General features: G+C 43.3%; 1 protein-coding gene across 3 annotated transcripts; it reads left to right on the forward strand.

Annotated features, from left to right (window-relative positions):
* Positions 1-8,573: 8,573 nt before the first annotated feature.
* PRMT8 (protein arginine methyltransferase 8) lies at positions 8,574-119,325 on the forward strand. Of its 3 annotated transcripts, none has more exons than XM_030538503.1 (10): positions 8,574-9,274; positions 63,573-63,758; positions 67,257-67,412; positions 77,184-77,247; positions 92,200-92,342; positions 92,768-92,855; positions 100,821-100,936; positions 108,280-108,430; positions 114,572-114,693; positions 116,902-119,325. In XM_030538503.1, exons 1-10 carry the CDS (start codon positions 9,200-9,202, stop codon positions 116,983-116,985), a joined length of 1,185 nt encoding a protein of 394 aa, XP_030394363.1. In that variant the 5' UTR covers positions 8,574-9,199; the 3' UTR covers positions 116,986-119,325. The 3 variants fall into 3 exon arrangements, with proteins under 3 accessions (XP_030394363.1, XP_030394373.1, XP_030394381.1); XM_030538513.1 differs by lacking the exon at positions 100,821-100,936 and adding an exon at positions 107,597-107,664; XM_030538521.1 differs by lacking the exon at positions 67,257-67,412.
* The last annotated feature ends 24,854 nt before the right edge of the window (positions 119,326-144,179 follow it).

Below are 144,179 nucleotides of genomic sequence, written 5' to 3' on the forward strand. Positions count from 1 at the left end.
ACAAGACTTTTTCAAATCTGGGTGGAGGGAAGTTTTGGGTGTGAGTTCTTTGTTCTTTGTCTTGTGTCTGACCCTCTCGGCTCTGAGAGTGATCTTTCTGTCTCCTGGCTTTCTAAACTTCTGTTTCCAAGTTGTAAGTACAAAGATAGGAAGACCATAGGTTTATATTGTTTTCTTTTGTATTTACATGGGTGTAGTTGCTGGAATGTGTTAAATTGTATTCTTTTGGATAAGGCTGTTTATTCATTTTTTTCTTTTAAGCAATTGACCCTGTATTTGTCACCTTAATACAGAGAGACCATTTTTATCTATTTTTCTTTCTTTTATAAAGCTTTCTTTTTTAGACCTGTTGGAGTTTTTCTTTAGTGGGAATTCCAGGGAATTAAGTCTGCAACTCACCAGGGAATTGGTGGGAGGAAGAAGTCAGGGGGAAAATCTCTTTGTGTTAGATTTACTAAGCCTGACTTTGCATACCCTGTGGGTGAAGAGGGAAGTACTTGTGTTTCCAGGACTGGAAATGGGGAGCGTGGAGTCCCTCTGTTTAGATTCACGGAGCTTGCTTCTGTGTATCTCTCCAGGAACCCAGGGAGGGAACACCTGGAAGGGAGAAGAGGGGGGAAATGGTTTATTCCCCTTTGTTGTAAGACTCAAGGAATTTGGGTCTTTGGGGTCCCCAGGGAAGGTTTTTGGGGGGACCAGAGAGCCCCAAAACACTCTAATTTTTTGAGTGGTGGCAGCTTTACCAAGTCCAAGCTGGTAACTAAGCTTGGAGGTTTTCATGCTAACACCCATATTTTGGACACTAAGGTCCAAATCTGGGAAATATGTTATGACAACAGGTCACTCAGCAGGCCAGTGGCAAAGCCAAGAATAGAAACCAAGTTTCCTGAGTCCCCACTCTGTGCTCTATCCACACAGTGGTACTCAGCCAATAGCAGAGCTACAGCAATCACAGCACCTACCATCTTGGAGAAATAAAAGTAAAAAAATTTCTTGTATCCTCCCACCCCCTTTTTTATGCTTTCTGGACTTCACATGCATTATTTATTTAAAATCTAAATGTTTTGGCCATTTCCTGGGAGTGTTATAAATAAATTAATATACTTGCATTGTTTGTGTCTTGCTTGATGTCTGAAACAAAGCACAAGTACCAGGAATATGGCCCAAGCTCAGCACTTATAGTCAGTTTTGCTCTCTGATGGCAATGGGAGTTGCAAGTACATATCTGAGGGCAGAATTTAATTCTAGGCATTAGGCAGTGTATCTTTGCTACCAAAGTGCTGCAGCATCAAAATGTGAGACATTTCCCTTCCTCTCAGCTGGAATTCAGAGCCCCCCCCCCCACGAATAATTCATTCCTGCAAGGAATGATTTTTCCCCTTGACTAATACATGTACTTCTGAAGAACAAATCATTTGCCTTTGGTATAAAGTAGATGGCCCCAAGTGGCACGGGGTTTTAAAACATTTTCCTAGACCCCCTCTCTATAAGGTCACATGAGGAAGGAATGGTGTGTTGAAAGCTTTTGTGAGAGGTCAGGCCTTCATAGGAGCTCAACAACTCTCATTTAGGTATCTTAAGCTACAAGATTTTCACTGGAGCTGCTGAGTGTTGAGCACTTTTGAAAATCTGTCTCTTCATTTAACTGCCTAAATGGGAGCTGAGCTCTTTTGAAATTCTAGGCATACTTATCTGAATGGAAGCTACTGGATACTGAGCTCTTTTGAAAACCTGACTTTTATTTATCTGCCTAAATACTGGAGAGGTGCTATATTGGAAATCTTGGCCTAACTATTTGCGCTGAAAAATGGAAAATCTGGTCCTTATTCTCTGCATCAGAGACAATACAATGGTGGGTATGTCTATGCTGGCAGAGTTACAGCGCCAGCAGAGCGCTGAAGGGAAACTGCAGTTGTGTGTTCACACCGTCAGCTGCCTGTGCAATAGCGTGTTCACTCTTGCAGCACTTGCAACGGTATTCAGAGCGGTGCACTCTGAGCAGCTATCCCACAGAACATGTCTTCCTCTTCTGCCGCTAAGAGTTGTGGGAAGGCGGATGGGGTCGCAAGGCATCCTGGGTCCTGTCCCAATGCCCTGTGATGCATTGCTTCACATCCCAGCAATCCCTGTGCTTCCGTCTGCATTGGTGCCATCTTTCAATGGTTTGTGTACTGTGTGCTCTGCCTCTTTGGTCTGAAGGAATGGATCCCAAACTGTTGACCAGTATGCTGCTCTCTCTTACCAATATGACACGAGATTGCTTGTGGCATTCACAGAGGTGCTGACCACAGTGGAACACTGCTTTTGGGCTTGGGAAACAAGCACTGAGTGGTGGGTTCACATCATGATGCATGTCTGGAATAATGAGCAGTGGCGGCAGAGCTTTCGGATGAAGAAAGCCACATTCATGGGACTGTGTGATGAGCTTTCCCCAGCCCTGCAGTGCAAGACATGAGACTGAGAGCTGCCCTGCCATTGGAGAAGTGCATGGCGATTGCACCATGGAAGTTGGCTACTCCAAACTGCTACCGAACGGTCGCTAACCATTTTGAAGTGGGAAAGTCAACAGTTGGACTTGTATTGACAGAAGTGTGCTGGGCCATTAATTGCATCCTGCTCTGAAAGACCGTGAGTTTAGACAAGGTGTGTGACATTGTGGATGGCTTTGCACAAATGGGCTTCCCTAACTGTGGAGGGGCGATAGATGGCACGCATATTCCAATGCTGGCACCCGACCACCTAGTCACCAAGTACATTAATCAGAAGGAGTATTTCTCTATGGTTCTCTATGGTTCTCTAGGTGCTCTATGGATCACTGTGGGCATTTCATGGACATTAATGCAGACTGGTCTGGTAAGGTGCATGATGCACGCATCTTTCGGAACACTAGCCTGTTCAGGAAGCTGCAAGCAGCAACTTTCTTCCTGGAACAGAAGATCACCGTAGGGGAAGTCAAAATGCCCATTGTGATCCTGGGAGACCCCACCTACCCCTTAATGCCATGGATTATGAAGCCATATATGCGGCAACTTGACAGCAGCAAGGAGTGGTTCAACAACATGCTGAGCAAGTGCAGAATGACTGTTGAGTGTGCTTTTGGCCATTTAAAGGCCCGTTGGTGCTGCCTCTATAGGAAGCTGGACCTGGCTGATGACAATATTCCTATGCTTATATCCACGTGCTGTATGCTCCATAATATTTGTGAAGGGAAAGGTGAAAGCTTCACTCAGGGCTGGACTGCAGAGGCTCAGCACCTGGAGGCTGAATTTGAACAGCCAGAGACCAGGGCTATTAGAGGGGCACAGTGTGGGGTCATAAGGATCAGGGATGCTTTGAGGCATCAATTTGAACCTGAAAGCCACTAATATTTGTTGCTATGCTCGGGAGTGCAGTGCTTGTAATGCTAGGAGTTGATTGTGATTGGTTCAGATGATAAAATATGAAGGTTTAAGATAATTGTCTATTGCTTTTCAGGGCTCTGTTTGCTTTCAATTAATAAAATTAAGATTGCTTTCAAACCAACACAATTCTTTTATTAAAAAACAACAAGTTGAGGAGAGAGAAACAAAAAAACACCTCATCACTGAGGGGGATGGGAGAAGGGAAGATCTCAGGAGGAGGTGGGGTCCTGGAATGGTTAAAGATTTGCGTATGTCCAGGGATCATATTCAGCCTTTTCCTTTGGAGAACAGTGCAGCAGGTACTGTACTTCAGCAGGGCTAAACTTCAGAGGGTGTTGAGTGCAGTGGGTACTGGGAGTCCACAGGGCTGGACTGTGACGCGGCAGGAGTAGAATGCTGTGGGTACAGACTGGAGCCAGGAGGTTGATAAGAGTATGTTGGCAGTGTCTGGGGGGCACATGGGAAAGTTTTGTGACAGTGGCTACAGGGGAGGGTGGGTGCAGAGCTCGTTGGTTTGCAGTGCTAGTATCATCTAGAGCATGTCAACTTGCCGCTCCATAACATTTAAGAGCCGCTCTGTGGCTTCATTTTGGCATGCTGTGTTCTCCTTTTGGTCCCTCTTCTCTCTATCCCGCCAATGCTTCAATGCCTGTTTCTCGGCCACAGAGTGCATCATAATCTCACACAGAAAGTCCTCTTTAGTTCTTTGTGGCCCTGTACAAGGGTCTGCTGGGGCTCGATCCCCTCTGGGGTGGTGGGGAGCCACACTGGCTCACTAACTGCAGTTGACACTTGGGGAATTAGTCTGTCCACGGGGTCTTCCTTGGCAGCCCTTGTGGTACTGGAACAAACACCGTAAGCCCAGGCCCTGGGTCGGGGTGGGGCAGTGTAGAATCAGGAGCTCAGGCCGGGCTGAACAACAATAGTAGGCCCAAACCTCCAAGGCCTGGGAGAGGGGGAGACTGCCACCCACAAGTCGGGTGGCAGGGGGGACGCAGGCCCTCCCACTCCACTGCGTCCCAACCCGGGGCCCTAGCAGCGGCAGAAGACCCACTGCTTAGTCAGTGGAGATCCTGGCCGCAACACACTGACATGGGCTCTGGGTGTGCTGCAGCCGGACTAGAGTCAGCTGCCCCCGGGCTACTTCCACACTCCCCCTTGGGTAGTACGTGGGTCAGACTGTTGTCCTCTGAGGGGTCCAACACCATAGGTTCCTTGGTGAGCGGCAGGCCTGGCAACTCCTCTTGGTAGTGGGTGCAGGGTAGATCTGGCCAGTCCTGGCAGCCGCCTTGGGCCCCGGGGTTTTCCAAGTCGCGGGCTAGGCTGGAGGCAACTGGCCTCTCCGGCGGCTCGGGCCTTACTGAGCTCTGAGGGCCGGCCTTTATACTTCCGGGTCACTGCCTGACCCTCTGAGGGGCGGGGTCAGAGCTCCCTAGCTCCACCCACTCCAGCCTTCAGATGGGCTCTTCCCTCTCTGGGGTAGTGGGGAGCCACACCGCCTCACTACAGGCCCCTTTCTAATTCTGCGCAGCCATTCAGCTGGTGATAACAAAGAGGGAGGCTGGGCTCCCAAGGTCATCTCTGTGAAGCCAAAATGCAACATTTTACAGAAGCAGTATTGTTTGCAATACAGAGACCTCTGATTCAGTGATTTAACACACAGCCACTATTCCTATACCTGTCACTAACTGACTGACCCCAGGCAAGCACACGAGCCACAAGACCCCCAAAATGGTGAGTAGCCACAAGGGCAGGGGAAATCAGTGTACCTGGACCCTATTGTACACTGGGCACGTGACTCTTGGGGAGAGCCTGCACTGTAGGGGGGCCTGATAATCATTCCTGTCCTCACATTTTCCCCAGGCTGTGTTCATTATGGAAGATCTCGCTGCTGATGGTGAGTGGGGATTCAAGAGAGGGTCTTCTCCAAGACTCCGGCTTCCACCCTGGCACTTATGTGGCTCGCCTGTGTGCAGCAATGGTCCCCCCTGCTCAGTGACGGCAGAGTGGCGCAGGAAAGTTACCTTTAATGGGGCAAGAAACAAAGCAGCTCTGCCAAAGAACCTGCGTCGTGGATTGCCCAGTATCTCCATGAGAGTTTCATGGAGATCTGAGGCAGATTCCCATGAAGTGAGGGAGTCAATCAACACCCTATTCTGCCACTCAGACTGGGCATGTGGTGGTACACATGTCATATAGCCCCAAGTCTGCTTTCTGCAACCCTCCTCCCCCCAACAACTCACTTCAGCGATTCCCAAAATCAAAGCCACTTACTGGGGCCTCTTTTCCTGTTTGCATTTGCGAAGATCAGACAGCTATGACTGGCTAGCCTCCTCTAGGGCAGAGAAGAGCTCCTGGCTGCATGCATCTCTGGCCTCTGAGTCCATATCCTTCCATATCCTCATCCAAGATTTCCTCCTCCTGGCTCGGTCCATTCTTGACTGGCATGCGATTCACCGAAGTATCCATGGTGGCCTTTGTGATGGAGGTGGTTCGCCACTGAGTATCATGTCCAGCTCTTTGTAGAACCAGCAGCTCATGGGTGCAGCACCGGAGTGGCAGTTTGCCTCCTGCACCTTGTGGTAGGCATTCCACAGCTCCTTCACTTTGACCCTGCATTGCAATATGTCCTGGTCATGGCCCCTTTCTGTCATATATCCTGAAATCTGTCCATAGGTATCATAATTCCTATGGCTGGAGTGCTGCTGGGACTGGACAGCCTCCTCTCCCCAAATGCTGGTGAGGTCCAGCAGCTCGGCATTGCTCCAAGTGGGGGATCACCTGCAGTTTGGAGCAGGCATGGCCACCTGGAAAGATGTGCTGAAACCATTGCTCACATCACTGAGCAAACAGGAAGGAGACTTTCAAAATTCCAGAGAAATTTACTGTGTGGGGATGATGGATGATCATCTGAGGACAGGACAGTAGAGTTCAAACTGTGACCAGAGAGGCAAGAAAAGGCATTGTGGGACAACTCCTGGAGGCCAGTTGCAGTGCTTTAATTGACCAGGGTGTCTACACTGGCACCGCAGTGCTGTACCCCCAGTACAGAAAGCTGTAAACCTCTCATCGGGGTGTTTTTGTTACAGTGCTGCAACTGCACAGTTTCTGCACACTGAGTGGCTTGCAGTGTGTACACCTCAGGAGTTACAATGCAGAAAGCTGCTTTACTGTGCAGAAACTTGCCAGTGTAGACAAGGCCTGTGTGGTATAGTCTAAAGGGGTTAGCAGCATAATTTTTGGCTGGGCATATTACTCATAAATAGGGAAACCACAATTGAGCTATGCAGGTCATCCCAAACTCACGCTGATAAAAATTTCATACCACCTGCTATTCTGTATGTGACAGAAAATGCATTTGGCAACTGTTTTAGATTTAAACTTTTATTGGGTTATTTGATTACTCTGAGTTCAACTATACAAGGCTCTGGGACAGCCAGAAAAACCTCTAGAATGATCTATAAGAGCTTTTCAAAGACAAAATTGTCTCAATTTTAAGAACTGACATCAGTGGAGCTTCAAGTTCTCTATGTGTGTCTCGCTGGAAAAAGAGAGTGCCCCATTTCTAGCTCTGCCAGGTTATTTCAGCCTCTTATTGGTACAGTACTGAATCTTGCATACAGGCCAATGTGATCTGGGGCAGGGTTTAAATCCCACATTTGGGAGGAGAAGGAAACATTTTTCTGAAACAATCAGTTTCAAAACAACTACCATTTTTAAAAATACTAAAAGGGTTGGCATGTTAGGATAATATTGGATAGGTTAGTGGGCAGTCAAAGATGTAAGACACATGGATTTATCAACTGGCTCTGCAGTTTTTCACAGGGGTATCACCTCCAGTTACCTGGTATGAGTCTAATACATTATTCTGTAATTTAACTCATAGCATCATGGCCACCTAAGTGGTATATGTTTATGTGTCACATCTCCTTGCAATTTATCACATGGCTAGCATCTCCAGTTCCCTGGTCTGTATGTATACATTTATCACGTCCCTGAAATGAACCACATGGCTAGAATCTCCGCTTAAGGGGGGCGTACCTACATCTCTGTGTAAGTGAGCATATACAAAATGTTCTGACCCCTTTCCTCTACTTGTTTCCTTTGTCCTGCCAGTTCAGCCGCATTCCTGTGGAAAGAAGGCAGCACTGCCAGTCTGGCTGTCGGCTCCATAAGTCACTAACACCTGCCCCAGGAATATCCCTGCCTCCTATGTGCCTATGGGCTCCTGTTGCTGGCATGGAATCTGATGTGTTGCAGCATTTCAGAGGTCAGCTGAGGATAAACTCTTCTTGAAACTCTTTTGTTACAGGAGATCATAAAAGAGGCTGCGCAAAAAAAAATATTTCAGAATCAGAGAAGGATAAAGAGCAGGGAGTGCGGGGTGGGAGGGTGGCATATGAATGTGTGTACTAAAAATAGGCACCCAAAGAAATGTTGAAGCCTCTTTGGACGTCTGCTGGCTTGACGAGTAGAAATGATTTAGGACAACCAACGGTGGTGAAGTTGGTCAGATACTTACATCCAACATGAAATAAACCCCTCTAGCTTTATTTTATCACCCCACCCCCGCCCCAACGAGATCAAGGAGATCACAGTGCGTTGGAGTTCAACACTGGAATAAAGTGAAGACCCAGGAAGACAGTGTGTAACATATACCCCCTCCCGCCCTTAGACACATCAACACGAGCCAAGGAAATCTAGCTCCGCTCTAAGACCACAGGAACCTAAAAAGTGCTGGTAGAGGGAGAACCAGAGAAACGTGCGGGAAGGGGGCACTTAACGACAGTTCCCACGGAGGAGGATGGACAGAGGGAAGGGCTTGAAAAACAAAAAGCTTGTTCTGGCTTTGCTGACGAGCTGTGCTCATACCAGAGTGATCTTTCTGCACCCGAAGTCTGTTTGGGAGTCAGGCTCAGGCTAGAAGATGTAAGTCAGGAAACAGCAGCCGGGAGGAAGAGGCGCACACACAAAACCGGAGCGAAAGAGGCTTCCTCCAAAACCAAAGAGAAAAAAAGCCGGAGCAGAAGGAGTTAATGAACTGACCCATAAAATCCTTCTCAGGGGCAGAGAGGCTTTGGAAAGAAAAGTGGGGCTGATCCGAAGGCGTGGGGGAGAAGGACGGAAGAAAGTTGTGTGTGTGGGGGCGGGGGGACTGATATAATTGTCCCTCCCAAGAAAGGTACATGGAATCAACTCCCAGAGTAGGACAGGAGCCCAGCCCAAGAACAGGAGGGGGATGCTGCTTCCTTCTGAAGATAGCCACGGAAAGAAGCTAGCAAAGCGTGAGCACTGTGGGCTCCTTCCTTAAAAGCAAGTTTTCTGGAGTGGAGACTTAGAGAGAGAGAGGAGCCCAAAGAAGAAAGGACGGGGCTATGGTTTCCTGGCCCCGCTGCTTTGTCTCTGGCTGCTTCTGCCTCTGGAAGATTAGCCACAGGACACAAAGATGCCCCGCTGGTCACTGCACGCCCAAGTTCAGTTTAGTTGGTGCTTCTTTCCTTTTTAGCCCGATCTCTTTCTCCGAGGGAGCAGGACGCGCAGCTCGGCAGCCTTTAGTGTCAGCTGAAGAGGGGGTTGCCTCCTAACTCATCTCAAGAGCTTGGTGGAGGCGGAAAAGAGGGGGAAAGGGAAGAAGAACTTGGAAGTGTCAAAGGAAAATTGGTGCCAGTGGAGGCAGCAGAAAGGACAAAGCAAATTAATTTGTTGCTTTTTGTGTGTGTGCCAGTTTTTGGAGATCTTGCAAAAAAAACCAAAAAACCAAACACCCATCCCCAAGCCCCAACCCTTGGCTGGCTCTTATGGGAATGAAACACTCCTCCCGCTGCCTGCTCCTAAGGAGGAAAATGGCGGAGAATGCTACTGAGAACACCGAGGTAAGGAAGCGAGGCACAGGGACCTGCCGCCCCGGACCCCTATTCCCGGACACACACCCCGCTAGCAGCAGCAAGTGCAAAACTTTCCCCCCTCCGTCTGCTTGCTCCCGCCACTGGTGCTGCTGCGTTTTTGCATGGCCCCTACTCTGGCTGGTTTGCTACATGTCAAGAACTTTCCACCTCAATTTGCCCTGCCCTCAAGCAGCAGGTTTTGCTCTGAAGCGGCTTCTAGTGCTTTGCGGCTTGGTAAAATGAAGCGCTGGGCTCTTGGGCCGTTCCTGGAGGTAGCAATGCTGCTCAGTCCGGCGCTCGGTGCACTCCATTGCTGCAAGCGTTGGGCAGCCGGGTGTGCAGGGGCTGGGGAGGAGGGGAGCTGGCTTTCTGCAGCGCCCGGGATAGCTCCGCGAGCTCCGAGGGGGAGGAGGCAGAGCTCTGCAGCATCCCGGGCAGCCCTTCGCTGAACTGCCAGGGAGTTAGGGAGCCGGGTCGCTGCAGCACCTGGGAGAGCTCCTAGCGTGGCTGCGGCTGGGAGCAGAGCCCCCGGCTCCGCCTGCAAGCCGGCTAGTTGGTGAGGCTCCCCGAGGAGCTATCCAGGGTGCTGCAGAGAGACTATTTTCGCTTTAGCTCCATGTCCTTCCACTGCCTTCCCCAGCCTTGCACTGATTTCCTCTGGAGAAGCATCTGAGCGGTAACGGGGTCAGTAGCATTTGATATTCACTGAGCTCTCCTGGACCTGGCTGAGGTTTTCCAGGGGCTATGGCTATTCTCTTGCTCCCGGGGAAGAAGAGATAGAATCAGATCCCCCGACTGCCTGCATGTGTGGGAGCGAGCGAGAGCCAAACTCTCGGCTTCTATTAATAGGCTATGCCTAGTGTTCTTCTTGCTGAATATTTAACATATGGTTACCCGATATGCAGCACCGTGAAAAGTATATCCATCATGGCACTGCATGCTAACCAACTCACACTCCTATTCCTCTTCAGCCTCTCTCGCTCTCCCTCAAACACAGCTGGTCTCCATTCCCTTAATATTCCTGCAGAGGTAAGAGACCAGAGCGAGCTTCCGTCTGTTTCCACTGTTTTACAGCTATTTAAAAGGTATTAGCCCCAAACACTCCCAGTCTCCCCTGCAGTGAATCCTAACAGTTTCTGTATGATAGGGACACTAATCACTGCTAACGGATGTGTGGTAAAGGTCCAGGGATGTGCTTCACTTGCCCTCATATGAGAAGAGTGGGGTTTTCTTAAACGAATATAATTCCAGCAATAAATCAAAGGAGCATGCCTGTTCCTGTGTTACAACCCCCTCGAGTACCTTGGTAGAAGAGGCTGCTATAAATAGCAAGGAGTCAGGCAGCACATCTGTGAACTGTCCTAGTACTGATGGCATGTACTGTACCAGAGGTCCCAGATTCCTGGCCAGTACTGGAGGCAGAGGAGAATAAGCCCAGCTGCTTACTTTCTGAACCCTTCATTGTCCTTAAATGGGAGAGGGGAATATGAGCTGAACTCATTAACTTTCCCTCTTCCATCTAAACTTGATATGGATGCATTTTTGGGGTTTATCCCCTCTCCTGCTGTCTTGTCTAATGCTGCACCCACTGCACTATGCATCTGCAGGAATGGCTTAAAAAAATCCGCTCGGAAAGGAAGTGTATCCTGGTTATGTGAGAAGCAGAATGCTAGTTTTTTTGCTCCTTATAATCTATGCAAATGCAAGATTTGTGAAATGAGAGCAAAATTATAGAGTGGCATATTGCAGATAGACATTTTCTATTGTATTTGTCTATGCATGAAGCCAGCAAGGATGCATTGATAACATCTGGTAAAATATTGTCTCATGTTTATTGGCTTATTAATTTTCAGTTGTTAATGTTTCTTAATTTTTAAAAAGGAGAGAGAGAGACCCACATAATTAGAAATGTAACCGATAAAATATTGGTGTATTTTTGAAACTAGTTAGCTACCAATCATCCTTATTCAGTAAAACCATAAGATGCCAAGTTGGGGCTCCAACCTGCATTCCCTGAGTCTCCCTCCCCAAACTCATCCTGAAGCCAGTGGATGTTTTGGAAGCAGAAAGAATGTAATATAGGGCCCTTCATTTGTGTTCTTATCACATTGAAGTTATGTAGGATCCTCAATTGGTGTTAGCTGATTCCACCTGAAGTCAATGGAGCCACACTGATTTACATCAGCTGATGATCTGGCCCATACTCTTAATTTTCTAAAGTACTAAGGTACTAGGGTGACAGGCAGTATATAAAAAAAGTGAGACACTCAGACAGATGAACAATTAAAACTGTTAAGAAATGGCCAAAAGATGTCACTGCCAAATTATTCTAAAAACATCTGGATCTTACTCATAGTGATTTCAAGCTCTTACCAAGACACTTACATACATGTAGCATTACCATTTTGTGATAAATGACACTAGATTACAGAACTCCACCACACATGTAACAGCATTATCTCAGATCATTATGGCTATAAATATTGTATGTTTTCTTATGCAGTGCTGAGTTTAAAAAAACAAATATAGAACCAGTCCCAGAAACTCTTGCTCATGCGAGAAACCCCAGTGAAATAAATGGGACTACTTGTGAGTAAAGGAGGACTATTCATGCCAGTGGGAGATTTACGGGAGTAGACCCATATTTTATCAATTTCTAGACATTTACAGTGTTAACACTGTTTTATATGCACTATGGGCTAGACCCGCAACGGGATGTAGGTACCAAAATGCCACTTTAGGCATTTAACACAAAAATTTAGATCCTCAACTCCTCTGCTCAGCTGCTGACTAACCCTGTAGACACTTATATTCTTTAGATGCCAACGTTGCCCTGGCAGAGTCAACACGGTGCCTAAATTTCTGCACGTGGGCATGCACAAAGCTGTCTAAATTCTGATGCTGCTTGGCTGTTCAGCACCTAAATCCTGGTGGGATCCTCACCCCCCCCCCACCTATCTTGTCTGTGGGGCTTGATCTAGAAGGGATTTTTAGAGGCTACTTAAGAGCATGCCTACTGCATTGAGCCCTGCACAAAATAAAACTGGAGGAGTAGGTGTTGCCCCCCACTCGTAGAAGTTGTTCTACTTTGTGTAAAGAATTCAATATTCATTGGGCCAGGATGAGAGACTGAGAATGACTCTATACCCCACTGGTTAGGGCACCCATCTAGAATACCCAGGTTCCAATGCTGATAAATGTTTAATTACTGTGCACACAGTGAAACAGCTCCAACAGGAGAAATGGAAAGAGCCCTACATCAGAATGTGCCATAGCTCAGGGAATAGGGGCAATCACCTTGTGGTAGGAGGCCTGGGTTCAAGTCCTAGCTCTGACCACTGGACTATAAAGACATCACCTCCTTCTGAGTTTTTTGTAAGAAAGAACTGACCTGGCTTAGGTACTTAACGGCTTCACGGCTGCGAAGCCCAAGTGGGGATAGGCATCTTCCTCCAGTCCAGATTTAGGCACATAACTCCATTTGAAGGCCAAGGCTTAGGCCACATCCCTCTCCTCAGCATTTCACTTCTGGCTGGCTTAGGTGGCCCCCCATTCAGCATGCTGGCTTCTCTGAATCACATTCTTAGGAGTCTAATTCTCTCAGTGCAGTATGTGGGGAGCCAAAGTGCCTAACCTGGGGCTGAGGCTTTCACAGGCCAGCAGGGTAGCTGAAATGACCCAGTGCAATGCTGAGTCTAAGTCCCCTTTGTGGATATAGTCCTATGGGCCTGATTCAATGTCTAGTGAAGTGAATGAGAGTCCTGCCATTGGCTTCAATGGACATTGTATCAAGCCCTGTATTTATATACAAGAAGTCCATTAGAGTGCTATTTGCCAACATTTCTACAGAGAAATTCATTTTCAGGGCCTTTTATATTTCTTTATGTATACAGCACCCTGGGCATGGTGCTTTACAGACAAAATAGAAGACAGGGGGCTGAAACCAAAAGCCGTCTGTGCACAGTGTTCACAGTGAAATCAATGGAAGTTCCTCTCATGGCTGGCTTGCAAGCTTTGGCTCAAGGTCTCTGCCTGACTAGTGTACAGTCCCAAAGCCAATACTACAGAGCTTTACTCTCAGGAACCATCCCATTCACTTCAGTGTAGGGCTATTCATGTGAATAGGGCTTTTGGATCAGTGCCTCAATTATGGGACTGATCTTATAAATCGTTATTCACCTGATCAGTCCCATTTACATCAGTGAGACTGCTTGTATGAGAATTGGGCCCTATAGAAATAATGGAAAGCAGAAAGATAGAAAATAAAGGGAAAAGTAAAATTGCTTTTTGAAGAGCATTTATGTAAAGTGTCCCCAAAATCCCTATTGTTGCACTTGCATGGATTGCTTGGTCTATTCTTTTAATCAAGGCTTTGGAGCGGATCTCAGAGCTGGAGCGTGGAGCAGCTCCGGAGCAGTGGAGCTGCAGGCTTTTGCCTGGAGCTGGAGTGGAGCCGGAGCATAGCTCCAAAGCCCTGCTTTTAATATGAATGGGCATGGAGGAAGGAGATGTCAGTTCTAGATTTGAGTTTAGCAATGGAAAACAAGTCTAAAGAAATGAGATTTCAGGAAGAGGGTGTGTGCTTGATACATAGTCTTATAGAGTTTAAGGCCAGAAGGGACCACCATATTATCTAATCTGACTTGCTGTACATCACAGGCCACCAACACCACCCAGCACCTGCACACTAAACTGAACCAAGACCAAAGTATTACAGACATCAGGAAACTAGATAATTGTGTGCCACAGGCAGAGACTAGGAGGGCCTGGGGTGCACCAATGTCTGAGGCTTTTGGAATGTCAAGGAAATAATTAAGTGAGATATACTGAGATAATCCTGGCAAGTGACCCACACCTACATGCTGCAAAGGAAGACTAAAAAACCCCAGCATCACTGCCTGTATGACTTGGGGGAACATTCCTTCCTGACCCACATATGGCAATCAGTTAGACCCCGAGTATATGGGCAAGAGCCAGCCAGCCAAGCACCTGAGAGAGAGAATACTCAAGATCACCTCAGAGTCCCTGGCCCACCCTGTCTGTCTCCATTTGTGACCATCTTTGATACTTCAGAGTAAGGAAATTAAAAAAATATATATCTCCCAGCATACATTGGCAGTACAAAATCCCTTCCTGACCCTTGCCAGTGGCTGGTTCGGGTGCAGGGAGTAGTATGAAAAAAAGGCATGAAGGCACAAGTGATACAAGGAGTTTATAACCTGACTGTTACAGTGAGAGGGGTTATATACATAGCTGGAGTCTAAGTCCCCTGTAATAAACCATCCAATGATTATACTCATCCATATGTACCATATACACCTCTGACTGATATCATAATCCAGAGGCTGTGGATTTGGGGGCAGGAGTACACGGGGCAGGGCCCAACCACTTCTTGGTTGGCTCAGACTTGTGTGGTACTGCAACCCTGTGTGCCAGATTGCAACATCATTCATTCAAATTTGGATGGGGTTTGGGGAGGAGGATCAGGTTGCTGGTGGTGATGGGGTGCCTGAGAGGGGAAGAGGAGGGTCAGGCAGGGGGAGAAATCTATGTCACCCCACTTTAAATTGCACTTTCCAGTCACTGTAATAGTCCTATTATTATTACAATAGAACCTAGATCCTCCAGCTGAAACTGGGCTATTGTGCTAATTGCTGTGCAAGCATGCAGTATGGCAGTCTGTGCCCTGAAGACCTCAAAATCTAAAGAGATTAGATAAAGGGTGAGAGAAAGAAAGTACTAATATCCCCATTTTACAGATGGGGAATAGATAGATTAAGTGATCTGCTAAAGGTCACACAGGATGTGTGTGTAAGAGCCAAGAAATGAATCTAGATCTCTTGGGTCCCAGCCTAGTCTGAGCTCCTGCATATAGCAGGCCACAGAACCTCATCCACCCACTCCTGTAGCAGACCCCTAACCTCTGGCTGAGTTACTGAAGGCCTCAAATTGTGGTTTAAAGACTTCAAGTTACAGAGAATCCACCATTTACAATGTTACATCATCCTCCCTCTATACTTACAGAAAGTCCTGATTCTCTTCCATGGATACAGAGGGCCATAGATACAATGAAAATCGTGTGATTCTGCTGTGCCCCCTGGTATGCAGGATGCCAGTAGTCCTTAAATGTGGATGTGAACTGAGTACTGCAGAGCCCAGATCTGTGAAAGCTCCTTCTCTGCTACTGTAGATGAAGACATTAAGGTGGTCTGTGTGAATGAGAAGGTCAGTGGATCTGCAACCACACAAATCCACCAGCCACCCCACTATGGATGAATGGGTGGAAAAACTGTGAGGGCTACTTGCAGCCCTGAGTCTTCACAACTACTTTGTGGCCCAGGAGTAGGATTTCATTTCCCTGTCACTCCTATGGCACAGGATTTGATTTTTAATGAGTAATTAAAGTAAAACTCAACACAAGCTAAAAACCTATTAGAAAGATTTTTGCTATTGAGAGAGACAGCATGGTCTAGTGGCTAGATCATTGGTTTGGGACTGAAAAGACCTAGATTCTATTCCTGGCTCTGTTGCTGGCCAGCTGGGTGACCTTGGACAAGTCATTCCCCTCGGTGTCTCAGTTTCCTCATCTGTAAAATGGGGATAATGATATTGACATCCATTGTAAAGCACTCTGAGACCGACTGGTGAAAAACACTATATAAGCATAATGTTATTTGTTTCAGTACATGACTTCAGAACTCCATGCATGAAAGAATACCGCTGAGTGGAAGTTGCTTACACCAAGAGAGATGGGACTGGAGTAGGGTGACCAGATGTCCTGATTTTATAGGGACAGTCCCAATTTTTGGATCTTTTTCTTATATAGGCTTCTATTACCACCCCCCAACCATTCCCTGTCCTGATTTTTCACATTTGCTGTCTGGTCCCTCTAGATGGCAGTGTAGTGGAAGTGATGATGGACTCTGACTCTTTCTGAGGCATGGTGCTGACCGGGTTGTAGCATGTCACCACTGAGAAAACAGTGACATGTCTTTCAACTTTACTGAGAGGTCACATGTCTCAAAATCTTGTAACACTGGAGAGCAGAAAGTTGCAATGCCAGTGGTGCTGATAAACAGCATATCTGAGTTATATGGACCAGATCCTTAGCCCATGTTCCAGTCAGAGCTGGCTGGGAAACAGTGTTCCCATCCTGTGGGAGTTAGAGATTTTGAATATTTTTCCCTTCCCAAATCGGGATTAAAAGTCAAAATCATGAAAATGTTTGTGAACCGATACACCAAAGAACATTTCACCTTGGGTCAAGTGTTTTGATCATTTTGAAACTTTGGTTAAAACAGTTTTTGAATCGGGAGAGTCATGGAAATTGACCCTGCCCTGCAACTAGTTTTGATTTCAACAAATCAGCATTTTCTGACAAAACTCCCGCATGTTTTCAGAAAAGTCCCAGCTAGCTCTACTCCAGCTGCTTTGTGCTGCTGAGACAATGAAAAGCAGCCAGAAAGCTATCCTAAAGGGGCATCTGAGAATTCCCACTGACACGGGAGAATGCTCAAATAGTGTAGAGCTTGATTAGGGAGCAAAGCAGAGCGCCTCCCATTCCATCTGATCCTCAGCTGGTGCCTTGCCTCTGCAGCCAGTATAACTTAGACTACTCCTTCAAAAAGAACAAGATATCTGTGTGTTCCATTCTGTGCATCTGAAGAAGTGAGCTGTAGCTCACGAAAGCTTATGCTGAAATAAATTTGTTAGTCTCTAAGGTGCCACAAGTACTCCTGTTCTTTTTGCGGATACAGACTAACATGGCTGCTACTCTGAAACTACTCCTTCAGTTGCTCTAATTTATAGTGGGGGCTGTTTTGGTTTTTAGCCAATCCAGGATTGGGGGAATGGAACTCTGGCTGAGAACCACCTTCCCCTCCCCACTTCAGTTCATTTGGCTCAGGTGAGGATTATGCCCAGTGTAATTAAATGCTCTCTATCCCTACTCAGAGTTCATACAATGTTCAGGTTGTGAAATCAAACACTAAAAAGTCAGGACATTCCTAGAATTAGGGTGTCTTCTACATTGTTATCCTGACCCATTGCATAACGAAGGTATTTTGGGGTGTGCGTAAATAAGATACAATAAGATCCAGGAATGTTTTTATTTAATAAGAATCATAGAACTTAGAGATAGACAAGACTACTGGATCCTCTCGTCTATTTCCTTGCCCGTATAGGGTCATTCACTACAGCACATTTGTTAATATCCAGTCTAATTACACATATTGTCAAGGCCCGGCTTGACAAAGCCCTGGCTGGGATAATTTAGTTGGGGTTGATCCTGTTTGAGCAGGGGGTTGGACTAGATGACCTCCCGAGGTCTCTTCCAACCCTGATATTCTGTGATTCTATATACTGTTTTGTAGTGTAGAATGTGCTGTTTGTCCTGGGGACAAGGGACAGATTGTGCTTGCTTTGAGGATGTTGTGGTTCTACACTAACCCAAGAGAGCTCCAGGAGCATGCATGGAGGGGTGCATGGAGAGTGTGTACTCTACACAGGAACATGGGTATTGCCATACAGGATCTGAGCCTTGGTCCACCTAGTTCAGTGGGAGAGAACTTGTCCCTTTTAGGATGGACCAATCTGCTGCTGTTTGGTGGCTGGGTCACAATGGAGACTGGAATTAGTACTATTGCCTCCCTTCCCCCCCAGCCCTCCTTGCCCTGCTTGTGGTGATTTGTGCTAAGAGGGTAGCAGACTTTTATTTCCAAAGGTATCAGCAGGGGACAAGGGACAGGGCACATTCTAGTCATGACATTACACTAACTTCTTTTACTTGTAAACTATTTTTAGATCACTGATAAAAATAGTAGTGGCATGTGAATGGTGAAGTCAGTTGCTTTGGGTTCCGATTTCAGAGCATACCTCTGGTTAGTACGCTGCCCACCAGCTTCAACAGCAGCTTGACTTTGATCTAGGCTTGGTTCCCTGAGCTGTGCCAGCACTTGCTTCTGCATGGCTGCTTATGCATGTGGAGAAGCTGTGCAGCGTTCTTTGTGCATCGCTCCTGAGCGTAGTGCCACAAATGTTTAATCTAAAGTCTATGGGCAGAGAAGCTGGCTGTGATTCAGCAGTCTCATAGGCTGTTTCTGGGAGCTTGAAGCCGAAGTGAATGAGCCAGTTATGAGCTAAATACCTGCAACTTCCATTGACTTCACTGGCCATGCTGGATGCTCAGCAACAGCACCTGGGTTTACGGTCAAGACTGTATTTTGGGGACTGAAAGGAAGGGTCAGACAGATTTTAAGTTCTGTAATAACTTGGGCTTCCTACACCATTTTTCCTTCCTCTGTGGGAATATCCTCTAAATACAATAACATAAAAACACGTCCATATTAAGGAAGAAGGGAACTACTCCTAGAACCAGATGTGACTCCTCAGCCACTAGCCGTACTGGCATGCTACCGTGGTGCCCTCACAGAGGTACAATGCCACCTGCAGTTCAGCAGTTGCCCATCCTTAGAAAGCATACAGTGGGCAATCCTCTACCCCTACTCAGGGCCAGCTAGTGTCACTTGCAAGTACTGTCTTCATGGAGATCTTGTATGTCCGGAGCACAGAGAATATGACCATGTTCTGCTGCTGCACAGAGGCACAAAGGAGTGGAAAGTCCCTTGAGCCTTTCCCCCACCCTTGAGCATCTGCAAAAGGCTGGACACAATATAGCTCCTATAATGTAATAGGAAATTATATGGGCTTTATGATGGAGAGAGTATTGAACCTATTGGTCCTGGAGATGCCTTTCGCCTCAGACAATCTAATAAAATAAAGACATAATTTAAAAAGGCAGCGAAAATTTTGTCCCTTTTGTCTGCAAAAACAAAAATTGAGTCCTGCTTTGAAAAATTGGAATGGAAGATGGATTATTTTGGTTTCATTGGATTAACAATTTGGAGAGCTAGACATTGGAATGGGAAAGGAGGAGGATTCAGGCAATCACTGCCAAGACTTCTTTTTTGAAAACTTCGTTAAGTGCAGTGATGGAAAATAATTTATTCTTGTATTCTGAGATGTTACAGCATCATAAATAAATCTGACTGTCTTGGCTTTCCAGTCAGAAGTGAAGGTTCCAGTAACAAAACATATGCAAGGAAATTATGGAGAGAAAAAGTTCTTAGCTAAAATCTTAGTCTTGGGCACAATAAATAGAGAAGTAAGTGTTAAGGTGTTGCCCTCAGACTTGGGAACCCACATTAAGTTTCCTGCTTTGCCACAGACTTCCTGTGTGACCATGGGCAAGTACATGAGTACTCCACCGAAGCCAATGATGTTACACTGGTATAAATGGAGATTGGAATCAGGCCCATGATGTATTAGCTATCCTTTTTTCTCTCTCATTCAAGCTGAGAGCCTCTTTATTAAATCTCTGGGGGAGTACAGGGAGACAGGGATTAGAGTACATTTTCTCTATTGAAACAGAATTTCTGTCTAGCTGCATACAGCAGCTGGTGTAAATCAGCATAGTCCATTAAAGTGCATGGAGCTCTGCCAGCTGACACAAGCTGAGTATCTGGCATGTTGTTTTTTCTCCTGCATGCTTTGATGATTTTTCTTACAGTGTTTATGGAGGATGAATATTTTAATAAATAGGTTTTTTAAAAATAAATAAATAGTAAACACAGACATCTATGTTAAAGTGATGTTTTGGGTCAAACACATCTTGTTCATTCATTTACCCAACAACGATCAGGCCACATCTGAGAAGCCACTTCTTTTCCCTCCCCCTGACAATCAGATTTTGCTTCTTGCCTAATTGTACAGCTCAGCCAACTGATGCAAAAGGAGACATCATATTTGACCTTCAGTCACATCGGGGTCTAGTCTCTTCTCTAGGGTCCTGATCCTGTGAAATATTAAGCACCATCAACTCTGATTGACTTCACAGGCAGCATTTCTGGGGGTTGAGGCCCATCGGTATGTACACACTGCAAGTGAAGGTATAACTGTAGCACAAGTAGGTATGCTTGTGCTAGCTTTAATTTAGCTAGCACAGGTAAAAACAGTAGTGAAGATGTGGTATCATGGGCTAGCTACCTAAGTATGTATCCGGGGTCCCTGGCAGCATTTTACATGAGCAATTAGCCTGTGCCACCGTGTCATCAGTACTATTATTATTCGTGCAAGCTAGATTAAAGCTTGCATCAGTATGCCTTCACAAACACTGTAGGTGTGCCTACTACAATCACCCCTTCACTTGCAGTGTAGACACACTGTGAACTTAACTTCCTGACTGTGTTATTCAGAGTAACATGTATTTGGAGTGGATAGTTCCACCAGGGAGTGATTCATCTGGGATTTGAACTCATTGTCCTCCAATATGTTAATTCCTTGCTATCACCATTAGATCATTCTGCCTTTGTGAACTGAAAGCTTGATCCTACAGAGTGGGAGTGTAAGCCTACTGTGTCTCAAGGCCAGGGCGCCCCCGGTGGTGGTGTCGGGAATTGGTATGTTCACTGGATAAAGTTGTTGGGCAGCCTGTTGTGGCTGCTCAACTGCACAAATGACATTTCAAATCTCCTGGGTGAGGGTTCAACAAATAAACAGGCAGTCTATAGCTCCAGTCTCTTTGACCAAGGATTAAACAATCAAGCCAGCTAAGGCTCTGCCCTTGTAGATGGGGGCTGAGCGATTAAACAGTCCATCTCTTAGGCGTCCTAGCTGGAGTAAACAACTAGCATCTACAACTCTGGACTCCAGGTTGAGAGCTGTGCAGTTCAACAGGCTAAAGTTCAGCCTTCCCAGGGAAGGGCAGATTAAGCAACGCCGTCTGGGACTCAGTCCTCCTGAATGGGCTGAGCACAGAAACAGTCTATAGCTCCAGCCTCCTGGCTGAGCAAACAACAATAGTCTATGGCTCAGGCATTCTAGGACGAGGGCTGAGCAGGCCACAGTCAATGGCTTGGAGCACTTGGTTGAGGGCCGAGGAAATAAACACTATCTCTGGCCTTCTGGCCTAAAGGATAGTGCGCATCCAGCCCTGTGAACAGGCTGGGGGGGTAAAGGGAACTGGGCCCATGCAGCTCCACTGAGTCCCAGTCCAGGGCACTTGACATGATGGGTGGCCCCAATACACAGGGGTGGCTCCAGGCACCAGCACGCCAAGCGTGTGCTTGGGGTGGCAAGCCACTGGGGTGCTCTGCCGGTCGCTGCGAGGGCAGCAGGCAGGCTGCCTTTGCCGGCTTGCCTGCGGAGGGTCTGCTGGTCCCACGGTGGGAGATCCGTCGAAGCCGCAGGACCAGCGGACCCTCTGCAGGCAAGCCGTTGAAGGCAGCCTGCCTGCCGTGCTTGGGGTGGCAAAAATGCCTAGAGTCATCCCTGCCAATACAGGGTCAGCAGGGAAACGTGAGGTCACTGCATTGCCTCCTGGCAGCACAGCGGGAACAAAGTCTCGTTATCCTGGGCTACTTCCTACTGGCTCCTGGTGGGGATACTCTGTCGCTGCTGGGGCCTGGTTCCCAGTCTCACAGCCCTTCTTTCACTCCCTCTGCAGTATTGTCCACCTCCCAGGGTGGTGGTTTGCCTTTTCTGCCCACTGCTGGTTGTGTGGTCTGCTGGTGGCTCAGCTCCCTCGGAGGGACATTTGCCTCCTTCACTGGTCCAGCCCCAACTGAGCCGCGGGGTATAGTATTTATATTTCCTATCCTGCCCCTGTACTTCCTGTAAAGGGGGCAGGGTGGGGTGGAGTTTGCTGTGCCCAACAAGGTCACTTAATCCCCTCTGTACCAGAGTGAGGTCACTCTTCCTCACGACAGGCAAGGTTGTGTGATAGCACTGAGCCACTGGTGTGGCTGGTGAGCAGATGGGAAAAAGAAGCACATTTCACTGGGTACAGAATATCATGCATGCTTCATCCTTTTCATTTCAACCATTTTCAGCACTAAGTAAATCTGGGTTTATCTTGATGTTGCTGAAGTTAAACATGTTGAAGGTGAAGTTTCCCTTAAGTGAAAAGCCATTGTATCTTGTAGGGGAGGGGCCACCTAACAAAGTTTTTAGTGGGGCTGGGAACTGAAATGGAAGGAGCAAAGTAGAAAACAAGAGAATGGGGAGATGTGTTCATATCAACTTGCTGCTAAGGCCATTCATTATCATCAATTGCAGCAGCAACAGCAGCAAACGAAATATTCTCCCCTTCAATTTCCTGAGAGAAATGTCATGAATCAGGGAGCCAAAGGCCTGGGTGATAGGTTAGACTTCCAGGGGATTGGGTCAATGCTCCCTTTATACTGCTTGTAAATAAACAACTAGATCTTTGCAACAGCTCCTAGAGACTCATACAAAACACAGTCTCTCTGTTTGCAAACCAGAGTGAGATTTCCTTCCCCTAGGCTTTAATCACACAATGCAGGATTGCCCAATCATGGAACTAGAAAGCACACTATGTGACTAGTCATGTGATCCATCCCAACCAACCTGAGATGAGATAAGAACATGACATTTAAAAAAGCACAAAACATTTTGTTTCAGTTAGTTCAGGTGAATTTTGTTTAGCATTCCCTTGAAATCACCATTAAACTAACCTTTTGCCAGTTCCAGCACCATTTTGCCAATCCTTAACCAAATCTAAGCTTGATAAGTTTCATTTGAATCAATATTGTGTGTTGACCTGAAGCTTTGTAACTCATGATCCAGTAAGGCAAAGTAAGCTGAGGAGAGGAGGTGATGCAGGCTCATAGGCTGGCTAGACCACTGTACCCAGTAGATGTCATGAGGCAGTCAACAGCACCCTTGAATATACTCTTCTGTCAGCGTCTGGCCCTCAGAGCTTCTTCTGCTCTCAATTTCTCCTAAATGCATTCAGGTAGCCACTTCTCCTCATTGGCAGCAGTCATATGAGAAAATCCTTAAAATGGCTTCTCGGGACATCATTTGCATGTATTGGGTTAAGCACCTATCTCCTAACCATGGCTTATTTCTGCTCTCCTGTCTTCTCCAACTGTGCTCATTTCAGTTTCAGTTCAGGATTGAGCTTTGTTCACCTTGCTGAGCACTGTGTATATTTCTCTCACAGGGTGGAAGCTTTTCTTTCCTGTCATTGAGCAAAATCTGAGTTCTGAGCTCTGGCTCTGCATTTCAGCAGCTGGCAGGATTGACTCGTCCAAAGCAAGGATATGGAAAATTAAGGCTGTTATTCCATTCAACTTATTTCCTCATTAAATATTGCACCCTGTATGGAATATTAAACCACACAGTGTTCTCATTAATACTAGACTTAAGAATGGCTGAGTGAGTTAAGGATATATCTCAGCTAGAGAAGAGCAAAACAATCACAGGGAAAAACTGACTGTTTTTTAGTGGCACTTGTTGGAAAAACTACTGGTCCTCTGCACTCCTAAAAATGGGTTCAAATATAGTGTAGTAAGACTCTCTGAAAGGCAAGTCCTTGGTGCATCATGGGAGATGTAGTCTGACCAAAGAACCTTGTCTATAGAGAAAAATGGGAGCATGAGATACCTGAACTACAACTCTCATGCAGCGCTGCAGCAGCATTTTCAAACAGATTTTTAAAAAAATTTGGCTGAATTTTTCCAATTTTAGGTCAACATTTTTCAGTATCTGAATTTCTGGTGAAGTACTGAAATGTTCTGCAGAAAAATATCCCAATTTTTGGATTAACTTTGTACTCTGTAGCACAGAGAGTATGTGTCACATGGCCTTCAACATTAAGTTGTCTCTTGGTGGTCCAAGTAAGCCCTGTATTTGCACAAAGATGGTTTGCAATGTGAGCACCTTATATATGGCCTGATCTGTCTTTCTTACATGTATCTATCTTCCTTATCTACCACTCTGCATATTACTCTTCCTTCAAGCATTGGGGGAAGAGCAAGTGTGACACTAGCGCAGTGTTTTTGTGAGCATTGGTTTAGAAAAGGTTAACCTGTATAACAGAAGTAGGATAAGTCTCAAAATTATTTCTGGCATTTCTGCTTTTTTCTACCTTACATTCCATTTTACCTGGTTTTTAAAGAAAAAACACTTTTTTTTTGGTGTGCCTCAATGTAATAGGAGGTTAAAATAGTTAGAGTAGGATTTTAGGCTATGAGAGTGCTGTCAATTGTTACTGTAAGGGTGGAATTGTATTCTTTGGGGATTCTTTTCTTTTACAAGAGACATATGTTTAGAGAGCCCCTAGGCAATTATTTCATTGGAAAAATATCTCTGTACACCCTTCATGTCATCTCTCTACCTGCCAGCTCTCCATTCCTTTCCTCAGCACTAGGCCAATAATGCTCCTAAGTGCTCATAAAATATTTCTTGAAGTTGCTGCCTTCTATAGTGGCAGAAAAAGGTATCCAGTTTAGTATTTGGTTTTTGGATGATCTGTTTCCAGATAATGTAACTGAGTAATAAATGGAGACAGTCTGATCTCACACTGTTTGTACCCTGGTGTAAATACATCAATTTCAATGGAGTTATTTGTGATTTACAGTGGTATCCCTGTGAGTCTACTTAAGTATGCAAATGTCATATTTAGTTGTTTTTTGTTATATTATGGATTCTTCAGCAGGCTCTAAAGTTTATGGTACATGATTCCATGGGTGTATAAAAGTTTTAGTGATATGGTCTCTTGCATCCCTTTTGCATTTAACAATCAAACCTGTGGAAACACATTTTGGAGCTATCAAGAGCTGGCTTTTGTGTTAATGTGAAACTACACATTGTTGTTGCACTCTTGTTTATGTTAGCATTGTTAGCAACAACTGCTAACATATACAATAAAGTTAGTATCATAAGTAACATTTTTCATGGGCCTAATCCAAACCTTACTGGAGTCAATGGAAAGGCTTCCATTGACTTCCGTGAGCTTTGGATCACACCACACATTTTTTAGTATTTGAGATATATGAGGGCCCCATTCTTTAATCTTTATTCTCACTGGGTAGTATTTAAGCAAGAAATCCCACTTAACTCATGGGGACTATTCATGTGCATAAGACCTAGTCAGTACGATCAGTTAATTAGAATTAGGCCCCAGTTCAGCAAGATATTAAGCATGAGTCTAATTTTACGCACCAGTAGTTCCATTGACATATATGGAACTAACATGTGCTCCCATTTAGGTTAATGGCTGAGCCCCTTGCTGAATCAGGGCTTAAAGCATTAAAAAGTTAGATTCACAAAGGGATTCAGACATTGCGATGCTCAGCATTGCAACACCTAACTTTTAAACATCTAGAAAACCACTAGGATTCACAAAACCTGAGGTAGGTGCTCAGGCTTCCTATACTCCTAAAACTGGCATTCACAAAAGTCAGCATGCTAAATTGCTCCTCAACTAAGCTAGCCAATGGGAGATGTGAAGAAGAGGGGTATGTCCTAAACCCTGCCCTCTCAGGGAGTTCAGCACCTAAGTCCAGGCTAGAGGGAAGCATCTACCTCTGCTCAGGATTCTCAGCAGTGAACCCTCTGTAGGCATTTCTTCATCTTGCAAGCTGAAGCTGTAGCCACCAGCTCAAAACTACTCAGTGGGTAGGGTACTCACCTGGGGTATGGGAGACCACTGGTTCATGTCTTCCCTGTCCCAGCCTGATGCAAAGATTTTGAACAGGGAATCTGCCACCACTCAGGTGACTGACCTAGCCAATGGGCTATAGGGTAATCTGATGTAGGTCTCCCTCAGTCTCTCCTGTTGAAGCTGTTCCATTTTGGATAAATAAATATATAAATATTAACTGGGCCAGAAAGAGAGTGAGAACAAATCTATAGCTTTGTGGTTAGTGCACCCATTTTTGGGGTGGGAGACCCAGGAGCCAGACCCCTGGTCCCATGACTCTAATTATTTTTACACAGTGGAACAGCTTCAACTGGAGAGATTGAGGGAACTCCTTGTCAGGATATCCTATAGCCAAGTGACTAAGGAATGCACATGAAAGGTGGCAGATTCTTGTTCAAATCCTTTCTCCCCCTTAGGTGGAGGGGGGGGGGGACTTGAACTGGGGGTCTTCCACATCCCAAGTGAGTAGCCTAACTACTCTTTGAAAGTTGTGAGGGAAGTCCTCCCCCATTCCCCAACTGCTCTGCATGGAGGTAGGCATGCTGTGAACACGCTTACAGGATCAGGCCCCAGCAGGTGAGAAAGGCAGAAGGACACCTTCTCTTCCCCTGGTTCCTGCATTGCACTGGGCCTTAGGTGTCTGGACAACAAAAGTGAGGCAGCAGCGTGCATGCCCAGAAGTGCCTAAGAAATGTCTAGTGCAATAATGTAGGCTCTGAGTGAATTTCGGTGCCTAAAAGGTTAGACAGCAGCCAGGGCTGGCTCCAGGCACCAGCGTGGGAAGCAGGTGCTTGGGGCAGCCAATTCAAAGGGGCGGCATTCTGTCTGGTATCGGAGCGGCACGTCTGGGTCTTCGCCAGGAATTCGGCGGCGGATCCTCATTCCCTCTTTTCCTCTTTGAGCTACTGCTGAATTGCCACCAGACAGGAAGAGAGGGAGCAGCTTGAGGTGGCAGAAAAGCTGGAGCCGGCCCTGACAGCAGCTGAGTGGGGGTTTTGTAAATACCAGTGGCATCTAAATCTGGGATTTAGGAACCTAAAGTGGCAGTTAGGTACCTAAATCTCTTTGTGAATCTAGCTGTCTGAGCCTGATCCAAACCCTATTGAAGTCAGCTGCAGTCTTTTCATTGATTTCACTGGGCTTTGGAACAGGCACTAAAGTGATATTAATAGGAATTCTGTATACAGACTGAGAATGGAATATACGCCGTAGGCCTGAAGCTGTGGGTTGCTGATCTCAGTCTCTTTCAATGAGATTTCTATTTAACATAAAAACAACAATGTATCTTTAACTCTTAATGTCTGGAACCTCACTTCTCTTTGCATGTATCTTAATGTCTGGCACCTCACAAGTCTTTGGACTTGGTAAAAGAAAGCTAAAGATTGTTTAAAAACCAGCTATAAGTAAGTCTACTTCATTAAGTTAAAGCCTCCTAAGGTTTCATGGGCATAGGGTTGGAGGAGATATATCCCCTATGTATAATCAGATGAGGATTAGACAGCTACAGAATGTAATGCATTATTACCCTAACAATCTGAAAACAGACTATTTATTTCAAATACCTGGCAGCAAAAAGCTTTTCATAAACAGTATGTTATCACTACAAAAAACCCAACAACTTTGCTAACTTAAAGTTTAGGTTACTAATGTGTATTTTTCTCATAGAATGATCACTAGAAAGCAAGGAAATACTATATTAAGACAACAGTCACACAAACACAGTTCTAGTCTCCAATCTATAGCGCACTGCCAGCATGATATTCAATTACACCAACACACTAACCTCTTTAAAATACACAGTTTCAGTTCAATAGTGCTATCACCTTCACCATCACAGAACTGAAATGTAAACTGCACAACCTTAACTCTGACCTTGGGTTCAGTTAAGCACCTAATGGAATTTTCACAGCCAGCTAGGCAGGTAGGTGCCTAATAGCCAGTGATTTCAGTAAGGAATTAGATGCCTAACCTGTTTAAGTGCTTTTGAAAACCCCACTAGGTGCCTATCTTCCCCTTTAGGCACCTAAATACCTTTGAAAATCTGGCCTCAAGTGACTTAGAAGCCTAAGTCTCATTGAGGAGCTTTGGAAAATTTTACCCTTCATCATTTATTTTAAAAAATTATGTAAAAAAGTCAGTTGTCCCTTGAAGAGTTATTGTGCCTAACGTGAACACTAAATTAAATCATTAAAATATAAAACAGAGGGATTTTAATTGGAAATCTCAATGCTTTACATGCAGCAAAGAATCCTGTGGCACCTTATAGACTAACAGACGTTTTGGAGCATGAGCTTTCGTGGGTGAATACCCACTTCCTCAATGCATGTAATGGGAATATCCAGGGGCAGGTATATATATGTGTGCTAGCAAGCAAGCTAGAGATAACGAGGTCAGTTCAATCAGGGAGGATGAGGCCCTGTTCTAGCAGTTGAGGTGTGAAAACCAAGAGAGGAGAAACTGGTTCTGTAATTGGCAAGCCATTCACAGTCTTTGTTCAATCCTGACCTGATGGTGTCAAATTTGCAGATGAACTGAAGCTCAGCAGTTTCTCTTTGAAGTCTGGTCCTGAAGTTTTTTTGCTGCAGGATGGCCACCTTAAGGTCTGCTATAGTGTGGCCAGGGAGGTTGAAGTGCTCTCCTACAGGTTTTTGTATATTGCCATTCCTAATGTCTGATTTGTGTCCATTTATCCTTTTCCGTAGAGACTGTCCAGTTTGGCCGATGTACATAGCAGAGGGGCATTGCTGACATATGATGGCGTATATTACATTGGTGGATATGCAGGTGAATGAACCAGTGATGGTGTGGCTGATCTGGTTAGGTCCTGTGATGGTGTCGCTGGTGTAGATATGTGGGCAGAGTTGGCATCGAGGTTTGTTGTATGGATTGGTTCCTGAGCAAGAGTTATTATGGTGTGGTGTGCAGTTACTGGTGAGAATATGTTTCAGGTTGGCAGGTTGTCTGTGGGCAAGGATTGGCCTGCCACCCAAGGCCTGTGAAAGTGTGGGATCATTGTCCAGGATGGGTTGTAGATCCTTGATGATGCGTTGGAGGGGTTTTAGCTGGGGGCTGTATGTGATGGCCAGTGGAGTCCTGTTGGTTTCTCTCTTGGGTTTGTCTTGCAGTAGGAGGCTTCTGGGTACACGTCTGGCTCTGTTGATCTGTTTCCTTATTTCCTCGTGCGGGTATTGTAGTTTTGAGAATGCTTGGTGGAGATTTTGTAGGTGTTGGTCTCTGTCTGAGGGGTTAGAGCAGATGCGGTTGTACCTCAATGCTTGGCTGTAGACAATGGATTGTGTGATGTGCCCGGGATGGAAGCTGGAGGCATGAAGGTAGGCATAGCGGTCGGTGGGTTTTCGATATAGAGTGGTGTTAATGTGACCATCACTGATTTGCACCGTGGTGTCAAGAAAGTGGACCTCCCGTGTAGATTGGTCCAGGCTGAGGTTGATGGTGGGGTGGAAGCTGTTGAAATCATGGTGGAATTTTTCCAGAGTCTCCTTCCCATGGGTCCAGATGATGAAGATGTCATCAATGTAGCGTAGATAGAGAAGGGGTGTGAGTGGACGAGAGCTGAGGAAGCGTTGTTCCAGGTCGGCCATGAAGATATTGGCATATTGTGGGGCCATGCGGGTGCCCATAGCAGTGCCACTGATCTGGAGATATATATTGTCATCAAATGTGAAATAGTTGTGTGTAAGTATAAAGGCACAGAGCTCAGCATGCTTTACAAGGAAATCTTAATGCAACTTTAAACTATCAGTTCTTCCCTATTATATGATCAAAGCCCATGGGGTCCTTCATTCTTGGAAGCCAGAATTATATCCTTACATAAATTCATGGTCAGTTTGATTTTACAAGGACAGATAAATATGCAACAGCTATCTACTTATGGTGATCATTTCCAAATGGGTTTAGCATAGGAATATAATTTTTAATTGCTATTGGGCAGACACAGCACCTTTTGTATAAAGATGAGAACAGTTCTCTTGTTGCTTGTGTTTATTGAGTCTTTTGCAAAATATTGTCTTGTAATGTGTTTCATGGTAACGTGCATGAATATTCATCACATTCTGTAAAGCACATAGTGTATGTTCTGTGCTAAACAGAGGATATTTTAGGGCTTCTCTGCTGAGACTGACACTGCCAATTACCAGAGGGGTTTTGGTGATGCAAAAAACTTAATACTTGCAACAGGCCAGAGGCCACCAGGGGCCTGAGTTTCAGAAGAACTGAGCACCTGCAGCTCGAATTAAAGTCAGTGGGACAGAATCATAGCATTTTACACTCACTTTGCACAGATGTAAATGACTATAAAAGGTGCAGGGCAATGCAGAATCAGGCTCCATGTTTTTAAAGGAACACTAAGCAAAAAGCAGACTCAGAACATCTCCCTTAAATTTAAAGAGATACGTACATAGTCAAAAGGAGTTATGCATATATAGGATGAGCAGAATACCAATGCAGAGTGTGACCATGTTGGTCTGAGAGGGGGATTATTGTATGTGAATCCCATATTTTTATCCATTTCTTTTTCCTTGTTATCACACGTCTTGAGAAAGACCAGAGTGTAGCCAAGACACTGATTTTACCTCCACATGTATTTGGGTAAGTAAATCAAATGCCAGTTTTTAAATGAGGCTCAGAATGTAACTATAAATTCTCTGTTTGATATAGAAGAGATTCAGTAACTGTAGGAATATCTGTCACACATGAACATAGCCCTCATGGCTCCCCAATGTTTCAATCCTGTGAGGTTCTGTAGTTCCCTCAAGATTCAATGGGCCAAATTTTGCTGTGAGTTACACCAATCTAGATCTGGGGCAACTCAGATGGCAAATGGAATTATTCTGGATTTACACCAGTGTAACAGAGCAGAATTTGGCCCACTGACTTTAGCAGGACTTGATTATGTTGAGCACCTCAAAGGACTGAAAAAAAAAACCAAAGGGCCAATTATTTCTGACAGTTTCACTGATGTAAATCTGGAATAACAGATTCAAAAGAGTTAATTTCTTGAGCTGTTAGTGATCACATGGACAGATTTATAGCTCTTGATATTTGACTCAGTTGGTCTTCTGGAAGCTGCTGGATTTGCCGGCACTATTAACTCAGATGCCAATTTAAGATCAAACTGTGGCATAACAGCATCATTACTGAGAAAATCTTTGATGGAGTCAAACTGACATGGTTCTGACCTTTCTAATGTAGTAGGATTTTTGTTATTGTTAGTTTCCTTTACTGAGCACTTGCATATGAAAACTTTGATAAGTTAGGCGAATCATGCCAAGAAAATGTTTTTATGAATTGGCAATTTATGATAGAGCTGCTTCTTTCATGTCATGAGCCTTCTTTGGATCATTTTGAATGCCATGCTCTGAAGAGAAAAATGTCCAAAGAAACCCTACGTATATATTCCTTGTGGGATTCGCACTCAGCTGTGTTGAAAGTCAGATTGTTGGCAGCAAAACGGTCAGATACATTCCTTTTGTGCTTCATAATTGTTCTGCTGAAAACCATTGTCACCCTTAAAATGAAAAAGTCCAACCCAAGTCTGATGAGATGCTGACTGTCCTCTCAAACACTTCAATGGCTAGAAAAAACAACAACAGTTTTTAAAGCCTCTGGCAATGCCTGAGCTCTTTAAGCCTTGAAATAAATGTTGCACATTTTGGCTCCTGTTCAAGCTGATAATAGTTTATCCGAGTCTAATTTGGAAAAGATGCAAGATCTATTTGATAGATTTCTGATGCCTTCTGTCATCTGAAGAACATGGCATCCCTTTTCATGGCTGTGCTAAATAACCTTATGTCTATGCATGTAAACAAACCGTTCTAGGATCTTTGTGTTTTGGAATCGGTCCTCTGGGAGATCACCATGGTGTGATCCTCTGGGAGATCACCTGCTATTTCTTCAGTAACTTGCTCTTCCATATTTCTCTAGTTCACTCAATGGTGAGGTTCTGTGATGAAGCTGGAAAGCCTAAGGCATAGTTTCTGCCACATGGAGAGTGAAAGCTCTTTCGTTTTCTTACATCCTTTAATCTTTGGCTATGGGTCTAATGCAGGCGATACCAGCCTTCTGTTCATCCCAGTTCTCCTTCTTTGCTTTAAGTCAGTAAATGATAACTTCCCTTTATTTTTCACAGCGTATGGAGGTGGCCTGTTTGGACCATGATTATTACAGACTGAATACCTCCTTGTATGTAGTGCTGATTCAAATCCACTTCTGTGGTTGCTGCTTTAATATTATCAGACCACAGCATCTGGCATCCATGGTAGTTTTGCAAAACTTATTCCCTGACTCAAAACCCTGTGGAAAATCTGTTTGATAGTTAAGGCAGGCTGGAGTGACATTAACCTGTCCGCAGTTCCTTCCAGTCTGGAGAACCCCTCTTCCTGCTACCTTAACGTTTCTACTGAATGCTCTGACAGTATGGCTTGCGTGTTTCAATCTATTTGTGCTCTTGCCAGGCTCGGGTGACTAACTCTGCATTTTCATATTTTCCAATGTGTCTTAATTTTTTAATAGAAATTTAGTTATGTATTTCCAGGCTTTCCAAAGGGTGATTAAAAAAAAAGAAAAGAATCATTCTCATTCCTTTAAGGCCTTTTCCGCAGCGTGACACCTCTGCAGAGCCATAATTTCAGCTTAATGAAGATTTTTCTCTGGGACTCTAAAGGTTGGGCAAGCGGGCTGATTTATTCTTCTCTTAGGAGCCCAGATCTGGTTCCCCTTTCCTCCAGCATTTGTTATAGGCAATGCTGGTGGTGCTGCCTATAATTAAGGTTGCCTGATATATCCTATTCTAAGACCCTGTTTTCAGTTGTTTTTAATACATAATAATAACGATAATGTGCTCAGTGCAGGTGTTGGATACAGGCCATTAAATAAGGTCTGGGACCACACAAAGAATGTGGAGGATAAAAAGAAATATTGAATAGCTACCTATTCACTGAATGCGGCAGCGGTGGTGTGGAAAGAATTGTATGTGATCATGTAACTAAAGAATGTATCATAATGCATCTGCACAAGGGAGCCAAATTAAGGTTGCATGAGCATTTCCTAACTTTTGAGCACTTGAGTTTGCCACCATAATGTTCTTTTAACACAGATTTGTTGGATGCAATAAGATACAGAGTCCAGATTTACTAGTGTTTCTTCTACTCTTTGTTTCAGAATCTTGTTCCTAATAGAGGGCTCCTCTTCTCACTTCTTCTTCCCAGTTAATTCTAAATACACAATCAGTTCAGAAAGTGCTCACTGATGTTTCCCCTCCTCTGCCCCCCTCAGCTGCCAATCATTCTCCGAACAAGAGAAACATTTGTAGAGACAAAGATCCCAGGAGGACCCATAAATTTCCAAAAAACCCCAACCCTCAGTCTCAATAACATCTTCATTTTTTCCCCATTTTCTGTATTCATTTATAATAGCTTTGAACACTGTGCAGAGATCTGGGAACAAGTTAGGTAGTATATTAGTGGGAATGAGACATGAGTAGCATTGGGGTGACACAAATGATCCCCTTGGGAACCTGTTATTTATGATTCTGTGATATAAACCTTGGCAGATTAAAACTCAGTGATACAGCCAGCAGCAGGTTAAAGGGAGAAATGATTTTTCATTCTACATTTTTCCATATAGTTTCTATAAACACAATTTCATAGATGAGCTAATGGCTCAGAGAGTGGTAAATACATTTTCCAACCCAGCCCAGGTCAGCAGTGATTGCTGTTTGGTAGCCCCCATGCAATAAGTTGATGATCTTAGTCTAGTTCTTGGTGGACATTTTAAAAACCAACATCACCACTGGACATTTCTTGGCACTTATGCTGACAATATTTAGGAGCGGCCAAAGGTTGAATGGGCAAGAGATATTGAAGTCCCCTCTCTTTACACACTGGCTGGGCAGTGTGTTGAGAAAGTTTACACTGCTGCTAACCATGCTGCATTTATTCTATGATTAAAGAGGAGGACTGCCAACATCCACTGTAAAAAAACAAAACAAAATCTAATGAGATTTAAAAAATAATATATGTTGGCTTCTTTTTGTTGGCCATCTAATACTGGAGACTTTTTATTAGTCATGTTTTCAAGCTTTTCTCCTTGACTATGAAGGCTTAAAAATGTACTTAATAATATAAAAGCTGAGACTTTCAGGTAAATCCTCAGCACTTGGGATCAGGTAAGAGAAAAAAAAACCCAAATCATGAGATTCACAATAAAATCACAGGAGTTGGAAACACTGAAATAGAGAATTTTAGTCTTCAAGCCAGCTATCTAGTGACACAGGCATCAATGCTATATTCATTTGATTAAAAGCCCAGTTACAAAGATTTTTTTGTTCACTTACTTACATTAACTTTTTTTCTTCTAGGTTTGTACTTCTTTTTTAGGCAGAAATCTTTTCTAGATGCTGTTTTGACTTTGTATCAATTCTGGGGCACTTTTTGGGTGGCCTTTGTATGAATGCACAAGGGAGGGGAAGGGTGCAAGGAGCTACAGTGAGCCACCTACAGTACAGTCCTCCAACGGGTACATGGAACAGAGATAAAAGACCCATGGCACTGGATCAGCTGACTGGGGCGCAGGTTGCAAAGCTAAAAAATGCTGTGTAGATGTTTGGGCTCAGACTGGGTCCCAGAGCTTGGGCTCCAGCCTGAGCTCAAATGCCTACACAGCAATTTCACCACCATGGAGCCCAAGCCCTGGGAGCCTGAGTCAACTGATGTAGGCTAGCCGTGGGTTTTTTATCCCTGTGGAGACATAGCCAAAGTTGCTGTCCGTGCAGTCTTGAGAGTGGGCTATGCAGGACCCATGCCACTATAAACAAGTGGGAAGAATCAGGACTAGGGACCCATGCATCCCACAATGACAAACAGAGATGACTGAGGGTGCAACTGAGGGTATGCTGGACCCTGAACGGCTGTAGCAACAGATGGGAGCTATAGGAGGCATTGTTCCTTCCTTGGGCCCACTGACTCCCTTTGTTTCATCCGGGTTGCTTGCTACAGCTCCTTCACCACCTCCTACACAGCGGTGTGGCTGAAAGCTACAAGACAGTCACCTGAGCCCATTCATTTTAACTACCTTTTCGCTGCAGCAACTGACTCAAATGATCATCCGCCTCTTGTATATGCTCGATGATTTAGTTTCTTATTATAAGCAGGACTGGGTGAACCAGTTCAGCTAAAACAAGAACCAGTCACCCTAAATCTTCAGCTGTCCCACAAACCATCTGTGGTTTCTCTCACGCTGATGATCAAAGGTGCATCGAGAGGTAGCTTTTCAGCTGAAGTTAATGTAATGTGCCTAGGTGCATGATCTCAGAATAGTACATATTTCATGACTTACCTTGGTTTATGGCACAGTAATTGCTTCTTCAGCAGTTGTTTGGTTATTCTCCATTTAACTTCAGTAGGAAGATGCAATAAAACACTCTGCTGTCCCATCAGGACAGTCACAGATTGCTATTTTCACCGTGGCCATAGAATTCTACATTGCCTCCATAAATCAGGACAGGAGTTCCCATTCAGCCCCAGCCAAGTGTACGCTCTGTCAGCATGCAGTAACATATGTTGCCTAATGCGTCAGCACCAAGGAAAATGCTATCTGAAGCAAAATACCCAGTCCTGTCTAGAAGAAGAACAGCAAGAAAGTGAAGGCAAGAAAGCTCATGGTGGAGACAGTTCAGTGGTAAATAGCCAAAGATGACCCTCAACAGGATCAGAGGTTCACACTGTAATATTTGCAATTATTTATCTGAGGATCTTAAAACATTTGGGACCAAACTGTGCTTTTTAGGCTCTGGCCCAAGCAGGGAGTGGTGTGGAGCTGCATTGCCTCATGAGGAACTCGGGCAGGGATTGTACCTCAAGGAGGGATAATTTCTTCTCAAACCTCCCAGTACCCAGGAGACTACACAGGCTGCACTATCCTCCTGGTATGGCCAGCCACTGTCCTGCCCCTTTTGAGACACGGAAGTCTCTCTCCTTCCCTCAGCTGCAGGGGCTATAACTGTAACCGATCCTCACATGGGCACAAGATGGGGGAGCGCCTTACACATGCTTCCTCCTCCTCACTCTCCCCAGAGGGGTCTGTTACACTCTGGTCTTTCGCAAACTAGAATGAATTAATTTTGGTAGCACCCTGTGATGCAGGTGTTGTTATAGCCAGTACAGATGGACAAGTTGAGGCATAGAGAGCTTACAGGGCTTGTATACCCATATGGACAGATGAACATAAGAAAGGCCATATTGGGTCAGACCAGTGGTCCATCTAGCTCAGTATCCTGTCTTCCAACGGTGCCCAATGCCAGATGCTTCAGAGCAGGGGTGGACAAACTGCAGCCTGTGCACCACTTCTGGCCCACCAGCCAATTTAATCTGGCCCTCACGCTCCCGCTGCGGAATGGGGTCTGGTGCTTGCCCTGCTCCTGTGCTCCAGCGAGGAAGCGGGGTGAGGGGCTGCTCTTCGTGTGCATGCTGCAGCTCCACATGGCTTCCAGAAGCAGTGGCGTGCCCCTTCTCCGACTCCTACGCATAAGGACAGCCAGGGGGCTCCATATGCTGCCCCCACCCCAAGCACCACCCCCACAGCTTCCATTGGCCAGGAACTGCGGCTAATGGCAGCTGTAGGGGCGGCACCTGCAGATGGGGCAGCGCACAGAGCCACCTGGCCTTGCCTCTGCATTGGAGCCAGAGGGGGGGGTCATACCGCTGCTTTCAGGCACTGATTGAAGTAAGTGCCGCTCAGAGCCTGCACCCCTGAATCTCTCCCATGCCCCAACCCCCTGCCCCAGCCCTGATCCCCCTCCCACCCAGCCTGCACCCCCAGTTAGAGCTTTCACCCGCTCCTGTACTCCAACCCCAATTGGGTGAGCATTCATGGCCTGCCATACAATTTCCATACCCAGATGTGGCCCTCGGGCCAAAATGTTTGCCCTCCCCTGCTTCAGAGGAGATGAACAGAACACGGCAATTATCGAATGATCCATCCTCTGTTGTGCAGTCCCAGCTTCTGGCAGTCAGAGGCTTAGGGACACCTAGTGCCTGGGTTTCTTCTTTGACCATTTTGGCCTATCCATGAAATTATCGCATTCTTTTTTGAACCCATTTATAGTTTTGGCCTTCATAACATCCCCTGGCAATGAGTTCCACAGGCTGAGAGTGCTTTGGGTGAAATAGTACTTCCTTTTGTTTGTCTTATCAGGCTGTCTATTAATTTCATCATGTGACTCCTTGTTCTTCTGTTATGTAAAGGGGTAAATAACACCTCCTTATTCACTTTCTCCACACTATTAACAATTTTATAGAGCTCTATCATATCGCCTCTTAGTTGTCTCTTTTCCAAACTGAAAAATCCCAGCCTTTTTAAACTCTCCTGAAATGAAAGCTGTTCCAGCCCCCTAATCATTTTAGTTGGCCTTCTCTGTGGATGACCTCCTGAGGTCTCTTCCAACCCTAATCTTCTATGGGCTTGGCTACACTGGAGAGTTGCAGCGCTGGTGGTGGGTTTACAGCACTGCAACTTAGTAACTGTCCACACCTGCAAGGCACATTCAGCGCTGCAACTCCCTGGCTGCAGTGCTGGCTGTACACCTGGTCTGCTTGGGGTGTAACGATTGCAGCGCTGGTGATGCAGCGCTGCTCATCAAGTGTGGCCACCAAAAGCGCTGTTATTGGCCTCCAGGGTATTAGGAGGTATCCCAGAATGCCTGCTCACAACAAACCGGAAGAATGGCTGAACTCCGAGCTCCCCCGAGCTGCTTATCTAAAAAACAAATACAGCTCCTGTTTGCTGGAGTGAGCGAGCGGAGGCAGGCAGGGGAATTGCTTTGGAAGGTTCACAGCTGTTTGCTTGAAGAGAGAAGTCACATGGCAGAGGGGGTGGGGGGTGTCCGTGTTGAGCAGCTGCTTATGTGGTCTGAAGGCTATTTAGGAGTGCATAATTTGCATTTAGTGAATAAGAGAGGGGTGGGGGAAGGGCTCGAAACTTTTAAATTGATTGCAGGTTGGTGATGTGTATGTACCAGTCCTTAGAACTTGCAAGGCAGGGAGGTGATAGATCCAAAAATCCACTCTCTCTCTCTCCCCCACGTTCCTCCTCACCCCCCTCTTTTGAAAAGCATGTTGCAGCCACTTGAACACTGGGATAGCTGCCCATAATGCACCACTCCCAAAAGCGCTGCAAATGCTGCAAATGTGACCACCCTGCAGCGCTTTCCCTGCACTGCTGTACAAAGACAGCTGTAACTCCCAGTGCTGCACAACTGTAAGTGTAGCCATGCCCTATGACTCTATGATTCTGAACCTTTTCCAATTCTAATATATCTTTTCTGAGATGGGGAGACCAGAACTGCACGCAGCATTCAAGGTGTGGGCGTACCATGGATTTATATAATGGCATTATGATATTTTCTGTTTTATTATCTCTCTCTTTCCTAATGGTCCCTACATTCTGTTCCCCTTTTTGACTGATGCTGCACATTGAGTGGATGTTTTCAGAGAACTAGCCACAGTAACTCCAAATCTCTTTCTGGAGTGGTAACAGCTAATTGAGACTCCTTAATTTTGTATGTATAGTTGGGATTATGTTTTCAAAGATGCATAACTTTACATTTATCAATACTGAATTTCATGTGCCCTTTTCTTGCCTAGTCACCCAGTTTTGTGAGATCCCTTTGTAATTTTTCGCAATCTGCTTTGGGCTTAACTATTTTGAGTAATTTTGTATCATCTGCAAACTTTGCCACCTCACTGTTTATCCGTCTTCCAGATCAGTTATTAATAAATTGAACAGCATTGGTTGGGTGACTTCCTCAAAGACACACAGTGAGCTAAAATTAAAACACAGGCGTCCTGACTCTTACTCTAACCACTAGACTATAGGCAATCTCCGCATGAATAAGTAATATGTTTTGACTTGGAGAACCACAGTTCTGTAGGGATGGGGCAGGTGTCTTCGATCTCAGTGCCTTTGCTCTGAATATGGGATCTGACTTTTTTTTTCCAGGCTAAATTGAAAAGTGTAGGGCTTGTAGTCAGTGTCTGTGAACTGAAATTTCTGAATCTTCAGTGAACTGTATAAATAAGTATGCTGAGTTCCTCCTAGGCCACAGCTCAAGACCTGTCATTCCTCCACTCTCCTCTCCTTCCCATTCTCATTTGGCCTGAATAGGCTGAAAAATAAGAGTGGGAAATCCATGCTTTCCTCAGTCTCTTCCTGTGTGGGTAATCTACATCAGAATCTAAAACTGAAACAAACGGAAAGCATTTCTGGGAAGTATGATAGGTAATTGAGATAGTGGAGAGTTTCCCTCCCAGTCCTAAAGCTAGATACAGGCCTACAGGGAATAAATGCAACTGAGCTCCTACAGCTATCACTCTGAGATGTGTGAATCTCAATGGCATGGAAAGAGTGTGGCTGGGGTATCAGATGCAAAATGACTTTCAGGGGTCAATGCATAAAAGCCTTGCTAAGTGCCTGGAAGATTGTATCCACAAATCACATTAAAAAAGAAGCAGATTGTTGCGCTGCCCTTTCACAAATAGGACGATCACAGACAGGGGCAAATGTACAAGCCATGGGGAGCTCAGTACTCTCAGAAGCATCATAACAGCTGAGCCGATGAAGCAACCTCCTCTGGAAAAACTTACATCCCATAGCTCAACCTAGTCAGAAATCCCTAGAGCTCTCATTGCCGTTTCCTCCATGGAGCAGTGTAGGAACAAACTGAAAATATTTTCTTTGTAGTTTTCGTATGCAAGGAAGAATAGTTTTATCTGTCTGAGTAGCTCTTGCCTGCAGATAAAGTATTTAACAGCTCGTGGGCAGACAGTTACAGCCTGGCTGACCCTCCTTAGCATCAACTCACTGAGTTCTCCATAGATGGAGGCTTCTGTGCATCTGGTTTGGGAACCTCACTGTTTTATGGATCTGTACATAGTGATCATTTAGCTAGGGTCACCCAATGTGATTTTCATAACAGAATTCCATTGTTCTTAGTAGTGCTGGATTCACTCAGTACTAAGAGGCAATGTAGGGCTCTTACTCTGGACTTTAAGGAGACAAAATGTGTCTGTGACAATCTGGGACTCTTTCTGTACAGCTTATCAGTTCTGGTTGATATTATGGAGTTACTATGAAATGTTTGTTAGGGGCTTTCCCTTCACCCCTTCCCCTGATTCTTGTCATGCAGACAGAAAGCAGAAGACTGGAAGTCTGAAGTGCAGGCAATGCGATGTTTATTGGGGTTAGTTTCAAGCAAGCATATCCAAAGCTCTGACACCACAGAGCCTCTTTCCCAGTGTTCCTGTTTCCATCTCCTTTTTAGCAGGCCCAAACATACCTGCAGTGCATACCCCTGGTCCCACCCCTTACAATTTATGGTCATGTTTCGTTTTGGGGGTTGTGAGTCTGGGAGTTTCAAACCACCTCTTTTGTATCCCATGGGAGGGGTAAGGAGTGAGGTTGTACTACAATCAAGGACAGGCATTTCTTTGGCCTTTTAGTGTTTCTTATACCTTCCCCCCCCTCCCGACTGGTTGCTTGACCTTGCCTTGAGATAGGAGTTGAGGCAGTCTTCAAATGTACACTCGTATATTATACTCCCACCATACCCAGTAACACTTTAGCTCTATTCTTTGTCTTTTCTCATTGTACTAAAAGCCCCATCTGGGTGTGGGAAATGCAACACATATGTCTTTGTTCTTTGTTCTCACATATTAGTAAGGATATAAGTGTATCAAAAATCAAACCCAAAATTCTATCTCAGGCTAACAAACAGGCCTATAGACTAACAATGTGGTTATGAAAATCTGCTGCTCTTGGTATGTCTGTCCTCCATTGGCTAGTATGGTTGTGTCACCTCTTCTTAGAACTGATACTATGGGAAGGTCATTAACTTTAAACAACCATGCTTTGACCAACAACAGTCACTCTAAAGAATAGCTGCATCCTTGGAAAACCAGTTTTATCTTTGTGTGTGTGTGTGTGGGTGGGAAGGTATGAGCAGTGGAAATTTACCAGGAATAGAACAGAAGAGGCCAGTGTCCAGGCAGACATTTAAATAAGGAAACACACAGGAACAGAAGAGGCCAGACAGGGAGAGGAAGCATTGGGCAGGAGAAAGCAAAGTCACAGAAACTGGGGAAGGAGACTCCATGAAGGAGAAGCCACCCAGCATGTAAGAGCCTGCATGAGGCAGAGAAAACCCCACCTGCTTTCCTGGACACAGATGGCCCCCAGAGACTCCCAAGAGAAAGGTGAGCTAGTGAGGAGCACTGCATTTAGCATATTGGTTAGATTCCATATGATCTGTATTTGTTTGTGCTTTAAATGATTAAGTGAAAGGGCAATAATGTGTGAGACTTGTGCAAAGTGTCTTTATTAAATGCTTCATAACTAGTGTGTGCCTCCAGAGAGAGTTAAAAGGTAAACCTTAAGCATCACATTTTTAGGGTGGAGTTCTGGGAGTGGGTGCATTTAAGCAATGGGAAAGTCTGAATGTCATCATTGTGCTCAGGGACTGGGCAGTTGGTCAGCAGGTTCCAATTCTCAGAATATAAATTCTGTACCCTGAGAGTGTGCCTAAGGACCCCAAGATTGGGTCAATGGTTGGACTTCATTCAGCCTCCAGAGGCTGAAAACACTCCAGGCTTAGATTCCCTTCACAGAAGCCTGGTGGGTGCCTGGAAGGGGGCACCCGACCAGATCTGTGACAATGTCTAATCTGGGTTTTGCAATATATTTCTTCTATGGCCTGCTAACTTTTAGTTCTTATAAGAAATATAATGAAACACCAGCTCTGCATCCCTTGCTCATTCAGTAATAACATTAAAATAGACGAGACTATTCGAATAAGTAAAGACTGCCCTTGATTAAGGGTCATAGAACTGGGCCCTTGATATTATGTTTGCCATCGAGACAGCTGATACCAAATTGGTCCCTTTGTTGTCTGAGCATAAGCCAAGGAGTGAATGTGAGTCTGACCTCTCCTCTCACTCCAAGGAGTTCTTCTTCAGGTCAAGATTGAGATACTCTGGTAGGGTGGGATGATACTGCTTGTGCCATACCTGTTCAATGGATAAACAGAGGACTTTATCCTCCTGGGCTATCAGGCTGTCATCTTTCATGAGCAGTAAAATTCATTTGAAAATGAAAAAAAATTGAAAGGTGATTGACAAGAATAAAAGTATTAGGAGAAATGGAATGATATTGTTGCTAGTATTGGATTATGCAATGAATAATATGAAGGAAGAACTCCTCAGCTCTGGAATTCATTTCCCACTATTTTCCACCATTGCCTGGTCTGCCACAGCCTAGGTGATACAGGCTCCCACTCAGCAAAGCACTTAGGTTAAGCACATGCTTCAATCCCACTGAAGCCAATGGAATGTAAGCATGTTTATCACTAAAACGTGCTCAAATGCTTTGCTGAATCAGGCCTTAGTGATTTTTCGTTGGTATTTTTAAATTTGCAAGAACAGCTAGGGTTTGCAATAGGCCCCTAAGTTATAAATCCAAATGAAGTGGGATGGACTGGTTAAAAATAAATATAAGACTATAATATGTGTATTTACCCATCCTTCACTGTCTCAGCTCTGCTATAGTCTTTTATCTTCTGCATGTGATGCCTTCTCTTTAAGGGTTTGATCTATCTGCTAGTAAAGTGGATGGAAAGACTTCCACTGACTTTGATTGGCACTGGATCAGACCCTTATTGCTTATGTAAGAAAACAACTTGTACTGCCAGACTATTCTGCTTATCTTTTACTAATCATTAGAAAATAGTTACTTTAAATATTAGAACCTGATTTTCATTTACACTAAGGCCACTTTACATCACTCGGGTAATGCAAAGGGGCCTTAAAGTAAATGTAAATGTGCTTTATTGCCAATTTAAGACACTTTAATCCTGTCAGGTAAAGCAGCCTTAGCATAAATAAGAGGCAAGCCCTTAGCATTTCCCTTCCCACCCTTTCTCTGTCTCATCTATTTTGAGGGTAAGTGTTTCAGAACAGGGCTTATCTCTTACTATATGTTTGTACTAGCACAGTGGGGCCTTGATCTTAGCTGGCACCTCAGGGCATCATCATCATCAGCAATGATAATAGTAATGAATAAGAAAGCTATTAAGCCAGATCTAAATTAATATTTGAATCCCTCTGTTAAATTTCTGAGTCCGTTTTTCATATGTAGCCTCGTAACCTTTTATACAGCACAGTTCAGCATTGTTCCTCACTGTGTTCAACTCTGGTATCAGTACAGATGCTAATAACCTCTGCTGCTGCTTCTGCTGCTATCTGTGCTGGGTGAGGTGAGGCGCTGTAAGGAAATTTCACATGTGAAAGTCTCCCTTCACCTGGAGGGGAGTAAAAGATGCCAGTCCCATTAATATCTGTACTTGCTAGACTCCATAGAACAGCAACTTGTCATCTCTGGCTTGTTGTGCATTACAAGGTGAAAACAAATGCTAATACAACTAGAAAGCTTTTTATCTTCGTGTTATGATTCTGGAATGACCTCATCCTTAAGTCTCATTTTCCTTCAGAAAGAGCTGAATTCCCTACCGGAGTGGCTTCCGAAGCCCTACAGACAACTATGACCTGTTAGCTTAAATGAGAGTCATGTGCCTGAAGCCCTGAGCAGTGAATTATCTGGGTTATTCATGCAGCTCTACCCCAAAATGATAAAAGACTACTGCAGTCTCTAGTTCAGAGGGCTCCTAAACTTTGCAGGCAACTGTATAACTTACCAAGGCAAGACCTTGGTGGTACAAGTCATTTCCTGCTAACTCCCTGTGTATATAAGCTTAACCCCTGGTGGAGTCTGGGCTGCTTTGTCTAATTGTGAAATGGGTTTGGGGCAGCCCAAGCTCCCTTTATACTTTAGTGAAAACCCCTGTGAATGGCAAGGGGACAGCAGCAGGGTACCAAGAGCTGGCACACAGGTTCAGTGGTAAGCCAACATACATGCTGGCACAGAGGAGTGGGTGGAGCCTCCTGTGTGCTTTTTACTCTCCTCTGCAAGCTACCTGCATTGTGGTGGGCAGAGCAGCCAATGAGGGGCTGTCTTGGGCACATGGATGGGAAGCAGTTAGGCAGAAGCAGAAGGGTCAGAGGATTGGCTCCTACTTGCTGAAATGGCGCAGAAGTGTGATGCGTCAGGAAGACAGCTGGAGATACTTCCTCCTGGAGAAAGGGGAAGCAGGGACTGGATCATGACTGAATCACAATTTGGTCGCTGCTCTGCTCCTGGGGAAGCACAATCACATATCCCTTCCTACCTAAGTTGACTGCTAGGTGCCAATCCAGCCCCAAGGGAAAGGGGGTAACTGAGGGCATCAGTCACAAAACACATGAAGTGTCAGGATTAATAGCCATACCAGTGGCTGCAGGCAATTGGTCTAAAAGCCTTAGGGCCAAATCCAGCTCCCTCCGTATTAGCCATTAAGGTGTCTGGGTGCTGTGAAAGCACCGCTGTGCTGCTGCCCTGGAGCAAAGAGGGCCATACTGCAGAGTCAAGTTCTTCAGTGCTTCCTCCCAATTCCGCATGCTCTGGGGCTCAAAGGGGCAGGCAGGAGTGGGGCTGGGGGGCTGGTGGATCAACTTCTAACAAGTGCCCCCAACAAAGCAAGAGTAAAGCAATGAGAATGGACTACTGCAGCAACCACTGAAAAGTAGCTTTGCTGACGCTGAGACCACCCTAGCTTAACCAGGAGATCTTCAATGATCTAAAAATCAAAAAAGAGTCCTACAAAAAGTGGAAACTAGGTCAGATTACAAAGGATGAATATAAACAAATAACACAAGTATGTAGGGACAAAATTAGACAGGCCAAGGCACAAAACAAGATCAAACTAGCCAGAGACATAAAGGGGAACAAGAAAACATTCTACAAATACATTAGAAGCAAGAGGAAGACCAAGGACAGGATAGACCCATTACTCAACGAGAGGGGAAAATAATAATAGAGAATGTGGAAATGGCAGAGGTGCTTAATAACTTCTTTGTTTCGGTTTTCACCCAGAAGGTTGGTGGTGATTGGACGTCTAACATAGTGAATGCCAGTGAAAATGAGGTAGGATCAGAAGAGGCTAAAATAGGGAAAGAATAAGTTAAAAATTAATTAGACAAGTTAGATGTCTTCAAGTCACCAAGGCGTGATGAAATGCATCCTAGAATATTCAAGGAGCTGACTGTGGAGCTATCTGAGCTATTAGTGATTATCTTTGAGAAGTCATGAAAGACAGGAGAGATTCCAGAAGACTGGAAAATGGCAAATATAGTGCCCATCTATAAAAAGAGAAATAAGAACAACCCAGGAAATTACAGACCAGTCAGCTTAACTTCTGCACCCGGAAAGATAATGGAGCAAATAATTAAGCAATCAGTCTGCAAACATCTAGAAGGTAATAACGTGTTAAGTAATGGTCAGCATGGATTTGTCAAAAACAAATTGTGTCAAACCAGCCTGATAGCTTTCTTGGACAGGGTAACAAGACTTGTGGATGGGGGAAATGGTAGACATGGTATACCTTGACTTTAGTAAAGCTTTTGATACTGTCTTGCATGACTTCTCGTAAACAAACTAGGTAAATGCAACTTGGATGGAGCTACTATAAGGTGGGTGCAAAACTGGTTGGAAAACCATTCCCTGAAAGCAGTTATCAGTGGTTCACAGTCAGGTTGGAAGGATATAACAAGTGGGGTCCCTCAGAGATCAGTTCTGGGTCCAGTTCTCAATATCTTCATCAATGATTTAGATATTGGCATACTGAGTACACTTATAAAGTTTGTGGACGATACCAAGCTGGAAGGGGTTGCAAGTGCTTTGGAGGATAGGATTAAAATTTAAAATGATCTGGACAAACTGGAGAAATGGTCTGAAGTAAATAAGATGAAATTCAATACAGACAAATGCAAAGTACTCGATTCAGGAAGGAACAAATCAGTTGCACACATATAAAATGGGAAATGACTGCCTAGGAAGGAGTACCACAGAAAGGGATCTGGAGGTCATAGTGGACCACGAGCTAAAATCTGAGTCAACAGTGTAATGCTGTTGCAGACAAAGTGAACATAATTCTGGGATGTATTAACACGAGTGTTGTAAGCAAGACACAAGAAGTAATTCTTTCTCTCTAGTCCGCTGTGATTAGGCCTCAACTAGAGTGTTGTGTCCAGTTCTGGGCACGACATTTCAGGAAGGATGTGGACAAATTGGAGAGAGTCCAGAGAAAAGCAACAAAATTGATTCAAGGTCTAGAAAACATGACCTATGAGGGAAGATTGAAAAAATTGGTTTGTTTAGCCTGGAAAAGAGAAGTCTGAGAGGGGACATGATAACAGTTTTTAAGTATGTAAAAGGTTGTTATAAGGAAGAGGAAGAAAAAATGTTTTTCTTACCCTTGGAGGATAGGACAAGTAGCAATAGGCTTAAATTGCAGCAAGGGATGTTTAGACTGGACATTAAGAAATACTTCCTAACTGCCAGAGTGGTTAAGCACTGGAATAAATTGCCTAGGGAGATTGTGGAATCTCCATTATTGGAGATTTTTAAGAGCAGGTTAGACAAACACCTATCAGGGATGGTCTAGATAATTAGTCCTGCCACGAATGCAGAGGACTGGACTAGATGACCTCTTAAGGTCCCTTCCAGTTCTATGATTCTATGCTCCATGGGTTGAGGGAGGGAAGATTAATTCCCACGGTTCAAAACACCACCCTAGTCTGAGGGTATCACACCTCCACAAGTCCTGTGCCATGCCTGGCTACATGAGTTTGGAGCAGTGGGGTGGGTTTGGTCCCTATACAGTATGGGATAACATGGTGTAATTGTTGGGTTGGTATATGAGCACTTGCCCTTGAAAGATCAGCAGGAATCAGGCCAGATGGGACATTAAAAAGTCAATATCTGTGCAAGTAATATATATTTAACGCTAACAATGGTCTGTACCAGATTTAGAGGTGACTCTGCAGCGAATGCCTGGGAATGCAATTGATATGGTTTATTTTTAGACTCCCTGAGACCGTGACCAACATTTTAAAAATCATCTGGAACACCTGATGCATTTTAATAAAGCAGAGACATTCTTCCTCTTATGCTGGTCTCTGAAACACAAATGTGAACTAAAATGATGCACTTTATTTCCCAGAGGCTGTGGCCTAGATTCACGAGGAAAACTGGTTCCTTCTTTCTCACATTCTAAGGACAGGCAAAAATATATAAATAAAATACCACAACCTAACTCTAACCTCTCTTCTCAAATCAAGATGAACTCTAATACCCTGTCAGAGGTCCAAGCCATTTGCCACCTAGCATTTTTGCCTTGATTACTTCTTTACTACCTGATCTGGATGAAATGCCACAAAACAGGCCATTCTGGGATATCTGGCCCTGTCAAAACCCCTTAGCATCAGGTGTTTCAGGGTGGGAAGTCTAGTCATGTAAAATGCACACAGCATGGCTTGCCTGATGGTTCCCTGTAGCTTCCTCACATTTTCAGGAAGGGAACAAAGGAGAATGGAAGTTGTTCCCTGGATGATTGATCAAATTTATGTAGGTACTAATATGACCCTCATCACTGTAATCACTTAGTTTCTCACAAATTAATTAAAAATAATGGCAATCACACCAAACTCCTGCCCTCCTTTGCCTGAAGGAGAAACTCGAAAAGTGGGAGGTTTCTGTTCTGCATTCATTTCTTTTTTTTATTTTTGCAGCAGGGTTGCTTTTAGAGCAGCCTTAAGAAGGGGACAGCACTGCTAGAATGGAAAAGGGAGCTAAGAGCTATATCCTCATGTTGCACATCACCATAACCCTGTTTGAGACCTGGAGGCACAACCTGTCGCAGACTCTGCCACCTTGCAGAAAATGTGGGTGGGGTGGCGGTGGCTGTGGAATTAATGTTAATAGCTTCTTAGTATAAATATGGAGAGTGCTGCCTGGGCGTCTCTTTTTAACAAAGGCAAACAGTAGTTTGCTTCAGTTGCCATACATAGGGTTGCCAGGGTCCAGTTTTTGACTGGAACACCCAGTCGAAAAGGGACCCTAGTGGCTCCAATCACCATTGCTAACCAGGCCATTAAATGTCTGCTTGGCAGCGCTGCTGGTGCAGCAGGGCTGACAGGCTCACTACCCGAGCAGTTCGGCTCCGCGTGGCTCTCGGAAGTGGCTGGCACGTCCTGCTCCTAGGCAGAGGGATGGCCACAGGGGCTCTGTGTGCTGCCTCCACCCTGAGTGCTGGCTGGGAACTGTGGCCAATGGGAGCTGCGGGGGTGGCATCTGTTGGTGGGGGCAGTGCATAGAGCCACCTGACCACCCCTGAGCCTAGGGGACGCAGGGACATACCGGCCACTTCCAGGAGCCCCTGAGATAAGCGCCACTCAGAGCCTGCACTCCATACCCCCTCCTGTACCCCAACCCCCTGCCTCAGCCCTGAGCCCCTTTCTGCACCCAAACTTCCTTTTGGAGCCCCCACCCCGCACCCCTCTCCTACATCCTGAACCTCTCATTTTAGATCTCACTCAGGAACTCGCAGCTCCAGCCCAGCTCCCATACCCCCTTCCACACTCCAACACCCTGCCCCAGCCCGGAGTCCCCTTCCACACTCTGAACCCCTCGGCCCCAGCCTGGAGTCCCCTCTTGCACCCCAAACCCTGTATCCCCAGCCCCACCCCAGAGCCCACACACCCAGTGGAGCACTTGCCCCACTCCCACACCCCAATCCCCCTGCCTCAGCCCGGTGAAAATCAGCGAGTGAGTGAGGGTGGAAGCGAGCGAGCGACAGAGGGAGGGGGAATAAGTGGGTCATGGGGCCTCGGGGAAAGGGCCAGGCAGGGCTGGGGCCTCGGGGCAGGGCAAAGGTGTTTGGTTTTCTGTGATTAAAAAGTTGCCATCCCTAGCCATACACCTCTAGCCCCAATGCATTTCTCCAGAAAAAACACAACATGGGTTCTCTTTTGCGTTTTGGTACAGTGAAAGTGCCAGTCCTGCTTTCGGGTGAATATTCTAGCACTGGAGACCATGTGCTCATTGCAAGGCTGTCAAGCAACCTGGCAGTTAGCTCCCATCTACAAAATATCCCCAGTTCTCTGTTGTCTACTTCTTAGCAAGCCAAGTTTATTTACAGCTCTCTGGTTTGTTACCATGACTGTGCCTGTACAAAACCTATTTACCACCTCCCCCCCGCCCCCCCCAACTCACTTTTTTATAGGCAGGAGGCTACATGCTACTAAGAGGGACGGGTGGTGTTCCCAAATCAGGAAAGCTCAGGTACACTGATTGCCACATATCTATAGCATCAATTCCTGAGCAAACCGGAGCATTGAAACAAAGCATCACAGTATCCAGGACTACACAACTGTAACTGGACTCCTTCACAACTTTTATAACATGCATTTATTTCATTCTCCTTCTCTCTGTATTCAGACCCCTGCATCATGTGATCATCAGAAAGTAACAAATCCATATGCTGCATATTATGTGTGTGCTGCATATTGTGTGTATACATACACACACACACACACACACACACACAGTGGTTGTCAGAGATTAATTTCAGGACTACTGACTCCTACAACTCAGGCCTCCATATCTGAGTTTAAGAATAAATTCTGTTAGCTACCAGTCATACTTTGGATTTCATACTGTCCACTAGAGGTCGACATAGTCAGAGAGCCTGCTTCCACTGAACTGAGCAATGGAAAAATGCCATATGAACTCAATAGGAGCAGGACAGGGACCTTAACCAGCATATTACGTACTCCCCACAGTCAGGCAAATCTCATCCCCAATGAGGTTCACAGGGCTTCAAATCCAACAGATTGACATTAGTTTCTAATTAATCCACTTCCTGCAGCACAAGACAGACATTGTGGTCAGAGAGGATAGAAGTCAAAGCTAGAACTGGATGAATACAAGAAAAAAATTGTGACTATTGGGTTGAATTCAACCTACCTGTGATGGCTGGCGCTTGTTGGAAGCATCGCATAATGGTTGGGAGTGAGTTCCTTCTTAGTAAGGAGGAGGGCTGATCAGGGATCCCGGGCCCTCCCACTCCACCAGGCTGTAGCCCAGTGCAGGTTAATGAAGGTCTGGCACACAGGAGCACCTTAAGGCTGCCATCCCTGGGCCCCTTCCTACCACCAACTCCATTGTCCAAGTTTTGCAGTCTGTAGCATAAAGGTAATAGATAAAGGTACTAACTTTATGTTCAGTCTGAGCCCAGCAGGTCTTTTCCAAGATAAGCTTTTGCAGCATCCCTATTCAGAAGCTCCCAGGGCAGATCCTTCTTCCTGCGTTGTTAGCTCTTTTTGAGCTACCTGGCTTCCCTTTTAAACTCCACCGCCTTCTGGAACCTGCTCTCTGAGTGTGGCTTGGTGGGGGTCATCTGGGCCCAGAGTTGCTGTTTGACCCCTTCAGTTCTAGTGCATGGTTTATACCAGGGGTCAGCAACCTCTGGCATGCGGCTCGCAAGGATAAGCATCCTGGTGGGCTGGGCCAGTTTGTTTACCTGCCGCGTCGGCAGGTTCGGCCGATCGCGGCTCCCACTGGCCTGGGACGGCAGGAAGCACCGCAGGATGTGCTGGCCGTGGCTTCCCACCACCCCCATTGGCTTGGGATGGTGAATTGTGGCCAGTGGGAGCTGCGATCCGCTGAACCTGCTGACGCAGCAGGTAAACAAACTGGTCTGGACCACCAGGGTGCTTACCCTGGCGAGCCGCATGCCAGAGGTTCCTGACCCCTGGTTTATACACACTGTCACATCACCAATTTGCTTTGCTGGTATTTGCAGCTCCTTTTACTCATGAACATTCAGGTGAGGATGTTTGTATTTGGAAAACCATTCACTGAAAGCAAAAGGGAGACAAATATATTTGTGCATGTATTTATACTGGATTTTGACATCTCCCTGATTACCTTGGTAGAAATGGCCATTCCAGATGAATGATCCATCTATTCCAGTATCCTGTCTCTGACTGTGGCCAATAACAGATGCTTCAGAGGAAGGTGCATTAAAAAAAATCCCACAATGGATAGTGATAGAATAGCCTGCTATACAGGGGAAATTTCTTCTATATACCAAACAGTTAAGGCTTGATTATACCTTGCAACACAAGTTTTATATCCTTTATAATTTTTATCCCATGTGGAGTTTTTATTCATATAACTGTCTAACATTTTCCTTAAACCTATTAAGCGTTCGGCATTGACATAATTATTATTTATTTGTATTACCACTGTGCCTAGTAACCCTAGTCATGGAGAAAGACCCTGTTGTGCTAAGTGCTGTGCAAGCACAGAACAAAAAGACAGTCCCTTTCCCAAAGAGATAACAATCTAAGTATAAGACAAGAGATATCAGATCGATACAGATGGATGGGGCTGTAGAAGGGAAACAATGAGACAATGCATGGCTATCAGCCTAGCCATTGTCAAGTTTCATGTAGTTATCATGGCAAAGGAGAGTTTTGAGGAGAGAAAATGTCAAGATTTTATTAAGATGATGTTTAAAAAAAAGTGTATGGTACAGAGTTTAGGTGTAGAAGTTTCTGGTGATCAGGGAATAGCATACAGATTATCGAAGAGGTGCAAAATTCGGTTTAAGATCAGGTGGTGTAAGGAATACATAATCTGCAATCGCCCCTATTGGGGGTAAAAAGTTAATGGGTCAACATACAGACACTGAGATAGGAGGCTATGTTGTTCATATGATGGCTGTGTTCAGGTGTGGAGTATAACGAGTGGATACGATGCTGAGGATGTAGTACTGCAGGGCACAGATTATCCAACAAATTCTTGAATGCTTGGAGAAAACTTTTTATTGCAGAAGATGGAGAAAGTGACTAGGGGAGAGGCCTTTCTAGATTTGATTCCTGTATATAGGGAGGAACTGGCTGAGAATTTGAAGGTGTAAAGCAGCTTGTGTGAAAGTGATCCTGAAATGATAGGGTTCATGATTCTCAGGAATGGCAGGAGAGAAAACAACAGAATAAAGACAATGGACTTGAAGAAGGAAGACTTTAGCAAAGTCAGAGAATTGGTAGATAATATTTGATAGGAAGTAAGTCTTAGACAAAAAGAGAGTTCAGGAGAGCTGGAAGTTTTTTAAAGAGATTTTATTAAGGGCACAAGAGCAAACTATCCCAATGAATAGGAATGATAGGAAGTATGGCAAGAGACCACCTTGGCTTAATCAGGAGATCTTGAGTGACCCGAAGCTCAAAAACGAGTCCTAAAAAAGCTGGAAAGTAGGTCAAATGATGAAGGATGAATACATTAAAAAAACCCACAACAGAAGCATGTTTGGACAAAATTAGAAAGGCCAAGGCACAAATAAGATTAAACCAGCTAAGGACATAAAGGCTAACAAGAAAACATTTTACAAATACAATAGAAGCAAGAGGAAGATCAAGAACAGAGTAGGTTCAGCAGTCAATGAGGAGGGAAAGAAAATAACAGAAAATATAGCAATGGCTGAAGTGTTAAACACCTCTTTTGTTTCAGCTGTCACCAAAAATATTAGCAGTAATTGGACAACTAACATAGTGAACATCAGTTTAAATGGGGCAGGACCTGAGTCTAAAAGAATTAAGAGTTAAGAATTACTTAGACAAGTTAGATGTCTTCAGCTGACAGTTGACATCCTAGAATACTTAAGGAACTGGCAGAGGAGATCTCTGAGCCATAAGCAATTATCTTTGGGAACTCATGGGGGATCAGAAAGATCCAGAGCACTGGAAAAGGGAAAATATAATACTTAGCTATAAGAAAGGGAATAAGGACAACACAGGAGATTACAGACCAGTCAGCTTATCTTTGGTACCTGGAAAGATTATTTGCTCCATTATCAATTTGTAAGCACCTAGAAGATAAGGTGAAATGTAAGTTTGCATGGATTTGTCAATAACAGATCATGTCAACCCAAACTAATATCCTTCTTTGACAGGGTAACAAACCTCATGGCTAGCGGAGAGGCAGTCAATGTGATATATCTCAGCTGTAGTAAGGCTTTTGATACTGTCTCATGTGACCATTTCATAAACAAACTAAGGAAATATAACCTAGATGAACCTACTATAAGATGGATGCACAAGTGGTTGGAAAACTGTACTCAGAGAGTAGTTATCAATGGTTTCAGTCAAGCGGGAAGGGCATATAGAATGGGATCCCACAGGGATCTGTCCCAAGTCTGGTTCTATTCAATACTTTAATAAATCTTTTGGATAATGGCATAGAGAGTGTCTGCAGATGATACCACGGTGGGAAGGGTTACAAGTACTTTGGAGGACAAGGATTAGAATTCAAAATGATCTTGACAAACTGGAGAAATAGTCTGAAATAAATTGGATGAAATTCAATATGGACAAATACAAAAGTACTACACTTAGGAAAGAATAACCAATTGGACAAATACAAAATGGGAAAGGACTGCCTAGGAAGGAGTACCACAGAAAAGGATCTGGGAGTTATAGTGGATCACAAACTAAATGAGAGTTAACAATGTAATACGTTGCAAAAGAAAGCAAACATCATTCTGGGATGATTATCTGGAGTGTTTTAAACAAGACACAAGAAGTAATTCTTCCACTCTACATAGCACTGATAAGATCTCAACTGGAGTACTATGTCCATTTCTGGGCACCACGTTTCATGAAAGATGTGGACAAACTGGAGAAAGTCCAGAGGAGAACAACAAAAATGATTAAAAGTCTATTGGTGATGGATTTTGCTACTTCACCTCCAGCAAAAAGTGTTTGTGTTGGGTGTGCTCCTACCCTCTCAGGTATACTGTGAACCACATAATTCACAGAGGAATTTTACAAATGGATGCCACATTTAGAAACTTTTCCCATGGAGACACAGGGCATTCACCAATCACCTGGTATTTCTTGCATCCAACCTTAGATCCTGTCCAGTGTGTCCTTCTGCAGTTTTCATAGAGTTACTGTTGTCATAGCTGTCAAAGACTTGGATTATAGAATTAGCTTTGTCAAATCCTTTTAGTACCTGCCTCAAGTACTTAGCAGCCAAGTCACTGAATGTGTGGAATTTATCTCCAGTCATCATTTGTATAACAGCCATGGCATCGCTGAAGCACACTGTGGTTTCTTTGTTGCATGGCCTAGCTCAGTGCTTCTCAAGCTATCTGATGTGGGGGACCGGCAATTTTTTTTTCCAATGTGCCAAGGACCGGTGCCATATTATTATCCTATTCAACGCTCTTATGAGGAAACTCGCCGCGCACCAGCAGCCGCTGGCTCACGGACTGGCACCGGTCCGCGGACCACCACTTTGAGAAGCACTGGTCTAGCTCATGGATTCTTTCAGTCTGAGCTTCTAGCTGATGCCCTAATTCAGTTTTGTCTCCTCTTCTCATTGTTCCATCAGTATGGAAGAGGGACATAGGCATTGTCCTATTGGGTGACTAAGAATAGTTGCCATTGAAACATAATCTCTGCATTTTGCTAAGGGCCAGGCTCTGCAGAAAACAATTTCTGGACTTATAGCTTCTGTTATTGTCTCTCCCTTGCCAGACTTAAATTTGGTCTTCTTGGCCATGTCATCAAATGTTCTGATGCCAAATTTCTTGATTGGACTGAAGAAGCTACATGTCCCATCAGTATCAAATGCCTCTTTAACAAATCTCTCCATTTGTTCTTCACTATTTTCAGTAGTGACTCTTGTACATATGATGCTTCATGCAGACCAATAGATATGTTGATAAGCATCTCATGATGTGATTCAGGATCAGATGGCTTTGTTTTATTGTTGATGACATGGCTGGTAAGAGCTGTAACATGGTCTTCATCTCTCTAGAATGCAGAGGCAAGGACTTGCTTGTGAACTGTCTTCACTACTTGCTAGGCCACATCTTTCTCTCATAGCTTTTGCATAGTCATAATAGTGTTATCTCTAACACCAAATACTGACCCATGCATAAGTGTGACTGAATTAAAAAGCTAGTTCCTAGAAAATTTCAAAGGCTAGGACTGCATGGTTACACAATTCCAAATTAAAACCTCCTACCAGGCAGACTAGGTGCTACATTGCATGTACAAAAACTTACAAATGGAGAAGTTTTACATTAGGAATATCTACCCACTATGCAGTAAAAAACTATGGACACGCAATCTACTGCTACTAGTGCACACCCTTTGGTGTGAGACTGATGAGGTCAGCAAATTTCAGTTAAAATTATAGAAAACTATTATAATCACTTGTGAGATATTTGACAATTAAGAATACGAAATATGAAACAGTTCATGTTAGTATCCTGCAAAATGTTAAAATTGGCCATTTTTGCCATGTCCTAAATAGCTCCATCATTTCTGGGAGAAAAAAAATACTTGCCCATGCAAAACCAATACAAATCTTTTAATACATTGTTGTTTGGTAGCTTTGCCCACATTAAGATGGTGAAATTAACTTAAACAGTAAGAACTGTAGGCATACTCATGTTGTAGTGTTTCTGGAGCTGTGCAAAAATATAACACTCTCTCATTTTGGGTACCATTGTTTCACCTCACTGAGAAGCTTACAGCACCACTCGACAGCTCTACATCATAACTTTTCTAAACCTACATAAAATAAACTTTCAAATGGTATATGATGTGGTTATGTGTACGGTGGATACAGTAATTCCAACAATATGGGGAATTGCTGCATGCCTATAATGTTACATCATCTCATTTGCAGTCACCTACTACTGGTTATTTCGTACGTAGCCTTACAATCACCAGCTGTTCACTTCTGAGCTGTGCATCTGAATGCTCTCATAATAATAATGAAAGTTTAATTTCCAGGGAGATGCTCTTTATATCCTCTCCATCCCTTGTGCAAATGTTAGGGGCTGGACAGTGGATGTAATCTGACCTGTGGTCTCCACAATGCTCAGGTTTCCTGATCACTCTTCTTCTGGAGGTATTGATCATAACACTTGAGGAAGAATCATTCTTCATTTGTTCTTGATGATCTGGACTGTTTTGCAAAGGAGTTTGTACACTAGTCCTATCTCTAGTTCCTGTGTAGCAAAGGTGGAATGTGCATGTCTTGACAGTGCATAACCTACAAATCTTGCACAATAGTAGGCACTGCCCATCCCTTCTGAGAGTCTAATTTTAGTCACCCTTAAATCCCAGTATGTCAGACATGCCCTGATCAAATTGAAATTTATATGCATCTTTTGCTTTGGCTTGTCTGAGATTTTGCCACATAGGGTGGAATTTGGTGTCCCCAGCTGTCTGCCCAGATTCAGCTGTGCTGGGCCTGGGCCATACTTGGTGGCATTTATATTCTATAACTGAGGAAAGCTAAAAATTGATCCTCTTGTTTCAGAGCATGCTTTACAGTTTGCATAGCTCTCTCAGGCTCACCATTAGCTTGGGAATAATGTGAGATGGTTACAATGCAGTCAAAGTTACAGTTGTTCATAAAGGATATGACTGCTTTTTGACAAATTGTGGATCACTGTCCATAACAAATTCATCTGATGTTGTGCAAACTTACTCTCCAGACAGTTTGGCACTCAAGCTAGAAAAGTCAGGTAAATGTGTGACTTAAGTGTCCGGCAAAGTAGTAAGCTACATCCAAGCACCTGTAATTCACAGCTATGTACCCCAACTATTCTCCCGAGTCGGTTTGACTCCTGAGAAATTGTTAACATTGCGTAGATCTGCATTTTTCACAAAACTTAAATAAACGTATGGGGCCAGAACTCCAACTGGTGTAAACTGGAATAATTAGAGGATTTACAGCTGAGGATCAGGCCCTTTAGTCCTAGTTTTGAGAACAGAAAAAAAAGGCTACAAATTAAACACAATAAGAAGAATCCAAAAAAGAAAAGACAAGAAACACTTGGGCCAAGACTTTCAAGGCCCTGGTTTTTTTGAAAAAACAAACAAACTTTGCCAAATAGGTGGTACATTTAAATAATTACATCCAAGGAATATTGTCTGTCTGTCTAGATTAGATTCCATATCTATAATCTGTGTAGATTTTCATACCACACATTACTGTAGCACCCGGGCACTTCAAATACAGAAATAAATCCCTGACAGAAAAAATTCAGTGTGTATAGACAATGGCTGAGGTACTCTGCTCAGGCCAAGGAGCACTCAACAAAACTCAGGAGGGGTTTGCACTCCCCTAAACCTGGGTCCAGTCTGGTTCCCACAATACATAAATCAAAGAAGCTAAAGGTTGCCATAACTTGTGCTATCTGCTAATGAGGCCCCAAGAGGCCATCATGGGAGCCAGTGTTCACCAGGATGCCCCAGCTTTGCCATCCACCTCTGGTCACACCCCATTTCCCCACTGCAGGGAGAGGTGCATTGCAGGATCTGCTATGGTGACTGTGTGCTAAACCAAGTGATAATCCCCACTGTGCTGGGGAAGAGCAGGACTTGTGTAACCTTGGAAATTAATTTTCTTTTCTTGTCACACCTCAATTTTCTTCACAGTCTCTTAAAAATTGAAAGTAATTAAAAGAGTTTTGCATGTTTCCTGTCCCCCAACTCCTTCTTGCCTCACTGCAGAGTCAGATGGTGGTGCATGGAAAAGCTGAGATTTTCAAAGCTGCTTCGGGTATTTGAATGCCCAAGTTTCATTCAAATTAATGTATGAAAATTAATGGGAATTGGGCATCCACATCCTATAGGTGGCTTTCAAATCTCAGCCAAAGTCTTTTGTATACTCAGTAAGGACCCACTTATGCAGCAAGATCTAAGATGGAGCCTTAGGCCCATGAAGAATCCTGCTGGCTTCAAAAGGACTCTGCAGGCATAAGGCTCCATGCTACTGGAGACCACGAAGGAAAAGGACATGTTAGTTTCATAGAGTTTAAGGCCAGAGAGGACCATAGATAGAATTATAGAATCATAGAACTGAAGGGACCTCGAGAGGTCTAGTCCAGTCCCTTGCACTCATGGCAGGACTAAGTATTATCTAGACCATCCCTCACAGGTGTTTGTCTAAACTGCTCTTAAAAATCTCCAGTGATGAAGATTCCACCACTTCCCTGGGCAATTTATTCCAGTGCTAAACCACCCTGACTGTTAGGAAGCTTTTCCTAATGTCCAGTCTCAACAACCCTTATTTCAATTTAAGCCCATTGTTTCTTGCCCTAGGTTAACGAGAACAGTTTTTCTCCCTCCTTCTTGTAACAACCTTTTATGTACTTGAAAACTGTTATCATGTCTTCTCTTCTCCAGACTTAACAATTTTTTCAATCTTCCCTCATAGGCCATGTTTTCTAGATCTTTAATCATTTTTGTTTCTCTTCTCTGGACTTTCTCCAGTTTTTCCACATCTTTCTAAAAATGTGGCACCCAGAACTGAACACAATACTCCAGTTGAGGCCTAATCAGTGTGGAGTAGAGCGAAAGAATTACTTTTCATGTCTTTTTTACAACACCCTGCTAATACATCCCGGAATGATGTTTTATTTTTTTGTAACAGTGTTACACCGTTGACTCATATTTATCTTGTGATCTGCTATGACCCCCCAGATCCCTTTCTGCAGTACTTCCTCAGCAATCATTTCCCATTTTATATGTGTGCAATTGATTGTTTCTTCCTAAGAGGAGTATTTTGCATTTATCGTCAGACACAGGAGGAGTTGACCCAGCCAGGTCACTTTACAGTCTTGCCCCTTCCAGGGTAGTCAACTAACAAGAACAAGGAGACTTAACATAAATAAACTGAGTTCACAGGTAAAAGTGGGGAATGGTTCCCTCTCAAGGTGTGTCAGCATTTGGACATCCCTTTCCTCAGGAAAGGTGCATGAAGGAGAGCATACTGTTGGGTGGGGAGCTGCTGCCTTTGGTCAGCCCTCTCTTCAGGAGCTGAGCACTGAAGGCTTGCTCTCCTTCCTGGTGTGCCATCAACTAGCAGGGACTCTTCCTCTTAAGCGCCTCACTCCAAGACTAACATTTTTCACATGTGCAAAGGAGCAGAGCCACCTGAGCCCACATTAGCTCGTTAACCCCATATTGTCCCATACGGAGTTTGTTTATCCCAGCACACCTCTATAGTGATCCCAGATACTTTAATTAGACTAAAGCATTTTAATCCTCAGGAAATTTAACTGTTAAGTGCCACAGACAGAGAACAGGGGAGACGAAGGTGCCACCAGTGATCAAGGCCTTTGCAATGGTAAGGAATTGATTAGGTGAGATATACACAGATGATCCTTCCAGGAGATCCATACCCAGTGCTGCAGAGGGAAGGAAGAAGAAACCCCAAAGGTCACTGCCAATCTGACCTGGGCGGAAATTCCTTGCCAACCCCAAATCTGGAGATCAATATGACCCTGGGCATGTGTATTAGGTTCAATATATCTTACCTAGTGTTTTCTTTAACAGTGTTGCCAAAGAAGTGACAGGACCAACTTGTTTCACCCTTTCTTCTAAACTTAAACCCCAAACACTGGAAAGCCTGGTTGTAGGTCATCGTCAGGTGTCTCCAAACAACAGTTTCCTCTGCAGGTGGGCAGAATTTCTGGGCACATTGATGGATGACTCACGGGGTAGCTTTTTACCCTATTATTTTGGATGTCAATAGGTCTTCGAATTAATCAGTGTTCTGGAGCAGTATGCGACTGGTTTCAGTAGACTGTTAAGATCTTGCAGTAATAGTCCCCTTAATTAATAATCAGTGGCATCCATACCTATAATGGTTGGGCTTACTGGCAACATAGGAAGTAAGTATTGGGGCTTTAGATAGGAGCTGTTAGACTCTGTAGAATGCCTGCTCTGGTGCTTGCTCCAATCCAGGTGCTTGCCCTTCTCAGAAGTTATTCAAAGGATGTATTGTTTCTGACAGGTCAGATATACATCTGCTAAGCTAGTAAATCAAACCTAGGCTTCTTTTCAGTTCTAGAATAGATTCAGGAAGCTGCCTTTCCTTAATGGCTTTTCTCTGGAGCTTGGCTTTCATCTTGAGCATTTCTAACATGTCCAAAGAAGTCTAGCTGTTTCTGCTTCAGCAAGCACTTCTCTTCGCTGAGCTTCAGACTTGCAGACTTTATTGTTTCTAAGACAATAGACATTCTTTCAACATATTCCTCTTCCTTGTTTTCCAGTGTTCTGGCAGCATTCGCTGGCTTTCCTATGGTGTTCATTGTCATAGTATCTGAGTGCCTCACATACATCAATGAATTTGTTTTCACAACATCCTCTGAGGTAGGGAATTATTACTCTCCCCATTTGACAGATGGATAACTGAGGCACGGAGAAATTAGCTGACTTGATTAAGATCAGTCACAGTGTCTATGGCAGACCTAGGAACAGAACACGTCTCCTGAGTTCCAGTCACAAAACTATTCTTCTTCTCCAACTCATAGCCATGTACTACAGTATCATCTACAGAAGTGATTACAGTGCTTACTCCAGGTGCTTCAATATTTATCTCTTTCATCTGGAAAATCTCCAATGTACTAGTAATGCAAAGTGCAATTTTTCAGAAATAATGCAGTCTTAATAGTATGATAACAGTTATTAACTTGGCACTGTCTGGATATACAGGCCTTTGCCAAAAACCAGCTGCAGCATTTAAAGGAAAAATATAGTGGCTGCTCTGTGAAAGATTGCAGAGAATGTCAGTGCTCTGTCATTTCCTTTGCAAAGAGAGGAACCAGCTGGGGTAAGACCAGCTCCCTCCAACCAGAAACACTGAGGTTCCCTCCTTTCTGTGTCTACATTATGGAAAAAGTTTGTGGTTAGTAAACCTTGACCTCATACCCTAATATAGACAAACCCTAAATGACCTGCCCAAGCTCACATAGGAAGTTGGAGATAAACTTAGGAATTGAATCTAGATCTCCTGAGAGCTATGCTAAGTGCCTTAACCATAAGGCCATATTGGCTCCTTATAGAGAAGCATCTCCAGCTGACAGCAAATTAAACATGAATTTACACTATGACCATAAAAAAGGCCAGTGTCCCTATAGGTTTCACATACAAAAGGCATGGCATAATTGAACAAAAAGGTGATAGATTCTCTTTCCTTTACCATATATGGCTCTTGTGCAACTGCCCATAGACTATTGCATTGAGCATCTCACTATCTCAAAGACAGTAACTAAGTGGAGAAAGTGCAAAGAATAGCGACAAAATGAACTTGGGTCTAGATAACTTGATTTAGGAAGCAAAATGGGTAGAGGGAAATGATTACAGTCTGCAAACATTTGATAGGTGCAACACCAAGGAGGGAAAGGAATTGTTTAGGGTATTACATGATGGTATAATTAGGAGTAATGGGATGAAATTACGAGGAGAAAAATGTAGATAACTATTATGAAAAAGTCTTAATGAAATGAGATGTGGAATAGTCTCCCTAGAGAAGTAGCTGAAACGCCATTGCATGGGACTATTAAAACAAACCAATAATAGGGAACAATCCTGCAGTGGCTGGGAGATGTACTGGGTGAGCTAGGTCTTTTCCATCTCCAGCTTCTATGATGAAAGTGTTTTTAGATCCTTCAGGATGAAAGGCATTGCAGGAATGTAAGTTATTACTATTCATTTTACACAGATGGACCAAAGAAACCATCAACAGGAGACATGTTTAAAATTATACATGAGCCAGGAAAGAAAGGTTAAAGTCATTTTTTTAATCAAAGTAAGTTAAACTAGGCTAATTGGTGCTATTCAGAGACAGTACAAGTGACTGATCTCTTGCAACACTAAACTGCAAATGATAATTCAAACCTCAGAATAAATATCTAGCAGAAGTTGCACCAAATGAAGTCATGGCTGGGGAATTAGTGAATTTTAAACCTGAGAACAAGTAGAATAAGGATGGAATATTTTAGGTGGAGGAATTTCCATGGCTTTCTGTACAAATAAATTAATGGTGATGATCCATAAATGGTAGGGCAACTTTCACATTTCTCTGAGATTTTGATGCCTCTCGTAATATTTCTCGCTGTTCAGAATTTTGCTTCATGCTAGAATTAAAGATGGAGATATATTTAAGAACCCACATCATCCGTGACTTTTTCCAGATATAATGTTAATACAACATTCTGTGTTCTGTATTGTGTTCATACATCCTTTCTACTCATTGTAGCTATCAAGTCTGATCCTGTGAAGTGATGTGTGCCCTCAGGTCCCTACTGAAATTGTGCTGAAAGAGGTGCAATTACACAGAGAATTGTGGGGGAGTGGAGAAACATGAGTCTTATATCCATGCTGAGCATGCCATCAGCATCAGAAGAATAAAAGTTAGGGGTAACATATCCTGCTCAGCCCCCGGCAGCTGTTTCTTTGAGCGTTGAGGGACTTTCAGATGAAGAGAGAACTCTCAGTTCCTTGCAGGAGGTGTTCAGTGTCTTGTAGGATGGTCCTTTGACTATGAGCTCTTCTGTACAGGGACCTTTTTTGTTTACCAAAATTTACATATTGTGAGGTAGGATGGTAAAGATTGTTGCCACAGTCTTCCAGAGGAAAAAGCTAAAAGAGAAGGCCCAAATCTCCATTGACTTGCACTTTGTATAGTCATTGACATAAGTGCAAAGGTGGTGAACATAAGAATGCACCAAAGTTCTCCACTCATACAGTGTTAGCATTTTATACCCATTTTTCACTCTCTTTGCATTGTTGTAAATGACGACACAAGATTCAGGGCAATGGAGAATCAGGCAAGGAAATTTTCCAACATCCGCACAGCAAGTAAATTAAAGAGGATTAAAAAGCAGCTGTTCCTGGCTCCCATCCTTACATTCCATTCATTGGACCATGCCACTGTCATAAACAGATAGCTAAGGGTTAATGTCTCTTTCACCTGGAAAGGAGTAACCTGAAACACCTGACCAGAGGACCAATCAGGAAACAAGACTTTTTCAAATCTGGGTGGAGGGAAGTTTTGGGGTGTGAGTTCTTTGTTCTTTGTCTTGTGTCGGTGTCCTCTCGGCTCTGAGAGTGATTTTTCTATCTCCTGGCTTTCTGATCTTCTGTTTCCAAGTTGTAAGTACAAAGATAGGTTTATATTGTTTTATTTTGTATTTACATGTGTGTAGTTGCTGGAAGGTTTTAAATTGTATTCTTTTTGGATAATGCTGTTTATTCATTTTTCTTTTAAGCAATTGACCCTGTATATTGCCACCTTGATACAGAGACTATATATTATGTCCTTTTTCACTCTTTTTATATAAAGCTTTCTTTTTAAGACCTGTTGGAGTTTTTCTTTAGTGGGGACTCCAGGGAACTGAGTCTGCAGCTCACCAGGGAATTGGTGGGAGGAAGAAGTCAGGGGGAAAATCTCTTTGTGTTAGATTTACTAAGCCTGACTTTGCATACCCTCTGGGTGAGGGCGGGAGAGAGATTAGCTCTCTCGGTACTTGTGTTTCCAGGACTGGAAGCAGGGAATCTCCTAGGGTCGTCCAGGGAGGGGAGCCTGGGAGGAAGTAACCAGGAAACAAGAGGAGGGGGTTATTTCCCTTTGTTGTAGGACTCAAGGCATCTGAGTCTGGGGGGCCCCCAGGGAAGGTTTTGGGGAGACCACAGTGAACTAGGCACTGTATAATTCCTGGCTGGTGGCAGCTTTACCAGGTCCAAGCTGGTAACTAAGCTTGGAGGTTTTCATGCTAACACCCATATTTTGGACGCTAAGGTCCAGATCTGGGAGAAAATGTTATGACAGCCACCCCTGCGTTGTAGCTAACTTACTGTAATAATAATAGTATCGCTGGTAAGACACAGACGGTAGTGAACATGCAGAGCAATGTTCTGTGACTAATGACCATTGCAATAATATTTCACATCTTTCTAGGTCTGTAGTGGCCCCTCCCAGCCTCCTCAGCCTATTGTCATTCCGAAGCCTGTTCAATCAGTCATTCATGTACCTTTGCAACCGAGCTGCCCAGGCCGAGGCAAGATGGCAAAACTCCTGAATCCAGAAGAAATGACATCCAGGGATTACTATTTTGATTCCTATGCTCACTTTGGAATCCACGAGGTAAGGCTTTCTTTTCTTGGTAAAAGTATGGAAGGGCAACATGTTTTCAGTGATTTCATGGTTGATTTCCCCCCCTCCTACTGGATGCACCAATTTGCCAAAGACCTGATTCTGCAATCTTTACTCATGGCAATGGTTCCTCTGATTAAGTGCTGATGATGAACTCCACCCCTGGGCAGAGGGACACTTCAAGGCCTATGTATCATTTAAATTCTCAAAAGAAGCTGCCAAGGGTGCATGGAACTTGTGCCGGCTCTCTGCACAGTGGGGAATTTCACCTTTAAGTAACTGGTACTTATCATGACTATAAGGTTTGCAGAATGGTCTACCCCCATGGAAAGGACATACCAATTTAGTAACACAGATGCTGCATACAGTACACAGTGAGCCATATTCTCCCTTCAGACATGCATGCCAAGCTCCTATTGATTTCAATGGGAGATACAAGCATTTATCTAAGGGAAAATTTGGTAAGGACTCCAGAGAAATCTGTCATTTAGAAGATACATCGTGGAATCTTTAATGCCCATGCAGTAATTACAGTGAGGTCATCAAAGTCTGTGGCATCCTTTCAGCTATGGCTAACTAGGATTTGTTTCCTTTATTTTGATTTGTGTTTTGTTGGGATTTTTCATTGTGGGGGAGTTTTTTTCCGCCACTTGTGTATTTTGTTTGGCTATTGGATCTTGTTGCTGTTTGGAATTTTCCTGTTCTTAGTTACATCTTTTTCTGTGCCATGTTCAGAGGGTTTTACGCATTTTATAGGAGATGCTGCAGCTTTTAATAGTGATTTGAATGAGGTCAGGATGGAAGCTTGACAAATAGATTTTGGAAGGGCACTCAACACACAGGGGGCATTATGGAAGAAGACGCAGAGACAGCTGTGGGAGAGGGAGACCAAAAAGGTATTGAAGAAGGCATAACATGATGTGAGAACAATGGAATTGTACAGTTGTACCTAAGGGTTATATTAGAACAGCAGAAATGTTAATACTAGTGGTGATCCATGAGACAGAAAGAGCCCAGCTTGTCTCTCAGATCCCAGGGTGAGTTTCAGTAGTAGTTAGAAAAATATTTTTATGTTTGTAAATAAATTGAACAAGTTTGGTATAGGGTCACTGAGACAGCAGCCCCTCCCTGCCTAACAACCTCTCTACCTTTGAAATCCACAAAGCAACAAATATGCATAATTCACACAAAAGAGATTCTCCACAGGAAGGGAGGGAGAAGGTTGCTATCACTTCAGTGCAACTGCCTCCCTCTTCTGACAGTTATTGAGTAGTTTAATAGCATCCTTTGCATGCAAAAATATGGAGGAAATGTTCTGGGCCTTGGCTTGCAAGCAGCTTGGAGCAAAGGATGTGTCATCCTCTCTGTCTATAAAGAGTTACAGGAACATATTTCAAATCTGGGTGCCTAAAGCTAAGCTGCTAAATCCATACTTAGGCTGAGATTTTCAAAGCCACCAAATGGATTTAGACATTGTATTCCTATTCCAATTAATGACAGTTGGGCTTGCAAATCCCCTAGGCAGCTGTGAAAATCTCATCCCTAAGGTCAAATTTTGCATTCATAAAATGTATTTTGTTTTTTGAAAATCAGGCCCTAAAAGCAAATGCTCAGGAAACATTAAATGGTGCCATAATGTGTCAGATCAGTAGTGAGAAACAAGCAACATGGGGATTGGACCAGGCTTAATACTGCCACAGCAGCTCCTACTTCATGCTAAGTGGAATCAGACTCCCCTCTCTACCCTTTCAGTACGTTATATCAAGCCACACTCCATGAGAAAATGTCCCCTTACATGTCAACAGTTATGAATATAACCAGTCCCCTTAAAAGTAACCCACCCAGACAGACAGACAAGCAATCAATGTATAGTAATCTTGTGCAACAGTGCTTCCATCTGCTAGGCATTGGGACTTTCATATATCTTGGCATTCAATATGCATTCATCCTACTGCCTAAAATTATTCAGAGGACAGCAGGAGTAATCAAAGTTATTGCCTTTTAGACATAATAGATAACATTTTCACAAGCACCTGAGTAGCTCCTTAGTGCCTAAGCCACTTTTGAAAATGGAATTTAGATGCCTAAATCATTTGTGTTTTTGAAAATATTTCCCCATTTTGTTTGATTTTCCTCACACTAGTGCAAATGAGGATTAACTCCACTGATGTGAATAGAGTTACACCTATGTACAATTGGTGTGAGAAAGGAATTGACCCCTATCAGTGGCAACTTCAGAAGAAGGAATTGAATGCCTAAAGGGACTGATCAAGAGTTAACCTCTAGATACTGCACACATACCCACTAGAAACTGGACTAAGATCCTTCTGGTAGTGAGGCAGTGAGCTCCAGGGAATAGGAGAGTAAAATGTGAGTCAGGAGACTTGGGCCTGGTCTAAACTGGAGCCTGGTCTACACTGCCCCCCATCCCCCTGATCGGTCTATAATACGCAACTTCAGCTATGAGAATAGCGTAGCTGAAGTTGACATATCTTAGATCAACTTACCTCCCGTCCTCACGGTGCGGGATCAACAGCCACAGCTCCCCTGTTGACTCCACTTCTGCCTCTTGCCCTGGTGGAGCTCCGGAGTTGACAGCAGAGCGCTCGGGGATTGATTTATCGTGTCTAGACGATACGTGATAAATTGATCCCCGATAGATCGATCGTTACCCGCCGATCTGGCTGGAAGTGTGGACATACCCTTGGGTGCTATTCCTAGGTCTGAAACTATTAGCTGTGAAACTTTGGGCAAGTCTGTTGAGCTGACATGTTCACAAGTGTCTACTCAACTTGAGTTCCTCCGTTTTTGGGTGCCCAAGTAAAGACACCTAGGAATCTCAAGATGAGCTCTCATAATTATTGGACAATAGAATATTTAGTCCTCAATCTCTCTGCGCTCCAGTCCTCACCCCCAACTTGTAAAAGAGGAATAATAATAACTACCCCACCTATTGGGGAAACACACTATGATGTGAAAAAAAATTATCTTATTTCGCCAGTTCATATCCAGGTGAGTAGTAACAGTCATTACGTTCTACAGTGTGGTGACCTATGTGAAACCTATTGGAATTAGTGTAAGTCCAGTTCCTTGTGGAGGTGTCTGTATTATAAAGACTGCCAGAACCACTGCAATGTTCATTCTTTGTGGTGGTCTCAAAAAAAAGCCCACAGGAGAGGAGAGTGAGGAAGTTTGCACCATTTTTGCCTACTCCCACAGCAGTACTGTGAATTGACTATAATTTCTGGTCACCATTTTTAATGATAAAATAATATTTGAGGGAAATAAGAGTAGACAAATGAGACAATGCTGGTTCTTACTATTTCAGGTTCTTCGGGGTTTGCATTTTAAAGTTGTCTTGATCTGTAATGAATCCTGGTTGTGTCCCAAACAACCTGAAAAACTTTTCAGCTGGTGAATATGTTGAATTTTAATGATGCAATGAATCCTACCCCATGAGTAAACATGTGATGCCTTCTTTCAACACAGGAAATGTTAAAGGATGAAGTGCGCACATTAACATATAGAAACTCCATGTATCACAATAAACATGTTTTTAAGGATAAGATTGTATTGGATGTTGGAAGTGGCACAGGAATCCTCTCAATGTTTGCTGCCAAGGCAGGAGCCAAGAAGGTGTACGGGGTAAGAAGAATTTTTCCTAATGACTTTATTTTGGAGAAGGAGAGAGGGGAAGAAGTAGGTTTTCTTTTATTTTTTCATGTGTTTCCATGTCTTGTTTTGAGCTACAGCCTTACACTGTGCGCCAGATCCTCAGTTGGCATAAATGGGTGGTGCTCCATTGATTCAGTGGAGCTATGCCGATTTGCACCAGCTAAGGATCTGTCTGATGACATCCTTTCAAAAGAGCGAAGGGATCCCTCTTTTAGCTGTTTCGTGTTTCCTTGTGATTGTTATGTGTGTGGCCTGCACTGATCCTAGTGTAAAAAAAAAAAAAAAAAAAAAGCAGTCTCTTTTTTGTGCAAACATTAAAGGCGTTTGCTCCTCTTGGAAAAGTGGATAGGGAGTGTGCTGCTTTTCTGCTTTTTCTTATGTTCTTGGGATCTTCAAAGCACCAGAAACAAATTCCTCCAGTCTAGTCTCCCTGTGCATAACAACTAAAGGACCTGAAACAGAAAGCATCTGTAGCCTTTCCATATCCCTTATTCCACTTCTCAGAAAAGGCAGGGAATGATTACTTTAAATGTACTGTACGTAGGGAACACTAAAGTGCAGTTCTACTCTGAGAAGTGATTATGTAGAAGTTGTATCTTCTTACTCAACAGGTTTGCTCCTTTTCTGTATTCAGAGTTATTTCTGGTGACTTCGAAGTGATTGATAAAAGTTCTTATTGTTTTTCACTCCTGTTTGCCCTGCAGAGTCAAAACAGCTCAGAGAGTGAGCTGGATTTTATTCCTTCTTTTATTCCTCCATTGACAAAATTGTTTTCTAAGTTCCAATTAGTTACAGCTGTGAAATGAAGACAAAAGGGTTGCCCAGACAGATTTAATTCAGGGCCTAAGTGAAGGATCTGTACTATTACTGATGAATAAAGCTCTATGTTTGTCACAGAGGTCACAGATTCCATGACTTTCTGTGACCTCCGTGACTTCTGCAGCAGCCTGTCTGCCTGGCTCGGGAACCGCCTGAGCAGCTCGGGCAGCCCTTGTGCCAGTCATACTGGCTGCTGCTGGGACATGCTCGGGCCCCCCTAACCCCAAGCAGCAGGAGTTTGGGTGGGTGGGGGGCTCAGGGCTGAGGATTGGGGTGTAGGGTGGTGCTTACCTGGAGTGGGGTCTCCCTGGAAGGGCAAAAGGAACTCCCCTCCCTCAGCTCCTAGCTCCATGTGCTGCCTCCGCCTGCAGCTCCCGTTGGCTGCAGTTTTCAGCCAGTGGGAGCTGCGGAACCAGGGTTTGGGGCGGAGTGGAGGCAGCATGTGGAGGTAGGAGCTGGAGGTCGCCGCTTCCTGGGAGCTGGGTAGGGAACCCGCCCGGGTCCTGCCAACCTCCTCCCACCAGCACCCGCAGTGCCCCCCCACTACATCTGCGATGGCCCCACCACCACGCTCCCCAACACCCATGGTGCCCCCAGCCAGGCCACACCTCCCTCAAGTACCCTCTGCGCCCCCCAGCCCACATCCTCTCAGCCCCCATGGCACCCCCTGGGATGCCCCCCTGAGCCGCCCCACCCCAAGTTTTAGTCAGGGATACAGTAAAAGTCATGGACAGGTCCCGGGCAGTGAATTTTTGTTTACTGCCCATGGCCTGTCCATGACCTTTACTAAAAATACCTGTGACTAAAATGTAGCCTTGCTGATGAAGTATGAAATGCAAAGAACTCAGCTTGACTCTTAGGCCCAAGTTTTCAAAAGTGGCCTTAGATTTTGGATGCCACAATTTTTGGGTGCCCAATCTGGGGCACCAGATGTGTCAGGTTGGGCAGTGCAAAATGGATACCGCCAAATTCGAAGCCTCTATTGAAAATGTTAGCTTTAGAGCCTAGACTGAATATGCAGGACTGGCAGTTGGCAAGCACATATTTTTGCCTGTAAACTGAGCACATTTGACCTGAAGCCTCAGTGACAATAAAGATGGAGCACCAGGCAATGCTGTTTTTATGGCCACTTTTCAGAACAGAATTGAACTCTGTGCTACCTATGTGGTGGTGAAGAGCCTCAAACAGAGCCGGGTTCAGGCCACAGCGCGCCAAGCACATGCTTGGGGTGGCACACCATGGGGGGCGCTCTGCTGGTTGCCAGGAGGGTGGCAGGCGGCTCCGGTGGACCTCCCGCAGGCATTTCTGCGGAGGGTCTGCTGGTCCCGCGGCTTCGGTAGACCTCCTGCAGACACGCCTGCGGCAGCTCCACCAAAGCGCGGGACCATCGGACCCTCTGCAGAAATGCCTGCAGGAGGTCCACCGGAGCCGTGGGACCAGCGAGCGGCAGAGCGCCCCCCGCGGTATGCCACCGTGCGTGGGGCGCCGAATTTGCTAGAGCCGGCCCTGGCCTCAAACACCCTGGGCCTTAGTGCAACATTTTCAAAGAGTTATCACACAGGGCTTTTTTCTCTAGATATAAAATAGGAAATAACTGTGGTGCCTCAGATAGCCCATGTGGGAATTATTGGTAAATGCTGACTTCTTACTGTCAGCCATGTACACGCCTAACTTACGAGCCAGAGAGTCACTAACAACACTCTCTTATTTCTAACTGTTCTCTCATCCTCTTCTCCTCTCATCCAAGTCCCAGTTCACTTACCTAGTTCTCCTCTTGTCTCTCAGTTCAAGGTCTTGAATGTATTCTTTTCTCACTGCCTTCTTCGTCAGTGACCTTCTTGTAGTATCCATGAATTTCAAACAAGCGAAGGAGGGTCAGTGTGACCAGGGAAATGAGTACAGAGGTGGAGAAGGAGCTTGCTTGGTGTAAGAACATAGGGAAGGGAGCAGGAGTGTGGCCTGTTCCTAGCCGGAGTGGGCTAGTGATGAGCTGCTGCAGTTCTTGCTTAGCCCTTGAAACCTGAGACCAGCTCCAGTTTTGCAGGTGTGCAAAACGTGAATCATCTTCTGCAGCAAAACTATCCGCATTCTATGGTGTTTTTAGCCAAACCGGGAGCAAAGGCAATTATGAATTGATCCATTAGGACATGAAGACATATGGCTGACATTAGTTTAATTGGGTATTAATTAAATTAGAGATAAACACATGATATGGAAAACATTATAGGGCAACAGCAAGTTAACATAATGAATGCTTCTAACTCTTCAGCATGAGGGTATATGCTACCTCTCTTCTTGGACAAATGACACAGGTATCAGTTTCCTGGGTGCAATGGTGCAGTTAGAATCGTTGGTTTTCTTGCCAAGGTCTTTGAAAGCAAGTGTGTAAAGTTCAGGAACCATAGATATCACACAGGCTCCATTGTAACATCAAGCGAAGCACATAGTCTCCTGTGTTCTAGGCTAGCAAGAGTGGGACGTTTTAAAAAGGAAGTGGTATGGACACAGTGAGGGGCTAAAACCTGGCTATGCAAATTGATGATCAGTGTATCAGGGGAATCCATAGTAACAAGAGGAGAGGTTTAGGGGATCAAATTCACATTTGAGAAGGAAATCAAAGGCAGAGCGGGGAAGAGACAGATGGAGTTAGAATTAAGATTGGTTGTAGAAACTTAAATGGGACCATATTCCATCAGAAGCTGAAATTATGTCTAATCAAAATACTTAGAAAATTGGGTTGATTTGGCTGGAATTTAGTTTTAGAAGAAATCTGGGGGAAAAAGTCCCAACAATGTCAAAGTGCTCCATTTTGATATTTCTGGAATGAAACATTTCAGTTTTTTGTTTTGAATTACTCTTTGTTTAGACATTTTTATTTTGCATTATATATTATAATATGATACCATTTCTTAAAAGTTGAAATTGAAACAAAATATTTGGATTGACCCAAAACAATTTTTTCCCCAGAACTTTACAGTGTGAAGAATTTTGAATCTTTTGATTTTTATTCCTAGCTGAAATGACCCTAAATTTAAAAAATCTCAAAGTTCTTCATGAAAAGGAACTCTGCACAGCTCCGGTTAAAAAGGCTGGGAGCAACCTCTAAATGTGTAGATATCTCTGTACCCAATTTAAGAGGTATCATGAATAAACACAAGGAATTAGAAGTCAAATTAAAACATAAGACATAGAGAAATGTAAGTAAGGGTGGTGAAATTGGACCCTTTCTTTGCTAAGATTACTGTGGCAGGGCTGGACTGTGCAAACCACCCATAGCAAAGGAAGGCATGCCTTAATGAAGCTAGGAAAGACATTCCACTTCAAGGAAGCAGAATTCTTCCCTAGGCTCTCTGAGGTGTGCCTGTTACAGCCCTTCATTGTTCCCTTCTACATGCCTGTCCTGCTGCAGGACCAAGGGCAAAAGATGGGGGTAAGGCCATGACTCTACCAGCTCTTCCTTTTGGGGTGGTTTCTGCACACAAGGGTGCTCGCAGGGAGCAGTCGTAGTGTTCTCGAGTGCACACAGTGCAATTATGATTGGCCTTTACATGGGCTACACAAAAAGGGGAGGCTCCATGCAATCCCTCCATCCTACCCCATGGAATTTCAAAGGGCCAACCATAAGTCAGCCTTTAGTGATTAAAAGAAATTCATTGGACATAGTATCTCTAGTGGGGCATTTTAGAGACTTCCATATGACATTCCTAAAGTTAGAGCAATGAGGATTACACACAGCATTACAGATGCTTTGATGTCAAATTTGGAGGATATATTGCATGTGGTTTCCCAAGGGGTTTGTTCAAGGTATAGCACTACTCAATGTTTGGATTTACAACTTGGAGGATAAAGAAAAGATTGCACTAATCACACCAGCAGGTGACACAAAGTTTGGACAGAATCCCAGACAGTTTGATAGGTATAGCGGTTGCACTTTAAAACTTTCCACTTGTGCCTCAGTATTTACTCCAAATATTGAGGTAACATTGCCAAGTTAGCTACAGGAACTGGAACATGTTTAGGTGCTACCACTATATAATATAACAATAATCGTAAGTGTGCTGGTGACATGGATTGAAAAATCCATCAAGGCAATTCAATAAAGGCAAATGTAAAGTGGTTCCTGGAGGAAGAAATAGTTAAATGCACACATTTTAAATGGAGGGACATTGGCTAGGCAGCAGTCCTACAGTTAAAGCAACTCTAGTGGGATATAAATTGAATTCTTGTCAGCAATCTGGTGCTACTACAAAAAAAGCATATGTTTATTTTGGGTTTTAATAATAAGAATGGCATAAATCCAGCAAGGTTATTATTGTGCACTTCCCAGCAATGCTTAGGGATCGATCAGTTTACTGCATAGTTTTGTGTGCACATTTTAAAAAAGAGACACAAATTAGTAGACTTCAGAGGGAAAAACATACAGTTTTCTACAGATATTAAAGCACTTTTACAAACATGGATAACTGTCATGATCCCCATTTTCCAGGCAAAGGAACTGAGGCATAGAGAGGTTAAATGACATACGTACGGTCAGGCAGAGTTAATGGCCAAGCTGGAGACAGAAGCCATGACTCTTAACCCCTCATTTCATGCCTATTAAAAGACTTAAAGTAAGACTTATGAGAAAAACTGGAGAGAACTGAGCATGTGCAGTCTGGTGAAAATATGATGGAGATGAAAGTTATCTATCTATAAACATGAGAAAAGAGAATTTAAAAGAAGACAAGGATCAGTAATTCCTATTAGTCCAGTGACGAAGAAACAAGGACACCTTCAACTTTAAATCTAGTCAGTTTAAAAACAAAAGAAGTTAAAAGTCATTTTAAGTACAATACCGACCCTTGAGTCCCCCTGTAAATTTTTGTGCTTTTATGACTGCAAGTTCCTATTTCAAGAAAATGTTTCTTTCTCCTTTTTATGGGTGAAACACCCACATAAATGAAGGAGAAACTGACTAAATGACTCATGATACAGAGGAAGCTGTTAAACCAACCATAATCAAAAAGTGCTCTCAAATAGACACACTAACAGATTGGTCTCTTTCAGTTACAGTTGTTTTAGGTGCTAATTCTAACAGTAGGTATACTTTTTCTGCCACAAATGTGAATTTTAAGTTGGCAGTATCCCTTGAAGTTGCAGCATGTGAAAATTATGTAAAATATCTAGAAAATTATTATAACTCTCAGAATAGCTCAGTCAGAAGATTAAGCTGCCTAGAGAGATGGTAATGGATAATTAAATACTGCCATAATAATGCTGGAGGATGGATTAGGTGACCTCGTTCAAGGTTTTTTTCAACCCAAAGGAATCTATTATTCCAAATATAGCATTTTGGTTAATTAGTTTACTCTCTCATTTTTATACTGTAGTATTTCTTAGCTAATTATCTGCAAGTAATAAGGGCCATTAAAATTTATTTAAATAATCAATTCAGTTAGATAACCAACAGTTTCAGAGAAATATGCTGGGGCTGGAAGTGTCAGCAGAGTTTTGAACTCTGCTGGAGAAAAGCATCAGCCTTTCTTTTGCAGAACTTAACAGCTCTACAGGAGTGAGTTGAAGAATGTATAAACTCTGCAGGAAAAACTTTCTCATAGCACTTAAAAACTTTGTAAGCTAAAGTATTTATGACATCAAAAAAAGTTATGATCTATTACAACTTGGCCCAGTCACCCTCTTGATGGTCATTAGTCTGTTGTAAGTGGATCCAGCAGCTTTGTCGCATGTGCTTCAAAGCCCCCGAGCCTGGGTAGTCTAGTGGCTATTTTTAACTCTGGTCTGTAGGGCACATTCTCATGCACAGATCTCTTGTCTTAGTCCTTCCTTGGGACATGGGACTCCGCAGTCCAGCCTCTCTGATCCCTGAAACCAGTGCCACAGATCTCCCATGCCCCCAGTTGCTTACACGTGTTCCCCCAGAGTTCCACCTAGCTGTGGGCAATCTGGCTTCTAGTTTCACTCCTTAGGGGACACTGGGACAGGAAAACAAGGAACACCCCCTGCAGAGAGACCATTGTTCTATGGGATTGGCTGGCAGTTGAGAGACAATGAAATTTCATGGTCCTAGATCAACGGTTCTCAAACGGGGAGCGGGAGTGTGTCAAGGGAGATGCGAGCTATGTGCTTTCTCTTTGTTTGGTTTGGGTTTTTGAAGAGCTCTGGCTGTCAGCCCCAGGTGGCTGAGGCTTCTGCAGAAGGGCCATGCACACCCGGGAGGAGGGGATAAATGGGACAGACAGAGCCATGCCTCCCAGACTCTCCTCTCCACCCCCACACACTCAGTCCCTCACCAGGAGACAGCAGGGCTCCAGCTGTCATCCCCAGGATAGCAGCAGCACAGAAAGTAAGTGTGGCAATAGGGCACTAGGTCTGTTGTGAAAAGTGATATTGACAAATATAACTTTTTACATTGCGTCTCTTACTTCTGTGCTGCTGCTGGTGCAGCACTTCCTTCAGAACTGGGTGGTGGTCTATGTACTTGAGGGAGAGGCTGTAAACTACTACAGACACAAAGAAAGGGGGCCCAATCAAAAAAGTTTGAGAACCAGTGCCCTAGATAGCTCTGTCATGGCTTCTCAGTTATAATCATTCAACTAGGGAACAAGCATCTTTCCTGGGCAGGGTGGCTGTCTAGAATTCATCATAGGAATCTTGCCTTGGGCAAGGTTAGGCATGAATTCAGCCCCTACTACAAAATGGATGTCCTAATCAAAAAATGATGGTTACAGTACAAAGCAGAGTTCGGAATTTGTCCCAGACACATCCCACCTTATGACAGTCTGCATTTCAAGCTCAGGGCACAGAGCTGACGGAGGGTGTAGGTGGGTCATGATATTTTCATAAATACGGGACATTTATTGGTAGAGTATCAATATGTGAACATTCGTTGACAGAATTTGAGAATTGTGGTACATTTTCCAGGTTAGTATAGAGAGTAGCTACTAAATAAGGCACTCCACTTACCCACATCTGCCAGACTTTTTTTTTTTTTTAATACCTGCTCTACTTGGCCTCCTAGATCTGATTCAGCATCATTCCAATATGGAAGGAAGACAGTGTGATTTGTAAAAACCAATTCCCACTTCCAGCTTCTTTGTGCTGATCAGGTAGCACAAGGAGACAGCTGGGCATTCCTTTCGCATAGGCAAATGCTGGGGTGGTTTAAAGCCAGCCTCCACTCTTACAGCATAGGGGCATATTGGTGAGCTGCAGGGGATGTGACCAAAGTGTACTGTGCTCCACTGATCTAGATAAGGGAACCACCTCGGTGGTTGTGGTAACTTGTGCCAAGGGCCTAACTGGATCCTGGCTGCCAGGATTGGGAAATGGGGTTGAGAGATGATGGAAAGCCACTGTGGAGAACAGAAAAAAGATGGAAAGCCACTTATGCCCCACATCTCCTCAGGTGTGTCTAGAATAGATCAGGTGCTATTGAACATGTAGTCTGTACATTTTTCAAGCCAGGAAGGAATAACTGAAGGACTACTTTAGACCTCCTTCACATTACAGAAGTAACTCTGCTGAAGTCAATGACTCTGAGTCTCCAGTTTGATGCTGAAATACACAGATGTTAATGAGAGGATAATCAGGCCCAATGGAGTCACATGGATGTAAAACCCCTGTGAGAGCAGAATCTGACTGAGGCCATGTCTACATCTAAAATTTTGCAGCGCTGGTTGTTACAGCTGTATTAGTACAGCTGTATAGGGCCAGCGCTGCAGAGTGGCCACACTTACAGCAACCAGCGCTGCAAGTGGTGTTAGATGTGGCCACACTGCAGCGCTGTTGGGCGGCTTCAAGGGGGGTTCGGGGAACGCGAGAGCAAACCAGGAAAGGAGACCAGCTTCGCCGCGGTTTGCTCTCGCGTTCCCCGAACCACCCTGCAAACCGCAGGGAAGGAGATCTGCTTGCTCGGGGTTCGGGGAACGCGAGAGCAAACCGGGGAAGGAGACCAGCTTGATTACCAGAGGCTTCCTCAGGTATGCTGGGATACCTGCTTATTCCACGGAGGTCAAGAAAAGCGCTGGTAAGTGTCTATACTTGATTACCAGCGCTGGATCACCAGCGCTGGATCCTCTACACCCGAGACAAAACGGGAGTACGGCCAGCGCTGCAAACAGGGAGTTGCAGCGCTGGTGGTGCCCTGAAGATGTGTACACCTCCTAAGTTGCAGCGCTGTAACTCCCTCACCAGCGCTGCAACTTTCTGATGTAGACAAGCCCTGAGTCTCCAAAATAGATGTGGGAAGCAGCACAGCATTTGATATAGGACACAAGAGAGCACTAAAAGAAGGTCCTGGAGGCATAAGAATTCTGAAGGTTGTTTTAAAAGTACATAAAGTATATCAGTAATTTAGTATCTGTGAATTTTGGAATTCCCTTTCAATGGTACACATTGTTATCAAAGTAGGTAAATAATGGAACTGATGAATAATTGCTTTTCCAAACAGACACGTACTGAAATGCTTTTGGATGTAGACACAACTTGAACAGTTTGGAAGCATATTTTTTCAACTGTGTTTGGAAATTTTGCAACATGCTATTCTTTCTCTTGAGTTCTTTTAATGATTGGCTTTTTTGGGGTGGCAGTGGAGGCACGTAACAGATTTTTCAACAGATTCTGAACTAATTGGGATAAATTAAGGTATTATTATGTATGCTATGCAGTCTATTACATATGACCTCTTTCTTTCATATTTTCACATGGGTTTAGAGAAAGTCTCACATATAATACACACACTTTACAGTTTTCATGCTAAGATATAAGCCTCTCCACGATGGGACTGCCGATGAAGCTTTGATTTATCTGCTGTCTATGGTTGCATGTTTCGTACAGATTCTGCTGTGTTCAATAGATTTTATTTCTGTTCAGTATGTCTGAAGTCTTTAACACAAAGCTCTCCTTTGTCCTGTTCTTCTTTAGATTGAATGTTCCAGTATATCTGACTACTCGGAAAAAATTATCAAAGCGAACCACTTGGACAACAGTAAGACATCTAAGAATAGTTTCTGTGAAAAATGGTGGCAGACTGGGGCCTGCGCTCTCTGATTGATTTCTGTTGTATAGTTTACATGTAATTGATGGTTTGGTACATGCAGCTGATGATTTATTTATTTAGATATAAATAGAAAACAAAATAATCCTTATTCACAGCTCTAGGCACCTGGACAATTACCGAGAATCATAATCTACCCTGGAATAATAACCCAGGAGCACATCAGTGCTTATGTGCAATGAAAGTAAATGAACCTAACCAGCTGGTAATTCAATGTAGCAAAATAGACCCCAAATGCTACCTTCAGTGATCCTTCAATCCACAGCAAATAGGTGATCTTTACAGAGGTTTTTTCAAACGGGGGTTGGGGACAAATTCAAGAATCAAGGGGTCTCTCATGGAAGGTGTCTTCATTGCAGGGTGAGTCAGGGCTAGGCTAATCCTTGTAGAATGTTCTGTGACGTTGTGCAGTCTGTTCGGTTTTATAAAAATTTGATAATGAGTGTATATAATGCAACTGGAATATGCTTCATGCAAAAGGTCTCTTGTAAGGTATCATTGCAAAGCTTATAATCTACTGAGTGTGATCATCCTATTTGTATAAATGTACCACTCTTGTATCAGACACTAGAAATATGAAACATAACTCTGAGGGCCTAGTGTAATTATGCAAAGTGTGGGCCATTAATGGTGGTTTGGAATCTTAATGGCTCTCATCAACCAGGACAATTGACTGTTTGCAGGCAAACATTCCTGTGAGTCAGGCTGGGAGGAATGAAGACTTGGGGTCTTACAGTGACATGTGATCATGTCACATGAACTGTAATCCATCTTTAACATGGTGCTTTTCCAGTGGGGGGGTGGACACCCAGAGAGAGACAAAGGATTCCTGCCTTATGCAAAAGATATATAAAGGGGTGGAAGAGAACAAAGAGGGGAGAGCCATCATGAAGAATCCCCTAGCTACCAACTGAGCTGGAACAAGAGCTGTACCGGGGAAAGAATTGTGCCCAGGTCTGCAAGCTATCTAGTCTGAGAAAAAACTTACTGAAGCATCTCTGAGGGTGAGATTATCTGTATTCAGTTTGATTAGATATAGATTTGCACGTTTTATTTTATTTTGCTTGGTGACTTACTTTGTTCTGTTACTACTTGGAACGACTTAAAGCCTACTTTCTGTATTTAATAACATCACTTTTTACTTATTAATTAACTCGGGGGAGCAAACAACTGTGATATCTCTCTGTTAGTGTTATAGAGAGTGAACAATTTATGAGTTTACCCTGCATAAGCTTTATACAGGGTAAAACAGATTTATTTGAATTTAGACCCCATTGGAAGTTGGGCATCTGAATGTTAAAGACAAGCACACTTCTGTGAGCTGCTTTCAGGTAAACCTGCAGCTTTGGGGCAAGTAATTCAGACCCTGGGTCTTTGTTGGAGCAGACGGGAGTGTCTGGCTCAGCAAGACAGGGTGCTGGAGTCCTGAGCTGGCAGGGAAAGCAGGAGCAGAGGTAGTCTTGGCACATAGGGTGGCAGCTACTAAGGGGTTTCTGTGATCCAACCCATCACACGTTCCCTAGTGCGGACCTCTACCCTGTAGCTGAATCCACACTGGTGCTGTACTAGGTGCCCCTGTGCTGGGGCAGGCTTTTGGCAGGACATCCTGTGGCTCTTAGCCCTGTACTAAGCTGTGCTGTTGCCAGCTGCTGCTAAGCTGCAGTGGCTAAGCTGCTGCTGTCTGCTTCTGGCCAACAGACAGCACTCTGGGGGGACGATTTCTCACATGGCATGTCTATTCAAATCTGTGGAAGCACAGCAGAACTGTAACAGGCAACTTGGGGTTTAAATGCTGAGCTAGTGTAGGTGACTCCAGTGCAGAAGAAGGGAGGAGGTAGAGAGCAAGAAAATATGGCGAAGGTGAAATTGTGGGAATGCAGTGGAGGACTTGATTAGCCTGTGTCCTCACTGCAATGTAGATGGATTGCCAGCCTGGGCTGAGGAGAAACACAAGCTCAAGCCCAGCAGCATATGCTAACCTGGGTTTAAAGCACCATCAAGCATGGGTAAGAGGTTCTGTGTGGACTTCAGGGGGATAGGGTAAACACCCATGTTAGATCCCGGACTAACTCTCCAGTGAAGACATACCTGAAGAATACCCTGTTGGCAGTGCACTCTTGTCATAAACAGATAGTTAAGGGTTAATGTCTCTCTTACCTGTAAAGGGTTAACAAACAGGGACCCCAAACACCTGACCAGAGGACCAATCAGAAGACAAGATACTTTCAAATCTCATGGGAGGGAAGCCTTTGTTTGTGGGTTTTGGGTTTGGCTTTGTTCTCTCTGGGTCCTGGATGGGACTAGAGGTGCAACCAGGTTTCTGCCAATCTCCCTGCTACAGTCTCTTATCTATTCAGAATTGTAAGTATGAAAAGGCGGTCATAGTCTTTTAATTTGTTTTTTTTTTCATTTACATATGTGTACTTGCTGGAAGTAGCTTAAGTTGTGTTTCTGCTGGAGAAAGTTTCTTTCTATTGTTTATAAGCTGAAAGATCCTGTAACTTTTTACCATCTAAAGTGCAGAGATAAACCTTTTACTTTTTTTTTTCTTTTTTATTAAAAGTTTTGCTTTTTAAGACCTGTTTGATTTTTTTCTCCTAGTTAAGTTTCAAGGGAATTGTGTCTGTATTCACCAGGAAATTGGTGGGGAGAAGGGAAGGATAACTTTTCTCTTTGTGTTAGATTCACGCAGCTTGTATTGCCTCTGGGTGAGGGGGAAGGTAACACTCCTCTCGGTGTGGTGATTCAAGAAGTTGAATCAGGCAATCTCCTAGTGTTCTCAGGGCAGGAAGGAGCTGGGAGGAAGAAGAGAGGGGGAAGGGAATGGTTTATTTTCCTTTGTTGTGAGACTCAAGGAATCTGGGTCTTGGGGTCCCCTGGGAAGGTTTTGGGGGGACCAGAGGGTATCAGGCCCTAAAAATTCCTGATTAGTGGCAGTGCTACAGAATCTAAGCTGGTAATTAAGCTTAGAGGACTTTATGCTAGTATCCATATCCTGGATGCTAAGGTCCAGATTTGGGAATTATACTTAACAACTCTCTTCTCTACCAACTGGTTTTCTCTCCAGTAAAACTCTCATTGACTTGAATGATAGTTTTGCCAGAGAAAGGATTGCAAAGCTATTTTTTTAAATATTAAAAGCAGCTGCAGTGGTCTCTGCCATGTACTCAGCAATACCTTCCATGACTGCTTAATCTAGACTGACATTTAGGTAGCTGTGAGTGGTGAAACTAAACTGGACAATCTGGGATCTATTGAACTAGAGAGAAACACAGGGTCTGTCTGTGTTCAGTAGCCTCAGTGAAGGATCTCCTTTATATTAATTCTACCTGAGTCCTGTTTCGTCTTTAGCATGAAGACTCAAAGTGCAAAAATTTGGACATAAATTTCAATGTGTTCATGGGTGTTTAGACCTGTGGAGGGGAGGTTGTTCAGCTTATTAAAGGGGCCACCAAATGAAATTAATGGGCAGAAATTAATAGGCAGCAGGTTTAAAACAAACTAAAGGAAGTATTTTTCCACACTATGCACAGTCAACCTGTGGAACTTCTTGCCAGAGGATGTCATGAAGGCCAAGATGATAAGAGAGTTCAAAAAAGAATTAGATAAGTTCATGGAGGATAGGTCCATCAATGGCTATTAGCCAGGATGGGTCAGGATGGTGTCCCTGGCCTCTGTTTGCCAGAAGCTGGGAATGGGCAACAGGAGATAGATCACTTGATGATTACCTCTTCTGTTCAGTCCCTCTGGAGCACCTGGCACTGGCCACTGTCAGAAGACATGATACTGGGCTAGATGGACCTTTGGTCTGACCCAATATTGCCGTTCTTATGTTCTTATATAAAGATGGGGGCTATCTGAAATATTCTAATGTAGGACTTGGTTCCAATTTCAAACACATTCGATGCTTGGGAGGTGTTCAGCTCTGAGGTCTGGGATATTGATTCAGAGCTATTTCTTGTGTTATGTACAGAAATCTCATAACGAAACAGGACTCCTACAAGCCTTCTCTATGGGGTTCAATCACTGAGCAAATTACCTTTTTTTCAGATAGATCCATCTCTAACCTTTCTGAATCTATGATCCTCCATAATGAATAATTTTGGCCTCATTGTGCTATCACTAACATAGGTAGAAATCAAGAGTAACACCACTGACATCAATTAGTTCACACCAGTGTAAAACCCAGAGTAAACACCTCTTTCTTTGTTTACCAAGACACACCATTCTCTAGAGAGTCCAAGGGCCATACTCTACTCTCGGTTGCACCAGTGTAAATCTGGAGTCACTCCAATGAAATTAGTGGAATATCTCCACATTACACTGGTATAAATGAGAGTAAGCCCTGACTCCAAGGATCCAGTTCTCCTCTTCTAAAACTCATAGAACCTTTAAATTAAAAAAAAAAATCCTGTAAAGTTAATTTAGACTAGAGCCAGTGAAAAAAGAGCTGAACTGACAGCTGTTTACCAAAAACTAGGTAAAACACAGCTAGTGGCAGTGCAAGCTTCCCCCGCCCCACCCACGAGAGAGAGAGTAAAATTTCAGTCTCCAGGCCTGTCATTCTGGCAGCTGTCAACAGTGCTAAAATTCACCCCAAAGGAATCGTCAGGACCATTTTGACATGTGATAGAAGTAGGATACCCGAGTCTTGACAACAGTGATTATTGTAGCAATCATATTCTGGAAGGATAAAATTCACCTCTGTGCTTCATTTAAATTTTAAAATAGAGTTTAAGTGGGACATTAAGTTTGTATTGGCTTCATCGTAACCCAAAATGATGCATCCACATAAAAAAATTCAGGCAAACTCATATTTCAGAAGCTAGTTTTCCAATGCCAAGTTTTCCAAATCATCTAACACACAGCTTTAATATCACATAGTTCAACTTAATGCTGGTCAAACAGTAATCTCCCACTCTCCCATGATTTCTGATTATTTTTGTGAATAGAAACACTGAGTTCTGTTTGCTAAGGCTTGGTCTACACTACACGTTTAAACCGATTTTAGCAGCGTTAAACTGATTTAACGCTGTACCCGTCCACACTACAAGGCCCTTTATATCGGTATAAAAGGCTCTTTAAATCGGTTTCTGTACTTCTCCTCGACGAGAGGAGTAGCGCTAAAATCGGTATTACCATATCGGATTAGGGTTAGTGTGGCCGCAAATCAACAGTATTGGCCTCTGGGAGGTATCCCACAGTGCACCACTGTGACTGCTCTGGACAGCAATCTCAGCTCGGATGCAGTGGCCAGGTAAACAGGAAAAGCTCTGTGAAATTTTGATTTTCATTTCCTGTTTGCCCAGCGTGGAGCTCTGATCAGCACGGGTGGCGATGCAGTCCCAAATCCAAAAAGAGCTCCAGCATGGACCATACGGGAGATACTGAATCTGATCGCTGTATGGGGAAACAAATCTGTTCTATCAAAGCTCCATTACAGAAGACGAAATGCCAAAGCATTTGAAAAAAAAATCTACAGGCTACACAGTGCTGCGTGACAAGCATAACGGGAAGCCAGAGACTCAACTGGATGCTCATGGAGGGAGGGAGGGGGTACTGAGGACTCCAGCTATCCCACAGTCCCCAGCAGTCTCCAAAAAGTATTTGCATTTTTGGCTGAGCTCCCAATGCCTGTAGGTTCAAACACATTGTCCGGCGTGGTTCAGGGAATAGCTCGTCAATTTACTCCCTACCCCCCATGTAAAAGAAAAGGGAAAGAAATCGTTTCTTGACTTCTTTCAGTGTCACCCTATGTCTACTGAATGCTGCTGGTAGACGCGATGCTGCAGCAGTGAAGAGCAGTATTGGCTCCTCTCTCCTCACCGGTGGCAGACGGTGCAGTAAGACTGGTAACCGTCCTTCTTATCAACCCGTGAGTGCTCCTGGCTGGCTTCAGGTGAGACTGGCTGGGGGCGCTTAGGTGAAAATAGGAATGATTCTCAGTCATTCCCAGTAGATGGTACAGAACGGCTGGTAATCATCTTCATCATAGCCACTGGGGGCTGAGCTCCATCAGCCCCCTCCCTTTCCTGTGTAAAGAAAAAATTCTGTCCTGCCTGGACTATCATAGCAGCGGCATGCTGGGCTCCTCTCCCCCACACCACTTAATGTCCTGCCTGGACTGTCTTAGCATGGGGAGGCTGCCTCCCCCTCATTTTATCTCACTAACAAGTCACTGTTTCTTATTCCTGCATTCTTTATAACTTCATGACACAAATGGGGGATACACTGCCACGGTAGCCCAGGAAGGTTGGGGGAGGAAGGAAGCAACGGGTGGGGTTGTTGCAGGGGCACCCCCCGTGAATGGCATGTAGCTCATCATTTCTGTGGGATTTGACACAGAGCAGCTGTGCTTTCTGATACACTGCTTCTCTAGTACACTTGCCCCAAATCCTAGGCAGGACTGGCTCTATTTTTAGAAACTGTAAAGGAGAAATTGACTTGGGGAGTCATTCACAGTTTTGCCTTTGCACCCCTGGCCAATCTCAGCTGGGGCACCCATGATAGCAGCAGACAGTACAGAAGAACAGATAACTGTCATCTCATTGCCAAATTACACCAGCAGCAGACGATACAGAATGATTGGTAACCATCTCAGCTATCATGCAAAAGCAAATGAATGCTGCTGTGTAGTGCTGGAGTATCGCCTCTGTCTGCGGCATCCAGTACACATACGGTGACTGTAAAAAAAAAAGCTGAACGGGCTCCATGGTTGCTGTGCTGTGGCGTCTGCCAGGGCAATCCAGGGAAAAAGGGCGCCAAATGATTGTCTGCCGTCTTTCCTAGAGGAAGGAATGACTGATGACATTTACCCAGAACCACCCACGACAATGATTTTTGCCCCATCAGCCACTGGGGCTTTCAACCCAGAATTCTAAGGGGCGGGGGAGACTGCGGGAACTATGGGATAGCTACGGAATAGCTACCCACAGTGCAACGCTCCGGAAATCGACGCTAGCCTCGGACCATGGAGGCATACCACCGAATTAATGTGCTTAGTGTGGCCGTGTGCACTTGACTTTATACAATTTGTTTTATAAAACCAGTTTATCTAAAATCGGAATAATCCCGTAGTGTAGATGTACCCTAAGATTAATTGGTTTCTATTATTTGGTATGCAGAAGTATTTGTACTAGTGCTAGGTGTTCAGAAAAGTTTCTGTGAATCCTAAATGTTTCACAGATTTTAGCATAGATAATGATTTGTCTAAAAATTAATATTGGAAAGTGCATTCATCTCTAATCACTACATTTTTTTATTCTCCTATGTCAAACATTTCAATTGTCCAGTCAGGGAACAGACCCAGTGCCATCTCACTTCAGTAACTATGACAAAACATGAAGGGTGTATTGTAGCAAAGGGAACAGTTTGCAAACAGCCCATTGTTTGAAAAATTATTTGTCCAAACTATTTGGAAGAAAACTTACAAATAATGAATATTTCTGGAGAAAGTCGGGACACACTTGTGAATAATTTGCTAATTATAAAGGGAGATAATTATTTGTAACAAATAATGCAACCAGATCTAGATCACCTTTAGCATTACTGTAAGTAAAATATATGCTCTCATTTACACCAATATTATCATGGTGCAATTCCATTGACTTTAATAAGTTACTCCTGGTTTTCACCTGTGAACGTGAGAGAGAATCAGAGCATACTTGTAACCTTCCACAGAAGTAAAATGAAGCACTTACATTACTTTATGCATACCTGTTATTATGATAACACAATAAACAGCTCAAGGCTGGATTTTGCTGTAAAGTTAGGCTTATTCAAACCAAATGGGTTACTTAATCCACGTGGTGCTGTGAATTCAATTAGCTTCTGTGATTTACCTCACCACCTCTATTTCCATTCTTGGTTAAAAAGAAAGTGAGCGAGTATTTAGAGAGGAGTACACCTTTGAATTAGAAACGTCAGTGGGAAAGAATGCGTAGGTTGTTCCAATCTGGTTTGTGTAACTCACTGTACTTGGAGGCAGATATATTAAATTGAAAGCTTACGTGGGATGTAACTTAAATGAAGGCAAATAGAATATACACCTAATACGTATTCTGCATAATCAGAACACTTTTGAAACATTTCTAACATGAGTCAAGGGTTGTTTGATCCCTTTTCAAACAAGAGTTGCCTAATTATTTCATAAGATTCAGAGTTCAGCCTGTGCTTGTAGAAAAAATCACTGAGAACTTGCTATCAGAGTAAATGAGTATAAATTGCAAACAGTGGGCCATATTCAGAGCTCACGTGAGTGCTGTTCCCAGGGAAGTGTGTTGGCCAAATGCACTGGCCCATACAGATGAAAGTGGAGGGACCATGCATACACGATGTCAGAATCATTCAGTGAATATATAACTGTGCTCGTAACTAGGTATGATCCATGTACATTCTTTATATTAAAACTCAAAATAACTGAACCTTAAATGCCTTGTATCAGCAAAACATGATCCTTGCACTTTTGCTGCTATGGGGTATGACATATGGTACAAGTTGCACATTGTAAAGGTAGTTAAGAAAATATACTGTAAGTGGTAAAGCAGTGTCACTTGCATTGATTTTGCATTTGAAGTGTTGCACCCATTTTGCGCAACAACTCTAAAGGTGTAGAATAAGTGTGTGAGTCTGTGTGTGTTGAGGGATTGTAACAGGAAAAGCAATTAGGAAGAGAATGTAAGATAAAGAAGGGGCTCTGCTTTATTTTAACACTCCTTTACTGCTTTCCTTGATACAACCCATTCTTCTTCCCCTCTCAGTGTAAGCAGAAGAATCAAGCTGTGTTAATAAATGTTGGCCCTCATTTTGAGCTCATTGGTTTTCCACTAATGTAAATGAATGAATCTCACTGATACTACTCTGTATTCACATTGGTGTGGATAGGGTCTGGGTCTTTGTTCAGATGGATCTACCTCATCCCCAGAATGGAATGTCTTCCCCTTTTTGCAGAGTTTTACTGCAGGAGGGGATGATCTGGCCTATTATTATTCTTTGTTGATCCAGGTGATGTGATTCCATCCCCCCCTCCCCCTTCGGTGATTTGCCAGCAATTTAACAAGCTTCGCTGTGTGTTGTCCCTGCAGTCTGCAAGTTAGGTCTTCAGCCACTCCGAACTAAATAACCTTCTCAGCTCCTTGAAACTAATGTGCTGCTGACAAAACACCTGACAGGAATGTTTTTCAAAACAGCCACTGTGGATAGCTGGGGAAAGGCAGCCAAGTCCAAAACTGCTAGCAGATTCTAAGTGAGGTGCCAATGTGTTGTGAAAGAGTCTGTCAAGAAGCAGATGATTTTGGAAAGCAGGGCAGGTGTTTGTGCAGACTTTTATGTTTGTGTTCCATGGAGATAAAATTACATCTGCTGAGTGAGCTGTCCAAGATTTTTAAAGAAAATGGCCCTGATTCTCCTCAGTGTGAAGATAGAATAATACTTTGAAAGTCCCACCAATGCACATGTAGAGTGGATCCATTGAAGCCAAAGGAGCTGTATGCTGCAAAGCTGATGTGAGATCACAGTCAGGCTGTATGTCTGTAAGAGATGGTGGGATGTATTTATCTGGTCATTTAAGCTTAAGGATGCATGTTCTCAGTTCCTCTTTCCTGCTCCTTAACAAATACCTCTGGTCCTACTTCCGAGAGAGATATTTTAATAGATTTAAGGCTATGCACTATGAATTATTGCCTTAACAGTTAAATCACTTAACCAGAGTCATGCTAAGAACTACCCATTGAATGCTGGGAACTTGTCTGAACTTTGTTTTGAGAATTGGGCTCTGATTTGTTTTGAGTTTGTTCAAGTTTCCTTGATTTTGAACTAAGAGCTATTGGAAAATTCTGAAAGGATGGCTGTGAACAGGCTAGTAGTTTTCCAAGAATGGAAAATTATAAAACTCAAGATGGACTCAGAAGACGCTTTTCTTGTCTTTGCTTTTGTTTTATATCTGTTCTTTTCTTTATTTTCCACTCCAGCTTATGGGTGTTCAACCTACTGAACATTAAGAGTGAAATCCTGGCTCCACTGAAGTCAATGGCAAAACTCCAGTTCATTTCAATGGGGCCAGGATTTTACCAACCTACCTTAGCAGGTCCAAGATTTCATTTTGCCTGCTCACTCTTCTGGGGTAGAAAACTTTGTCTAACAATGGAACTGGAACGCCAATCAAGCCTTTCTAACCTGACCACAAATGGTCAAATGTTGAAGAAGTTTTCTTTCTTCAGGGTTTTAAATTGTTCAGTTTTTAAAAACTTGTCCTGGATTTTGTTAATCAATCTTTTATAGAAAACAAAACAATTATGAACAAATTTTATTTATTGAAAAATAGGTTCTGAGTAAAAAAATATTCTAATGATCATGTCAATAATGTTTTATAATTTTTTCAATAATAATTTCAACTAAAATGACATGAAAAATATTGCAAAAAGCAAGATCAATCAAAAAAGTTAACAGGATTTTTTTCTTCAAAAAAGCTCATTTGGAGATGAAGAAAACTTTTGCTTGAACATTTTTGACCAATTTTAATTAAGTCCAATTCAAGTGACCCTGCTTTACCATTTACAGTATATTTTCTTAACTACCTGCTACCTCACCAGAAGAGGGAGTATCCGCTTTTCCTTTTTCATGTTTTCTTTTTTCATCCATGTTTGTCTGTATTTCTCTTTGGTGGGGGAAAGGGAGTTAACAAATTTCAGAGTTTTGTAAGTAAGCTGAGAACTTTTTGCTGTAGCATCCTTAACATTTCCATCACCGAAGACAAGGCTTAAGAAACAAAGCTGGTTTTGTAACTTGCAATTTTCCCTTCAGACATAAATAAACAAGCAAGGGAGCTCCCACCTTGTGCAGTTAGAGAAGTTAAACCTGCAATTGTTAAAAGGAGCTTTATGGAACAGCACTTGCTGGGGGGTGTCAAAATGACAATAAATAATCATACAATAAAAGACTGCTGATCCTTTGCTTTCCCACTGTCATGAGACCCAATCCTTTCCCAGCTGCCTGATCTCTTGCAACTCTCTGAAGCTCATCTGAGCCCACACTCACTGCCAGTTTCCTCCTCCTCTCTCCCTGGACACCTGCACTCTATCACCTTCCTCGGGTCTGGCTTGCCTTTCCTTCTAGAGTTTCCAGACCATCTACCCTCCTTGACCTGCCTCCCAGCTGCAGCTTTCCAACCCATGCTTCAAACAACCTGTTTTAAAAACCGAGGCATTAATAGGAATGATGAGGTATTAAAATCTTTGGGAAAAGCCCTTTGTGCTGACCCCTGGAGTTGGGAATGAAAAACACAAAAAGCCAGAAATTACATCAAAGTTCAAGAAAACAGAACTCTTTGTCCTGGGGCTTTCCATTTTATCAACGGACTCAAGGACTCACTTTTCAGCCTGTGGAGAGCCCAACCATGGAGGGGACACGATGAAGAAGATGAGATATATGAATAAATCTTCTTCCTTGATACTTCACACCTCTTCTCAACTTACCAGGAAAGTGAGAACTAATAATATCCACCAGTCATGGATATAAGGAGAGACAGAGAGGAACAATGCAGGCTACAAAAAGAATTGAAGCTACAAAATGTACCTATGTCAGGGATGGCTGCACAGATTGAAGATGTAATTGAACGCATTATTATTCCAGAAACACGGGTTGAATGACAGAAAAATCAGATATGTTGTCTCAGTACGAGAGTCATTAGGATGTCAGGATTAATTCCCATCTCATTTGTGGAACCTCTTTTTCCCTGTAAATTGTTCGACTTAACCCCCTGTACAGGGAGACTTTGGCAAACCAGTAAAGTGCCTGAAACCACTATGGCTTATTGTTAAAGGCAGCCTAGTCAGCAAGCTGTAAATTGGCCATTCAGCAGTCTCATCTTGACCAAGGCAGGAGGGGAGGGAGGTTTGGGGTGCCACAGAAAGGGCTTCCTTCCTGATAATAATTGTATTGAAGTTACATGCATTTTAAAAGAGCAAGATGTGCCCCAGGAATGTCTATTGGGGTCTCAAGGCTGCAAACTCTGGAAAAACCCACACCTGGGTTAGTCAATAATCAGAAGGAACCTCTTGCTTGACCATTAAAAACTGCTTGCTTAACAAGTTTTCTTTAAGGGACATGTCATTCTATTACTAATGTATAAATAAGGGGAAAAAGCTTGAGATAGTTGGACTCATCTGGGGACTCTTTTTGGACTCTCCCTCTGGATACATCTTGCGGTCCCCACCAGCAGATGGAAAATTTGGCCACCGGAAGCCTGCCGCTGTGTCACTTAAAAGCCACACTCAGCTTTGGTAATTATCAAGGGTTGGGGGTGTTTTACTAACTTGTTGCGGACGTAAGTGTTTGAGACTAAGTAAAATTTAGCTTTAAGTGAAAGCACTCTTGTGTTGTCCTATTTGTGCCAGCCATCTATCGGTCGGATGGCCGTGTCTCTCCTAATTTATTTCCTGACACCACCTCGCACAGAGTAAAAGTTACCAAGAGCTTTGGGTTAAAAAAAACCCAGGTAACACCCCTGCCCATGCTATGGTTGTCCAGCATAGTGGGGACAAGGCTAGAATGAAATGGGGTTGCTAGTCTGTGTTTAAAAATAAAATTACACTTCAGTGACTGAAACCTAGATGGATTTTTATCATTTCTTTTGTTGGCATCAGAAATCACAAATAGGTTCTTCTTGGAAGTTGCTAGATATTAGAAAGAATTTGTGTAAAAAACCAGAAGATCCTTTTCTTCCCGAAACTCATTTCTGCAGGCGTAAAGAACAGAAATTAGAGATGCGACAGAAAAGATGTCGTTGAAGTAGAATCAGCTCAATTAATTCCAGCTAAACTTTAAGTAATCTTCAATACAAGAGTCTTTTCCCCTATATTTTCTCAAACTTGAAATCTGAAAAACATCTGTTAGGGAAGGTAAAAGAAGAAAACCAAGCTCAGAACAGAGAAAGAGGGTCCAAAATAGACTGATAACAACCTGTTCTGGAACAGTATACACCATTCATAAAGAAATCAGATTAGATGTGATCTGAAGAATTTCCTGTTCCTAAAATTGCTCTTGAACTTCAGTCATTGTGTTGTACTTAAAGCAGAAGATTGTCCTTGCTCTCTATACTTTGCCGTATGCTCAATGGTGCATCAGCATATAGAAAGACAGATGTTTGTGAAAATAGCTCAAAATTACACGAGCCCAGGATAAAATGGACTAAGGTTCATTTGAAATCACAACATTTTTTCAGTTAAAATACATTCTCCTGCAACATTATAAATCCCAATGCACCAGGTTGTTCTTGTTTATGAGGACCAGGAAGTGAAACTAACAAGTGTAAATTTCACTGTTGAAGGTCAGGTGACAAGCAAAGAAATTAAAAACAACGCAAAAAGTAAATTAGAATTGTCTCATAGAAATATTTTCCAGTTTAACCCTTAGAATCCTGGGGCTGAGAAGTAAGGCAACATCTTATTTAATGGCTTGAATTTCCTAACACTTCTATACTAGCTGAATTGCCCCATAGCACATAGCTAAATGGAATCCAAGACAGTTCTCTAACTATTGAAGTAAGATGTTGGAGGTGTCTGTCTCTAATTCTGAGTTTAGTGAAACAATTGCTATACCAGGAGTGAGACTGTTTGCCCATTTCTGCTGCTTTAGGGAGATGGAGGTTTGAACCATTTCTTGCTTATTAGCTTGAAGACCTTGGTGAATTTGAGAGTGGCAGTGAGAGACATACTAGAATTTTCAAAGATGGAAGATGGGGGTGGAAGACATCTTGTGCTTCCATAAACCCTTATGACAGAGCTGGGAATAGGTCTGGAAAAAATAGCTAGGGACAGACTGAGGTTGGGGCAAGGGAATGTATTTGTGAGAGAGAGGGCAGGATAGTGGGGGTGGGTTTAGAACTGTGTAAACTGCAACATGCCCAAAGTAGATCTCATTTACATGCACCAATGTAAATCAGGAGTACTCCATTGAAGGCAAGGAAGAAAAACACATGTAAAACCAGTGTGAGATCAGACAGCTCCTAGCTCCATGAATGTTGATGGACTTGGGCTGATAAGTTGGCAAATAGTACTAGAAACCAAGCACAGCCTGGGGTTGTGTGTATTCAGGGCTTTGGATGAATTCTTTACATCCCACTACTGACGATGTAGACATATGCCAGCTTCCAAAGGGCTGGTAATTGAAGATGTTGTAACAGATAAGGAATGTTTTTTAAAAAATATGTTGTTTAATCTTGACAATGTCCCTTTATATTGCTACTAAGGGTATATCTACACTGCACACCGTAATGTGTGGGTACACACCATAGTGAAAAGCAGGCTGTATCCACACTATGGTATGTAGCTCCCTGTGGAAGGGAAAGGCTTCAGCAGCTGCCTGTGATGGGGAAAAGCAGGCTCCAGCAGCAGGACACTACATGGCTCAAAACAGGAAAAGGCACTACACTTGAGCATGTAGAAAGCCTCATGTAGGATGCATACAGTAAGGGTCTGGCATGTCTTTACTCTACTTGCCTAAGCAGAGCCTCAGACCAGCTACACTGGTAATGGTAATTATACCCATGCTGAGTGGAGGTGGGGGAGTGGAAGACACAGGACATAGTGTATGTACTCTACATGCTGACGAAAGGAGTGTGCACCGCAGACATACACTAATGATTCTCTGTGTATTATATACTGCATGGGCCTGATCCACTTCTCCCGTATACTGTTTTTTTCCTTACTAGTGTAACTTCATGAACTTGAGTGGAGTCACTCCTGATCTACACTGCAGAGAGAGGAGAATCAGGTCCATATATTTAAATCAAAACGAAAAGCAGGGGTAGAGTGACATTCACCAGTGAGGTACTTTTAGTCAGGCTTTTATTATGTGAAACATATTTCTTTTGGATTCTTTTTTCAGTAATCACAATATTTAAAGGTAAAGTGGAAGAAGTTGAACTGCCTGAGGATAAAGTAGACATCATCATCAGTGAATGGATGGGTTACTGTCTTTTCTATGAGTCAATGCTAAACACAGTCATCTTTGCACGAGACAAGTGGCTGGTAGGTGCTCTGCATGTCATACTCCTTGCTGGAGGTCTGGTCGTTTATTTTTCAGTTGTAAGCCCTCCCCTTCTACTACCACCAGCTTCAAAAAGACACAGTTATGTTCAAGTGCCCTTTCTTAGGCTTTCATAGAAAGATTAGCATAGGGAGCTCAGTAAACTGGGAAACCTTTCATTTTAAAAGTAAGCTTTGCTTTTGAGTGACAGCTGGTACAATTCTGATAGACGCTATTTATCTAACAACATTGCCACAGGGTGCAAGAATCTCTGAGATATTGAAAGCCGATGTGAAAATCTGAAGGAGAACAATAAAAGCATGCGGGGGTGGGGTGCTTGTCTGGTTTTTGTATGTGCAGTTCAAAATGTGATGTCTTTGTCAGGTGACTAGATTACGAGATCCATTTCCCCACAATTCATCAACAGAAACCTGGAGGGCTTATGTTTCCAGACCGGGCCGCTTTGTACGTGGTAGCAATTGAAGACAGACAGTACAAGGACTTCAAAATTCACTGTAAGTACAAGTCTAATACATTCCTTCTGTGTGGTCAGTTCCATGAAAATATTTTTATTCCCCCATACACATTGTTATAGAGTAGCCTTATGGACTCTTCATAATAGATACATTGGGCATGATTCTCCTCTCACTTATCTTAATTTTACATCAGTGTGACTTCACTGGAGTTACTCCCGATTTATACTAGTGTGAGGTTAGATAAGACAAAACCCTCAGGCAGGGCTGGCTTTAGGAAGTGCAGGGCCCAATTTGAACAGTTTCGACGGGGCCCCGTCAGGGATAACTAAAAAAACCAAAACACACACATGTAAAAAAACACGTGGAGCTTGTACTCTCCGGGCGGTGCTCTGAGTCTTCGTCAGCTCTTCAGTGGTGGGTCCTTCACTCGCTCCAGGTCTTTGGTGGCACTGAAGGACCCGCTGCCGAAGCGCTGCTGAAGACCCAGAGCAAGCCAAGGATCCGCCACCAAAGTGCCGCCAAAGACCCAAAGCGCAGCCAGGTGAGTAAAAATTAAAAAGGCGCCTCTAGCCAGGGAAGGGATTCTCACTGGGTGCGGGGCCCTCTTAGGCGCAGTGCCCGATTCGGGGGAATTGGTGGAATAGGCCTAAAGCCGGCCCTGCCCTCAGGTGGCTTTCTTACACTTGGTGTGTGATTTGCAAACTGTGTGAAATAATGAGAAAATGCACGGCTGTTTAAGAATTACTATTTGTTTTAATAGGCTAGATCTTCAGGTGTGTAAATCAACATAGTTCTGTTGACTTCAGTGGAATCATAGAATATTAGGGTTGGAAGAGACCTCAGGAGGTCATCTAGTCCAATTCCCTGCTCAAAGCAGGACCAACACCAACTAAATCAAATTAAATGGAGTTAGACTGATTTACACCAATTGAGCATGTGGCCAGAAGTTAAAGCTATTGCTTGCTAGGTTTTTATCAGCCTCAACGGCTGTGAAGATGAATAGGGTCCCTGCTGATATTAGCATTTTTCATAAGCACATCTTTATTGTAGCCTGATTCTGGTCTCCCTTAAACTGACATAGATCAAGAGAAACTGCACCGAAATCAATGGAATCACACCAGTGTAAACCAGGTGCGAGATCAGAATCAGGCCAATTGAACTAAATTGAATTGCTCTTGAATTAGACTTGTGTCAGTGAGATGAGAAGCAAGCTCCTTGTGTTTATATAACAACACTCCCCTGATTTCATTGTCACATTCCATCAAGCCCATAGCTCTCAACTCCTTGAATTTCAATCTATTTTTTGCAGGGGGAAGGTGGTGGAGTGTCATTCTTCATCCTGTATTTGTTTTACATCATCCAGTGTTTAGTTGCACCTGCGGAGAACAACAATCCTGCCACACTGCTGCAAGCTCCCCTCTGGCAGTCTTGCTATAAGAGAAGCTGCCGAGAAAGCTAACGGAGTGTGGGCACTAGGTCACAAATACAGTATCCAGATGAACACAAAGAAACATTCATTAGTATGAAACTGTATTAAGAGAGAGGGGAAAAGCATGTATAGAACATTGTCAGTTGAATGTCTGATTTTTGTCCCCTTCCTTCAAAAAAACAACAACCACCCGTAATCTTCCCTAAATATGAACTTCCTGGATTTTAGAGTCTGGGATTTTTTTTAAAACTGCATCACTCCATTGTGCTATCTAAAGCAATTACCATAAAAATCTACACTTTTGACTGCCTAGAGGTATGCAGTGTCGTGGTAGCCTAGAGGCAGCACTCAGGTGAAATTTATAATTTTTATTAAAGCTCATGTTAAAAAATTCTATAATAAATACACAGGTTAAGAAAAGGGTGTCTGTACATCTGGGTATAGTGCTTAGATTATCGAGAAATACAAAGTTGGTTTTTAAAAGTCAGAAGATACATACAGTGCATAATTAGCAACAACTCAAATTAAGGTGAATAGGTTTAACAATGCAGTTTAGATATTAGCATCCAAGTATCTGGGTACATCACTCATGAAAAGTTATACAGAGCGTTCGTTGTGGAAAGCAAATATGTTTCCCTATTCTCAGCACTGTGAGTACAACTGTAACGTTAACAGTTTGCAAAGGAACTTAAAATTTTTACAAGTGGCAACCACTGTAAGTGTGAAAGCTTATTGATAGAGCTGGTAAAAATATATATTTTTCACATTTGAAAAAAGAATTTAATTTGTCCAAAATTTTCTGATAATTTATTTATGAAAAAAGTTTCTGAACATAATTTTTCATTTCATTTTAATGGAGAAAACCATAATTTTACTTAAAATTTCTTTTCCACTGGGGACAAAAAATAGAGTAGAGAATTAAAAAGGCAAGAGTGAGTTGACTTTCCCCCCACCAAAACAAAAGTTTTTAATAGGGTTTTAAAAAAACTGCATGAACATTTACTGAAATTTTTTCACAGCAATTTTTGTTTTGGCTGTGAAGACCTTTTCTGGCAAAAAGAAGTTTCCATGGGAAAATTTCCAACCAGCTCTACTTATTGGGCCATGTGGTATATAGGAGCTTGGAAAAGTACTAGTGGGCTCAATTACCAGTCAGATGCATACACACAACTCCCCCTTATCGGCTTCATCCCAGTCTTACAACCTGACAGCTTTCCAGAAAAAAAAAGTCTTCGTTTTTTCTAACTGAAGTGCAGTCTTAGGGTGTGCCTTGTTCTTCCATCAAAAGGTACAAGTAACTTTAGCACCACAAACTGGATTCAAGATTGGGCCCATTACAAGGGTCATCTATAGCAGTAGTTCTCAAAGCCGGTCCACCGCTTGTTCAGGGAACCCCCCTGGTAGGCCGGAATGGTTTGTTTACCTGCCACATCTGCAGGTTTGGCCGATCACAGCTCCCACTGGCCGCCGTTCACAGGCTAATGGGGACTGTGGGAAGCAGTGGCCAGCACATTCCTCAGCCCTCACCACTTCCCGCAGCCTCCGTTGGCCTGGAGTGGCGAACCACAGCCAGTGGATGCCGCAATCGGGTGAACCTGTGGATGCGGCAGGTAAACAAACCGGCCCGGCCCACCAGGGGCTTTCCCTAAACAAGCAGCGGACTGGCTTTGAGAACCACTAATCTATAGCACTGGGTTTCAACCTTTCCAGACTACTGTACCCCTTTCTGAAGTTTGCTTTGTTTTGCATACCCCAAGTTTCACCTCACTTAAAACTACTTGCTTACAAAATCAGACATAGAAATACAAAAGTGTCACAGCACACTACTACTGAAAAATTGCTTACTTTGTCATTTTTATCACATAATTATAAAATAAATCAATTGGAATATAAACATTGTACTTACATTTCAGTGTATAGCATATAGAGCAGTATAAACAAGTCACTGTCTGTATGAAGCGTTGTACTGACTTTGCTAATGCTTTTTTTGTAGCCTGCTTTACAATTAGGCAAATATCTAGATGAGCTGATGTACTCCCTGGAAGACTTCTATGTACCCTCAGGGGTACACATAGCTAGGGTTGCCAACTTTCTAATTCCAGAAAACCAAACACCCTTGCCCTGCCCCCTGCCCAACTCCCTGCAACCTTCCGAAGGCCCCTCCTCCAGCTCACTCCATCTCCCTCCCACAGTCACTTGATCATCCTAGCTGCAGGAGACTTCCCATGCCTGCGGGCCCCTCGCCCAGGGGGCTGCAGTGCTGCTGTGCCCGGCGTGAACGTTGAGCCCCAGAGCGAAGGGACCAGAGGCTGGCCGCCTGGCACTGAGGGGGCTCTGCTCTGCCTGGGCCCCAGGCTTTTGTCTGAGTTTTATTGTCTGGTTTTATTGCCTTTTTATTTTCTCTCTCTGATTATGATGCAGAGGGAGGCAGAAGGTTACAGGTGCAGGAGGATGTGGAGGTCACAGGAGTGTGTAGAGACATAATGGGAGTGCAGCATTGTATGGAGGTGAATGAGGTGCAGGGCTGTGGGGGGTGAGGGACATGGGGGGCGGCTCTGGGAGGTGGAGAGATGGGTGGGAGAGTGCTGTAAGGGGTAAAGGGCTAGGATGGGTAAGGGAGGGAGGCAGGGCAGGATGGGACAGGGGAGACAGATGCACTGTGGGGGATGCAGGGGTGCAGCCCCATTCCCATCACTTGGAGATGGGGATACATACCTTGATCTCCTGGGTGCTGGCAATGGGGCGACCGACCGTGGTTTGTGACAGGGCACATGCTACAGCTCAAACCCAGCCACAGGAGGAGCACAAGGAGGAGAAGTAGGCCGGCAGCAGTGGTAGAGGCCTGCACCATGACCCCTCAACAGCCACCTGCTGAGCATTCTTGAGTCATGCTAGTTCAGCCCCTGCCCTGCCCCAGCCAATGGAAGCTGCTCCTGCAGGCGGGAGGCGAGACAGTACGCAGACCCCCCGGCGACCCCTAAGTCTGGGAGCCAGACATGCCAGCTGCTCCCCAGGAGCTGAGCAGCGTGGAGGCTAGAAGGGAGCCCGTCAGCCCCACTGCATGGCACTGCTAACCGGACAGTCAAAAGCCTAGTCAGCAGTGTTGACCGGAGCCACCAGGATCCCTTGTTGACTGGGTGTTCTGGTCGAAAAACGGACACCTGGTCACCCTAAGCATACCCCTGGTTAAGAAATACAGATCTACAACATCCAAAGCGGATTGTCATCTTCTCCTTGTCCAAAGCCAGGAATATTTTCAGATTTTTTTTGGTTGCAGAAGCAGACAAAATCCCATAAAATCATAGTTACAAAAGGGTGTATGAAGGACACTTCATGTAAAATAACAAAACCTGCTTCCTGTCACCCAAAAAAAGACACTCCCACTTTTTTGCCCTCTCTTTCCATCCTGGCTTCTACTTTCCCTTCTATGTCTTGATGTCTTTTCTTAAGGCATATTCAGTATCCTTGTTTTTCCCTGATTTATTGGTCTGTAAGTTTTTTCATCCCTTTTATATATGGCTGGTTCTCCCCACTCCACCTCAGCCTGTTTTCCTTCAAAACATTTTTCTTTTCTGATATCACCATTCTTCCTTACTTATACTATCAATTTTCTCTTTGCCTTCTTTATTCCTTTCTGTCCGAATCTCTTCTCTCACTGCACTTCTCTCTCCTCTAAATTTCTAACTCCTCCCTAGTATCTCGTGTCACTTTTATTTCTCCCCATTACTTTGTTCTTCTTGGGATGGGAAACAGAGGGCTTGTCTACATCAGAAAGTTGCAGCGCTGGTGAGGGAGTTACAGCGCTGCAACTTAGGAGGTTTACACATCTGCAGGGCACCACCAGCGCTGCAACTCCCTGTTTGCAGCGCTGGCCGTATTCCCGTTTTGTCTCGGGTGCAGAGGATCCAGCGCTGGTGATCCAGCGCTGGTAATCAAGTATAGACACTTACCAGCGCTTTTCTTGACCTCCGTGGAATAAGCAGGTATCCCAGCATACCTGAGGAAGCCTCTGGTAATCAAACTGGTCTCCTTCCCCAGCTTGCTCTCGCGTTCCCCGAACCCCGAGCAAGCAGGCCTCCTTCCCTGCGGTTTGCTGGGTGGTTCCGGGAACGTGAGAGCAAACCGCGGCGAAGCTGGTCTCCTTCCCCGGTTTGCTCTCGCGTTCCCCGAGCAAGCAGGTCTCCTTCCCTGCGGTTTGCAGGGTGGTTCGGGGAACGCGAGAGCAAACCGCGGCGAAGCTGGTCTCCTTTCCCGGTTTGCTCTCTCGTTCTCCGAACCCCCGAGCAAGCAGGTCTCCTTCCCTGCGGTTTGCAGGGTGGTTCAGGGAACGCGAGAGCAAACCGGGAAAGGAGACCAGCTTCGCCGCGGTTTGCTCTCGTGTTCCCCGAACAAGCAGGTCTCCTTCCCTGCGGTTTGCAGGGGGGTTCGGGGAACGCAAGAGCAAACTGCGGCGAAGCTGGTCTCCTTTCCCGGTTTGCTCTCGCGTTCCCCGAACCCCCCTTGAAGCCGCCCAACAGCGCTGCAGTGTGGCCACATCTAACACCACTTGCAGCGCTGGTTGCTGTAAGTGTGGCCACTCTGCAGCGCTGGCCCTATACAGCTGTACTAATACAGCTGTAACAACCAGCGCTGCAAAATTTTAGATGTAGACATGGCCAGAGTCTCTCACATGCCAAATGCAGTGATGGGTGTTTCAGAAGGTGCTCAGAAATCATTCTCCTGCCCCAAATCGTGAAATTGGTTTAAAAATAATTATTTTTGGGTGGAGTGGGGGTATTTTTTTTCTGATCTGTGATCCTTTAGGGTTCATATTTTCCAGCTTTTTTTATGGAACCATGAGGGCTATAAACTTGGCACTTAAAATGAAAGCTGAGATTCTCCTATAGTAACATGACTCAAGGAGCTGGGGCTTTCAGAAAACACACCAATATTGGATGAGTAAGGATAGAAATCACAACAAGAGGGTGGAAAAAGAAAAAGATTTTCAGGAGTCACTCCACCTCCCCAAATGTGGGCAAGTTGACAACCTCATGAAAGGACACCATTACCAAAGAATGTATCTTTGCCAAATACGTTTCAGTTTAGAATCGTACTTACTGACCTTTTACTATTGCTGCCAATTCTCACCCTGCTGGGAATTCCAAGAACTCAACTGCTGTGCTCTGAGAGGAGAAATTTGCTCCCTACCATGGTTTGTCAATTTACCTTGCTTGTTCTCATGCATAATAATATTTTTAAATGCTCAAAGTGTTTTTCCTGCCATTCTTCTACTCAGCACACACTGCAGCCCACATGACTTTTGTAACTTTCAATTTAGACTTTTAATGGGGCAATGTGGCTTAATGGAATTTGACTCATCTGGTTCAGGAGAGTGTAATATGATTTTGGTTTTAAAAAACAAATCCAAAAATGTAACAGTTCTTTGTATTTTCTCACAAAGAAATGTCAACCATAAGAGCAGAGCCAATGTACTTTTCCCCTAGGGGATCATTTGTTCAAAGAAAGAAACTCAGCAAGATAAAAGGCACTTACTGGTACAGTCATCAGAACAGTTCAAATACCCAGTGAGCTCAACTCAGCTTGCAAGCTTTTTAGAAGGCAATCTGTCATGATGGAGTTGCGTTAAGGTCTTGATCCTCCAAACACTTAAAGATATGCATAACTTTACTCTCATGACTAGTCCACTGACACAATAGGGCAGGGGTGGCTAACCTGTGACTCCAGAGCCACATGTGGCTCTGCAGAAGTTAATATGTGGCTTCTTGTATAGGCACCGACTCTGGCGCCGAAGCTATAGTCACTGACTTTCCAGCATGCCAGGGGGTGCTCACTGCTCAATCCCTGGCTCTGCCACTGGCCCTGCCCCAACTCCATCCCTTCCCTCCCCCTCCCCTGAGCCTGCAGTGCCCTCACTCCTCTCACCTCCCTCCCCCACCCCCAGAGCCTCCTGCATGCCATGAACAGCTGATTGGGAGGTGCGGAGAGGGAAGGTACTGACTGAGGGGGCTGCCAGTGGGTGGGAGGCTCTGGGACCAGGGTGGAGGACCTGATGGGGGGCTGCTGATGTATTACTGTGGCTCTTTGGCAATGTATATTGTTAAATACTGGTGCCTTCTCAAGCTCAGGTTGGCCACCCCTGCAATAGGGGCTACTCATGTTTCTGCAGGATCAGGGTCTACGAGATTAAATGTTATCTAGAAGACAAAGCAAGGGACAAGGATCCAGAGTTTTTTAGTTCTATTCACAACAATTTGGCTGACTTGCTGTGTGATTTTTGGCAACTCATTTAAATGCCTAAGTTTTTAAAAGTGTCCACTGATCTTGGATGTCTTAGTTATTGGGGAACCCAAAACAAGAGGCGACTTTTAAAATTGTGGGCCTTGATCTTCCTGTGCCTTCTCTGCAAAATGGAGATTTTGCCACTTACTTATTTAATAGGGGTGCTGTGAAAGTTAACTAATTGGTTGGGAAATGCTTTGAGATTCTGGAACAGAAGCAGCTATGCAAAGTGCAAAATATTTATTTATTTATTTTATATTACTTCTCACCTTTGACACATCCATTTGCATTGACAGGGTGGGAGAATGTGTATGGCTTCGACATGACCTGTATTAGAGATGTTGCCATGAAGGAGCCCCTGGTCGACATAGTAGATCCAAAGCAAGTGGTGACCAATGCGTGTTTAATTAAGGTTTGGTAATTCCAAATGTACTTAAATGTGAACGCTTACACTTACTGTGGCATTCTTTGGAGATGCTTTATTTTTTCTTTAACACTGTCTTTTGCGACTACTAACAAGTTGCAGACACCATCAGTATGGAGTGTGATAAAACTAAGAGGGAAAATAATAGTTTTCATAATATCTAGTATATGCATGTTGCACATATCGAGTGTCAGCAGCTCAGCTAAACATGAATACTAATACCTTGGTCACATATGGTACTACCCAAATTGGAAGATGTCACCTGAGAGTGGGATTTTGAGCTCATCTGGCTGCTGTTATAAATGGATCTCCAAATATACCTTCAAATGCTCACAAATTAAAAATAAATCTCTTTTTTTGGGGGTGGGAATCAGTGCAAGTACTGGATAAATGGAGACACTGTACATATTTTGATATGTATTTTAATTATTCTTCTTCCCTGTGAACAGATATTGCAAATTTGAGATGGAAAGCTACCGGGGAGAGGTGTTAAATGGATTCTAGTTACAGTGAGAAGACCAAGGCACTAAATGATATTAACTCTGCTGGAATAACTCCAGTTTTACCCCAGTGTATGAGATCCACATTTGGCCTTAAATTGTCAACATGATTTCTGTAGCCAAGTTCTCACTCGTTTTCATACTGGAACCTCCCAGCACTCTTCTCCCATTTAGCTTGGATATAACTGTGACTCAGCTCCTACTTAGCAATATGTGAAGGGCAGGGTGGTCACAACTCCCTGATGACTGTTCACAACCCCAAGTTGGGAATCCATGATAGTTCATAGATTCTAAGGCCTTGTCTACGCTGCCACTTTACAGCGCTGCAACTTTCTCACTTGGGTGTGAAAAAATACCCCCCTGAGCGCTGCAAGTTTCAGTGCTGTAAAGTAGCCATGTAAACAGTGCACCAGCGCTGCACTCCCAGCCTTGGTAGCTATTCCCCTCATGGACGTGGATTTTTTATAGCGCTGGGAGACCTCTCTCTCAGCACAGGTGCCACAGACTACACAGCCACATTAAAGCGCTGCTGCTAATGAAGAGATGCCCTTAGGCTAGAAAGGGCCTCTGTCATCATATAGTCGGACCTTCTGTATAACACATGGCACAGAAGTTCCCAAATTCCCCCCTTTTAGGGCTAATCCTTGTAGTCCTCATTCCCCTGAATAGTCTCAGGGAGTTCAATAGGTTACTTGCATGAATAAATTCTGCTTGCATTAGTAATGGTTTGCATGAGCCAATTTCACTTTCCCTATTGTTATCTGTATCTCTGGCTGGCAAAAGGCAAAGTACTGAATAATATTTCAGATTATGAAAACAGGAAAGAACAAAAGTAAAAGCTCTATGCGAGAGCACAGCGTGTGCATGCTGTATCTACACTCAGTTGAACATGAGATAGCTGTCTGTCTTTGTAGAAAGCACAGGCCTTAGATATTTAAAATCATAGCACACGGGAAACAGCTAAATAGACGACTGCATACATGATACTTAAAATGGAATATAGCTCTAAAATGAACTTTAAATGAACTAAACAAATGATGGCTACATAGTCAGGGCCGGCTATAGGTTTTTTGCCACCCCAAGCAAAAAAAAATGTTAGCTGCCCCCCACCCCAGCCTTGGGCTCCCCCGCACACCCTCCTGCCGCCCCAGCCCTTGATCACTGGTAACTCACTCCCAGGGCTGGTCATTCAGCAGGAATTTTGGATGTGCACAGAACACAGGCAGGATTGGTTCCCATATGGTTGCAGAACTGCAGTAAAGTAGAACAATTTTCAGCTTGTGTGGCTGGAGGATATCTGGATGCATATTATAAGACTGTCCTATGTAAATGAGGAAAAGTTGAGGTGCCTTTATTACTCTTTTGTTCCACTTTTTGTTTCTATGGGGAATTTGCCAATGCAATATCACTGTCTTCCTTTTAAACAAATAAAACTTAAATAAAAAAAGCAATGGCTGTTGAAAATAGGAATTCCACTCTTAATAACACGAAGAAGCATTTCTTACTCAATTTTATCCTACTTTTTCTACAACAAGTTACAGTGGATCAGTATATTTGATTTGGGAGAAATGAAGTAACAGCTGCCCAAATTGAGCTTGAGCACTTCTGAATTTTGAGGATGTTCAAATCTGGAAGGCAAGTGCTAGATTCCCTTTCTGAATATTAGCTAAATCTGGAAAAGAAAAGTCAGTTTCTGCTTCCATGGCTCAGAAGTGGAAATCCTCCTACGTGCCTGGTACTGTATCTAAAGCTGCCCAGCTCCTCTAGTAGAGCCTCCTCTCCCTTACTTTTCATTTTAAATTCTAGTGGGATCCACATTTCTCCCTTGCTAGGCTTCAGATAGAGAGGTGCACTGTCCATTTAGTCCACCTAATTCTTTCTTTGGGGACTGCAAGTGATGTCACGCTAGTATCCCTAATCCAGTCTGGGGATGTCTTCTGAAGGGGATATTTGGGCCAAAGCCTTCAACTCCTTGGGCATATTTGTTCCTCCATTCACAGTGCCACCCCACACTAGCAGTGAGCTCTCCATTCAAGGTAAGCTGCAGCATGAGGTCTCTGCTACCTCACTCCTTCGCCCTCCCTTTCCTGTTGATTGCTGCCAAGGGAATGCTGGGAAATGTAGTTCTTTCCCTGCTCCAGGGCTGGCTCTATAGTCAGGGAGCTAACGAAGGAACTACAGCTCCCAGGGCCCCCTGTTGGTTCTCAGCTCCCATGCTGGATCCCTGCCACCCCTGAAAATGTGCTGCCCCAGTCGCTGCTTGCTTTGCTGGTACCTAGAGCTGGCCCTGTACATAGTACAAGAACAGATGGTTGAATAGCTTGATTACCCTGGTACCACATAATGTGAGAGCTGCATGTTTGTTTGCCTAAATCTAAAACAAAAACTCATTGAAATCAACAGGGTGTAGAAAGACAGACTGAGTTCCTGGTCTTAAATTTGCTCCTATTCAAGTTTGTGCTATGCAAGCTAGTACTGGAGTAAGAAGGGAGTAAGAAGTTGCAACAAACCTGCTATTGTAAGGCTTTTCACTCCAATATTAGGTAGAATTTTCTACACTCCAGTCAATGCCTCTCCAGTTAGCTGCCCAGAGTGTTTGGATTAGCAGCATAGGGTAGGTGAGTCCCCACTGCATTACTAACTCAATTTCAGCAGCTCTCAGACTTCAACCCACATCCCCAGACAGGCCTGCTAGCTTGAGTTTAAAGCACCTCTTAGTTTGAGCTAGAGATCTATGTGCACGCACAGGAGTAGAGCTATGGGCACCACTTAAGTTATACATTGAGTCAACACTGCAGTGAAGAAAAGCCCTTAGAAAGAAAGCGAACACCATTTCTATGAACTTTTCTAGAGTGGTCTTAAATTTAACTGCTTATATTCAAAATGGAAAGTGCAATAAACTCTGCATTCACCTAACATTACAAATGCTTCTTCCTTATATAACAGTTTCCTCTGAGAGAGTCCACCCACTTGCATCTGTCATGAGGACCATGCCTTCTGAGCAGCAGGCATCATGCATTCAGCAGGGTTTAGCCAGTGCTTCTATATCATGATGCCAACTTTTCCCAAGCTAGTGCTAAAAATTTCCCAAATCTGGTGAAAAATTCCCAAATAAAGTTTTTTACAGCGCTTCTGTATCCTGGGAAAGTTCTCAAAACATTTTATTCACAAATTCCCAGCTTTTGGGAAACTTCCCGGGATATAGAAGCACTGGCAGTGGGAGGTAGAAGTGAAAGGAGAAACTGCTACCAGCCAGTGCTGCACCCTCTTTCCTTGGCCATGCCTCTTCTCTCCTGCAGAGCTGGTGGGGGAAGGCCCCAGGTAGGAAAGGAGCCACAGCTGCAGGCTCTTGCCTGCCCAACAGGATGACACTGCTGAGGGCCCTGCTGGCATGAGACTACAACTGCAGCCACTTCCTGTTATTGAGCCTATTTGGGAGGCCAGCATGGAGGCAGGGTTAACAGAGCACTGAGGCAGATGCACTAAGCACCCTCAGACTCTCCTTCTTTCCTCTCCACAGCCACCCAAAAGGTCAGGGGCTGAAAGTGGGGAGCGTGATTCCCACTCCTTCCCTTCTAATTATTCTCACACCTTTCATGCACTCTTGAGGTGACTAGTGCCACTTGTGGCACAAACCAAATCTTCCAGCCTCCTGACTACAAGAACTGAGTGGGACACATAGCAGGGAAGGTTCCTTATGCCCATATTCCCCTCTGTGCTTCTCCAAAGGCCCCCATACTCAATCTGGTCCTAGGTAGTTAGCTGCTGTGTTTATCGGTCTTACTATTTCTCAACTTTACACTTTATTACAATTAAGGGCTCTATTTGGACCAGCCCTGTGCTCAGTTATGCCCAATTTTTGCATAATTTAGAGAGAAATGTGGAGGAGCATGAATTTTCCATCTAATTTTATGCAGCATTAGCATTCAGCCACCTGGGATTTTGACTGAGAAGCAGAACACACATCTAGTATAGGAATGTGTGGCAGCTTAAATGGAGGTTAAGAACAGGAATTGAGTCAGTATAAAATTGTACAAATTAATCACTACCAAAAATGTTTTTAATCTCCTACTCTGCATGGCAAATTAAAGTATGGTACTGCTCTGAAAAAATGACTAAAAATGGCACCTTTTTACCAGTATTTTTGTTCCCCACAGATTTCCAGAGACATTTTTACTAACTTTGCTGACAAAATAATTTTTTGTATTGCTTTTGATTCTGCTTCACTCTGCAGAGCCAATGCAGCTCAGAGAGGGGAAGCTAGATTCTAGACTTTCAACAATAACAAAAAATATATGCTTAGTTCCAAATCAGTTACATCTGTGCAAATCCACTGAAGACAAGGGAACTGCAGCTGTCACTGAAGGCTCAGTTTGGCTTGCAGAATCTTTGGCCAACATTTTGAAAAGTGATTAGTTGTTTTGAGTGCCTTATTTGTGCCTAAGTTTTTGGGTCGCCAACTGGAGATCCATTTTAGGGGTCTGATTTATACAGAGCAGGTGTTCACCACTCTTTGCAAATCAGACCCTTAAAGATGTCTCAGGTCAGACACTCAAAAATGGAGGCATCCAGAATCGCTACTTCTTTTTGGGTGAAAGCCATCAGTACTGGTGATAATGAGGGAGAAGGACATCGCAGGTGGGTTTGCAAGGATGGCAGTTAAAAAAATGTTTTTACTTGCAGATTAATCACATTTGAAAAGGTATTATTGAGACAATAAACGCAGAACCTCTGCAATGCCTTTTACGCAGAATCACTTTTCAGAGAAGTACTGCACTTTAAAGCAGTCAGGCAGCTTTCATTTATACCAGTTATAAACATGTGACAGATAATTCAGTGTCTCCACATGGCAGATACTCAATGACCTTGGACGCAGAATACATTTTTCATATGGTTGAACTGTTCCTGAACAATATCTCAGGCCAAAACTAGAGCTCTGTTGTTAAAGATGCAGGCCATCTTACCCTATGTTTTCATCTTCTTGGAAAAACCTATGAAATGTGTGGTCAATGCAAAGAAATCCATTTCTGACTAATAGCTGAGTCTGTCTGTGTTTGTCTTACTATGCTTCTCCTATATTATTGCAGATTCTTGACAAAATATAGAATTGTATTCTATATAAATGTGCAAGATTCTGATCTCCATTATACTGATATAAATCTGGAGTGATTCCGCTTCAGTCAATCCAATTCCTCCAGGTTTACCTGATGTAATGGAGAAGAGAATCTAGCCCATACGTTTCCTTTTCAGACTTCAGTTGTGTAGAACAAACTTTATGTCTCAGAATGCATGAACAGTTTCTGTCTTTCTTTAATATTGAAATTGATTTTCCTCCTTTTGATATGAAGAGTATAATATATGGTGTATTGGACTCATTACCAAATAGTTGCGCCTGGCCACCAACAAAAGAGGAAGTGAAGGCAGATGTACTTACAGGGATATAATTAAAATCCACCATTTGAAATATAGGCTATCCCATAACCAATGGCATACCAAGCCTTGTATCCTGCCTCACACTATCCAGTATTCGATGCCTCTGAGAAAAACAATGAACATGCATAATACACCATCCCAACCAACTGTGCAATGCTGTACATGTGTGGGGAGAATTCATCCCAATTACTGAGGCAATCAGCTTATGCCCTGAAGCGTGAGATCTGATTTGAGCATCAACATAAGCACACTGTCTTGGAGACTGCATCTTTGTTATTGAACGCCACATTCAAGCCATATTAAGACTTACATAATTTTCTTCTGTGGTCTAAAAAAAATCCTCTGCCTAATATTTGGCATCTATTCTTTGATACAAGGTCAGAAAGCATGATCGGGGGAAGTGGGCCCATGTCACCTACTTTGCAGGCTCTGTTTATTTAGCTCTACACAGCTAATGCATATTCCCTTCTGTGACGAGGATCCAAGAGTGAAAAAAGATGCCCTTACGAATCAAAATTCACAGAAGAGGCCTTAGATATCAACAAATTTAACCATGTTACCAAGTAGAAATTAGAGGTAGCAAAGTCTACTCATCTTACTCACATCCCTGCCAATGCTGGGTTCTCCATTACACTGTGCCCAGACATGGCTAAAGCAAATACATTTAAAAATTCAAATGAATATTCATGGAATATTTTCTGCATTATTCACTCAGCTATATATCTGTGTGCAGTTCTTACAAGTGGTGAAAACTCCTTCCATCTCCTCTCAGGCCTGACCCAGGTAAACGGATGTGTTATGGCTTAATTTTCTTGCTCTCTCTGCTGCCAGCTTTCATGGCCCTGCCTCCTTTTTTAAAGTCCAAAGTCTGATTTCTTTCCAACCCCTAAGGCTTATGCCCACTCCTACAGTAATATTAACTGTCCTCTGCTGGTTATTGAGGATCCAATTCTGCCACCCTTTCTCATGCTGAGTAATAATTACATGAGAGAGTAAGGGTCTCACAATTGGGCCCTAAAGGCTCCCTCTTCTACTTTTCCTCTATATTTCAAAGCATATTTTCTTACCTTGTTTCTAACTACTGCAACCCCCCACAGCAAATTTCCTTTCACTGGTTGGCCTCTCCATTGTTCTCTGTTGAGCTTGTGAGTTAATTGCCTGGTTGCCTGTTGAAAGATCCCCCTTCCGGGTCATTTGCTGATTTTGTGGATGCTATTCTTCTCAAACATGCCATTGATTTCTTACAGAGCAATGGGCTGCTAGTAGCCTACATTACTGAGCAATAAATAAAATGTTTAAATACATCACTCAACGTGTAAAACAGATCTGCTCACCTAGTCTAGTCAAGACATACAGACTTCTGTTATGTAAATAGCTTATTCTTTTTCTTCAATGCAGGAAGTGGATATTTATACAGTGAAGACTGAAGAACTGGCATTTACATCTGCGTTCTGCCTCCAAATTCAGCGCAATGATTACATTCATGCCTTGGTCACCTATTTTAATATCGAATTTACAAAGTGCCACAAGAAAATGGGATTTTCAACAGGTACGCTATCTCCTTACTGCCACAGTTCCATTGTGTGATAATTCTGAAGGCGAGAATGTGAATCCTTTATTCACATTGATGAACAGATACTTACTGGAGTAGCTCTATTCTTGTGAACAACTGCTCGCCAAAGTGAGTAAGGAGTTCACAGTCTTGCCCTAGCCAGTATAACTTGTTTTTTAAAAAAGAAAATCAAATAATTGAGTGACTGTATTTAAAGGGACAGGATACCAAAATATCATTGGGCCAGATTGTCATTTGCACTGAGACACCATTATTCAGCTGTGGCAGGCCTTAAAGTGACTGTAACTTAGATCTTGACAGAAAATGCCACCCCACCAGAAAATTTTGACTTTTCAGTGAAAAATCAAAGAGCAAAATATTATGTTGAAAAGTTGAATTTGATTCTGAAATACCAATGTGGTGTCTCATGGGAATTGTAGTCTGAGTGCCTCATGCACCCATTCTCCTCTATAATGTGAATTCTCAGTCTGACTACATCTCCCATGATGTACCAGGGTTTCACAAGGAAGTTGTGGCATCCCAGGAAAATGAAGTCTGGCTGCATAGCCTGAACCATAGTGGAGGATAGCTACTTGAAGCTACTGAACTATGACTCCCATGAGGCACCTCAGTGGCATACCCAAATCAAAATATTTTAATTTTCAACTGAACAATTTTTTTTGCTTTTTAGTTATTTATTTTTTGAATTACAATAAAAAATCAGACACTTGTAAAAATTGTTTAGTCAAAAACCCAATTTTCTGTCAAAAATAATTTTGACATAATTTTTTCAATATCCCTAATATAAATGTAATTTATAACCAGAGCAGAACAAAGGGGCCTTAGTGCAAATTAAAATGTGGCCCAATGATAATGGAGAGTGTGTGTGTGTGTGTGTGTGTGTGTGTGAGGGAGAGAAATTTGTATTAACTAGAGACACTGGTCCAGCCCCTCAATTGGTGTACATTGGCAGAGAAATACAGATGTCAACAGAATTACACTTATTAGCCTCATTTAGGTATTTGCCACATCATTATTATACGTTTTTTAAAATGGGTGAATAGGCTGATATTTGCCTGATAGATCTGAGCATCAATGACTACATGCCTCCATCTATTCAGACACAGCACTCTCTTCAGCTCATAGAGAACAGACGGTCAAATTACCTCAATCTTCTCTAAGGAACATTAGGGATGATTTGAACCCCCTGCACTCTTTCCCCACAGTGCATCTGTGCTGGGTCATCCCTCCTGCACCTGAACTCCGATTTTGTGAGCATTCATGGCCCGCCATACAATTTCTAGTCCCAGATGTGGCTCTTGGGCCAAAAAGTATAAAGGTGCATATAGTGGCATATTCCCATCAGAGAAGAGGAATGAGCTCTCCTGACATAAGGCACATTTTTACTGGTATAATTACAACCACCCTCGGAGTTGTGGTGGTATATCCAATTCAGCTAAATAATAATAATTAAAAAAAAATCGTACCCCTAAGCAAAATGTTTATATTGGTACAAAATCTGTGAGCAGACCAGGTCTCAGCAGCTTTCTCATGAGTTTGATTATGTTAATGTGATCTCAGTGAATGCATGATAATAATACTGGAAGAAACTCAATTTGGCTTGTCACAGACTGTTGCATTTTTACTACGAAGAGCACACTGAACACATATCACTGTCTCCAGCAGACAGCAATTTAAATTGACTCTTCTTAGCAGAAAGAGAGAAGCAGGCTGCTATGAACCAACTGACAGACATGCAAAAAGACTCCTGAATTCTTAAGTGTCTCTCATCTCTCTCTCTGGTCTTATTGACCCAGGCTCGCCAATAAACACAAAGACTCATTTACCAGAGAAAAACATTCTCTCTCTCTGTTTTTTTTTTATAAATAGCCCTTCTGGCATTTTCTGGTGTTTTCAGCTTTCAGTGGAATGGCTTTGGGGTGTGTGTCTTAAATACAGTATCACATACAAGTCTTAAAAACATTTTTTATTGTGTTAAAAATATGCTTGAAAAATATTGCTATGGTTTATATGACTCATTTACTTTGGAAGATCATCTTTCACATTTCCACAGAGCCATTGGCCCTTCTCCTATCATACCAAGGTAAATAAGGAATGATTGGATTGAAATCAACGGAATTATACTAGGTAAAACCAGTGTGACAGCAGAATCAGACCTCTTGATTACAATGCATAAAACACATTTACAAGCACAGTATTTCAGAGAGGCAGCATCTGTAGATAATCTGTGTAAGAAAAGTAAGGAGTAGCAAAAGGGCATTTAGCACCATATACCAGCCTTTTGTTAATGTAGATTTTCACCTTACATTCCTGCTCATCCATGCTCTTTGCTCCCATCCTTTGGTTGGTAATTTATTCTCTGGATCTGATTCTCCTCTTGCACCAGTGTCGCTCCATTGACTTCAGTTACTCTGGATTTACGTTGTAGTATGTGAGAAGAGAGATCTGTGGGACATGAGAGCTAATCGGAAGAGCATGACATTGTATTTTAGTTCCATGTAAGTGAGAGATTAAAATAGATATAATGATGGAGGAAGTTAGGATGTTTTTCACATAAGATTTGATTATTTTAATAGCCATGAGGCTAATGAGCTGGGAGGAAGAGGTGGGTCTTAAAATGGTACCATATCTGAGTAGAGTCATGGGATTGGTTATTTTAGTGCCTAGGGGCCACAACTTGAGATGAGGGCCCCAGTGTGCTAGGTGTTACATAGACATCTGAAGGTTTGTCTACAGAGCCCTGCAGTTCAGCCTTGAGGGTGTGAATAGCAGTGCACACCAAAGTGCAGCACTGTAACTCCCATGTGGACACTACATGTGTGAACTAAAAGGTTCAAAGAGGATTAGAGTAATGTGAAGCAAGAACTTTTTAGTTTGCAGCCTGTCATAAACGGATAGTTAAGAGTTAATGGAACAGAAGTACTTCATATCTCTTTTGCCTGTAAAGGGTTAATAAGATCAGTAAGCCAGGCTGTCTCCTGATCAGAGGACCAATCAGGGGACAGGATACTTTCAAATCTTGAGGGAGGGAAGTTTTTGTGTGTGCTGTTAGTTTTTGGTTGTTGTTCACTCTGGGGGCTCAGAGGGACCAGACGTGCAACCAGGTTTCTCTCCAGTCTCTCTGATACAGGCTCTTATAAGTTCAGAATAGTGAGTACTAGGTAGATAAAGTGAGTTAGGCTTATGTTTGTTTTCTTTATTTGCAAATGTGTATTTGGCTCGGAGGAGTTCAAATTTGTATTTTGCTGAAAGGATTTTAATTTGTACTTGTATACTTAGGCTGGGATTGTGTTCCCAGTGTCTATAGCTGAAAGACCCTGTAACATATTCCATCTTAAATTTACAAAGATAATTTTTACTGTTTTTTCTTTCTTTAATTAAAAGCTTTTCTTGTTTAAGAACCTGATTGTTTTTTATTCTGGTGGGACCCCAGGGGACTGGGTCTGGATCCACCAGGGAATTGGTGGGGAGAAAGGAGGGAAGGGGGAGAGAAATGTTATTTTCTCTCTGTGTTAGGATTACTTTCTCTCTCAGGGAGAGTCTGGGAGGGGGAGAGAGAAGGAGGGGGAAGGTGGATTTTCCTCTCTGTTTAAGATTCAAGGAGTTTGAATCACAGTGATCTTCCAGGGTACCAGGGAGGGGAAGCCTGGGAGAGGCAATGGTGAGGGAAAGGGTTTACTTTCCTTGTGTTAAGATCCAGAGGGACTGGGTCTTGGGGGGGCCCCGGGCAAGGTTTTGGGGGGACCAGAATGTACCAGGCACTGGAATTCCTGGTTGGTGGCAGAGCTACAAGTACTAAGCTGGTAATTAAGCTTAGAGGAATTCATGCTGGTACCCCATCTTTTGGATGCTAAGGTTCAGAGTGGGGAATTATACCGTGACACAACCGCAGGGTCCAGAGGGGGCAGTTATAGTGCAGCACTTTGGTGTGCACTGCTATTCACACCCCTGTTGTCTGAATGGTGGGGGAGTGTAGACACAGCCTCACTGGAGTCTGTAGTTACTACTGTGATTGGTAGTAAATGATAAGTCTCTGCTGCAAAATTTGACAATGCAAATAGACAAAAAAACAAAGTGAGAAAAAGGAAATATTAATCCCCCAATTTTATAGATAGGAAACTGAGTCACAGAGACTCTGTTAAGTGACTTGCCCAAGAACCCAGATAGCTGTCCTAGTAAGGAATATGTTCATGGAAATCATCAAGTAGTGTGGTACAAGGATATCAGAGTTATGAATGCAAACTTGGGAAATCAAAATATCTAGGCTAAAATTTTCTAAAGTATCCAAGTGATTTAGGAGCCTGAGTCTCATTTTCAAAACTGAGTTAGGAGTCTAAATGTTTTTGAAATTCAGTGAGACTCAGGCTCCGAAGGTCCAGATTTGTGAAAGCAGTGGGAGTTAGGTGCTTAAATATATTTGAGGGTCTTGGCTTACCCAATTTTGAAAATTTTACTATTAGAGAGAGTAAAATGCAATAGGAAGAAATATTCAAATCCATCAGTATGGAAAAAGCCTAGAGAAGCCTAAAGGAAGATCTGCTCCAAATCTCAAGGAAGTTAATAAGATCTGTTGAATTTAATGGATTTTGGATCAGGGCCTAGAGGTACAGCAAACTCCCTGAACTAGAAGAATGCAAGAAATAAAAAGGAGCCAATGCAGGTTCACAAGGAGCTTCTCAAAAGATCTGCAAATAAAATTTCAAAACCATACAGGAAATGCAAAAGGGGAACAGAAGACAAACACATTCTGTTGAAGTTTTCAGGGGGAAGATATGGACATGAGTAAAGGCTAGGTCCCTCAATCCCTCAAAGCCAATGGAGTTCAAATGCAGCGGGTTTGCAAGGTCAGGCCTCTAGTGCTAGCCAAAGGAGCAAATGGGGAATAAGAAGTGTAGAAAGAAGATCCATCAGTAGATTAATGGGTAGAAAGAAGATCCATCAATACATTAGAAGGATTTGTGTGTGAAATTAATAAATCAAAATGGTTGAGATATTGAATCATCTTAAAAGATACCCTGTAAGAGATAAGCTTTGGATCACATATCTGCATGTGGTCATTCAGTGTAAACTCCTCTGGGAACAGGAGAGAGGGTTACCCCAATCAGGATTACCCCCGTCATAGCTCTCTTTTGCGTTGAAAAATTGAACTTTTTGCTCAGAAAATTAGAACAAAGCTAAACATTAAAGTGGATGTATAAGATGTGTAAGAGACTGAGAGCCATTGATTTCAGTGATGTTACGCCAGCAGATAATTCGGTTCATAGTCTATCCACTTTACCCCTCAACTTGCCATTATTAGTTGGGTAGATTCTTATAGACATCATAGTTTTTAGGAACATGGAGAATTTAGAGACTATTGAAGATTGGTTGGAAATGGTTTGCCCATCATGGGAAAATATTGAAGAATTGAACATTTTTTCCCCATCCAAAACTGGGACAAAGTCAAAAATCTCAAAAGTGTTCACAAAGCAAAAAAAATAATTTTTTTTTGTTTTGTTTCAATCTATTTAAATATTTTGTTGCAAAATTCAAAAGTTTTGGTCAACCATTTTTCATATTTTTTTAAACATAATTAACTTAAATTTCAAAACAAAGTATTTTCAAACCAGGAAATAAAAATTTTTCATTTAGATGTCGTCAAAATGGGACATATTGACAATTTCAGACTCTCCCTCGCCTCTTGTTGAGGTGGACTAATTAAGCCAATGGGAGAGCGTTGTCCAGTTAGCATAGCGCATTTTCACCAGATGCACTGCAGCTGCACCAATGTAGCACAGTAGTGAAGATACGCCCTTAGCCTCTGCATGCCTTAATTAATCCACCTTGAAAATTGTATAACGATACTTATCTTTCTTGTAAGTGCTCTGAGAGCTTTAAGTAAAAGGCACTATAAGTGAGGTCCGATTCACTTCTGATTAACACCAATGTAAATCTAGAGTAAGTCCGCTGAAGTCAATGAAATTACACTATGGTAAGTAGGAGCCATACAAGTGTTATATTATCTGAGTTGAAATCTGCCATGAGAAGAGAATTTTTTCCAATATTTTCAAAGTCTAATGTATTCATAGAACAGACACAAATGCCTAATTCATATAAATGCCAACATCTGTTTTGTAGCCCCTGATGCTCCATATACCCACTGGAAGCAAACTGTCTTCTACTTAGAGGACTACCTAACTGTGAGAAGAGGTGAAGAAATCTATGGAACTATATCAATGAAACCAAATGCAAAAAATGTGGTAGGTTGGCTTCATTGGTTCTAACTTGTGGCTGTAATGCTAGATGTACCATACACAGGACTAAATAGAGTGAGCCTGTTAAAGGGTCTGAACTCATGATCAGTCACAGGAAGTCAATGAGCTCAAACTAGCTACAGGAATAAAGGGAAACACAAAGACTTTTTATCAATACATTAGAAGCAAGAGGAAGACCAAGGACAGGGTAGGCCCACTGCTCAGTGAGGAGGGAGAAACAGTAACAGGATATGGCAGAGATGCTTAATGACTTTTGTTTTGGTCTTACCTATCTCATAGAGCTGGAAGGGACCCTAAAAGGTTATTGAATCCAACCCCCTGCCTTCACTAGCAGGACCAAGTATAGATTTTCCCCTGGATCTCCAAGTGACCCGCTCAAGGGTTGAACTCACAATCTTGGCTTTAGCAGGCCAATGGTCTGAGGTAAACAGGATGAAGTTTAACAAAGACAAATGCAAAGTGCTTCACTTAGGAAGGAACAATCAGTTTAACACATACAGATTGAGAAGAGACTGTCTAGGAAGGAGTATGGCAGAAAGGGATCAAGGTTTATAGTGGACCACAAGCTAAATATGAGTCAGTGTGATGCTGTTGCAAAAAAAGCAAACATGATTCTGGGATGCATTAACAGGTGTGTTATGAGCAAGACATGAGAAGTCATTCTTCTGCTCTACTCTGCACTGGTTAGGTCTCAGCTGGAATATTGTGTCCAGTTCTGGGCACTGCATTTCAAGAAAGATGTTGAGAAATTGGAGAGGGTCCAGAGAAGACCAACAAAAATGATTAAAGGTCTTGAGAACATGACCTATGAAGGAAGGCTGAAAGAATTGGGTTTGTTTAGTTTGGAAAAGAGAAGACTGAGAGGGGACAGGATAACAGTTTTCAGGTATCTAAAAGGGTGTCATAAGGAGGAGGGAGAAAACTTGTTCACCTTAGCCTTTAAGGATAGAACAAGAAGCAATGGGCTTAAACTGCAGCAAGGGAGGTTTAGGTTGGACATTAGGAAAAATCTGTCAGTGTGGTTAAACACTGGAATAAATTGCCTAGGGAGGCTGTGGAATCTCCATCTCTGGAAATATTTAAGAGCAGGTTAGATAAATGTCTATCAGGGATGGTCTAGACGGTATTTGGTCCTGCCATGAGAGCAGGGGACTGGACTCAGTGACCTTGCGAGATCCCTTCCAGCCCTAGAATCTATGAAGTCTGTTCACAACCTCACTGAAACTGGATGCAAATAACTATGTTTATACAATGCAATGTTGCACTATTAAAATCAGGATTGGGGAAAAAAAGAAAGGTTCCAAATGCAGTGCTAAGTCAGTTGTACAGTGTATCTTGTATGTTTTATAGCTCTCACTTTGTGACATAAGCAGGAAGGCCATGTTTCTTCTGCTGTTGAAATCAGTGATAAAATTCCCATTGCTTTCAGTGGTGGATGATCAGGCATAATTACTTCAGTTATGCATTTTGGGCCATATTTTCAAAAGAACTGACATCTGGCAGCTCCCAACTGGGCACCTAGGTAAGGGGTTACACATTTTCATATGCACTCAGCTCGTGTATAGGTTCTGTTTGTCTCAATGGCAGCTGTTGGCTGATGAGTACTTTTGTAATTCTCCCATCTCAGCTGGGTGCTAAACTGGGACCTGAGTTTTGTTTGAAAAATCTAACCCCAGATGTGGATGCTGAACTCTGAAAATGTGACCCTTATAGCCTAATCCAAAAAAGAGCAAAGGGACTGGAAAGACTCCCATTGACGTCAGTGGGTGTTGGGCTACTACATGGTAGAGCAGGTCAAAAACTTTCCATCAAAACTATTTTTGATGGAAAATTGGAATTTCATTTGGAAGTGGATTAAGCTAAATTGGGGTAAAACCACTCCTATTCCAGGCTAAGTGTCTCCACATAGGGGTTTATAACTGTTCTAGAATAGTTATTCCAGAACAGCTATTTTGGTAAATTCCCAACAAGCCTATGAAGAAACCTCTGAGAAGAATGTACAAAGCTTCCACTGCTGTAGATTATCCAATGAATGCTGTTGGGCCATTTATTCTTACTTCATTGGTAAAAAGAACACTGTGTGCATGTCTTTCTGAGTCTGCACTCTTTCTTAGGCTGAGTAAAAATAATCAAATTTGCATACAAAACTACTTACTGTCTTACTTACATGTTACGTCTAAATCTTCATTACAGCGTGACCTGGATTTCACAGTAGACTTGGATTTTAAAGGACAGCTGTGTGAAACATCTGTATCTAATGACTACAAAATGCGCTAGCAAAAGAACCTCTTGAGAGACAGAGAGAAGAAGAATTGCATCAAATCTTGATCCACTGCACTTCAAGCTAGAAACAATTGTTTGCAGGTCTATTACATTAGACCCTAGAAAGTGTACTCTGGTGAAAGTTGGTAACCTGATCCTTCCTGTTGGTGCCACATGGAGATAGGATCCTGCTATGAATGTACAGTATACAGAATCATAACTTTTGTCAATCATATAGGCAAAATAAGCAAACAGTCTTCAGTACTCTGGTTAATTTTAGGAGGGCAGAAGATGCATAAATCAAATTGTACTATTTACTGTGAATTTCTGGTTCTTCCAAGCTTTGCATGCTGCAGGCAGTTAGGACAATTACTTTAAAATAGAGGACCACTGAGACACATCATGATAGCATTACTGAGATCATAGTATAAATATATTATAAATATAAAACTATGTTGTACATCAGAAGGATTCTATTGCTTCATAATAGGAATTTGTGTTGTGATTAGTTTTTCCTACCATTAAGCAACAATAGAAAGTTAGCTGTACTGGCTCTGATGTTAATCTAGCTAGGCATATGCTCCAGCTGTCATTCACTGCCCTTCACTGTAGCTTTGGGGAATATTGCATATTGATTATTAGTGTGAGCTACAAGGTAACAGAAAAGCAGCAGCTGTATTTTAGAGTATCAGTTAGAAAACATACATCTCTAACTTTCACTATTGATTTCTGTCCCATTCACAGATTGACATCTGTCAGTTATTTAGAAAACAAGTTTAACTTTTCATCATTTGGGAACATTTTGTGATGAATTGTTATAGCTGGATTTTGCATGAGACCTTCCTAAATTTGGCATACAGTATTTGAATGAGATGAGCGCAAAACGTTTAAAATGGTAGATTAGTCATGCTTGGTTGGCCACGTCACATCTCAGTTTCTCTCTCAGCAACCATCTTAATAAAAAGTAATTTTAGTTCTGAATAAACAGGGGGTTGGTGTTTACTTTTTTGGTGGTGTTGGACAGGTCACTTTAAAGTGCAGATATTAGTCTCAAAAGTGCAGTGATTACCTTTGCTGAAATGGGGTAATGTTTATTTTAAAAAAATCTGTGGCTTCTGTATTATGAAGATGTCTGTAGCTTTTTTCCACCTTCCACTTATTTTACTTCAAATATGTTCAGCTTATAGTTAAAATATTAACTGATTATATTCCTTGAGATATATGTATCAATTTTTTTTTACTATATATAAATATTGGGCATTTACTCACATGTAATTTATTAAATTGTTGCATCATTGTCTTCATCTGTATGTCTTCCAGCCACCAAAGGTATTAGGCACAAAAAGATGTTCTTGTCATATACTAGATAAAATTGACTAGTTTTCTGTCTGAGATACTTTCTTCATCAGCTGCAAATGAAACAGGCTAGAAGTTGTGAAAAGCTAACAGTGCTGAAGGTGTAAACTTGTTCATAAGCTTTTCTTAAGTTCCTGTTTTGTCAGTGTAACGATTGACTGCTTTTAACCTTTTAGACATGTTTCTATTGTTTTTCACTTCATCTGAGAGATGTACAGTACTTCCATTTTCTTATGGTCTAAAGATTATGGTCTTGGGATCATGGTATCTATGTAGAAAGAAATTAAACTGTAATTTGGCAGTAAAACAAATTGTTCACTCTGCAGTTAATTATGATTCCTTTAAAGCTATTTTTACTCTTTTCTTTGAGCCAGATGCTAAAGTCTTTACTCACCCTGAATTGTATTGTAACAGGGTGGCCTGCCTCTTTTCAGACCAAGTGGTTTGGGAAGCAGCCTGCCTGATTCTGGAGAGGAGTCCAAATCATCCGACTCATTTGGGCAGCATCAGGTGACTAGGTTTGATGAATCCTAGCTAGGAGATATAGATGTGGGTTTCAGCCCCATGAGGGAGCTTGGGACCAGGACAGAGCTGGAAGAACATTTCCTGTAACTGCAGCAGAGGACTGAGAGGCCCTGTGAACACCTGTAGCCTGGGTGGAGGCTTTGACTACTAAACTTCCTGAGACTAGGGGGTTGGCAACAGGACTGTCACTTTATGTTTTCACTCTACATTTCCTTTTTTTGTGTTGGACAATAAACAGAGCCCTGAGGCCAGGGCTATGAACTGATGTGGGTATGGCTAATTATTTTCCCCAGGTTGGTTATCGAGTCCACCAGCATGTGAAACCTTACTCCTCAGAAAGTCCTGTTTAAGTGGGACTATTCATGGAGTCAGGTACTTCTGAAGGTGAGGAAAGAGATCAGAATCTGTCCCTGTTTCCCCAATGTATATTGGGATGCACCTACTGTTTCACAAGTGGTTACTGTGCTGACTACAATTGACCAGGAAAATATTTGCTCAAATTGTTTTACTTTGTGCATTTGACAGCCCTTTGGCCCAGATCCTCAAAGGAGTTTAGAGGCTTAACTCCCTTTGATTTCAATAGGAGTTAGGCACCTAAATACTTCTGAAGATTTGGGGCTGTGTGTATAGTCATTTGTGCCTGCTGTTTGTGGTGGGTTTTCAGACAACATAAGAAAGCAAAACCTTTTTATAAAATAGGAAAACCACAAAAACTGACAGGAGAATTCACAAGCAGACATTGGACCCAAAACTATTTTATTATTCATTTTGAAATTGACTAGGATTCACGTTGTTGGTGTTGCTAATAACATTTTAATCCACTGATAAAAAATTTCTGCGTTCATTGAATGTGACATTGTCATTTGGCAGAACATCTTGGAACAGAAGTAGCTGGGAAGACTTAATCATAACCCTGCTATTAACCAGTGCTCAAAATGGAATTTAAAAAGTGATGTATGCTCCCCTTTCAGCACACCTTCTTTAGCTAGCGCAGTGAAATGTGTGTCACTATTCAAGCATTGCTATGATAGGAAGGCTTGCTACTGCTCCTGCTTAAGTTAATGGCAAAATCATCATTCACTCTAACATCCCAAGATTAGGCCTTTAATGATTTTCTTATCTAGTAATGGCAAATGTCGAGAGGGTGATGGTCAGGATCCCACTAAACTGATCTGGACTACAGGTGTGCTCTTTTCCCCCAAAAGGCATATTAAGAGTACCATGCATTTATGGCCCAATTCTTCAGAATTCTGAACCTCCCAGGAAGTGCTGAGCATTCTGAACTCACAAAGAATAAAAAGAAAGTTGAGAGCATCTAGCACTTTGCAAATAGTGCTCATCGCTTTGGAAGAGACTGGGTTTTGCCTATGGCATCTTCCATCAGAGGGTCTTATTGTGCTCTATAAACACCAATTAATTTACGTGTCCTATGAGGTTGGTATTATTGTTATTCAAGTTATATTCAAAATTTCTAATATAAACAGAAGAATATGACTAACAGAGATTGGAGGGAGGACTGCCAGAAGAGGAAGGAGATATGGAAGAATGTGACCACAAGGACAAAGCAGAGGAAGAGACCAGCAAGTAGTGGCAAAATTGAACTGAGTTACAGATTTATTGTACTGGGGAATGAGAAGGAGAAACAGGCAGAGGATGGGTTGGCAAGGAAGAAAAGAAGAAGCCAGTCCTTGCAGGAGAGAGGAAGAAATGGAGACAGCCAGGGACCAGAGCCTAAGGAAAAATGAGGATAGGACTGCAAGAAAGAACATAAAACAGATTTATAGCAACATCAGGAAGAGACAGGTCTGGGTGATCGGGGACTCCATATTCAAATGAATCAACAGACCAGGTCCAGAGAACAGCAGAGTCTGCTGTCCGCCAGGAGCAAGGACACGAGATGTGGATGTGAGGCCAAAGAGGATCCTGATGGGGATGAGCAAAAATCCCCTGATTGTGCTGTATGTTGGGATGAATGACAGTCCTGCTGGATTCCCATTGGAATGGATCCAGGATGACTACACTCAGTTGGTGAGATGCTTAAAGAAGTGGAAGCTCACATGATTTTCTGCAGAATATGCCCAGTGCCTAGAGAAGCTGGGCAAAGGCATAACAAGATAATGGAAATGAATAGTTGGTTCAAGGATTGGTGCTATGAGGAAGGTTTGGGGATGAATGATCACTGGAAGACATTTAAGGAAAGAAGACTCTTCTTGACTGATCTACTCTACTTGACAGAGCTGTAAACAGGGGAGTTTCACTGGGAGTTCTGTTGGAGGAGCAGGTTTTTGTATACTGTATTTTGTAGTTTGTATGTATGTGTGGAGGCTGATGGGGCAGTGTGCTGGGAGAGAAGCTGAGCCCTGCTTAGAGGGTGGGGCTTATCTGCTTAGGGATCCTATAAAGGTAGCCAGCCAGTCAGGCAGCAGCATAGACAGCTGCAGCGGCACAGCAGCCAGCAAACATAACTGTAAACAGGGAAGTTTCACTGGGAGTTTACAGGGGATTTGTGGGGGAGACTTAGAGACCTAGGCAGAGGAACTGACAGCCTAGTGAAGAGAGTGGTTAGCGGTCTGCCAGTGTTCTGGTGCCTGTTGGGGGTTTGTTTTGGTTTGTGTTTCTTTGACTAACAGGTTTTACGTGGGAAGGCTATGACCGCTACAGAGGCAGCAGTGAAAGACACAATGAGGATGACTGGATGTGGAGGCTGCGGCATGTACATGATCCTGGAGGAGGTACCTGAAGAGAGTTTCTTCTGCATGAAGTGCCGCCTGATAGAGCTGATGGAAGAAAAGATCTGAGGACTGGAGATGAAGGTGGAAACTCTGGTTGAGTTTAGAAGGGGGTTCAAGCAGATGATGGAGCAAAGACATGAGGAGGCTGAAGAGATAAGCTCAGACTTGCAGATGGAAGCAGGACCAAAGAATTCTGAGGGGAGACCGCTGGGAAAAGTGGACGATGGAAGCATGTGACTAAGGGAACCTGGCAGAGGAAAAGATGGGACAGTGAAGGAGAAATAAAGCTCAGGTTTGTGGAGTTGAAAAATGAAGAAGAGGCACATCAGGTGGTCGCTGAAGGTGAGAGGGCAAGGAAGAAGAGAAGAGCAGCTAGCCCTACAGGAAGAAGGGAAGAGTCAATGGAGACAACACCAAATATGAGCCCCAGGAGGATACAGGATGGGTTGTGGAGGATTGCAAGGGCGAATAGGAATCGAGAGGACTTGCAGCCAGTGGGAGCAGGGGGTAGACTGGAGAATCACACTGTTACCAGGAAAAGGCAGGTCTACGTGATTGGGGACTCCTTACTGAGAAGAATAGACAGGCCTGTGACTAGAGCTGATCCAGAGAACAGAAGGGTGTGCTGTCTGCCAGGTGCTAAGATATGGGATGTGGACCTGAGGCTGAAAAGGATCCTAACAGGAGCGGGAAAGAATCCGTTGATTGTCCCTCATATGGGAACGAATGATATGGCTAGATTCTTGCTGGAACGTATCAAGGAAGACTATGCCAGGCTGGGGAAGACGCTTAAGGAAATTGAGGCTCAGGTGATCTTCAGTGGGATTCTGCCTGTTCCTAGAGAAGGGCAACAAAGGTGTGACAAGATGATAAACAGATGGCTCAGGCAGTGGTGCTATAAGGAGAGATTTGGGATGTACGGCCACTGGGGAGCATTCATGGACAGAGGACTGTTCTCTCAGGATGGACTTCACCTGAGTAAGGAGGGAAATAGACTTCTAGGATGGAGGCTCGCCCAACTGATTAAGAGAGCTTTAAACTAGGAGATTGGGGGAGATGGTTGTGAGATGTCCAAGTAATCTCCACGCTGGAATTTAACACAGAGGGAAGAAAAAGTAAGAGGATACAGCCATGGGCAGAAGAATGGACATAAGGGGGAAGGGTAGTGTAGATACCAGTGTAATAGATGATACTGGTGGTAGAATGTCTGTGCCTAACCAGATAAAGAAAGTCAGTGAAGCCAAAACGGCAAAAATTAAGATGTCTGTACACTAATGCGAGGAGCCTAGGTAACAAAATGGAGGAACTAGAGCTATTGGTGCAGGAAGTGAAACTGGATATTATAGGGATAACAGAAACATGGTGGAATAGTAGTCATGACTGGAGTACAGGTATTGAAGGCTATGTGCTGTTTAGGAAGGACAAAAATAAAGGCAAAGGTGGTGGAGTAGCAAAGGTGGTGGAGTAGCATTGTATATCAGTGATGAGGTTAACTGTAAATAAATTAGAAGTGATGGAATGGATAAGACAGTCTATCTGGGCAAAAATCACATTGGGAAAGAAAGCTACTAGAGCCTTCCCTGAGATAGTGCTTGGGGTGTGCTACAGACTGCCGGGATCTGATATGGATATGGATAGAGACCTCTAATGTTTTTAATGAAGTAAACACTAATGGGAAATGTGTGATCATGGGAGACTAACTTCCCAAATCTAGACTGGAGGACAAGTGCTAGCAATAATAATAGGGCTCAGATTTTTCTGGATGTAATAGCTGATGGATTTCTTCACCAAGTAGTTGAAGAACCAAGGGGGAATGCCATTTTAGATTTAGTTTTGGTGAGTAGTGAGGACCTCATAGAAGAAATGGTTGTAGGGGACAACCTTGGTTCGAGTGATCATGAGCTAATTCAGTTCAAACTAGATGGAAGGATAAACAAAAATAGATCTGGGACTAGGGTTTGATTTCAAAAGGGCTAACTTTAAAGAATTAAGGAAATTAGTTAGTGAAGTGGATTGGACTGAAGAACTTGTGGATCTAAAGGCAGAGGAGGCCTGGAATTACTTCAAGTCAAAGTTGCAGAAATTATCAGAAGCCTGCATCCCAAGAAAGGGGAAAAAAAAATCATAGGCAGGAGTTGTAGACCAAGCATCTTGGAGAGGTGATTAAGAAAAAGCAGAAAGCCTACAAGGAGTGGAAGATGGGCAGGATTAGCAAGGAAAGCTACCTTATTGAGGTCAGAACATATAGGGATGAAGTGAGAAAGGCTAAAAGCCATGTAGAGTTGGACCTTGCAAAGGGAATTAAAACCAATAGTAAAAGGTTCCATAGCCATATAAATAAGAAGAAAACAGAGAAAGAAGAAGTGGGACTGCTAAACACTGAGGATGAAATGGAGGTTAAAGATAATCTAGGCATGGCCCAATATCTAAATAAATACTTTGCCTCGGTCTTTAATAAGGCTAATGAGGAGCTTAGGGATAATGGAAGGATGACAAACTGGAATGAGGATATGGAGGTGGATATTACCACATCTGAGGTAGAAGCCAAACTTGAACAGCTTAATGGGACAAAATCGGAGGGCCCAGATAATCTTCATCCAAGAATATTAAAGGAACTGGCACATGAAATTGCAAGCCCATTAGCAAGAATTTAATGAATCGGTAAACTCAGGGGTTGTACCATACGACTGGAGAATTGCTAACAGAGTTCCTATTTTTAAGAAAGGGAAAAAAAGGTGATCTGAGTAACTATAGGCCTGTTAGTTTGACATCTGTACTATGTAAGGTCTTGGAAAAAATTTTGAAGGGGAAAGTAGTTAAGGACATTGAGGTCAATGGTAATTGGGACAAAATACAACATGGTTTCACAGAAAGGTAGTTCGTGCCAAACCAACCTGATCACCTTCTTTGAGAAGGTAACAGATTTTTTTAAACAAAGGAAATGCAGTGGATCTAATTTACCTTGATGTCAGTAAGGTATTTGACACGGTTCCACGTGGGGAGTTAGTTAAATTGGAAAAGATGGGGATCAATATGAAAATTGAAAAGTGGATAAGGAACTGGTTAAAGGGGAGACTATACCGGGTCGTACTGAAAGGTGAACTGTCAGGCTGGAAGGAGGTTACTAGTGGAGTTCCTCAGGGATCAGTTTTGGGACCAATCTTATCTAACCTTTTTATTACTGACCTTGGCACAAAAAGTGGGAATGTGTTAATAAAGTTTGTGGATGACTCAAAGCTGGGAGGTATTGCTAACACAGAGAAGGACCGGGATATCATACAGGAAGATCTGGATGACCTTGTAAACTGGCATAATAGTAATAGGATGAAATTTAATAGTGAAAAGTGCAAGGTTATTATTAGGGATTAACAACAAGAATTTTAGTTATAAATTGAGGACGCATCAGTTGGAAGGAAAGGAGGAGGAGAAGGACCTCGGAGTATTGGTTGATCACAAGATGACTATGAGCCGCCAATGTGATATGGCCGTTAAAAAAGCTAATGCGGTTTTAGGATGCATCAGGAGAGGTATTTCCAGCAAAGATAAGGAGATGTTGGTACTGTTATATAAGGCACTGGTGAGACCTCATCTGGGATACTGTGTGCAGTTCTGGTCTCCCATGTTTAAGAAGGATGAATTCAAACTGGAACAGGTTCGGAGATGGGCTATTAGGATGATCCGAGGAATGGAAGACCTGGTCTTATGAAAGGAGACTCAGAGCTTGGCTTGTTTAGCCTAACCGAAAGAAGGTTCAGGGGGGATATGATTGCTCTTTATAAATATATCAGAGTGATTAATATTAGGGAGGGAGAGGAATTATTTAAGCTCAGTACCAATGTGGACACAGGAACAAATGGATATAAACTGGACACTAGGAATTTTAGACTTGAAATTAGATGAAGGTTTTTAACCATTAGAGGAGTGAAGTTCTGGAACAGCCTTCCAAGCGGAGTAGTGGGGGCAAAAGACATATCTGGCTTCAAGACTAAGCTCGATAAGTTTATGGAGGAAATGGTATGATGGGATAGCCTAATTTTGGCAATTGATCTTTGATTATCAGCAGGTAGGTATGCCCAGTGGTCCGTGATGGGATGTTAGATGGTTGGGATCTGAGTTACCACAGAGAATTCTTTCCTGGGTGCTGGCTGGTGAGTCTTGCCCACATGCTCAGGGTTTAACTGATCGCCATATTTGGGGTCGGGAAGGAATTTTCCTCCAGGGCAGATTGGCAGAGGCCCTGAAGGTTTTGTCGATCATAATGGTCCCTTCTGACCTTAAAAATCTATGAGTCTATGGGTTATTAACCTTCTGGGATAAAAGGTTGGCACAACTGATAAGGTCTTTAAACTAGCAGATGAGGGGAGTAGTTTGGGAGAGACTTGTGAAATCTCCACACCTGGCTTCAATACACAGGTTCAGGAAAATCAGCTAAAGGAAGATACAGTAAGGGATAATGGAATACCATGAGCTAGAAAACTGGTTGAGGTCTGAGGGAAGCAACTGAAATTCTTGTACATGAATGCAAGGAATCTGGGTAATAAAATGGAGGAATTGGAACTACTGGAGGTCAAACCAGATATTGTAAGGATTACAGAAATGTGGTGGAATAGCACTCATGTCTGGAATACAGGTATTGAGGGGAATGTGCCCTTTAAGTGAAATAGAAATAAAAGTAAAGGTGACGGTGCAGTGTTGTACATCAATGAAGCAATAAACTGTAAAGAAATAAGTGATAGTATGCACAAAATAGAATCTGTTTGGGTCAAAATCACTTTGGGGAAGGATTAGAAAAGGAGTTCTGTTGGGATCGTATTAGGGGTCTGCTATAGATGTCCAGGTTGGACTTGGATGTGCTAGAGATCTCCTTAATATTATTAGAGAGAAATAATTTTGGGAATTGGGTCATAATGGGAGACTAACTTCCTGGGCATAAATTGGAGCATAATAATTACTGATAATGATAGGGCCCACTTATTTCTGGATGTGATAGATGACAGTTTTTGTCAAATCGTTGAACCAACAAGAGGTAATACAGTTTTAGTCTTGGTTTTAGTTAGTGGTGAAGACATCATAGAAGAGATTGCCAGAGGAAATAACTTTGGATTGAGTGATCATGAGTTGATTCAGTTTAAATTAAATGGAAGGATAAGCAAAACCAGGTGATCAACTATGGTTTTTTATTTCAAAATGGCAGACTTTGGGAAATTAAGGGAATTGGTTAAAGTAAAAGCCCCAGGCTGTAGGCTGAGTTAAGGGCCCAAAAAAGCATACTAGGGCTGCAGAGGGGCAAACCAGGAATAGGCAGAGGCAGCTGGTCCAACCTCTCTTGCCGATGATTGGTTTACAGGCTGCCGTCTGCCTCAGTGAGCTGGGGCTAAATGGAGACTGGCAGTAGCCACTAAGGCAAGGTGGGGATGGGGGTGTTCCTTTGGGAGGGGAGACCCAGAGTGAGGGAATACTGCAGAGGGCAGAACCCCTGGGCAAAGGGCACCAGGGTCTGGGAAGGACACTGGCCTGCAGATGGTGCTCTGGGCTGGAAAGAGCTAATTCTCAGGATGACCAGCAGCAGCAGGGCAGGTGAGTCGTCGCCCCGCCACAGGCAGATTGAGTCAGGGGCTCTGAGGTAGCACCAAACAAACAGTCTCTCTATCAGGGGCTGGGCCTTGCTCACATGCTGAGGGTCTAACCGAACCCTCTACATAGGGTTGGGAAGGAATTTTTCCCCAGATCAGATTGCCAGTGACCCTGGAGTTTTTTTGACTTCCTCTGCAGCGTGTGGGTGCAGGTCACTTGCCAGGATTATCTGTGTATATCTCACTTAAGCATTTCCCTGCCATTGCAGGGGCCTCAGGAGTCCCTCCTACTCTCTTCCTGGGGCACATAATAATCTAATCTCCTGTGGGTCTCATTTACTTGGGCCACATTTTTGTTGTTGGGTTTAGTGTGTGGGTCCTGGGTGGTGGTGTTGGCCTGTGATATTGAAGAGGTCAGACTAGATTATCTAGAGGCCCCTTCTGGCCTTAAACACTGACTGACATAATAGCAGGTACTTATTAAAAAAATAAAAACGCTACCAACCTGAACACTCCACTGCACATGCAATTCTCTTCCTGGGGAGAGGACGAAAGAAAGAACAAACCACATGTGAAATACGTTACTCATGCCACTTAATGCACTCAGAAACCAACAATGAAGGTGATGACAGAACCCACACAGAATAGACTAGAAACTGAGACACAAAGGGATCAGGGGCCTGGTCTTGCAAGATGCGAGGCACTTCCACTAAGATGGCAAACACCATGAACTCCTGTTGGTGTCAGAACTAAGCCCCAAGTAACGAGTACAAGGATGTGTATGATGTAGCAGAGAGTAGGATCCAGGTGTATTGCATTCCAAAACTGTGCATTAAGCACTAACCACAAAGCCAACAATATTTTGAACATCCAAGATTAAATTCCCCGATAGTACAAATGCTCTTGCTCTATATTTTGTCTCATACATAGAAGAAGAAGGGTCAATAATTAGGAAGAGAGGAAAAAGAAAGTAAGCAGAGCATTTGAACAAAAGTTCATCCCATCTGGCTAACACTGCTGAAATGAGAGTGAAGAGAGAGCAGCTCAACTCATTCTGAAATCGAGGCCAGGTCTAATGCCTCCATGATCATTACAATTAGATGTGTTGTAATTAATGTTATTAATTACAACACACAGGAGTGCGATTCTTTGTCATGCCCTTAAGAGGCACAGCACAAAACAGCAGCCCAGGGTAGGAGGAAGGTGTTGTAGTGGCTTTAAACCATCCCAATCCTGGGCAGTTTTGGGGATTGGAGAATCCCCTGTTGTAATTTAGACAGCACTGAAGATCTGTCTACATTATGGCAGCCGCTGTGAGTTTCTTTTCTAGAGCCTTTTTATACCACGCTGGCCTTTTAAGATGGTGCAAAGGGGCTCCAATGAGGATTGAGATCATACCCAAGATTTCAATGAGCTCTCACTATAGGGGAAGTTTTAACAGCCTGCATTATGTAATTGTTTTGTTATATTGTAATTATGGATGGGGCTGAGTCCCTGTGATAGACCACACTGATAATGCCAATCTCAGGGCAGACTGCAAGAAATAGGGCAGACAATCCCCAGAGCTGGTGGTTTACTCTGTAATTAGATTCACCAAACCAGTAATAAAAGAGCTTCTGTAGCACCACACTAGTTAACCAGAAGCCAAACAGTCCCCTTTAAGCATTCCAGCCCTTGGCTCCCATCCAGGTTATTGAAAACCCTTTTCACCATTTGTGGAGGTTCTTTCTAATCCCAAAGGATCAGATGCATATCTCTGGGTGAGTATGAATCTCATATCTTACCAAAATATCATACTGTCAGCAATCTTTAGTAACTAAGCAAAGATTAATAAAAGAAAATAAGATTATAAATGGTTAATAGATCACATCCATACAAATAATTGTGAAGTCCTTATATCAGATTTGTAGCAGTGATGGAATGGACTGTTGGCTTGTGACATCTCTAATAACTTCCGAAAGACTGGAAGGTCCTCAGTCCAAGATGCTCCTTTTAGTTGTAAATCCACAGTCCAGAGAATCAAAGCAGGAAAGAGGCAACATGGAGATGTTTAGGTGTCCTTTTATATCTTCTGCCATGTATGCAGAAATTTACTGTCCTAAACAAAAGTCCACAGCCCAGGTGAATGGAAAGTTATTAGCCAAAGATGGAGTCCAGGGTCACATGAGCATATCACATGTCCTTACATGTTTGCTGAATCACAGGAGGTAGCCATTGGCTCCTCGCTGTCTGAAGCATCCACAGGAAGACCTAGTGGGTGGGATGAGTTTCTTCAATGGCCCATTGAGAAAGTGGAGTGTCCTTGATAGGCCATCCACACATAGCTGAGGGACATGGATCAGTGTTCATGTCATCCTCCCTGTCAGTACTCAGGCCAGGGAAACTAATGATCCAACCAGTGGACCAAATTCAATGATGAATTCTGGTCACATGCCACCAGGGGCATGTTGCACATATGCTAAGAAGAACATATAGCTGCCTAACCTTAATGTGAATTCTCTTGGGGGGGGGGGGGGGAGAGGTGTTACCCAGGAATACCACGCAGGTTTAAGATGCAAGTACGGAGCCAATTTTCATAACTTCAGATACAAAGATGATATATGCATAGAAACAGGATAAGCATGCTTAGCAAATCAAATCTACCATTGACAACTTACATGACATACTTTGTCCAAGATTTGTTGCAACTGTATAGCAGTGGTAACAACAATCATACAAATGGTCATCTTTAATCATACAGCTTCACAATGGTATTATGTAAAGATTGCTCAGTACAAAAAAGATCTTACACAAAGTACTATATTTCTCATTTCAAAATTAATTTGAACTCAGTCCAATTTACAACTCTAGATTTACTTGTAAATGCTCAAAATATTAATTCTTCACTCAGAGTGTGTTAAGATTAATGAGGACATTATATTCTCCATACATAAAGAAATCAAATCCCTGTTTTAACTACGAAGCTCAATTCTACCTTAACAAAAGAGTCACGATCAGCACTTCCACAATAGCATCATTTAAAAAAAGGTTTATTGTACCAAAGCTGACATTTTCACTCAGTACAAGTACATTTAATGATTTCACAGTTATTGCAGATTATCGAGTATAATTTTCAGTAAGAATGTATAAACGTCATGGACCCACCTGCCTTATTCCATCCATCTGATCTTAATTTTGCTACCTTATTTTCTTCTGTAATGGAAATGTGCTGCTGGATGTAAATTGTTGATTTTATACATCTGTAACTTCTGCCAGGTGTTGTTGGCAGCAATAAAAGTTTGGTTCAACATCTAGTGGTTCCTCTTAAGAGCACAATGAAAATAATGTCTCAAGTCCCCACCCAGAAAACTGCTAAAACTAAATACATCCCCTCAGCACCCTTAATAGTCAAAACTTCCCCACTTGCAAGCACTGGGTCTTTTATGCGGGGGAGAAATTAATTCAGGAAAACACAGCACCAATGTCTCCAAAGTATGCCAATAATTAGTAAGTCACCCACCCCACAATATCTTGGGCAGTAGTCCTTTGCTTCAGTTTCCCCACCTTTTGATGTGAAAATCCAATGGACAAATATCCCTTTAATATGCTACTACACCCTTCCTTTCACTGTACCCCACTTACAAATTGTTGTCAGATGTGAGCAAAGTCCCAAAGTACAGGGGTGCATTAAGGTGGGTTCACCTCCAGTTCCCCAGGAGGAGGATGAGTGTGCTTGGCTCCTGTGAAGAGATGCTTTGCCACCATTTTCTCATTGTACCACGGGCACCTCTCATCATGCCACCTGGAGGAACTCAAATATGAAATTGCAGAACTACTAACTGAGGTATGTAACCTTCCATTTAAATTTGCTTCTGTACCAAATGACTGGATAGCTAATGAGACACCAATTTTTTAAACAAGGTGCCAAGAGGCGATCCTGGCAACTACAGGCCAAAAAGCCTAACTTCAGTACCCAGCAAATCATTTGAAACTACAGTAAAGAACAGAATTGTCAGACACATAGATGAACATGATTTGTTGGAGAAGAGTCAACACCATTTCTGTAAAGTGAAAACACGCCTCACCAATCTACTAGAATTCTTTGAGGGTCACATATGGGAAAGGGTGATCCAGCAGATACAGTGTACTTGGAATTTTAGAAAGTCTTTGATAAGGTCACTCACCAAAGGCTCTTAAGCAAAATATGCAGTCATGGGATAAGAGGGAAGGTCCTATCATGGATCAGTAACAGGTTAAAAAATAGGAAACAAAAGGTAGGAATAAATGGTCAGTTTACAGAATGGAGAGCGGTAAATAGGGATCTGAACTGGGACCAGTGCTGTTCAACAAATTCATAACTGATCTGTAAAAAAGGGGTAAACAAGGAGGTGGGAAAGTTTTCAGACAATACAAAGTTACTCAGGATAATGAAGTCCAAAGCTGACTGTGAGATCTCACAAAACTAAGTGACTGGACAACAAAATGGCAGATGAAATTCAATGTTGATAAATGCAAAGTAATGCACATTGGAAAACAATCCCAATTATACATACAAAATGTGAATAACTCTGAAATCATCCACTCAATGTTTCTGACTGCCACTGCACATTAACAGAATGTTACAAACCATTAGGAAAGGGCTAGCTAATAAGATGAATATCATAATGCCACTCTATAAATCCACAATAAGCCCACATCTTGAATGCTGTGTGCAGTTCTGGTCGCCCCATCTCAAAAAAGATAATTAAAATTGGAAAAGGTGCAGAAAGAGGCAACAAAGATGATTAAGGGGAAAGATTAAAAAGACTGGGATTTTTAAGCTTGGAAAAGAGACAACTGAGGAGGAGTATTGTAGAGGTCTATAAAGTCATTAATGATCTGGAGAAAGTGAATAAGGAGGAGTTATTTACTCCTTCACATAACACAAGAAGGAATGAAATTAATAGGCAACAGGTTTAAAACAAACAAAAGAAAGCACTTCTTCACACAGTGCACTGTCAGCCTGTGGAACTCCTTGCCAGGGGATGTTGTGAAGACCAAAAACAACAACAGGGTTCAATAAAGAACTAGATAAGTTTCTGGAAGATAGGTCCATCAATGGCTATTCGCCAGGAATGGCAGGGATGTAACCCCATGCTCAGGGTGTCCCTAGACTGATTGCCAGAAGCTGGGACTGGACAACAGGGAATGGATCATGCAATAATTCCCCTGTTCTGTTCATTCTCTCTGAAGCACCTGGCATTGGCCACTGCCATAAGACAAGATACTGGGCTAGATGGACCATTCTTATGTTCACTTGCTGCTGCTACCACCACCATTACTTTTTGGCATCTCTCAACTCTTACTCTGCCTGTCCACTCTGGTCACACAGTGCATGAGCACCTACCTCAGCTATTAGAAATCACAGCTGTAAAATTGCTAGATAGTGGTTGCCTCTCACCACTAACTTTGGTCAGTCTTTCATCATAGTGATTACAGTTCTAGGGACTTTCCTGGGTAGGAGGGAACCTCTCTGCTTCATTTTCTAAGCTATATTTCACCACAACACTACCTACTCTCCAGGTCTAAGGTTCTACTCTCTGGAACAGCTATTGGTGATTTCAGCTGTAATGATCACTGGGCCAAGAAAGGAACTCTCAGATGAGTCTATTGAACTCTATTTTTAAATTCTATAGAGAGGGTTTAAATAACCTTTATAACCCTTAACTAAAATCCACATAAACAAACAGAAGCACCTGTCCCTGCTTTCTTTCACTTGGATTTGGGCTCATTACCCAGTGCTTTGAAGTTGAGGTATACATTATGGAGACCCCTCAATCAGGGCACATTACATACAGTTCTGCTTCTCTTTGGGCACATAAAAGGGATAGCAACATTTCATTACTCATATATCCAAGATTGAAGTTAATTTTAACCTCAAGTGGCCAAAAATGATTACCCCAGCACAGTGGATGTTGCCTTTGCAAATGATGTTTGTGAGGTCTTTTCCTTCTGCTCATCAGTAGATGGCAGCAGATAGTTCACTGAGACCATTGGCTTACATACTTTATATCAAACATTTAGTAAGGATTATACAAATAATATAACCCCAGAGTTCAGTAATTAAGGCAGAGTTCTATGGACTCTCATATGTGGCAGAGCTCTGACCTTGCCCCTGGGGGGTCCTGCACTTCTAGGCAGTTTATGCTAGCCTCAGTGGCTCACTGTGACCTTCCACATAGTCCTTCTCTCTCTAGGGCCAGGGTTACAGTCTATAGAGCCCTTTTCATTATAGACCAGCAAGGAGGTTGGTGAGAGAACTCTCACAGTCTCTGTTGTCCCTGGGGCTTATTTCAGAACAGTTTAGCTTCCTGTTCTGACAGGGGCCTGACTTCCCCTCCCAGGAGATGTTCCTGTAGTGGTGGGTTGGGTGGAACCCAGGCCCACCCTCCACTCTGGGTTCTGGCCCAGGGACCCTAATGGTAACAGCTGTTTCACTGCCAGAGTCGCTACATTTTCCTGTGCCACTTCCCTACAGTTCTCCTACTTCTCCCTTCTTCACCTTACCTTAGGGCTCCCTTACCAATGGTTTGAGGGTGTCTTCATTAACCAGCCCTTTAGCCACACTTCCTCTCCTCTGCCTGACTGGAGTGAGCCCTTTTTATAGTATCAGTGAGGCCTTAATTAGAGTCGGGTGGTCACATTAGCTTAATGGCCTCACCTGACTCTTTGCAGGTTAATTAGTCAGGTGTTCTCATTAGCCTGGAGCAGCTCTTTCTCTGGTCAGTCAGGGAACAGAAAACTGCTAATCCAATGGCCAGTATATCTGCCTTCTTCTATACCCAACTGGCCTGGGTCTATCACACATAGTACATTGTGTTGGTGGAGTAGAAAAAAGTTGTTATGGGTAATCAATCTGTTTGGGGTATGAAATGTGTTGTTCATAAGTTGGTGTAGGTTTTGTACAAGTGTATGTAGTTTACTAATTTGTATATTTAACTATATCATACAATAACTAACCTGCTGTATATAGATGTTGGGTATTTTCTTTTAATATGTAAGGTGAAATCCATATTAGTGTTATATTATATTAGATCCTTTGCACAGGAAGTATGATTTTATGTTTTTTTCCCTTCTGCATGTATTGTTTCTAATTTAGTGGACAAAGTCAATAATGAGTGAAATGGTGTAAGCTGGGTGAAGTAATATGATGATAAGTAGGAAGGAATAGGATGGATCCCTTAATGGATTTCCAGACTTTGGAATATTTGAGTTTTTTAAAAGACGCATATTTTTTGTTCTGTAATATTTTTTCTTAGTTATCTGGTTCCCACTCAAACATACTTTCAACCTTAACTCTATTTTAATGAAGTTTGTGTTTATGAATGTTCCCATTTCTTTTTTTGTAACCAAACATGAGTGTTTTAAGTTAAGTTGCCATATAAGAACAATTTAATTTGCCAAGTTCCTTCTATGCTGTCACAGACATAAAGATGCCATAGAAGGGCAACTAGGGTGTTCCCCAGGACATAGGCATTTCTGCATAAGGTGAGGAAAGAGCATCACAGGGGCACAAGTGGCAAGGCTGAAGTGCACTGCCTTCTAGCAGTCTTGAGCAAGTTCTTCTCCTGGCCAGTCCTGGTCCTGTGGGATGAACAAAGATGGCATAGGAGGCCACAGAAGCACAGCTGTATTCCTCCAGAAGTTAGCAGATCTATAGGGAGGGTGTGGTGATGAGAGTTATGCCTGGATCAAATAAGGAGGTACTGATGGTGAAGGGAAATGAAGGGAGGAGAAAGGAAGTTTTTAACTACATGAATAATTTTAAGCACTCTGACCGGCATCCTCGAAAGTAAAATTTAGATGCCTATCCCATTGATAGGGCCCTACCAAATTCACGGTCCATTTTGATCAGTTTCACAGTCAAAGGGATTTTTAATTGGTCAGTTTTGTGTTTTCAGATGTTTACATCTGAAATTTCACAGTGTTGTAACCATGGGGGGGGTCCCTTTTCTCGCAGCAGGGACTCACAGCTAGGAGCCCCCCAGCTGGGGCATTTCCAGCAGCAGGGGGAGATTGGACCCACATCCACAAGCCTCCTCCAGCTGCAGGAACCTTAGGGCTATTGCCCAGCACTGGAGCTTCCTGTAGCAGGGGGTGGCATTTGAAGGTGGGTCTGATCTCCCCCCTCCTAACCCTTGAGAGTTGCCATTCAAAGGAAGGACAAGTCCTGTCCCTCCCCAGCTGGGCGGGGACTTGTAGCTAAGAGCCCCCTGGCTAGTGCACTCCCAGCAGCAAGGGGGAGATCAGATTTCATGGGGAAAGGCTTATTTCATGGTCTGTGACATGTTTTTCACAGTCATGAAATTGGTAGGGCCCTACCCATGGATTTGAATGGGAATTAAAAAACAGATCCTCAAAGGTATTATGACTCCTAACTTCCATCTGCTTTTCCCAGTCCTCACTTTTTCTCCTAAGGTCCACTGCACACAACCCTGCCCCCATATTAACCACCCATCTCCTTGGGCCCCTCTTCCATGTCTTTCTCTTTGTCTGATTTTTACCTAATTTTCCATAAAGACTGCACGTTGGAATGAGAAGTGGCATGAGAAATGTGAAGAAAGAATTCTTTGGGGGAAATTTGGAGGTGTAGTGGATATGTATGAAAATAGGGTTTATGATGTAGAGATAGCTACAAGTGTAATTATGAGATGACTACGTCCGCTTCGCTGTGAAATCTTTAATTCTCAGAAAACACCCCATTTTGGGTCACAGCTCCATGATTCTGTCTGGAATTGCCAGTCTGTCACCTTTCTGGAGTACAACATTAATTAAAATTGAGGCTGAGAAACTGATGACCTTTTTTTCAGTTGTGTTGTGGAAAGCAGCCATTACACCCTGTTCTGTCTTGGCAATTCAGTGCTGTACTTTCATCTCTGGCCCAGGTTCCACTTTCACTTATACCTGTGTGAATCAGGAGTCACTTCAGTGTAAAACTGGTATGAGCTCAGAAGCAAACCCTTAGGATTACCCTCTCCACTGTACTTTAATCACCAACTATACTTGACTCATCATTTTGTTGCAGAAATATGAAATGTCAGTCCAGAAAAAACACATGTAAGTCATTAGATTAGCCATAATTTATCATGCTGATCACTGAGCAGAAATATTTTAACATCAAACAGTAGCATATTTTTCACATTTATTGGCATGACAGATCAGTGATTAACTAATGAGGCCTGATTAAAGCAAACTGCTATTTACTTCCATATTCAATGGATTATCCCATAATTGCTGTTATCACACCACCACCACAGCATCCCAGTGAAAGGAAACAAATCACTATTTTTTTTTAAACGGACATTTGCATTGTGCGATGCTGAGGTAGTGTGATGTGACATGTGGCACTGATACACCTCTGGGTCAACAATGTGCACTTGCAACATGACTCTGGGTTTTAAGTAGCAAAATGAGGTCTCTTATTTAGTACATGGGAGAGGCAGAAAGTGCAGCTGGTGTCCTCCACAAATCAGGATGAGAAGATCACTAACATGACAGAAAAGCTTCTCAGAATATGCAGCATATGTTTTAGAGAGAAAAGTTGGGAGAGGTAATATGTTTTACTGGACGTCTGTTGGTGAGAGAGATAAGCTTTCGAGCTTACACAGAGCTCCCCCTCAAGTATCTTCAGCATATCTTTTGACAGGCATATGTGTTTGGCTACCCACAGACAGTAAGTCCAGTTGAGCCAATGAGATGTAATGAATCATCTGTCTGACATTTTCTGTGAGCTGTGTTGGATAACTGTGACTGGTCAGATATGTCACATGTTATTACTTCTGTTTTTTGATTGGACGAGTGCAGAGGCATTTCCAACATAAATGCTCACATGTGTGAATGTAAAATTCATTTTTTTAGACTCAAAGAAAAAGAAAAGTAGCCAATCACTATAAATCATATTTTCCAATCCTTTAATTATTTTTGTAGCTCATCTCTGAACCTGCTCCAACTTACTAACATTCTTCTTGAATTGTAGACAAGCTGAAATTGAATTCCAAGCTGAAAAGTCCTAGCCTCTTTAATATCTCCTCATATGGGACTCGTTCCAAACCCCTAATCATTTTAGTTGTCCTTCTCTGAACCTTTTTCTAATGCCAATATATCTTTTTTGAGGCGAGGAGACCACATCTGTACACAGTATTCAAGATGTGGGCATACATGGATTTATATAAGGGCAATAAGATATTCTCCGTCTGATTTTCTATCCCTTTTTTAATGATTCCTAACATCCTGTTTGCTTTTTTGACCCCCGCTGCACACTGCGTGGACGTCTTCAGACAACTATCCACGACGACTCCAAGATCTCTTTCCTGATTAGCTGTAGCTAAATTAGTCTGCTATCCCGTAAGCATGGCCTATGTTCTTTGATTCTAGATGTATGACATTCAGCCATATTAAAATGGCTATTCTTTGCTTACAGCAGTTTACCAGATTGCTCTTTGTTAGTGTCCTATCCTCTTTATTATTTTACCATTCCTCCAGCTGCAAACTTTGTGTCAGCTGCAAACTTTATCAGTATTGATTTTATGCTTTCTTCCAGGTCACTAATAAAAAGTCCCTGTGGGACCTCCCGCTAGAAAAAAACCCATTTGATGATAATTCTCCATTTACAATTATGTTCTGAGATTTCTCAATTAGCCAGTTTTTAATCCTGGCTATGTTACTTTTGTATTGTTCTAGTTTCTTAATCAGTGTCGTGCAGTACCCAGTCAAGTGCCTTACAGAAATCTAAATATATCACATCAACACTATTACATTTATCAACCAAACTTGTAAACGTATCAAAAAAGAACAGGGACTATCTTTATTGTGTGTGCAGTACAGCACTGAGCATGTTGTTGGTGCTGAACAAATACTACTACTAAATCCTGCCTTTGAAATTTCATTTCCCTTAGTATTGGTGCCAGTAATACTCAATCCCTGGAATGCTCAGGGGAAGCACTCTCCAAAAGGGGCATAAACATGGCAGAAGTTAAGACATTTGAAAATCGGAGTGAATATTTGCAGGGTATTTTTTTGCACTATTCACCCAGCTCTAGCAAATCATCAGAGGCCACTTGCTTTTACCAGAGGGCAGGGTTGCAGGACTGATATGGAATTTGAAACCTAAAAGGCAATATCCCCAAACTAAACTTGGTTTAGCCATAGATTTCAAAGTGCCTTACAAAGGAGGGTAAGTACCACTATCTCCATTTGACACAAGAGGAAACTGAGACTTTTAGAGTTCAAGTGATTTGCCCAATGGGAATAACATCCAGCTGGGAATAACATCCAGAACTGAAAGCCTGACCCCATTGAAGTCAATGGCAAAATTCCCACTAACTTCCGTGGGGCCAAGAATTCACACTAGGTCTCTTCTTAGTTTGGTACTCTCTGCATCAACTTGCCCCCCGGTTATGTGCCGAACGGCTGTCACTGTGTAGAGTATGCCTGTCTGGGGATGTTACCCAACCCCCCAATGATCCAAAACCACCAGTCCTGCCACCTGAGCTTAACAAATGTAGGGGCTGTTGTACATAGACCAGGTTGCAGAATGGAAGGATCCTCATAGTAATCATGCCCCCACCTATTTTGCCTGCAGGGCCCAATCCAGGAGGTGTGCTGAGAGGCAACCCCCTTACAAAAGACTGCCGGGGCACTGATACCCCCTTACCCTCAAATAGCATTCCTAGGATGTGCAAGGCCAATGTGCTGTCTAATTTTTTCCATCCATGTGTGGAATTAATTTTGTTATGTGCACCAATATTGAGATATGTGGGGATGTGCGCCACCAGTAGAAATAAAAAACCTGGAAAGAATATATATTTTTTAAAAGTTACCATGGGGATAATTACCCCAGCCAGGACAGGTTAGGCATTTTAGAACTCATTAGTCAAAGAATTAAATTTAAGCATAAGAGAAAAATAAAATTATGAAATGCAGAGACCAGTCAAACAGCACTTCGAAGGAATAAAATTACAGAGAATATATGTGCATTGCAGGAAGTACCAAGAAGTAACATCACCACCACCGCAAGTATGTGTTGGGAGGTGAGTGTGAAAGAGACTTGTGTGTGTGTGAGAGAGAGAGACACACACACAGAGATTGTGTGTGTGCTGGCTGCTGGGGAAGTCTATGAGAGACCGTGCACTGCCTCTTTAAGCTGCCAGCAGCTCTCCTGCTCCTGAGCCCTGTCTCTCCTCCCCTGTTCTGCAGAGCTGGGGTACATGGGTAGGAGGGAGGTGGGGGGATGGGGACACCTGGACATCAACACCCCCTCTTTCTCCCCTCCCCGCCTAGTCTGCATAGCAAGCAGGAAGGTCCTGGGAGCAGCTGGCCAGGGGCTCCAAAGCAGAGGGCAGGAGCAATGTGACAACAGAGCAGCAAGGGGAGGGGCACCTGAACACACACCGACATGTGTGGCTCTGCTAAGGAAGTGCACGGCACTTGATTCACTCCTGGACGGCCGCACATCTGCACAGCGTAGAGGGAACACAATGCGAGACCCAGCTTCAAACCTTTCCCCTACCTGATTTGGAGCTGCGATTTCAACCCACATCTCAAGTGAGTGCCATTGGGCTATTGGCTATTGGGAGGAGCTCTCTCAGTCTTTCCTGTTTACATAAATATTTATTGGGCCAGAGAGCATGAGACTGACTCTATAGCCTGGTGCATAGCACACTCACCCAGGAGGGACGCGATGCAAGGTCCAGTCCCTGCTTCAGTAAAATTGAAGTTAGACACCTACGTTTCTTTGAAAGAGGGGATTAGGCCCTACTTCTCTCCTCAGCATTTCCTACTGACTAGTCTAGGTGCCTTCCTACTCAGCTTCTAGCTTCTGTGAATCCCCCATTTAGGTGCCTAAAGCTATGTCTGCTTTTGGAGCCGGGGGTGTGCTTCCCAGCATGGGTAGATGTGCTCGCACTGGCTCTCATCTGAGCTAGCATGCTAAAAATGGTAGTGTAGGAGGGGCAATGAATCATAGAAGATTAGGGTTGGAAGGGACATCAGAAGGTCATTTAGTCCAACCCCTGCTCAAAGCAGGACCAATCCTCAGACAGATTTTTACCCCAGTTCCCTAAATGGCCCCCTCAAGGACTGAACTCACACAACCCTAGGTTTAGCAGGCCAGGTCTCAAACCACTGAGCTAGCCCTCCCTCAAGGAGGGCAAGCAATGGCACTGGCTATTTGCCCAGAATACCATAGCTACACTACTGCTTTTTGCATGCTAGTTCTAAGGACCGCCAGTCCAAGTATGTCTCCTCGAGCTGGGAATCATGTCCCTAGCTCACAGTGTAAACATAGCCTAATTCCCCCCATACAGTCTATAGGGAGTTTGGACACCTAACTGAGGGCTGTGAATTCCACTAGGAAGCAGGGTGCCTAGAAGTTAGGCATTGCAACACCTATGTCCCCTTTTGAATCTAGCCCTACAGGTCTAAATAAGAGGCTGAATTTTTTTATTAAACCAGAATAATAGAGAATTGCGACAAAATTTAATGTAAGAGGCTAAATATATGCTAGAAAAGTATTGACTGTGGAAATAGCATGGGAGGTTTATCAAGTAGGGTTTATTAAGATACTTGACTAGTTATTAGAGAGCCATTCCCCCAAAAGATTAACATCTTTCTAAAAAAATAACTTCAATAACCCCAGAGAAGACAATTGAGTAAAACTCAGGAGAACTGACACATTGTGAAGGAGGCACTAATCATCCATCACACATGATGATATTTACTTTAACTTGATTGAGATAGTATTTCATATTGATCATTTCTGATTAGGGCCTCTCTTTTCCCCAAATTGTGTCTGGTAAAGGAGTCCCCCAGAATATTTAGAACAAATGGACTACTAGAAGCAGAAAGCAAGTTCAAGGAAGGATTGAAGAGAGACCACTGCCAGCAGAAGAAAACAGAAGATGCCGTGATGATATTTTGGGAGGCAATCCAGACAACCCCTGGGCTGCAACTTTGGGGTATCTCACTGTGTCTTGCTGCTGTACTCCCACTGTGGTCACTCACAACAGCCTTCCAGCATCCAGATTACACCTTGAGCATCTGTGTGTAGCTGCAGCCTGCCAGCCACACCTCAGTCACTCTCTGGCTTCCACAAGCCTTAGTTATCAGTTGCAGAGAGACTTCAACACACTCCCAATATCAGACCTTCCCTAAAAATTTGTATTCTATATTACTGTGATACCAAGGACTCAGACTCATAGGTCAGAAGGGACCAATATGATCATCTAGTCTGACCTCCTGCACAAGGCAGGCCACAGAACCCTACCCATCCACTTTTATAACAACCCCTAACCCAGGACTGAGTTATTGAAATCCTCAAAATTGGTTTGAAGACCTCAAGCTGCAGAGAATCCACCAGCAAGCGACCAATGCCCCATGCTGCAGGGGAAGGCGAAAAACCTCCAGGGCCCCTGCCAATCCACCCTGGAGAAAAATTCCTTCCCGACCCCAAATATGGCAATCAGCTAAACCCTGAGCATGTGAGCAAGGCTCACCAGCCAGCACCCAAGAAGGAGCAGTGGGAGAGTGACAGAGGGGAAATATATAAACCCTAGGCTAATTAAGGTGTGGTTCCCTGTAGATTAGGCAGGGTGGCTACAGGTTAATTGGACTTCCCAGAACCCAATAGGTACAGGTTAATTGGAGCACCTGCAGTCAATTAAGGGCCTGTCAGGAACCTAATAATAACACCCCCACCCCCACTTCCTGTTTCAGGCAGAAGAAGGAGAGAGGACTGGAGCTTGGAAGTGTGCTTTGAGATTTGAAAGACTAGAGAATCAAAGTAAGAAAGACCCTTCCTTAGCATCTAAGGACTGAAGGTACCCCACCCAAGGTAGAAAAGGATAAGTACCCATGGGGGTTGAGAGGGGCTGGGACTTGGGCTCAGAGTGAGGAGCAAACCCAGACCCCTCCTCTGCTTTCCTCCTTTACCACCTTCCTGGGCCACTAGCGGGGCCCTTGGTGCTCCAAGAGCAGGGGCAAGGGATGGCATATTTGCACCCTCAGCCAAGAAAGACACAAGACCCACCATACTAACATTGGCCATCTTGTCACAACTACACTGTCCAGCCCTCTCCTGGACAGTTTAGATAACAAAGGTCTATTGTCGCTGACAGGGACAATATAAAACAACTTGACACCTTAGCTAGAGTTACCCACACAGTTTACACCATTGGATCAGTTTTGATTAAAGAATAAAGCAAGTTTATTTAACAAAAGCAGGGAGGATTTTAAGTGAGAACAAGTAATGAGTCATTAAAGTCAGAAATGATTACTAGAACAATAAAGATAAAAAGTTTCCTAAATGAACAAAACATAACAAACTAGAGCTGGCTCAAAGTGAAGGCTCCACAGGTTTACCCCTTTCAAATTAAGAGCTTATGATGATTTAACTTTAACTAAGCTGAAGTACTAGCTTTTAAAGTTTTCAAAATTGCAAGTACTCATTTCTGTAAGTTTTGTCATTTTAAAGAGCAAAAGGGCATCTTTCCATTTTGTCTGAGATGAGTTTAGGAAGATGGTGCTAATCAGCTATATTTGCATATATCTACTTTGTAAAGCAGGTTCCCACTTGTGCTGACGATGAAGTGGAACTCTTCATTAATGATCTCTGATGGAGTAATATTCTCCTGCTATAGGATTGGGCATATAAAAATATCACTTCCATAATTATTGTCACTGCAGTTAAAGTGATCCTCTTCATTTACAACATACATTATCGAGAGCAATCAATAACAAGTGCTTTCATACAGATTGAAATGACTCTCTCTACTTTTCATTTTGTCTGTCAATCACACTGTCTCCTGTCAATTAACCACAGTGTCACTGGGAAGTGATACAAGTTTAGCTGGGTCTTGCTTACTGTGCATTTGTGTAAATCAGGAATAGCTCCACTGATGCAATGGATTTACAGAAGTGATCATCAGAATCAAAGTCACTGAATCTAACACACACTTCTTCAGTGGAGTATCTCAATCCTGAGATTCCAGCATCATTCAGATCCAGGGAACACAAGCTGCTATTCATCCCTGGAGGATCTCCAGTAAAATCAATTGTTACACCAGGGATGAATCTGGCATGCTGACTAGAAGTAAATGTCTGATGGAAGACAGAAAATAAATAGTACTTAACAAAATCCAGTAGCAGAAGTGTTCTGCAGAGGTCTGGAGTCAAGGACTCTGAATCAGCAATTCATTCACATCACATGATACTGTTATTACCCCCCAAACAATTTGGCCTCCTGAATAGAAGTAGATACAAAGGCCCCATTACATCTATGCTCTGCTCCCCCTACTGTTTCCTGCTCCAGTACCAGAATATTGTCTTAGCCTTTAAAGCATTAGAGGAATAGCAGCAGGTTACCTTAGAGGCCACCCTCATCTGTGATCCTCTAAGACAACTCTGTTCTTCATGGAACCAGAAATTAGGGGCCTGATTCTGGAGCTACATAAGGGGAAAGCCAGTGTTGGTGAGATCAGAGTCAGGGCCTAAAACCATCCTGCCAAGACAACAGAAACTGGATAAAAGACATTAAGTTCTGGTTACAGAAAGTAGGATGTGGATGGCCATGTCCAGAAGTTGGAACAAGAATCAGCTGCCAGAAATAGGAGCCTAGGGTCAGGTTAAGCTTGACTAAGACAAGGCAGGCTTGAGAACTGGCCTGCTGCCTCTTCTCACCAATCAGGCAGGCTACTACAGACCAGCTGTGCTTGTTTGGTTGCCCCGAGACTGGCTCTGCAGCTGGCTGATTTCTGACATCCGAGTGCTGGGCTATGGAACTCTGAACCAGAGGAGAGCAGAATGTGCTTGAGTCTGAGGCATTGCTGCATTGGAGATTTATCCCTAGTGTAGTTGAAAGGCAAAGCCTTTCCTTGAGCTGGTGACACTTACCCCAGTTTCAAGCTGGAGCAAGGAGCACCATTCCTTTCCAGAGCTGGGCACTGATGGCTGTCATTATGGCAAATCCTCAGGGGGAACAACCTTCAGAACCCAATGAAACGGTAATGTG

The sequence above is a fragment of the Gopherus evgoodei genome, chromosome 1 (genome assembly GCF_007399415.2).
Source record: "Gopherus evgoodei ecotype Sinaloan lineage chromosome 1, rGopEvg1_v1.p, whole genome shotgun sequence".
Taxonomy (NCBI): Eukaryota; Metazoa; Chordata; order Testudines; family Testudinidae; genus Gopherus; species Gopherus evgoodei.

Excerpts from the sequence above, each read along its gene's own strand:
- PRMT8 (XM_030538503.1), top strand. The coding sequence starts at position 9,200 with ATGGGAATGAAACACTCCTCCCGCTGCCTGCTCCTAAGGAGGAAAATG. Across the intron at positions 67,413-77,183 it reads GAGCCAAGAAGGTGTACGGG|ATTGAATGTTCCAGTATATC; the intron begins GTAAGAAGAATT and ends GTTCTTCTTTAG. Across the intron at positions 100,937-108,279 it reads CCAATGCGTGTTTAATTAAG|GAAGTGGATATTTATACAGT; the intron begins GTTTGGTAATTC and ends TCTTCAATGCAG.